Source organism: Tauraco erythrolophus, chromosome 16 (assembly GCF_009769465.1).
Source record: "Tauraco erythrolophus isolate bTauEry1 chromosome 16, bTauEry1.pri, whole genome shotgun sequence".
In the NCBI taxonomy this organism is placed as follows: Eukaryota; Metazoa; Chordata; class Aves; order Musophagiformes; family Musophagidae; genus Tauraco; species Tauraco erythrolophus.
This window is the reverse complement of record NC_141480.1, coordinates 13,776,557-13,920,735: the sequence shown is the minus strand read 5'-3', so window position 1 is coordinate 13,920,735 and position 144,179 is coordinate 13,776,557. Positions and strand designations below refer to the sequence as shown.

At 37.0% G+C, this 144,179-nt stretch overlaps 1 protein-coding gene across 6 annotated transcripts; it reads right to left on the bottom strand.

The window, feature by feature from the left end:
• Nucleotides 1-66,779: 66,779 nt before the first annotated feature.
• GABRG2 (gamma-aminobutyric acid type A receptor subunit gamma2) lies at nucleotides 66,780-133,766 on the bottom strand. 6 transcript variants are annotated; one of them, XM_086621723.1, is made up of 10 exons: nucleotides 133,660-133,766; nucleotides 109,317-109,465; nucleotides 107,617-107,684; nucleotides 106,418-106,638; nucleotides 102,014-102,096; nucleotides 101,205-101,342; nucleotides 72,558-72,710; nucleotides 70,304-70,509; nucleotides 68,474-68,497; nucleotides 66,780-67,055 (listed from the first exon to the last, which is right to left on the bottom strand). In XM_086621723.1, the coding sequence occupies exons 1-10, from the start codon at nucleotides 133,764-133,766 to the stop codon at nucleotides 66,780-66,782; spliced, it is 1,425 nt and encodes a 474-aa protein (XP_086477849.1). The 6 variants fall into 6 exon arrangements, with proteins under 6 accessions (XP_086477849.1, XP_086477851.1, XP_086477850.1 ...); XM_086621725.1 differs by lacking the exons at nucleotides 68,474-68,497; nucleotides 133,660-133,766 and adding an exon at nucleotides 67,760-67,777 and having other exon boundaries at nucleotides 109,317-109,470; XM_086621724.1 differs by lacking the exon at nucleotides 133,660-133,766 and having other exon boundaries at nucleotides 72,558-72,707; nucleotides 109,317-109,470.
• Between the last annotated feature and the right edge of the window lie 10,413 nt (nucleotides 133,767-144,179).

Here is a 144,179-nt window from a genome sequence, read left to right as displayed (position 1 = left end):
GTTTGCTTCATGTGAAAAAGTCTGATAACTACAAATTTACTACCATGTATTTGCAAACTGCTGATTGTATGTATGTGCTGGTTTTGACTGGGGTAGAGTTAATTTTCTTCTTAGCAGTGAGTATGGGGCTGTGTTTGGGATTTGTGCTGTAACTAATGTTGATAACACAGGGATGGTTTTGTTGTTGCTGAGCAGTGCTGACACAACATCAAGGCCTTTTCTGCTTCTCACCCCACCCCACCAGCGAGCTGGCTGGGGGTGCACAAGAAGCTGGGAGGGGACACAGCTGGGACAGCTGACCCCAACTGACCAAAGGTATATTCCACACTATATCATGTCATGTTCACCATATAAAGCTGGGGGAAGAAGGAAGGACGGGGAAGAGGTGGTGTTTGTCTTCCCAAGTCACTGTTACGTGTGATGGAGCCCTGCTTTCCTGGGGATGGCTGAATGCCTGCCTGCCTATGGGAAGTGGTGAAGGAATTCCTTGTTTTGCTTTGTTTGTGGATGTGGCTTTGCTTTACCTGTTCAACGATCTTTATCTCAACTTACAACTTTCTTCACTTTTACCCTTCTGATTCTCTCCCCCATGTGGAGGAGCAAGCAAGCAACTGGTTGGAGCTTAGTTACTGGCTGGGGTTAAACCACAACAGTCCTTTTTGGTGCCCAATGTGGAGCTCAAAGATTTGATTGGAGTGTGCTAGGTTGAATTTATAGCTGTTGTTGCTGTTTAGGTAAAGGAACAGAAAACAGAAGGTATGTCTCTTGTTTGTAAGTGCATGCTAGTCTTGATGAGAAGCAAAAGAATGTGATCCACTGATTCATATGCGAAGTATCTAAGAAAATAAAAAATAAAGAAGAAAATACGTTTTAAGAAAATAGTAAAAAAAGATGCTAGACTTTAAGGTCTTCAGGTCTCTCTGGGAAGGTGTGCCTGTATTAATATAAGTGTTTTCAGTAATTTCTTTATCAAGATTACAGCAAATTAGTCTGAAAAATGATTCTATGCTTAAGAGTAACATAAGATAAGGATAGAATAAGTAATAGAATAAATACAGTTATTCAGTGCCTGAAACACTTTAGAAATTATCTTAAAGAAATATAGATAATGTCTGTTAGAAAATTCATATAATGAATAAACTGGTGGAAATCATGGTCAGAACCCACTTGAATTAAATGATGAGGGTTTTCACTCTATTTGATTCACTGTTAGTCCTGTCTGGCAAGTGAGCTTTCATGAGAGAAAAGTGAGAGTTATTCTACAGTAAGCAGAATTTCTTTTTAGTCTTCAACTAGGTCAGTTTGTGGCTACAGGCAAAATGTGTTGGTGTTGACTGTGTTGCTGTTCTATAGGGGAAAATACAAGTAGTTATAAACTGTTATATAGGCCCTCGATAGTGACCAGAGCTTCTTGCCTTATGATTTTGTAACCTACATCTAGGAAATAACCAAAAGTAGCTTCTTATTGTGTGGTAAATGATCATCAAAGAAGGAACTCCTGTAGGAGAGGGTTCACAGTCAGGTTCCCAAACAGAAATAATCTTACTCCTAGATAAGGAAAATTAACGTGAAAAAAGGAGAAGATTGAAACGGTGATTTTTGTTTATCTGAGGTGGATAGAGAATGCAGAGTGGAAAAAAAAAATGCCCGTTTTGATCTGGGAGGATGGGTCTAGTGTAGAAGAGACTTTTAAGACTTATGAAGTTAATATGTGAACTGGAAGAGCATAAAATAGAGTGAAAGTGTTGCATGGATCATAGCATACGCTTGTACTGCTTTATAAGAAGGTGCTAGAATTTCAAGGTGTCTAAGTTCTAGACTAGTAGTTCTTCCACACTGGTAGTTTGATTTTTCTGTTCTCCAAAGCTTTTCTGAAGCCAAACCACTCAGAGTATCTTATCCACAGAGCAGGATATTTAGTCTGGGGGACTTCGAAAAACCAGCTTTAATGCAATGATAGTTTCAGGGTGGACGGGCTGGAGGTACTGTTTTGCAATGAATCTGAATTTCACTAATGGAATTTCCCCTCTAGTCATGTGGGGAGGTTGGAAGTAGATGATCTTTAAAGTCCCTTCCAACCCAAACCATTCTATGATTCTGTAATAAAGTTCTCGCTGCACATAAGGAGAAACATTTTCCTCATGAGGGCAGTCAAGTAACAAAGCAGGCTGCCTGGAGAGGTTTTGGACTTTTCATCCGGGTGTGGTTTTGCACACTCAGTCCGTGTAGGAACAGACTGGATAAAAGCCCTGAGCAACCTGGTCTGACATCAAAGCTGCCGCTGCGTTGAGCAAGCAGTTGGACTAGAGACCTCCTGAGGTCTGTTCCAACCTCATCCTGTGAAACTCAAACTAGCAAGTGATGTATTTTCAACAGTAAATGAAGCTTGCCAAAGGAAGGATTTGTGAATTGTTGTAGTGGATTCTTCGTTGTTGGGTATTTTCAAATGAGGAGTTGGTTTTCATCTAAAAGGGCGTCTAGTTTACATAAAAATTACTTCAGGAGACTTATGGCCTGTTTTATAACGAGGTTAGACTAAATGATTTAATATCCTTTGTAATTCTATAGATACCTTATTCCAATTGAATGCTTTTCTTCTAGGGTGGCATTTTCTAACTCTTATTCTTGATTTCCTAAAGACATTTCAGTCTCCATGTATTTTACGATGGGCAAAAGACATTACTATTTGCTATTTCTATGTGCAGTTTGATAGAGATTAGAGAACAACTCAGATGGAAAATGCACAGAAATTTTACTGAAGCCAATTCAATACAAGTAATTCTGACTTGTATTTTGCTCTTCTGTATTTAAGTTTACTACAATGAGAAATGAAAATGCGACTGTTGGGTTCTGGGAGTTTGGCAAAGGGTGTTTCAAACCAGCCAATTAAGTTAAAGGACTTACGGCATCTGCATGAAAAGCTATCCTTCAGATTCACTGGGGATTTGAATAAAGAGTAAAGAACACTCCTGGCTTGCAAAATAGCCCAACTGGATAGAATTATGAAATGAACTTAAATCCTTGGAAGCAAACTAAACTAAAAACATGATTCAGACTAAGACGTTAATGACATTTTAACAAGCCTTAGAAGGATCCATGGAGGATAACTAGAATCCAGATGTTAGAAAGGAAGCATGATCTAACAGATAAAGAACTTGTCTAGCCAATGGGATGATGTGGGAATGCATTCTTAGTTTTGCCTCTATCTGCAATGTAAATGAGGCCTTTCTCCTGTTTGTTCTCTGTTATGGGCTGCTTGTAAAACAGTCTAGAAGGCTGTGTATCTGTGCCATGTCAAGCACCATTGGTATTTTAATGTAATGCCAGTAATAGTGTAGAAGGAGACAATGGAATAATCTCACAATGAAATAATTCAGAGAAACTGGGGAAAGCTTTGAGGGGTCTCCAGGGGTTCAGGAACAACTTCCTAATGTCTTGCTACAGACGAAAAATAATCTGCCCATGGAGTGATGTGTATTCCAAACCCATCCTTGGTTTTAGCACTTCTTAAAAGAGTCAAAGTAATTTCATGGGGGATGGTCCAGTCTCACAAGATGCTCAGTTTTATAGTAGATGTTTGGTACCCCATGAAGATGAGCTGGTACCTCAGTTTAGGGTTACTCTCCAGAGGACAGAATGACTACAGTTCAACTGCTGTGAATAACGTTTAAGTAAAGGCAGACTTTAAATTAAAAGCAAAAATGAATTAATTTTTCTGCAGTGAAAAACGTACTAAACCAGTTGTGTTTAGAGACAGTGATGGAGGAATAAACAAATACTTACAGCTTTATGGCAGCTTGTAGCTTTTACTTTAAGATGTTTCCTCAGTTCCCTTCCATTACCCAGTTGTCAGATTAAGCTAACTATAAAGATATTTCACATAGCTCTTCTGGACTGGAATCTGTTTATTTCTAAAGCCCTATTTTTAGGCTTGTTACCTCCAAAACAAATACCAACTTGAGATTAAATAGTCTTTTACATTCCTTTCTTAGCTGTGTTTCTGTTGAGTCCAAACTCACTCTTATGTCTCTGCTGATTGCAACTTGTTCAATGGCAACTTGAATTTCTCCTGCCTGTTAAATCTGAGTTCTGTCTGGTACAGCTTCCCTGCTGCCATATATGGATCCCATTGGAATTTGTCACCAAGGTAAGAGGACTTGATTTAATATCTGATTAATGTACTTACCCAAAGAAAATATGCCTTTGCTTAGAAAGGTTGCCTTGGGTACCATTTGTATCACATCTGAGTGTATGGTAATTCACATACATAGGTGACTTAGCAAAAGGTTGACTTCAAAACTGTATTTTTCATAACAAGATACAGTTGAGCATGATGCATGCAGATCATTTCAAGATATTCACAGGTTCTAGTCATATTAACAGACCAGCTAATTTGAGGATGCCAGAGTATTAGTTATATTGCTTGCCGAGAGTGGGGCTGTGGCAGTGCTAAGGAATTAGTGTGGCATGATTTTGGTAGTTTTCTCACAGAAGAGATAAGAGCTGATTCTCTCTTGTTATATGTGAAATCAGTAATGAAAGAATAGTGCCTCATCACATCGTTATTGTTAAGAATAATTAATGTTTGCAAATGTGTGGCCGTGTTCAACTGGAAGTTGCAAAGGGAGCAAAATGAACGTATGCTGCTTTCTGTTAAGAATGAGTCAAAATAACACAACATGTTAATGGTTTTGAAATAACTGGCCAGTTTGACTGCATTGACTAAGGAAGGGAAATATCTTAAATCTGACACGTCTTCAATAGCTTCCTTTCATTAGGAAGCCTGGCATTTTTAAGAAATTCAGTTTCATATGACAGAACATTTTATAAACAGCTACAATGGGGAAAGGACTAAGGTAGCATATTTTTTTGGACCAGAAAGTTGTCTGCACTGAATAAGAATATATTCTGTATTCTGCTGTGCACTACTGATTTTGGAGCTTGGAAAACTGTGTGTTTGACTGGCAAATGCAGTATAGTAGGATTCAGTGGAAAAAAGATGAGTGATCCAGTGTGGCTAAATGGAACAAACTAATCACAGTTCAAACACAAACAATTACAGGTTTTGAAAACAGGATGATATTACTCTTCCTTTGTGCTTTCTTCCAGAGAGTTCCCAAGATAGTAAAAAATCTATTATTTTGGTAAAAATCACTATCATAGGTTTGTTATTTGAACTCTATTTCAGAGTTAGAAAGAACATAACGTTAGCCAACTAATATAAATTTTCTCTCTCTTTGTGCATATTATATTTGAAAGCAGAAGAGAATCCAGCTGTATTGTCTCAAAGACTGTGCTGATATAATGCTTTATTCCACTGCATTTATTGCACCAGGAGTCATTACCTAGGTCATAAAACCATTGCTAAATATTAAGCTGTTTCATTACCTCTATTATGGTCTCACTCATACCCTCCTTATGAGTGCCCATTATGTCTGACCAGTCCCATTTCTTTTCTACAAATCATGGTGGTATCTAGGAAGTTATTAAGGTTAAATTCTTCTATTCATCAGAAAGTCAATTTCCATTTAGAAGGTATAACATCTATTGTTATAACATAAAGTAATTTATCTTTAAAGGATGTCATCTGTCATTGTTAGCTTTCTGGCAACTCTAATACTACCAGCTATAAAGAATAAAATTGCTCTGATGGAAGAAACTGAACATTCCAGTATAGCAAACTTCAAAACAGGTGCCCAGCACATAGGAAAAAAAAAAAAATTCAGACAAGGCTAACTTTAATTAACACTATGGGAAGCTTTGAACATGTTTGGTAGATCAGATTTTATCTGAGTTTTCCCAGGATCATGTACTGCACAGAGATTTTGTTTCCTTTGATGTATTGACTGATATTTGCCACTCAAGTAGATAACTGTAGAATCTATAAATTAAACCAAAATCATTAGTAAAACTTTAAAAGTATGGTTTTTTTTTCCCAAAAAGTAATTTGACTCTTCTCGAAGAAGCTAAGAGTAAATATTAAGTCATACTTAAATATTCTTAATCTATTCGTTATGATCTATGGGGAATATATTTTCAGCAAAACATAAATGAAATAATTTCTTAGAATTGGTTAACATTTATTTCCTTTGGAGAAATGATACGGGATCTACAATGTGCACGTAGAGATTTTTCAGTTACTTTAAATGCCATCTTTTTTTTTTAACTGAACGAGGGGTGAGAAAGAGGAACCTACATCTTTATTGATATTGTTTCTTAAAACTGCTTACAAGGTAAAATTGCAATGCAGTTGGAGACTCTCCAAGTGTGTCCTGCTTCTTGCTTATGCTGCCTTATGCAGCACTTGATGCTCCAGAAAAAGTAGGGAACAAAAACATTATAATAGGTAAGGAATTACTTGTCATGTGTACTTTTACGGTTATACTTTTACCACTAAAACAGGAAAGAACGGAAGTCTTTATGTGCTTCATAAACTTTAGAAACTTTAAGAAAGTTTCTACACTTTCTAGAATCCTAGAAAGGATCTGACAGATTTCTCAGATGGTTTTCAAAATATTTATACTAATTCTGTAAGTTTTGAGAAAAAAAATCTCTGTCCCTTATAAGGTTTATATATATCTTTGATATATGGAAACATGAATTCATCAGGCAAATCTTTTAATGTGCAAGAAATAATAAAAATGAGATAGTTCCAACCACAGCAACAATGACGTTTGCTCTTCTATTTCTTGGAGACTTGTGCAACCTCAGACTCATATACTTTTTACAGAATGGCAACATAAAACATACCAGGCTCTGGAATTATGCTAACAGTAATGAAGCTTAGAGAAAGCACCACTGTCATTTTTCTTAGAATATTTTTACATATATGCCATTTGAATAGAAAAGGGAAGAGAGCTTTCAAATGTGAATAAACTCAAAGGTCGTATTTCATTGCACTGCCAAAAACTGAGTGCCCTTTTCTACTGTCTGACTTTTAAGTTCTTGCTCTTTCTCTTGGCTAATTCCATTTCGAATTCAGTTTCTGTTTTGCACAGCATAAAAAAATTGCACATGCGATGTGGCATAATGAAGCGTTATTGTGGTTCTGACTTGGTATGACAGGACTGCGAGTGAATTCACCCAAAGCAAGTGGGCAGAAGTCATTATTGTCTGATTGGGTGCTAAAGGTCACAAATGACAGGACCGTAGGCATTCCTTTCATTAGAATAACATCACAGTTAAACTAGAAACTAGTTTTATTTTAGTGCTTGAAAAAATATAAAATTCAAGTGCATAATACCTGAAGGATAGGAAAGAAGATAGTTAATCGATATATGGTGCGTGTGGTTTTATGTCTACATACAGATCAAGACTTTTATTTAGCAGAACACTAAGTGACTGCTTAATTCTAAAACAGGCTGAATTCCCATACAAACTTTCTCAAGTCAATTGCTTCCCTAAAGTTTTAGGCTCTGTTCAAGTGTTGCTGAAATATAGCCTAAGTTTTCCTACGTCTTCTTGGAGTGTTCTTTATGGTATTGTGCACTATTTATTAAAAGCAGGATTATTATTACAGGCATTTAAAATATTTATTTAAATCTTTCACATAGATATCTCTTGCCTTAGAAAGACTTGTTCTCAGGACCTTAATAGAAAAACAGATCAAATCAGCTGCTTTATTTACATGTCAAAAAGAATACTCTGACACTTGTAAGACTTTTTCCATGTATTTTAATTGTGAAATTCATCAGAACTAAATCTTTCATGTAAATAACGTAACAGCAAAAAAACAGCATGTGCTGGGAAAAAATAGTCACTGAAAATTTAAACAAAATCAAAAAAACAATGCCTCCTGGGTTATTATTTTCATGTATGTGTTTCTCCAGCCTACCTGTTAACATCAAATCACCTTTTCAGAAAAGTTAATCAACATCTTTGTGATACTTTTTCTTCCTAACTCTTCATTCTGCACTCTTCTATTCCCCATATTTTGGCTTTAACTTCCTTAAAGAGGAAAAAATATTATTTTAAGTCTAATGCTTCCTATGTATGACAACAAATAAATGAGAACAAGTCTTTTAGCAGGAATTGGTTTTGATTTATGTCTCAAGAACAAATTTAGAGGAAAATCATTTCCTGAAAATGCATAACAATGTTATATGTAATTTCATAAATGTATCATGTTAGATCATGGTTGTAGTGTACACCAAGTTAAATATAAACAGATTGAAGAGCTCAGATAAGTGCTGCTAGTTTTAGGAGGAGATATCTTATACTTGACAAGGTGAGACAGAGGCCACTCTACAAACCCAGGTAACGCTCTTGGGCAGCCCTTGAACAGCACTTGCTGAAACTTTCTCCTGTGTAGCTCCAGGACTGGGATTCAGCAAAGCTCTGCCTACCTGCACTGTCCTTAGCTTGCAAATAAAAAAAAAATCTCATTTAACTTCTGAACTTCTCTAGCAAAATCCAAAATGTTTGTTGCCTTTCCCCTTTTCTCTAGCCAAACTTTTCCCTCCCCTGTTTCTTTCCTGCAGGCCAAGCCCGTTCTAAAATATCCTATCCTTGATAAACATAATCAATTAATACTTAGTGTGCTGTTACAGGACACCTTTCTAAACTGTTGCAAATATTGTTGATGTTTTTGTACTCTACCTTGAAAGTGTTATGCTTATAGTTTTGTTTAAAAAGTACTCCCAAAAAGCAGTTGAATAGCCCATGGTGTGTGGGAAGCTGACATGACTCCCCATAGAGGGTACAGAATTGATTGTGATGGGATTTTAATTATATTTCAGCTAGTGGCGCTCTCAATCTCCACTAAAACTGAAATTGAGTCATAGAGTAGGATGAAACTTCAGCTATTAAAAGTGCATAACCACCATCTCTTTCCTTGTCTTTAAATGAAAATTTGTTTAATGTTGATAAATTGAATGAATTTTGAAGACTTTGGTCTGTGTTCTATTATATTATTGGAAGTGGCACAGGTGGCCTGTAGTTCTCCACTGGCCTTTTTTTGGCCTTGCTGAACTAAAGATGCAATATCAGCTCCTCAGCAAGTTGTTCAAGACAGCATGCTGGCTTTTGGTTACCAAACAATCAAGAATTGTGCAGCAAAGCAACCACTTGAAACTCAATTAAAATGTTTTCCTGTGCCTATTTTTTCTTTTCCTAAAATGAACGTATCTTTCTGCTGTGGCCAGGCCTAGCCTGAATCGATGTATTTTTTTTTTTCAGGGAGGATTAAGGTTCTATTTTTCTATTTTTTTTCCCAGTATATCAAATTAAGACCCATCTTATGTAAGGCATATGTTTTATGAAAAGACAGTGAGATCTGTCTTTTCTAAATGGAAAATAGCAGTGCTCTTTTTGAAAAAGGATGTGACATTTTCTATCTTCGTCTTCCTTCATCCTGCAACCTCACAGTGTTGTCCAAAACTTTTTGCCAAACACTGAACTCAGATTGACAGAACTATTAGAACACTGGAACAGGTTGCCCAGAGAGGTGGTGGATGCTTCATCCAAGGCCAGGTCGGACGAGGCCCTGAGCAACCTGATCTAGTTGGAGATATCCCTGTTCCTTGCAGGGGGGTTGGACTAGATGACCTTTGAAGGTCCCTTCCAGCCCTAACCATTCTATGATTAAAATAATCACAAATAAGTTGGTTTTTTTAGAAAGGACTTGTCCTAATAGGTCTTAGCTCTTGTTAATTTTTCAAGAAAAATATTTAACTTAAGAGAAAGTGCCTTACAGATATTTAAGTTAGAAATTATCTTTTTGTGAACTGTCTAAGGCTGTTTGCTCTCAGCCTCCAAATGCCTTTTCTATTCAGAGAAGCTTCATTGTGCTATAGCTGTAATACAAAACACTAATGCAATATTTCACTGTTATCAGACCTCTGACATTTCATTTTGTTTTTGTTTACTAGACTTTTATTTAAAGTGTGATATTTGATGTGAGGAAAGAGGAAAGAAAGGTCTACAGGGCTGTTAAAATTCAGAACAGGGGAACAAATAATAACCACAATGTAATAGAAAAGATTGTTCTCTTTCAACCTTTAGCTCTGTACTTGTGTATACAGGAAAAGTCCATGTGGATATTATTTCTGTGGCTCTAGGCAATCATGTACTAAATTTCATTTGTGCATCAAAGCATGGGGATAGCAGTCTAGAGTGTTTTGTTTTTTGAGAGGAAAGGAATCCAAAATGTTTTGAACTAAAATGTATAGTTGTAACAGGATGTCCAAATGGTTTCACAGGAATACTGAGCAAATAATATTTTGGGTTTGATGAGTTCTGAGATTCAACCAGCATCAGTGCTAAGAGGAATTATTTTACTTGTCATCTTATTCTGTAGCAATGATGGGCCAATTTTACCAGCAAAACAGAGTCTATTTGGCATAGACTGAACACAATATTCTGTTCAGTTGTGTCAGTCTGACTTTTCTTCCCAGATCTGAACTGACAAAGAGCTGGATTAATTTCTAATTACATATTTAACCTTTGGCAGACTGAAGATGGAATCGTAAAGCAGGCCATGTAAAGATCTTCATTGAAGGTTAATTGTCTGAACTATATAACTTCCCGTTTTACTCTACCTTACATAGCTAACTTAACATCTTAAAGGACTGATGAATAAACGTAAGGGTTTGGACAGCAGAGAGGCTTATTCAGTTTCTCTTTATTTAGTGAGGACAATTAAGTTGACTTGGTCTTCCTCATGCTTGCTGTTTCACAGTGACGTTGGCCCGAGCAGTAACTGAGACACTTTCTGACGTTGGCTCAGCCGCATGGTTGAAGGAGAACTAATGTTGTATCCAGACTAAGGTTCCTTCAGGTTTTTCCTGGAGAGGTAACCCTTGTTATGGTATGGCCGTAGATCGCGATAGCCCTTTTACCATTCAGATGCAGAGATCCTTAGGAGTTACTAGGCTAATATCATGATGTTTTGATGTATGCTTCTGTCAGCCTTTACCACTGAGTGCTGTTCGTTGCAGTGTTACACTTTATATATAGTCAAGTCATTCCATTACCTATGTCATAGTCTTTGATTTATAGTCTCTGGTGTCCATGATACAGAATTAAGAAAAGCAAATCAGTTGGTGATCTCAAGTAAAATTCTGCTTGTTACACCGTTTTAAACATGGCAGGAGTATGTTATTGTTGGTTCAGCTGTTTCTTGTGTAAACTGACAGAATCAGGATCTGACATGTTAAATGTTTTACCATTTTCAGAGAATTTTCAACTGCAATATCTGAAGCTCCTTGTCTGCATAAACTAAAATTTGTTTTAGGTGAATCAATAAGACAGACACCTGCCTAGAACATTTGAGTATCTGCCCAGTATAACAAAGCTCTCAGATTAAAGAACTGGGGAAAAGTCATGTCCTTGCAAAAGTCATGTCCTTTTCAAGACTGGGATAAAAGTGGTTGATTCAAGATGAAATTACTGTAGCTTATTTGAAAAAATGTCAGTCATGGGTCTGGAATATTTTTTGAGATGAAAAGCTTTATTCAACAGAATGTAGCCACTGCTAAAACTATTCCACTGCTGAAGCTCAAAAATTAGATATTTGTTCAAGCAAAGATAAACATTCAAAAATGTACACACTGTTGAGCAATATAACATACTGTCACGGGTACCAGTACAGAACATCAACTCCGAGAAAGGCAAGATAGCTCATCAAAAAACTAAACTCTGAAACCGCTCGTAATGATGTCAGATTGCTAGAGAGAAGTTTGATTATCGTTAATAGTCACTAGACACCAAGCATGAAATGATGTTGACTATAGCATGCGCTCAGTGGCTTATTCCATTTGTCATAAATTATAAATATGAGCGTGTGGGGTCTGGTCTAGTATGACCAAATTACCGAAGATAGTGTAGTTAGGAGAAGATACTGAAAAAAGAATTAAATCTGTAATGCTTTAAGGAGGTGAGGGCTTTAAGGCAATATGATTTGGAAATTAAAGCTAATTTAATGAAATGGAAGATCTTTTGTAAGGGCTCTTAAGTATGCAAATGTCTGCTCAAAAAAGAAGAGCCCGCAAAACGCGTAGGAACTAATGTTTGCTAATGTATGTAATATACTTGCCTATCTGAGTGTGAATACCAAAATATAGACATTTATTCTTGCATTTCTGAAACAAAATATGTTTATGCCTTGGCTTTGGAAAAAGAATCTTGTATAGACTTCAGAAGCAGACCGTGCTTTTAGCCTGCCTACCCAAGGTCTTATTTCTGTGTGATGTACACATAAGGGCACCCCAGTGGTTTTACTGCTCTCTGTATCAATATGTATCATGGCTTTTCCGAAGAGTCCAATTTGGGGTTAGTTAATATCAGTATCAATGATCTAATCTAATTATTGGGTAATCTGAAACTATTTGTTAAATTTTAACATCTAACATAACATGGGTGTCATGGTTTAGTGTGAGAAGACAATTAAACGCCACACAGCTGCTTGCTTGCTCCTCCCTGCCAGTGGGATGGGGAGGAAAAAATAAAACAAAAGATCTGAGGATCAAGATAAGAACAGGGAGGGATCACCCACCAACCATGGCCATGGGCAAAACAGACTTGGCCTAGGGACAAATAATTTAATTCATTACCTGTCATGTTCAGAGAGGAGAATCACAGACAAAGCCAGATCTCAAAAACTCCTTCCCCTACCCCCTTCCTTCTTCCTCACTCTGCTTCCTCCCTCCAGTGGTGCAAGGGGGTGGGGAACGAGGGTTCTCGTTGTTTCTGCTGCTGCTTTCTTTTCATGGAGAGGACTCCTCACACTCTTCCCTTCCCTTTCTCCAGCGTAGGCCCTTTTCCATGGAATCTAGTCCTTACCTGTCAGACTGTTCCAGCACAGGCTTTTCCCATTGAGTCATGGCTTCTTAGAGCACAGCCACACGCTCTGGCATAGAGTCCTCCACAGGCTATGATCAGTTGGGGGACAGCAGTGGAAATGAGGGAGAAAACTGTCTTACTACTTTAAAGATTTTTAGGTTTTTTTTTTTATTACTTGTTTGGAAGAAGTTTCAATGCCTTCCATTCTTTTGATGAACAGGCTAATATGATCTCCTACTGTATTCATCACCTAATATCAGAAACATTCCTCTGAACATGGACACTTTAACTTTCAAGGGTTTTCCCAAGATAAATATTTCACTAAGATAAGTGGGGTGAGAGTATATGCACAATTCCTTTGAGTGTGTGAAGAAGCAATTGCATGAGTGAGATCAGTGGAAGATGTAGAACACAGGGACTAAAGAGGACATGGTTGAGTCTGAGAAAGATGCAGTAGCTCCAACAAGTGATGCCAGCAAAGATGGTGGAAGTTAGCACATGGAACAGTCTGCACAACTGAAGTCCTGTCAGTATCATAAGCTGAGAAAGACTTTACTCTGTGCACTGGTGATGTGAGGTTGATGTGCCTGTAGTTTTTGTCTGGTGAAAAGCACAAGCGCTCACTGTGGGATAAAACTTTCCTATTTTACCATGCTAAAAAGGAAGAGAACAGGTTTCGGGAGGACTTTTTACCATCTTTGGTTGTCTTTCGCCTCATCCCTATAAATGTGTTTGGGTCTTAATTTTTTTTCCCCCGTCTGGAATCCAACACGTTTCTGTCACTTACAGATGTTGGGTGGAGTCTGGTGATTGAAAATGACCCAACATACCTGAAATTATAAATTAACATTCTTTCTACAGATTGAGTGGGGTTTTAGTTTATGTGCTTTAATGCTTCAGGCCTCTTTAGGTGGACAAGCTCTGCCAAAACTTGTATAATATAATATCTGTTCATGAACTGTTCTCTGAATAAAACAAAATATTTTGCTTCACACTCTAAGATTGTGGTAACTGCCACCAGCTTTTGCATGTTTTTTTTTGTAAGTATAATAACAGACTAAAGGATGGAGTATTATATAAAGATGTAAACAATAGACTGCTGTGTTGAACACACTAAAAGTAACTAGCATGTTACTAAAAGAATTAAACACAATGGATCTAGATATTTAGATGGCTTGGAATGAAAAATCAAGAATTAGTTTTGCATAGAGTAGGAACAGCTTTTCTTGCTGCTTTTCAGATGCAATGGTTTGGTTTTTATTAAAAGCTTTCTATGCATTGTGATAATGATGTTTTTGAAGGAATATATTGGTGTAAAACTATGCAATTAATAACTGAAACAATCTTACTAAATGCAGATCCATCAGCAAAGTAATAAATTTCTTAAATTACAGGGCTGTTGTTACAGGTGGTTAATATCAGTAAAATCTCATGTACGGATTCAGTTTCTAGCAATAGTTTCTTAAAAGCAAATGAAGCAAGTATTTTGTTTTAAAAGAAGTAGTATTTGCTGTCTTACTCATAATCAAGATTTTCCCCTTTCATTCAAAGTCCTTGTGGTCTTTTATATTCTGCAAGTACAGAACTTGAATCCATGTAAATCTTGAATCTGAATTATTATTTCTATGATTGTTGAGCTCTGTGATCACTACACTTTTTTAATGAAGAAATTATTTTGTATTTAAATTTTCTAGGTATAACTTCACAGCAACCAGCATTATGAATTTTTTTCTTTCATTCATTTATAGTTCCTCCCTCCTAGTGGAACTCCTCCTATAGTTCCTACAGAACTCTATAGCTATTTTACTGGGGAAAAAAAAAAAAAGAGAAAATTACCAAGTTAGCTACTCGGTGCAAACAAATATTTTCAGCTTTCTTAAACTCTTTTTTTTTTTGGTGTATTTGTTAAACAATAGCTAAACAATACTTAAACAATGGACTGTTTGGGTCTTTACATATCAACTGATCAGACAGAAACATTCATTTTGCAAAGACTGTTAAATGAATACTGGTTGTAATAACCTTGGAAAAACAACTCTGGTACTCTTCTTCCTGGTTCTACTCTGATCTTTGTGCGCAGACAACCTTGATGCTCATAAATCTAGCAGATGCCAAGACCATATGAATAAATAAGATTTGGCAGGCTGTCACCCAGAAGACACATGATTATTTTTATTGCTTTGCTCTGGTTCTGCCAGAGCTTGACCTTGAGTTTGCGGGTGGTTTGAGATGCCATTTACTGAGTGCATGTAACTTAGCAGACAATATAGCGTTCAAGGTGAATTCAGATCAAATCTGATAGTTTATGTAGTAAAAATGAGAAAACTTGTGGGTAGATCTAAGAACAGTTTAATAATTGAAATAAAATAGTGATAATATTATTAATAATTTAAAAATTGTAATGAAAAGGAAAATGAAGGGGGGAGGACAAGACAGACGAGTGATGCAAACAAAAACAATTGTTCACCACCAACAGGCTGATGCCCAGCCTGTGCCTGAGCAGTGGCCCCCCTGCCAACTTTCCCCTTAGTTTTATTGCTGAATGTGATGTCACATGGTATGGAATATCCCTTTGGTCAGTTGGAGTCAGCTGTTCCATTCTTCCAGCTTCTTGGGCACCCCCAGCTTACTCTCTGATGGGGCGGTATGAGAAGTAGAAAAGGCCTTGACTCTGTGCAAGAACTGCTCAGTGGTAACCAAAACATCCCTGTGTTATCAACACCATTCTTGGCACAAATCCCAGACACAGCCCCATAGTAGCTACTGTGAATGAAGTTAACTCTATCCCAGCCAAAATCAGCACAGTAACCTAAGTGGGACTAGTGATAACAGCTAGATTTCACACTGAACTTCAAATGGTGACAGTTAAGGGGCAGAGGGAGAAAGAAACATCTGCAGTTATAGGGAAGGTAGAATTGTGGCTTCTGACATGAGGAAGTGTAAGGATGCTGGTGAGATGCTTTCCCTAGATTGTGAATATGAGGAAGAAGGGAGCAGGTAACCAGTGATGTTCTCTTTCTTACACAACTGAGGAACACATAGTAATTAAATCCTCTTTTTCTGGGGAAAAAAGTGCTGCTTAGGCACTGGTGTGTGCCTCCAGCAAAACTTTTGAAAGCTTTCTTCCTAAGTATACAAACACAGGAGCTACCTGTATAATCTTTACTTTCAGTCGAAGAATCATCTTAAAAACAGTTATGAGAGCCAGCTTCTCTGATCTCTTTGCTCTTCTTTCTGCAAACTTGCCTTTCTTACCCCCTCTGCCCAGAATTACTTCATATAAAATGCTAATTGAGCATTGTGCATGCCATGTTTAAGTCTTTTCAAACTTCACCCTATTACTAGAACACTACGAATTGCACAGAATGACCAAGCTACTGGAACCAGAAGCATAACTGTGGCCATGGATAAACTCATAATTCCAAACAGCGCTTTCTGTATATTGAAGATCTTTCTGTAGATTGGTAAAAGTCTCTTAAAACAACTTTAGAAAGCTCATTCACAGCCACGTTTTCCTTTGGCTTTGCTCCAGTATTCAGGCAGAGCTTCTAGCCAAGAACTCTTGACCTCTGCTGCTGCTGTGGTGGCACTTTTGAAAGCTTAATTCAAGCCTTTGGTGTCACCGGGTCCACTGAAGTTAATTATGGGGAACTACTGTGTGAGAAAAGATGGTCTCCTTCCTTGTTTCGGCATAAAATTTATTAGCCTCCTGGGATGAGAAAAGATCATGATGGCATATTCAGGTCACTCTAGTGTCATAGCAGCTGTAAGCTTAACTTTTAAAAGTTTGATTTCAGCTATGAGTTTTTATTGGCAATTGACAGTAGCTAAAAAATATGATTAAGTTCTCACCCTCTGCCAGCTTGTCTTCCTTAATTTATACTTATGGAGATAAAATGACAGCAGTTTAAATTCAAAAAAATCTGCTGGCTTGGAATATTACACATGGTTCACTTAGAAGTGACCTAGTTCTTAAAGACTCTGTAATAATTTTGTATTCAATGTTAATATTCTCTCTTCTGTCCCAAACTGTTTAGCAGATATTGTTTTTGGAGAGAGAAGTTACAACTGTGATCTAGGTTTCATAGCACTCTGCCACTAAAAATGTAAAATTCCTCATTTAAACAAAAAAACCCTCAAACCTGGACATATTCGGGTACAGTAAGTCCATTTCACACTGCTCTGGTATTATGGTTAGATGATTTAATAAATTCAGTTTAGACTGGTGTAAGACAACCTTGTGACAATGTTCACTACTTTTCTTTTTTTGTTACAAACAAATTTTGCATCTTTTTTTCTTGATGGGAAACTTTTTTGATATAGTGCTGAACATATTGCAGCCCCCAATTCCCAGACACTTGGGTCCAATTCTTTTTACAATAGGTGGTTTATTTGTAACTCTTTCTCCATTTACTAAGACAAGACAGTGAGAATGAGGAGAGCAAAGACAAGTGGCAGCTCTGATCAATAGAACCCACACATGCGAACAGAAATGCAGCAATTTCTGCAGAGTAGCCTTGAGTCGTGCAGCAGGTGTTGCTTATGTATTGTCAGTGAAAAGTAGCAATAAGTTCTTTTCAAAACAAGCATGTTCTGTACTAGTGTATCAAAGAAGTTAAGAATGTGAAGGTGAGATGAGTGGGAAAGATAGGCAGAGTGGGAATGAAGAATGAACGTATTTCTACTTGAATCTACTCGATAAATTGTTTTCTCTTAATTTGCAGTCTTCGTTGTCCGTCCTTTCTCAGAGTGAGGACAGGGAGCGAGAGGAGTTGCTAATTAAGTGTGAGCTGACTGGTGGAAAGTATGATCATTGGTCTTTTGAAAAGAAGAGAAACTAAAGAGATGAAGGGACATAGGTAGAAAGAACAGTAATTCAAGCCTCCAATGAAGGTACAGGTTCTGCAGAAACATTTTTCTCCAGAAGGCCGAGAAATCAAGGATTTTACAGCATAAACTAGGTAGGGAAAAGGGCTTTCATGGGATATTGCTTGTTTTCTTTTAAGGTAGAATCAGAGGTTGTAGACACTATTTACCAATGATTTGTGTTTCTAACTAAACCTTTAATTAGATATCCTAGAAATTTAGGTGAAAATGCTTCATAAAATCGAAAATTTATGGCAATCAGATGAAGAGTATGCATATACTTGCATTGGTCATGAAGATAATGCAACTGGTGAAAGGAGAATATGAAACATAGCAGATAAATCATATGGACCTGTCGATACAGAGCTGTATAGTGTTTTTATTGAGGAATCTATGGATTGGGTTTCCTTTTCAGTACAACTGAAATCTAATTAGAGACTAGTTACAACTGCAAAAGAATCCTGAAGTTTTTAGAGGTCTTGTCGCAGGTGGAGGTAGTTGCTTGCTTAAAAATTGCTCTTGACATGAAATTACTGTCACTTTTCTCCCACATGAGTTTGGTTCAGAAGACAAAAGTAAGAATGCTTACAAACACATATCTTCCTTTCTCCTTGTTTAATTCTCCAGTATATGATAATTTTGAACTGCTGTACTGTTTTGCAGTTCAAAATGGGTTTTCATTTCTTGAGAAAAATTAAAACTTTTGACCCAGTTCTACCACTTGGTGATATGCAGAAGACATTAGCACTTTTCAAGGTTCAGCCTTAAATCTTCGTTCGTTCGTTGTTCCTGACATGACTGGTAAAAGTAGGAGCTACAATCCAATATACAAATATTGGGAACAACCCTTTAGCTAAAACTGAATGTTGTTAGGTACTAGTCAATGATGGAACAAGTATCTTGTTGCTGTTAAAGTGACTTATGATACCAAGTCCCTCATATCTTGAACTGTTTTCATCAAGTTGTTAGATATTTGCATCCATCCATGGAGACAACAATCCCATTCTGTGATGGAGCTGAGGTAACATTAAAAAGTGAGATAAGCGTTAGGCCCTTTTCTATGCACAGTAACATTCTACAGTTTTCATTGAAATTAATATTGTCTTACAAGGAGATATTAATTCCTGTCCTTGGAAGAGACTAGTGAAATTTTAATACCCCAAATCAAGCTGTGAATAGAAGTCAAGTTATTTCTACATCATTTGATATGAGAAATGCATCATGTATTTGTTGGTTGTTTATTTTTCAGATAAATAAAGTGCACGCTTCCTTATTTCTCTAGATAGGGAAGTAAAATTCAAACAATGAAGAAAGGGTGAAAAAATGTAGTGATTTTTTTGGGCAAATTTTATTACAAGAGTCCTTTTGAAACTAAGAAAATGAAACCACCTGCTTGCAAAAAAGTAAGAGACAGACATTTCAGGCTCATTAGTATGTTTCACTTGAAGATTAGCATTGAAAATGGATCTACTTCTAACCATTTGATCTGTGTAAACCAGTAGTATCATGGATGATGTGCCTGATAAGCCCTATTCTTCCCTCTGTCTTTTTAATGACTTGTCTGGATTTGCCTAATGTATTTTTGAAGCAGAGTTCCTTTCAGATCACAAAACTTTCAGGAGTGTCTTGTGCTTTTGGCAATGCCTTTTTGCTTTAGGTCTCCCCATATGTATATTTGAGCATCATCTTTTCTGCCAAGAGTCTCAGCTGCTCTCGGGTGCTCACAGCCTCTGCTCTGTTCTGCAGTGTTCACAGATACGCACTGGTTGTGAGCTATGCTATTGCACTTCCCCAGCAGACTGCCTGGAACTGCACAAAATGCAGTCTGCTAGTAAAATAACTGGTATTTTTTTGATGTGGGCATGGAACCTATATCCTGATATGCTTAAATCCAGAAGCCACAACTCTGTTTAACAGTGGAGAAAATTCACTTACTGAATGTTACTTGGCAATTATGATTGGAAACAAATTTTACTCTGCTCTAATACAGAATTTTTTTAACTGGATCTCATTATTTCCCCAGTCCCTGAGATCAGTAGAAAGCCAGGAACTTGAAAAACAAAACTGAGAGGTGGCTTGAAAAATAACCACAAAAACTTCCTTTTCTTTGTGTTTAAGGTATGAGTCACGTTGCCTAGTAGTACAACAAGGCAGTCTGGCTTTGGCACTGTTTACTTCCCAGGGTTTTGTCTTCAGCAACAGGTGCACCAGGAAACTTCATATAAGCTGTCTTCCATTTTTTTCTTTCCATCTTTCAAATTCCTTTTGATTTTTTGTCTTCTGTGTTTTCTGAATTATCATATGCTGCATTCCCACTTTTTTGTCCTTTCTCCCATGCAACTTCAGTCTTCTGAGCTCTCTTCCTATTGCTGTATAATTTCTAATATTCAGTGTCCCTTCAGCAGCTGTAAAATGACAGATAAAAACTAAAGAAAGCTCTCTATTGTTGACATGATGATGTGCATTCCTGCTGAAATTGGAGGTGTAAGAGTACGATGATGTAACTGGCAGGAAAGAGTGAGGTACAAAGAAATAATCATCACATTTCACTCCAGCTTTCATTTTCTGCAATTTCTGTTCAACTGCAGCAAATACAATGAAGGCTTTGTTTGCTGCTTGCAGAATACATTGATGAACTTCTGGGCGTGGAACTTTCAAATCTGGAGCCCCCTCTTTGATGACTTTCAGTGGAGCTCTGGAAATGTATTACAACAAATTAACAACTCTGCCACGGGAGGTGTATTTTGCAGCACTTGGCTGACCTGCGATTGAAATATTTGCACTTCTCATTTTTTGCTTATGTTATACCAGTACTCTGAAAGTATGCTTGTGTGTAGAGAATTGAGGGGAGGTAGCATAATTTGGAGAAAAATATTTTGTTTAGAAGATAACTAAAGAGCAGCTTTTTAGTTATTTATGAATTGTCTCAGACTTTTGGTCTTGTAAGGACAGTAAGACGTTTATCTCTTAAACTTCAGAGCTGTGTTCTTTACATACACTCCATCCTAAGCTGAAAACAGAAGTCTGAGTTTATTGGTAAGATAAGAAAAAGTAAGTTTCAGAACAAAATCAAGTGTCTTGGGAAACCTGATAATATCTTGTCCCTAACTGAGGAAAACACCAAAGTACATTCTGATTGAGCTGTATCAAAATGCTGCCCTTATGCTTGCTGATTTGCTTATGTGGATATGCCGAGTGTTACTGAAGTCTGTGATACTAAGGAAGGTAGCACCTTGTATGGGTAGAAGTGCTTTATGTTTCATCCTGAAGACCTGCAGAAATCCTCGTGAAGGTCTGTTAGATCTGCTGAAGTACATCTGCTTCTGAGCTTTAAACTAAATTCTAGTAGAAGAAAACTGAGAATGTAGCTGATGCATGCAAAATGACGATGGTGGGAATAATAATTAACAACTGCCATTCTTGCAGTCTGAGCAAAATCCTTCCTATTTCACTGTTTTGTTGACTAAGCCGGAAGGCTTGATAATGTTATTCTAATTTTTATAAAGACTTAGTCATTGTTAATGCAAAAACCTTGCTCTGTTGAAGGAAAACCACGATACCTCATCAGAGCTGTGCTCTGAGTATATATGCTTTTGTGTCTTTTTCATGGTGTTGTAGGGAGACCTATATTCTACTGGTTTAGTGAGCATTTTTATTTTGTGTGTATGCTTGTCTGTGTTCTGATTATGTTCATTTGGGTGAAAAGGATGTGTGAGGGTTTTGAAGTGGAATTTACATATGAATATTACAGCTATTACCAGTTCTTTTTGCTGCTTCTTAATCATTACTAACTGTATGCTTTTGTTCTTAGAGGGTAACTGGGCTTACCTAAATAGTCAGTTGCCCTGAAAATACAGATTGGTATTTTAATGGGCTCCATATTGTTCTCTTAGCGATGTTATTGTGGTCTACTGTAGGGATTTGTAACATCTTGAACACAACTTCTTGTGCACAGGTATCTATTTGATAAGAGCTTATTTTCTGAAATACTGATAAATAATGACTGATTCCTTGGAGGAAATGGCCTGCTATTAAAAAACACCCAGAGAAATCCTTGAATATAGTAACAGGTTAATACTATAATCTGGATGGGAGTTAAAGCAGTCTAAACAAGTGAAAAGAGACCTTGTTAAGTGTGGTTGTTATATTTCTAAGTTAACATAATACAGTCTGAAAGGAATAGAGATTATAACAAAAGATTCTGATTTATTCTGGTCTTTCACTTCATGATATCTTTAAGTTGCTAAAAATAATTTTTTAGAAAGCTGCATGTAAATCTTGTTATTTTTCAGTCAAAAGGCGCTCAGTGTTGAAGGTCTGTTTGTCAAAGTAGTACCAAAAAGCACATATACCTTGTTCAGTGAGGGCATGTGAGTGAATGTTTTGAAGGGATAATTCCCTTCCAGGAACTAATGAACATAGTCTTTTGCTACAAACTCATCTAGATAAATAAGAATTGGAAAGGATGCTGAAACCTTTGCTTTAATACATATGGAATTCATATGTAACTAGAAAAAAGTATTATATTCAGTATCCTGCACTTATGGAGAAATTTCCATTTTGGGATTTCACAGCAATCTGCATATGCTATTATCATAGAGTTGATAATCCATACCTGGAATAGAATTGTGGATTTCCTGGTTTATATGCTAGGAAACAGAAATACCATGAGCATGTTTGTTTTTTTTTCCAAGAACTGCTTGCAAAGACAGTCTTCTAACTTCCAAGTTTGAGCTTTATGTCATTTTGTTGTGAAATAAATCATCGTTTATTTCTGCCTTAAGATAATATTCTTCTTTTTGTCTGTATAGGGAATAAGATTATCCTTCCCTTTTGGTGAAGGCTCATCTGCCCCGTATTTTGAGCATGGACGCATGTTTGGGTTGCAGTCTGTGAACGTCTGCTCAAACTGGGAGCACAGTTGCTCTTAGGGAGAGATCGTTAAGTAACCACCTTTTTGCATTAAATATGGGTCACGTGTATTAGGCTTGATCTCTCTGCCTCGGTACTTGCAGCACAGTCGTACTGCTGATCTTGGACAAGTAAATCTGATGTAGTCTTCCTCTTAGAAGGTTCTCATAGCCAGAACTGGAAAAAACACGTTTACATTTTAGTAGAGCAATTTGTGGGGCTACAGTACAAGTGCTGTAACTTTGCTGATGTGAAAATATAGAGTTAAGTTATGAATTAGTGCAGCTTTAGATTCGTGTTTGTTCTTTAATCTTGCAGGGAAGTACAGCTATTTGGAGCATAAAGACACGTTTTGCACCAAACTTCTTTTTTTTTTTTTTTTTTTTGAGCAATTGAGCACCAGTTCTGTTGAGTTCACTTGAGACAGCCTTGCTTCTTATCCTGTATTTTTGCCATATTTCAGTTAGACGAGATATTATAATTGAATCACTTTGCTATAGATTAGATGAATTTGAAAGGTAGTTTTTCCTTACACAGTCAGTGGGACTCAAACTTTTTCTCTTACCTGGTCTGAAACAGATTGTATTTGGTAACTGTCAGCACACCAGAGCCATCAGTTTGATAGGCTTTTTGGAGAGAATTGAAGATAAGTCTCTGCTACAGTGGTGAGGGAAGAGGATCTTTCTGGCTGAATTATTGTTCCTCTATCAATAGTTACAATGCATTGCCTCTGGAGGCATTACTATAGTATAAATGGAAATGGCAGCTTGCCCAGAAAATTTATAGGCTTTTTTTGCACTATTTAAATCTAAGTAAGTGGACAAATGGAGTAAAACTCTGCTGAGAGTACAGCAATGTCATACCATGCCTGTGAGTTTGGTTTTATTTTTTTGGTTTTTGTTTCAGTTATTAACTCAAGTGGTTTTGCTTGTGTATTGGTGTCTATTTGACAAGGGAGGATGAAGAAAAGGGATGCTAATACTGTCCTGCTGGAAACTAAATAGATATCAGATAAACCAAACTACCAAACCAAATCCTTAGTCCAGCTAAACAATACCATGACTAGGCAGATGGCTGTGGTACCTCCTAACAGATATTTCCTGTTCTGTATCTGCACCTCACGATTCTGTGGTTTCCTGTGCTGTTAGCAGGACTGCCTCCCTCGGGATGTTGTGGGGTGAGCTTGTTTCACTACCACTTCTTCATGTTGTTGTTATGGGAATAGGGAACTGTCTGTCCACCTCCCTGTTCAATAACCCCTTCACCATGAGAACTTCAGCTGCACTTTATTGCCTTGGTTTAACCTCTGGTGTTCAGCAAGGGGAGTAATACAGATTTCTTCACTTACTGTTCACTGTCTACAGTGGATCTAGTTACTTGAAATAGGGGAAAAAAGGGTGCTTTTTTTTTTCTCAATATATTAATTTTTTGGCAAGATCAGTATCAGTCGGAAAATGTGCTTCTGCTGCTACAAAATCAACTTGTATTGCATTTCTCCAAAATTAGCCCACTTAGCAAAAGAGATGTTGATTACATCCGTTTTCTTGAAACTGACTGTCCCCTAATCAGAACAGGTTAGTGTAAGTTTTTTAAAATACTGATCAATTTAGAAAAAAAAATAAATACAACTAAAGCAAGCGTATTTATAACAGTTTTTCTTTAACATGCCTTGTATCTTCCAGAGGAATTTTCCCTCAATAACAATAGACCTGGATATCTATCAGACTAAGTACATGAACAATTAAAAACCAAACATTTTTCTGTTGTAATTGCCTCTTTAAGAACAAAACAGTGTACTTGAACACTTGTTATTATTTGCGTGTATGGCAGCCGGTGTTTTTTATCAATAGAATGTATATGCTTTCCTGTATCATCATGGTTGTATTATCAAAGGTTAACAAGCCAGTCATAGAAACAGAGTTCCAATCTCCACTCATATTGTCTATCACCTCTTTCAGATCAGCTGCTCGTACTATACCATAGAAGATTGCACTCTTCTTTGTCAAAAGCTAGAAAGGATTTTAAATTGAACTTTTTCATGAGATGTCAATAGGTGGAGCTAGAAAATAGGAACAGATGTCAAGTTTTCAAAATCAAACAGGTTTTTTTAGAGATGACCACCTTGGAGTCCTAGGAAACAGACTTCATATACGGTGTTTGAGAAGTTTCTTTCTAATATTGGTGTGGTTGAATTCACATTTAGTCCTGTAGTATTAATGAATCCTAGTATATGTTGAACAATTTGCAGATTCTTGAAAGATCAGTGTAAGTATTAATCCTCAAACTCAGACTAAAACAGCCAGACTATCTAGGATATCAATATCAAAATTCAAAGACCATGAGGTTCATGGATCAACCTAAAAGAGTTTTACAATGGGAATTTTCATTGAACTGTATGAACCCAAGGCGGCTTTGAAAACCCCAACCTTAATCAGCAGGTGTGGGAAAAACTGCAATTCATTAGTACTTGCTATTTTGCCTGAAATTGCTCTTCTGATTGTCAGCATTGTTTATTCCTTACATAATCACTTGTTTTACCACAGTGAATTTGCCTTACTTCATAGACTGGTATTTCTTTTTTCTTCTTTTTCTTGAACCTCTCTTATGTACTAACTTTGACGCAGTTGGACCCAAAGTAAATGTGATCTTTGGAAACGAGCACGCTCACCTTCCTACAATCTAAGCAGCACCTCCATTCAATTTTAAGCCCTTTCCTAAATAGACAATTCTTTGTGTCATGCTTCTTATCTGTGTGTTCTGTTACTTAGCTGCCAAAGGATTTACATCATTTAAAGGAAAACAATACAAGTCTCAAAGCTTCTTTGAAACTATTGTGACTTAGTAATTATATTCAGTAACTGTATTCCAATTCTAAAGGCAGTTCTCCTACTTGTCAGTAATACATCGCTTTTCATTAAATAATAGTTTTGGTTATCTTATTATCCCTCTGAAAACTGTTTAGTCATAAAATATTCATAATTATAACCTTGATGCCACAATTGAAGTAATTTTAATGCTTCTATTAATAAAAATTTCAATTACAAGTAGCTAAAGTTTATATTTAGGTAGAATTTGTCATAATGAGATATAAACACAAAGGTTTTTTTTGCACAATGAAAAATATTTTATATTAAAAATAATGCCTAGTCTCTTTCATGATTTAACTTTATCCTGTAACCATGTCAGTGAGATGTTGAGCAGTAAGTGCTAGAATTGAATAGTTTTTCCTCATGAAAAGTACAGTCTTTTCCTGGTGACAAATTCTTCAATTTTGGAGGCTTGATCTGGGAATTCATTCTCACTTTTGGAAAGTCTTTCTATTTTCACCCTGTGACTGGCAAGTTTCATGCAGTTCTGGGCTCTGAAATCCATGGATAATTCATTAAATGCCAGTGTCAGCATCTGCAGATGTTCTTTTTGGGTTGGATTTCACCAACAAATAGTTTTACAGTTCCATAATGTGTTGGTACTGTAGTCATGACTCCCTACTATTCATTGCCCTTCAAGTCCTGGGACACCACACTTCCTATGATTGAGTGGTACAAAGAATTGATGCAGTATATGAGCAGGAAGATCCTTTTTTATCTTTTTTTTTTCTTTGCTTATTAAAATTCTATAGGTGTTTTGAAGTACTTCTGAATAATTTCTTTTATTTCATACTAATCTATGGAATTAGATAGAATAATGGCTTGACAGACTTTAGTACCACGTATTTCTTGACTTTTTATAAGCATCGTATCGCCTTGATAAGGTTTTTCTTTTTCTATTTGACAGTAGCTACTTTGTTAATTGTCTGAAATGTTTGCATATATGAAGATTAATCCTGCACTGCCTGTACAGTTTCAAACAGATCCTTCTCTACATTAGACAGAGCTGCAACAACTTATGCTCTAAGTTAAATTCAACCTTGGCGAGGCTGTAGGTTTCCTTGATGTCTCATGTTTGAAACAATCCTGAATGTGAGATAGCTGGCCCCGTGCAGATCCCTGGGCATGTGCAGGGACTCTTAGGCTACTAGTACAGACACAAGTGCCAAGAACACCTCAACATGTAAGCAAGAGGCAAATATGACATATTCTCTAAAAAACAGATTAGGAAACAAAACTCTCACTTTTGACTCCAGTGAATGAAATCCACAACTGCTTCTTTCTGTCGGTAGTGTTTCTGGCTGTTACTATTGTACCTGTGCCTTGATTTGAAAAACGCGCTGTCGAGAGGGTATGAAGAGGGCCATGCTTCCTCCAGTACCTTAATGTCACCTTTAACTGGGATATGATATTTGTGCCCTGCTGCAGGAGTTCCCAGCCATGTCACTTAGCATGTAACTCTGGAACTTCTGCTCAGTAGGATGAACCCACTAGTAGAAGGTGACTGACAGGTGAAGAGAGTTACTCTGTCATCACCAAATCTACTTCACATTGAGAACTGGAAGAGCCACACAACATTTTACAATACCTAAAACTTTATGTGAAAACAACTTTTATGTCTAATGATAAACAAAATGTAGGCATTTCAATAGCTTATTTACTGGGGGGGGGGGGGGGGGGGGGGTGGGAAGAAAGAACCCAAGCAGTAAGCCATATCCCTTTTAAAAAGCTGTCTTGAAAATTTGGTGGACTTGATTTGTCCCTGTGTTGTTGTCTGTACTTTTGCTTTCATCAGAGGAATCAGATTGCTGAACTACTACAGATTCTCCATTTGCAGTTATTTATTAGCAGGCACTTACTTATTCTTACGTTTTCATGTTATGTAACAGTGAACCTGCAATACTAAACCAACAGACCCTGATTTTAAATGATGACATACTTACTGCATTTCTCTCATGGAAAACTGCTTTCTGACCATACAGTGGCTACTGCAGTGAATCTGTGAAATGATCATTATTGTGAAACATTCTGGAGGGTACTCACATTTGATATGAGCAGTAGGAGCCTGGCTGATAGCTAGCAATTAATTAGTGAAACACCATATGTTAGCAGGCGCACAGCAGATGTGTGTGTGTGTGTGTATATGGCAGAACAGAGTAGAAAATTCTACAGTTGCAATTCAAGCAAGAAAAAAAGGCTAATTTAAGCTAGGATCCAAAAATAGCAACTTGGATTTGTTTTCAAGTAGCTTTCTGAATGTTTAAAAATGTTTATATTGTTATTGTGGTTATTGTTGGGCTAATTCTATTTGTCTGACTTATACTGTTATATTTTTTACATGATAACTGAGATCTTTTTTAATTTCCACTGACTGAAAACTCGTATGCCAAAGGCTGGTGTCATACAGCAATTTTTCTAGGTTTGGCTATCACATTGAGAAAGCAAAAATTGCTTTGTAACCTAAGCACTAAAATAATGCTTATTCTTTATGTAATACTTTGAGTATTGCTAAACCATTCCCTCAAATGAGATTGTGTTTTTCTTACTGTAGTAAATAATTGTTAGTATCTTCCTTTCAACTTGATGTACTTGATTCACAGACTTCTGATTATTATTACTGTTTCATGTCACCTCAAATACTGCCATATCCACCTGGACAAGGTACTGAGGAGTCACCTAGTGGCAAGGCGAGATCAAGTTTAAATAGTAAAAGGCAATATTGCTGTCATCCATACTAGAAACAGTCTGCAGGAAGTGACTTTTAAGAGATCCTATGGAAAATTTGTGGGCAAAGAGAATTGCATGTGGATGGAGCTAACTGGTAGCCTTCCAACAAAACTTCATTTTGAATTTAAAAAAGTCAGTATTTTAGCTCCCTAGAATTTTTCTTATGGAAAATTTTAGTGTGTTTCAGGGAGAGGTACAGCTGCATGAAAGATGAGGTTTCCCCAAATCTTACAATTTAAGTGAAAAGCAGGCAACTGGAAATCCCAAGGGTGGGTTTGAAGGAGGGTGAAGAACAGCACTAGGAAAGGAAGTGGCTCATCTAAAACACATAAGTAATAGAACAGAACCTAGTGTTTCTGAAATCTTATTCAATAGCCTAAACATGTATCAGTAGATTGTTGTAAATTTAAATAAGCAAGTGGAACAGTATCTTAGAATTATGTAATTAGCACTGTATTTTCAGAAAGGTGTTGCAAGAATTTCCTTTGCTTTTAACAAGACAGAGTTAGGCCATCTGAACTGATTTGGGGAATATTGTGCCTGTACATATATCCCTGGTGCTATTTCATTACCTTACTTTTCTGTAATGAATCACTTCTCCCTTGTCCCTAACCTAGCCATTCCCTTTTCTTCTACATCATCTATCTTCCTGTACACCCTCAGTTTTGTTTCTTTTCTTTTCAGTTAGGTTGAAAAAACTTCTTTCATAAGTAGCACTAATCAAAGCTAGGTGATCCATCTGGCATACAGAGAAATTAAAGGAACATCATTCAGTTGTTACCTTCCTAAAACCAGAAATTAAACAGCCAACAACAGTTTCTTTTCCTTATTTCAAGCTACTTTCTAGCAAGGTCTTAGAACCTATGTCTCTCTTTGGCTTTTCTTCAAGGTCACAGTGTCTCTGTCTTTTCTATTCTTTCTCTGTTGCATAAAGGAGACTTTTTTTTGTTGGTCTGTTTTATCAGTGGCTTGTTTCACCACTGATGAAACACCACCAAGGGTTACCTACTCCCTAGTATAGAAACGCTGTGAGCTTTCATTGGATGTGAAGCATTAGTGTGTGCTTAGTAAGTCTAAGCAGTTCAAAGTGAGGATTGGTAGTTCCTCAGAAACCTGTTAGAAAGCCAAAATTGGAATTTTGCATTACATTAGTGTAAAAAAAGTGAAGATAGGTGTGGAAGGATTCAAAACACGGAGCTCTTCTGGTTGCTAAAAAGAAGAGTTGACTCTGTCCCACCTGAAACCAGGGCAAGTCTATATGTTAATGCAAGTAGTTTACAATGTTTTTACAAAAAATTGTTTTTGTTTAGCTGCTAAAGTAAAGAAGCTCTAACTAGGAAACGGCAATCAAAGAAGAAGGAAAAGCTTACTCGTACCTGGATTTGTGGCTTCTATTCCCCTACAGTAACAAAAGCTATAAATCACTTGGATATAAAAGTGGAATAATTTTAAACACGAAAAGCAATACAGAGCAATTCCCCTAAATGCTTTTTGTGTTTTAAATGGTACTACAATGATTTCTTTAAGAATGAAGTCCAGCTCCATTAGAGACAATCTTTAGTTTTTAATGAATTTGCTATTGATCAACCTGAAAGGACTGAGCCAAACACTTAAACAATGGTCTCTGTGTTTGCTGGTCCACGTATTTGTATGCTTCTCGTTTGGGTGCCACTATTTTCTGTCTACTTTACAAGTGCGCAGCTTATATTTGTGTAGATTACTGTATCTTCCAAAAATTAGAAGTTTGAGATTTTGACGTGTTTTAGCCAATGTGTGTTTTAAGTTGCTGAGAAAAATAATCCACTCTTTTTTTTTTAAGAAAGATTAGTTTCTTTTACTTTTCAAAAGATTAATTTTAAAATAATAGATTTTTTTTTTATTTTATGGCTATGAGGTTGTAAATAAGAAATCTGAGTCATTAAAAGAACTTTAATTGCTTATACTGTGAATTTTTTGCTTAATTGCTCTGACACTGGACAAGAAGAAAGGAGTTAGCAGTTCTTTTCCTTAGTCTTTTTTCAGTTCAACTCATCAGCTGTAAATGAAAGTATACTTGGACTGTAAAATGAACAATGAAAATATAATCTCTTGATAGCTATGTAATTTTTCCTCTGGAACCCACCATGTTGTGATAAACATGGCAGGAGCAGAATCAATTGTAACACCATTCAGAAAAATGACAGATTTCAGAAATAAATACGAATATTTGGATGGTGGGATAACTTAAGTTAGAAAACTTAATTTCTGGTTACTTCCTTTTCATATCAGTGTAGGCAGGAATTGGAGTGATGGCAGCTGTCACCAAGATTACATACAAGTGGGAATATGATCTGATCAAAATGAGTGTTCAGTGACTTTTATGACTTATGCTTGGGGAATATTTTGATCATAAATTGTATTGGCAATTAATTACTTATAGATCTATGCATTTGTAATGATTGCTTTTTAAAAAAAAAAATCAGTACTTTAAAAAAATATTCAAAGTGATATGTATCACAATTAGCATAAAAATAATTCTGAGAAAAATCACCGGTATGACTAGAAAAATAACCTGTAAGATGTACATTGATAAGATCCAAAATGAAACTTTAGGTATTATCCTGATTGAAAGTGAAGCTTGTCAGCTATTTTACAGGCAAGGAAGTTGTCCATTGAAAGGTTGATAAATTTAGCAGCAGTTCATAGGAGTAAATCACTGACAGTGAGGGCAGCACTTGAGAGTCTTTAGGAGCTTTGTCAGCTGCTCAGGGTCTGGGGTCCTTTTCACTCTTGCTTCTGAAGCAAGCAATGTGTATGTACTTCATATCGTATGCATCTGTATTACCCATGTTGGAGGCGTTTTAAAGCAACCAGCTAATTCCATGTGAGTATGAGAGAACAGGCCTTAAAGAATGACTTGTTTTGTAAATACCTTTGCTAAGTAAAACAAGGAAGCATGAGAAATGCCGACTGGAACCTTGACATGAACAGTGATCAAACCTGCCATGACTGGGATTCTCACAACGTGTGGACTCTTTGATGTGTAATCAAGAGTGCACTCCCAATATAGCATTAGAACAAATCAGTTTTGAAAGGACAGTTCGTCACAAGACACAAATTACTGAAAACCAGAACTTTTCATGCCAGTGCTTACAGGACTGCATACTTCAAAGTCTAAGCAGTTAATGCAGTTTGGTAGCAGTGACGCATTCTCGCCCTAGCATGCCATTCTCACTGCACTACTAGCATGTGCCTTCTAGCTTTACCTATTGCAAGAACATGTAGTAATAAGTTCAGGCTACTGTAACTTTGATTATTTTTTTTTTGACTGCATATTTAATTATGTTTACAAGTAACTGTACATTCTCTTCCACTCTGTGTCCCTGTCCTCAAGGTATCTGCCTTTTTCACTGTGCTCCAGCAGTAACGTACTACATTGCTGTGCATTCCACGTTTTAGATTTCTACTGCCTGAATAATATTTAGACAATTGCCCCTCTGATGCCTGTATGTCTTTACTGGAGTAACGTGTGTGCTCCAAGTAAAAGTGATCAAACAATATATGAGCAGGAAGGAAACTTTTCAGTTTTGAACAGGAGCAAATACTGTAGAGCCAGTCACAAAGTGCGAGGCTAAACATTGCCAGTGAGATGTCAGTATTTTTTGACAGCTCTTTACCTCTCAGGTGGGAAACTTCCAGGAAACCTCAGAGAGGTCACAAACAAATGCTAAGTGAATTTATCTGAAATAAGCTGAGAGTGGAGGTTTGGGGAAATGCCTAGAAATAAACATTCTAACCAACAGCTCTCTTTAAAAAATTTTGACCCAAAATACATTTTGTGAACTAAAATTATTGCCAGAAGCATGCTGCAGAACCTATGAGACTTTCCAAATAGGAGATTTACATCGCATTTTGTAAAATTTCGTGGATGTGCATTTGATCTGACAAACAACTTTTTAAAACTTGGAGTGGCATGCCTCTTACTCAGAATGGCTAGAGTCAAATTAAGATGCACCATGGGTTGGTAACACTTATTAATTTCAGGGAGACCTGTGAGTAGGAGCAGGAAGAAAATAGGATGGAGACAAGTTGCTTCTGTACAAAGTGAAGAGTAAATTTTAGAAAATGTAGACTTTAATTTTCTCTAAAGAGTTTCCAAGAACAATGCTTTTATGAAAACTAGAGTCCTATTTTTTTTTTCTTTTGTGGTGTTGATTTTTTTCTTGCAAGCAGTTGAAAGGATATTTTTTCCATGCTTAGTTGTTTTGTTGTCTTTTGGGGATGAGGGTGGTGTTAGAAAATTCCTTATCAGTTAGTATTGCTTTGCACAGAGATCGTGAGCCCTCTTGCTTGAGTACTGCCATACTTTCAGGGAGGATACTACTCATTATCTTATGAGGTGTGTTCAGCCAACCGTTCGTATTTTAGTGCTGATTTTCCACTGATGTAAATGTAGTTGAGCTGTGTTCCATGGATCTATATTGCTTTGTGGTAGCTGAGTGTCTGGCATGTGGTATACGTACACACTAATTTTATAGATTCATGTTCTTCAGTAGACAGTTTCTTAATTTCTTTCCATGTGTCCGTTACTTCGGGGGGGGAAATCATAGTATTCTAATTTGTAGGTAATGAGGTACATAATGATTTTTAAATTCTACTTCAAGTTAAAACAAAGCTACAGAAGCCCTTCAATGAAGAGTTCTTTATGGTACAATAGCTACTGCATGAGGGGAATATTGCATTAAAATTGACATGATTATTGTTGAGCTTTGCCTCTTCTGCAGCAATGAATAAACTTTTCTACACCTCTTTAATTCTTCTGGTTAAAGTCTTGCCCCTGACTGCTCATATAGTTTGTGTACTGCACTAGGTAAGGTTTTGTCACCCTTTTTGTTTGATTTTTCTTTTGGGTTTCCTTCATCAAATTGTCAAAAAAAAACCCCAAACCAACCACTATAACCCCTAACAAACAAAAACCCCAACTCCCCTTATTTCTTGAAAAATTGATTTCCAACCCATTCAGATAAATTCTAATGAGTTATCTGATTAAAAAAAAAAGATTAATAATATACTATATCACTAAAATATGTGAGTGTTAGTATTAATATCGGTATTCACAGAATCAGAAATTGAATGATGCTAACAATATGTTTGCCTGAGATCCCAGAAACTAAACAAAATGAGAATGAATAACCTTGCAGTAGCTGTAAAAGTAATTCATACTGCGAGATACCATACCTGAATTGAAAGGATTTATATTACCTGGATATTAACTGGGCAACAAATCTTATAAACCCAAGTTAAAAATGCTTTGTACTGAACTTGGTACTCGTAGTGAACTTTTAGTTACTCGTTCTGAGAAACCTATACTTGTGTTGCAAAGCACTTTAAAATGTGAAACACAAATATTTCAGTAAGGGGGCACTGACTATGAATAATAAAAAAAATTTGCTGACACTATTTAGACCCTGGAGAGTGTGATACAGCAGAGGAGAGGGTACTGCAAGTGATTGCAACAAACCTAAGATGGCCAAGAAACACTGGACCAGATTTCGTCTTTGTTAGGAAAAACCTTTATTGTGTTAGCAATCAGAGCAGTTGATAAGTTAGATGTTGTGGTAGAAATGAGCTGTAGGAAGGAAAAAGCTTGAAGTACTTAGTGGCTTACATTTAAACTGTGAAAGCAAGTGCAATAAATTAAAGCAAAAGAAGAAAAAACTCCATATAAAAATAGGATGTGTAGCTTCATGAGGACATTCTTGGAGTTAAAAACCTCCACCTAAACAATATTCACATTCAGTTAATGTTTTTAAGAAGGGAAGAAAAATAGGAATGACAGAAGTACAGAATGAGTCAGTACTAGCCAACGGGAAAAGTGGATGATCAGCCTTTGAGAGGAGTGAAATTGGTCATGACTCAAGTGTCTAAAATGCTGAGCTTCTATTTAAACTCTAATTTTAATAGAGTAAACAATGACAAGAATTCGAGTGTTTAAGCCACAATGTGAAACCTACTGACCTTGACAAAATCATGCTTATTAATTTGAATGCATGCTGAATTAGCCTCATGGTAAATAAACATAAGGACCTAAAAAAAGAAGCATACATGAAATGTAGCCTGTCAGCCTGGCGATGTGCATGTGGACAAGACCTACTTTAGCAACTCGCTACACCTCTTTCTCACCTGTTGACTGGTTAGATCCTTAGTTACCTGATGTAATGAAGTAAATAGGACACTGCTGGAGAAATGAATATTGATGAGGAAATGACTCATGGTTTTTAACTATTTATAATAAAGAGCATAGAGGAGGGTGCCTGAATTCATAAAGGTATTATGCAACTCTCTGGCCTGGAGTAATTCCTGATGATAATACTCTTGGACATAGAGGAACGTCATCACCTGCTTTTGACAAAAGTGCCCTGCTTCTACTGGCTGTCTTACTGTATTTTGACTACAGTCTAAACTCTCTAAAATTTACTTTTTTCAATTGTCTCTTTTGCAGCTTGGCACAACTTCTGCTCAGAAAAATACAATAAGAGAATTAAAGATGATACTTGAATTTAAAAGCGAAAATGCTTTTCTCCTCATCGCTTCAAATGTGAGTTGTTTAGGACTCCTTTCTCCAACCCAAAAGAGTCAGTGGAGAAGGAGCTCTCTGTGTTAAAACCTTAAACTCTTTACACAGAAACACCTAGCTCCCTTTCGGATGCAAATGCTGTAACCCATGAAAGGCAGTTAATTCTCTTGCAGTGACTTATCACATAGGCTGTCTGTTAACCATCAGCAAATGAGGAACAGTGAGAAACATGATGAAATGAAAGTGGCAGCTGTGTAGGTTTTGGGGTTTATTTTTGTGGGTTTTTTGTTTGTTTGTTTTGTTTTGTTTTTTTGGTTTTTTTTTTCCCCCTAAACGATAATATTCAGAAGGAAAGGGAGACTGGCTGCATTTACGAAATTGTTCCCTAGATTAGATATATTTAACCAGAGAGTTAAGAATCTAAAAGAAGGCAAAAACAAACATTACTTTTCAATGGAAACCTGTGGGTAGGGAAGAACAGCTGCCTTTGTTTCAAGAGTAGGGCATGCCGAGATGGAAGTGTCTCAAGGCTGTAAGAAATTTCACAGTAGAGCTATAAACCAAATCCAGCTTAACACTTTTAACATGTCTAAATCCATTGTCATTCTTTGTTCTTCTATTAACTTGTTGCCACAGCTTTCCCCATCGCCATTTGGTTGCTTATATTGAAAAGCACATTAAAATACATTACCAGCTACATTTCTGATATTGTTTCCCCCTAATATTTTATTTTTTTACTTGGCAGATCTCTTGCCTCACAGGTTCTCTATAGCTTGTTTGGTTTTGGGTGGAATTGGTTGTTTTGTAAAACAAGTCACTGGGCATTTTTTATTCTGTGTTGTCTCTTCCATCTAAGAGAACCTTCCTTCTGCATGCTCCATCAATTCATATTAGATACTCAATGGCATTAGTGTTTAGTTGATTATATTCGTCATACTCATTTGGGGATTTTCAGTTACTCAGAAATCTCAGCTCTATTGTCTGCTTAATTTAGATTATGAAGTCCATTGAGAAGAAATTACACATCTTCTGCATATTACATATCTGTGTAAGATGTGTAACCGATCTGTAAGACTGGTCAGCAGCAAGTAAAAATAAAAGTATGTTTAGTAATAATAATGCTATATTGATGCTGTTTGCAGTAACCTGATACAGCTATTATTTCTAACTGGTCTTTTTTTCCCTTCCCAGGAAACTGACTTTAAACTTGTATTGCTAATTAAGCTATAGTTTAACAAAACTTAACTATTTAACTAGCAAAAAGGAAAGGAAAATGCCATTATTTCTTCACAAATCAGAGTATATCATTAAGTCTATTTACATTAATCTATGACTATGAACAACTTTTTCTTGTTATTGACCAGTAACTCACATTTATAGGGAAAACTCCTGCAAGTGAGCGCTCATCCTTGAAGCAGGTTATTCTTACCTGGCTCAGTCAGACATAAGTTGAAAAAAGGCTCCCTCAACTTGGCCACCTGTCAAACCTCTTTATTGACCGTTGTAAGATAAATCTCCAAAGTACACTTAATTTGCAAATGGAACTGGTATTACATCTCTCTCTGTGGGCATTTTAAATCCATTGTTTTGTTCTGTGTGATAATGTTTTCTATTACTTATTACAATAATTAATGTTTTATGAAGTACTGCATTTATTTGCTTAATGTTACTCCAAATCTTTTCTAAACAGCCCTGAATCAGACATGCTTGACTGCCTAGAATGCTGTCAAGTATCAGTGTTCATGGATGGTTAACTAGGCAATGAGCTGTTCCCCACCCCAGTGTGGAACATACTGTGTTTTTGAAAGACATAAGAACAAATGTATTTCTTTCTCATGTGATGCAGAATGTATGTTAGATTTGTAGATGGCAATAGCAGAAATAAGATTAACTGGTATGGCAAGTACACGCTGAACTTTGCTTAATCTTTGGGCAGGGGCAGGGCACAGCACAATGACTTGTTTTCTGACAGAAAACTCCTGTTCCAAAGTAAATAACTTGGTCAGTTAATTGTCACTTGTAATGCATCAGGATGTATAGGTGATCATCTTGTGCGTGTTATACCTGCGCTACAGCACCTCTGACTCAGACTGGAAGTTGGGTAAACTGCTCCTTTACCAGTTATGTGAAATGTTACTTTACTCATATGAAAGGATTTCTATACTTCTTCGTTGGTCTGTTTGACTCTTTCTACACTACAGCTCTAATTTGAATCTTCCTGGATAACAGTGATGATGACTAATAGATATTTCAATAATATCTTTATTTCCTGATTTGGCAGAAACATCTGAGATTAAAAATGAGTAATCAAGTACACCATCTAAACTAAGAGTATGTTCTGTGCGGTGGATGGTCAGGGAAGTCCACATGTGTGTTCTCGTGAACTCATGGCTTAAAAGCTGGAAATTCGCCTAAGAAAACTTATATCTGAAGATTTTTATTTTGTTAAATAAAAGGTAAAAGAAACCAAACCAACCTCTAATGTGTTGGTATAGTTTACATAAATTCAAGCTTTGAGATCTTGGTTCCCAACCAGCCAGACAGTAGAGATCAGTGTAGCTTAAAACAGTCTTGTCCTTGGGAGCAGATCTTCCTACAATAACCAGACCATATGGCAAAAGGCAATGGCATGGTCAAGTCTTACTTACAGAAGGCAGTAATGTGGCAAAGCTGTGGGTTTTGTTGGTGACCCAGGCCACTGAGCTTAAGTCGGGGTTATTGACTCAGGCTCAGTGTCTTGCAGAACAGAAGCAAGTGAGTGTGAGCACATAGCCCTTCACATACTAAATTCCTGACCCCTCAAAACGTACAGCTTTAAACTAGCTTGCAGCATGTAATTTTTAAAAAAGAAAGGTTTATTATTATTATTATTATTTTTAGAAGCACTGTATTGACTTTGCTGCGGGCAATAGGTAGCAGGATAACGGCCCTGTGTCTCAAGGAGGGATTGTTAGCATTCAGTTAGAGTAAATGATTGCTGTTAGCATTCAACTGGAATAAACGATTACTGCCAGGAGACAGCTATGCTGCAAGGTCTTCAGCTGTTCTGTTTCAGTGTTACCGCATATAGTTGAAGAGCTTGCCAAAATCTTGCATTCAATTTTCCAAAAAAGTCATCAGAATATCAGATTTTTACTCTTCTAGGGGAGTGAAAGGGGAAAAAACTTCTATCTGTTTGAATAATTGGAGTAAAGAAAAAGCTTATAGTAACTTCAGCAGTGTGAGAGACAATTAATGCTCTAGTTTGTTTCACTGTAATGAAACAATCACATGTTGATCAGAGGAGAAAAAGATGGTGAGAGGTTAAAGGAAGGAGATGTTTGCTTGTGACTTTTTAAATGTGATACCAAATGCAATTGGCCACCTACAGACAGAATTCATTAATACCAAATTTTATTTAATGTTGGAACAGCAGGAATTTACTGAAATAAGGGGGGGGAGGGGAGGGAGAAAAAAAAAAGACCATTTAATTTAATCACAGAAGATCTTTCTTGGAAAAGCTGCTATGACTTTTGGAAAAATGTAGGTCTCGGTCATCAGAGGAAAAGGGGAAGAATGGTGGCCTAATTCTATCAAAAATTACAAAATGAGATAATGTTAAATTAAGTCATACTACCATGAGGCTAGAGAGCCACTTTGTGTTGTCTCATTTCGTGGGAATGATGGCTTCTAAAGATTTCCGTGAGCGCACAAAATATCATCACATGGGCCTTTCAGCTTTAATCATGCAGGTGGAATGCACAGTCCTTGGCAAACTGAATTCTCTGACCTCTCAATGCACACTTTCAGCTCAGCTTCTAGCGTAAGGTTTGAAAACAAAGGATCAGACAAAGGCAGCGGCTATTGAGAAGCATTCTGCCAGAAAGGGTTGGTGGCTTTCTCTACGTAGAATGAACCTGACTCTTCACCAGTATAACCTGCCCAAACAGCCAGTGTCCACCTCCTGCCCGTGTCCTAGTGCTGCTGCTGGTGCAGGACAGAGCCAGACCCAGAGCTGCTGCCCAGCGTCGGAGGGTGACTTCTACAAGCAGCTGCCCATGTGGCATCAGGAGCAATGGGCACTGCTCAGTGATTCTTCGAGCAGCAGCAGGAGGAGCAAGGGGCAAGGCACTGCTGAACTCTCTTGATCCGGTTCTGCCAGCACGATTTAAATGGTGAACTCCACAGTATCGCACGTGTTTCTGTAGTTATGTTGCTGTCTACTTGTAACCGTTCTGAATCCAGGTCCTGTTTCTTCAGCTGTCTATGTGCAGGCTGTGATCAAAAGACCTCAGCTGTGTGGAGCCCTGGGAAGAACTGAAAGTAGACTTTTAGGGACATAAGTATACCTAAAAGAACATTTCAGGCTTGCAGGAGGCAAGATAGGAGAGAATAATGCAGGAAATCTTTAATAATTCAATATATGAAAAATTCAGTATATGATTTGGTTTGACAAGAATCTGCCAAATTTGAGGATTTACCATTACCTTTATGTGACATAATTATTCTTTTGAACTGTGCAAGGAAAATAGCTGTTAATAGTGTAGACAAAAATGCAGCCGTCATACAGAGCTACTTCAGTGTACATGCACATTTAAGCTTTGTTACACAAGAAAATCTTGCCTGTTAGAGCTGTTTTACTGGTATATTTCCCCTATCAACTTCTGGGTTTCTTTTTTCCGTGAGTGATTTTTCTATAGTTTAACTTAAAATTCTTTGCCAACCAGAAAGGTGACATTATATTTTTTTTTTTTTTTTAAGAAAGCAACAAAATGTATGCTTATAAACAAGATGTTAAGGTATCTGGCTCAGTTTACATGAGTATTCTTACTTCAGCATATAGCATTAGGAACGTAGGCAGAGCTGGCTTCTTTCTGAAGCTCTGGAAGTATGAGAAGGCAGAAATTTTATCTATCATCTTGTGCCTGCTCAAAACCAGGTGCAGTAAGTACAAGAAAAGGTAGTGGTGCAGAAGCCTTTATGAATGTGCAAACTGTGTTACACACTGATTGACTTTCAAGAAAGATGATTGCCAGTTATTCAAATTTAATTTTAGGCCACCAGAAAAAAAAAAAAACACCTTTCCTTATTCTCACCTGATAGTTACAAAGAACCCTAATGCAATCTGTGTTGGTGTGGTCTTCCACAGGTTTTGAGCCCAGCAATTGATATATTGAAAATGTCCTAAGTTTATAGCAAGCTGTTGAGGAAAAGAGTTACAGTGTAGAAATGAATAAAGGTTTGGGAGTGAAACACTGAAACACTGCCTTGCAGAGCAACTATAGGTAGAAATTTTTTTGCATCCTGAAGGCAAAACATAATGCTTCAGACTTAAGCACTAAAATAAGGTACACAAAGGCAAGGTCATACTTAGAGTGAGGACTACAGATCCTGATAGTTTTATTAAACTGTTCAAATTCAAAAACACAAGGCCAGATTTTTAACTCAATGGAATTATTCTGTCAGGAAATTTATTCAGTTAAAGTTTGGATGCCTGTGTTGCCTTTGAGAAAGGAGTCACATATTCACATTGAACATGGTAACTTACTTGGAGGATTGCAATGCAGTCCTTAAGTTGTTCTAACAGAATGACTGGCACGTCTTCCAATATTTATTTTGTTGCCGCTGCTATTACTGTTGCTGAGTTTACCCCCTGCTGGTTCCTGCCTCCCTAGCTGGCAAATATAGCTCAGTGTCTATAAATAGCTGTTATTCATTGCAAAAATTCAGCTCCTGAAAGCAGTCACATTCTGATGAGTGTTTAAGTGGCAATCTGCGACCACATATCTGCACCTGCTAATCTGAGATTCATTCTACTTTGAAATTCACTGACTAAAGTAATGATATTTCAATCAATATATATTTGAAAACATCTTATTGCTTTTCATAAAAAGAAAACTTGTGCAATGAAAATTTCCTTAAATGGGTAAATTTAAAAATTTAAATGCTTCTTGGCCTATTACTCAGGGCACGGTGCACAGTAGGACGTTACTAGGTAATTAATGGTATATTCTTGTCTTTGACATTAAGAATAAAGGCCTTTCGTAACTGTCCAGAATTCTTTCCTTACTGTAGTGTTCTGGCATATTCTTTTAGCAAATGTCTGTGCTCTGCATTTTTTACTTTAGAAACACTGTGGCTTGGATTGCAAAGTTAAATCATAGGCAGCTCAGTTTGTACTCTTGAGATGCACTGAAGCCACGCATCAGTATTGACTTCTTTTACCCACTGTGTCTTTGAAAAATACGTAGTTTGATGTCTTGGGTAATTCTGGAGAGTCGTGAGAATGGGCAACAGAGAAGGGATAGCTCCTGTGTCTAGGCCATAACTTCTTTCCTACGAGGCAAACCTTCATTGTGTATTTGTTGCTCTCCTTTCACTCTAATCCTGACCTTTTCAGCTGGCTATTTAATTCAGGATATTAAGAACCTCACTGTGTTCACAGTTTATGACCTTTTTGTACAGTTTCTCACACAACTGCAAGAAAATTGACTTAAGGCCTTCTGAATATCTTCTCTTCTGTGTGGAAGCCTACAGTTTGTTTTTCAAGGAAGCAGTCTGATAGCCTGTGACAATTCCCCTCAACTGAACAAATTCAAAACTAGACCTTTCGACTCCCGTGTCTGTGTTTGCTCCCAAACAAATTCAAATCTTCAGATGCACATGGAGTGCTAGTGGCTTAATTCTATAGTTGTAGCTTGTTATCACTGGAGGCTCTTTGAAGAGCAAGTATTGCATTTTAAACTTTAGTAGCTTTTGCAGGAGAGTGGGTTTGGAGTTATGTTGGATTTTTTAATTATTATTTGTTTTCTGAAAACCAACTGAACTTTCTCTTTTGAAGATGTCCAAAAGTTAGAATTTCAGTTTGCTTTTAGTGCCTGTTTGCAAATATTTCTCAGCTCTGTTGTGATGCAATGACTGCAAAATGGGCATTCACTGGTTACCAATGTGCATTGCGTTAGATGTACCTGTACCAGGTGTACTCCTGTCTGCTTGCCAATACTGAATATTTTAATAACCTGGCATAAAAAGGAACTTGGTGCCCAAAATTCCTTTTTAGAAGACAAACTGCTGTTGCCTGTTTCCAGTATATCCACAAAATTAGTTTTCTAGCTATCTCCCCCGGCCCACAGTTTGTAATATTCTCTTGGTAATGTTTTGTCAAAATTTTCTGTGGTTTTCCTACTCTGTATTCTTTATGGTAACTTGTGGCATGTGGTAAAGTAAGTCTTTTGACACAAAGAGCAGCCAAGAACTGGACAAAATTGACTTGATAAGTTAATAAAATCCTATATGGCTGCCAACATCATGTCTGTGTGATCTGGATTCCCAATTAAGATAATGACTGTGGTTTTCTTATGCATACACATTTTGTCGTTTGATGGCAGATACATGTTTTTATCTGGAAGTTCTTGACAGAGAAATAAGGTGAACTCTGCCTTGCAAATAAGTAGGATTGCAGGCTGGAATAATGACTCACTTAAGTAGTCAAATACTGAGATTCAACATTGATAGCAGCAAGTGCATTTGAAAATGTGAACTACGTATAGATGAGAAAATGCGCCAGCAAGAACTGTACTGTCCTGTTATGAATATCATAATCTGTGAGCAAGAGCTATCTTCTTTCTTCTGTGCACGTTATGAAATAACTTTAGCTTGTAGGAAATCTCACAGCTGGAAGGAAGCAGCTTTGTTCATGCTTTATAGATAATTGGGCTACGGACGGGTAGATGAGAAAAAAAAAGTGTACATCAAAATATTCTAAAGCATCTATCAGTTTTCTATTTCTATCAGTTGTCTATTTCTATGAAATGCTATGAAAATATTCTAAAGCATCTATCAGTTTTAAACAAATAGATTTTTTTAATTCAAGATGAAATCTGGTGGTCAGGAGTGATTTAACATTTTTATAAAACATTTCCTCTTTAGTAATCATCTTGGACACAAGTTTACTACAAGAAATATTCCTTTAAGCAAGCAAACAACTCTAAGCACCAAAGAGAGATTTTTATAGTGACGAAGTTCAGTCTCATTACTTAGAAAATGAGAACTTTACTCTGCAATCAAATCAAAATGTGCTGACTGTAGCACTTGCCCCAGATTTAGTGAAAGACTTATTTAAATTTTTTTTTTTAAGCTTTTAAGTAGTTTTCTTGAGTGCTAGTATGAAGTAACTTGAGCAAGATTTACCCACTTTGAACTAGATGATTCCATTTTACTTCTCTTAAATGGAGTTTTTTTTTTATTGTTGGGTTTTATTTTGTTTCTTTGATTTGATTGTGAAACATTTGAATTTAACCTACTTACTTGTATGACTTAGAGTAAGATTACTTTCCAGTTTGTGATGGCTATGGGCTCTACACAAGGTATAGATTTAGATCAACTCCGTTCCGTCTGTACCATCACAGGACTGAGAATGATGGATGTATAAAGTAATCTAGAAAATATAACATATACATCATCTTTTGAGTTGTCAAAGGTGCTAGAAAAGTGACTGGAGCTTTTATTTGTTCACAGAAGGTTAAAAACCCCACAACCTTAAAGCTTGCAATATTGAAAATAAAACAAAACTATACCACTGTCTAAGGCAGCTTAGAAAGAAGATTCATGTTATTTGGTGGTGATAGCAGTTCTGTTAGGGAGTTATTATAAGTGATGTATGTATACTTATATTGACATGCTTACTCTTACACAAAGAGGGACTGTGTTTTCAACTGTATTTATTTTAAAAATAACATTATTTTATATTTATCTAGCAAAGAATTCTAAAAATTTTTTGCAGAAATAATGGAGTGGGATATAAATGGCTTCAAACTACACAGTAGAGTTTTCAAGTGACAGATATGTTACAAAGTAAGCGTGGTCTTGACCAAACAGGAATTTATGACTGTGAAGGTCAGCAAACTTTGTAATAGTTTCTCACTAATTTGGAATTTATTGTGCTTATCCTAGGTTGCTCTGACTTCCAGACGGTTATAAATGGTAGTGTACAGATGTTCCCACAGGTTGTAATGCACGTTACCTCTTAGGTTATTCTAATGTAATTGAGAGGTGTAAAACTATTACAAGATCAGTATGAAAAAGCATTGATTCCAGAATTTCCTTCCTTATGATCTCATACAGATTAAGGTTGTGGTTTTTTTTTACAGACAGCACAGAGTATAGGAGGGTAAAGATGCATTGACTTGGCGTTGGAATGTGTTTTATAATGAGTTTTCAGTTGGTAGCCTTGTTGGCAACCAGGTTTCTCCCAGGCAACCACAGCGTCTAGTTCGGTGACTCCAAACAGTTTACAGAAAAACAGTATCAAATTAATTATCTGTGAGTGATGCATCTGAATGGGAATTTGCATCTTATACTCATTCTGAAAGGACTTGCAAGTGGCTGTTTCTATAAGCAGTGAGCACCCAGACATTCTAACTCAGGACATCACTGGTAGCTGAGAGCTGCAACTCATTTGCATATTGTTATAATCACGGAATATTTTGTAATCCCATAAAATTCATCTAGCATGTCCAGATATTATCTATTTATAATCACAATGGCTTTATTATGGACTCTGGGAAAACAGCTAAGGAAGTGTAGGATACTCTGCATTGCTTCTTATAGTGAGTTGCTTATTGGCTGAAACTGTGTTCTGGCACCGTTCTCCCTTATGGATCAGAAACTGTGGATTGCTGTATTTGCTTTGGCTGGGATAGAGTCCGTTTTCTTCACAGGAGCGACTGTGGGGCTGTGTTTTGCATGTGTGTGGAACACTGTGGTAACACAGGGATGTTTTTCTTATTTCTGAGCAGTACTTACACAGCATTACAGCTTTTTCTGCTTCTCGCCCCACCCCACCAGTGAGCAGGCTGGGGGTGCATGAGTTGGGAGGGGACACAGCTGGGCAGCTGACCCCAAATGACCAAAGGGATATTCCTTGCCATATGATGTCACACTCGGCAATAAAAGCTGAGGGAAGAAGAGAGCGGGGGGGGGAACATTTGGAGTCATGATGTTTGATTTCCCAAGTAACCATTAATGGGTGATGGAGCCCTGCGTTCCAGGAGATGCCTGAACACCTGCCTGCCCAGGGTATGTAGGGAAAGAATTCTTTGTTCTTTGCTTACCTGCACGGCTTTTGCTTTACCTATTAAACTGTCTTTATCTTAGCCCATGAGTTTTCTCACTTTTACTCTTCCACTTGTACCCCTCATCCTGCTTCAGTCGGAGTGAGTGAGCAGCTATGTGGGGCTTGGTTGGCGGCTGGGGTTAAACAACAATTATGGAGGTAGCTAAGTTGTGCAGGTCTTTCTCGGGATCCTGAGTGGAAATAAGTGCTTTTACATTGACTTTTGCTGGTAATGACTAGGGGAGTTATGATGACATTCAGAGCTTGATAGCACACAAGACATGCTGCAGCTTTTGGGAGCGAGATCTGCTTAGACTTCCAGGGAATCCCACTGCACTTAACGTAGGCACCTGAAAACAGAATCCAAATCTCTCAGGTGTAACCTAGCAGGTTAGTAAGCATAGATCACAATGACCTTTTTTCCATTCGGAACATATAAGTGGATGAGTTTAAAGACAGAAACTGTTTTTATGATTGGGAAAGATTATAACGGTTAAGATCAGGTCATATAGGAAAAGTCATGGGCCTCCTGTAAATTCTCAAATATTTTTTACAAACAGGACAAATAAGGAGACATTAAAATACCACATCTTATGTTATTCTGGTAGGTCTGGCAATTACACAGTCTCTAACAGTCCCTCAGGTATGGCACTGGAATGGCAACAGAGCTGTTTTCTGTTACGTACCATCCAGTCTATTATTTTCATAGAACAGCACTGAAAATTATTCTGAAGTACATAGAAACTAATTTCTTTCTCATTTTCAAAACGTGAGCTGACTTACAAACTACAGAGTATAAGGAAAAAGCAGAGTAAGTGAAGAGGATAAATAAACAGATCACAATGATGTGCAGTAAGAATGCTATGGGGCTGCTATACAGCTGGGTTTCCAGTGGAAATAGGTTTCTGACAGAAAAAACAACAAAAAAAACCCTGAATCGCATCCTAGAGTAAGGTGATAGAAGGATTGAAGTCTCTTAGTAACATACGTTTTATAGGTAGGAGAAGTAAGTATTTTTATAATTTAGAGATGATGCCATGCTGCTTCTGCAAGCTAAGATAGAAAGCAGATCGATGAGCACCTATAGGCAAGAAAACCCATAGAAGTCAATCATTGTAGTGGGAGCCAGTAGGACCACTACAATAAAAGCATAAAAACCAGCAGCTATGAATAACAAGAGGAGGAAGGGGAATAAATCACATGACGCATTATAATAATGCAATTCTATTTGGGATTAGGGATTATATTGATGTTACTATCTAGATTAAAAAAAAAAACAAACGCATTCTTTACTGGAAAAGCTACACTAGCACAACAGTTAGCACCTTTCCAGGAACAGGAAGCTCCTTTTTTTACTTTTCTTTTTTTTTCTTTTTTTTTTTCTTAGTACCTTAGCTGAATAATTACTACTACTAATAATATATTTAATATAATAATAATAATAATAATATCATTACTACTAATGATAGAATCTACTTGTGTTTATTCCAGTGCCCATGATATATATTATAAATGCTTTATTTTATTGTATTTAATTGTAATTAATCTTTATAAAAAAGGCAAGTGTTCTCATCAATAGTTTCCTATCAAAGTAAAAGAATTTCCTCAAATTCTTCAAATACACAGGGTAGGAAGCTTCTGAAGTCCATTGATGATGCTAGTCTCTAGAGGAGAGTACAGAGGCATCTTTTTCCATTATAGTGCACTAACAAAAATTCAGGGATTAGGAAAGACTAGAAAACTTTGTCATTGGGCTGAAGGTAAAGGAGCAGGGAGTGGGAAGGAAGGAATGCAGTACCGTTGCACTAAGAGAGAATGAAGATGAAGAATGTGAAATAGTATATTGAAGAGCTGTTTATTCTAATCTTGCCATGACTTTCAATAATAGAAGCTGCTCTGCACTGCTCTACTCAGCACCTCATTAGTGCTCTTGGTACTGTTCAGGTTTAAGCAGGAGATTCCTAGCAGGAAAGTCTCTTTAGACAATCTTAATCGCTCATGGAATGGAATAGGAGTTTTTATTGTACCAGGGCACCTGGGGACTCAGTTTGATTTGACTTCCCGAATATGTTGATACGCTTTCTCATAACAAAAAAACTAGGGACAAGGTACACCAGATGACATTTAAACTAATATTAGTTGCTACTTATTGGTATTATTTATGCTTTGTTATTGAAAACTGAAGTCCTTGCTCAATTTCTGTAATTTAACAGCATTGTCCCCCGCAATTTGCTTGACACATGGCATTTTCCAGAGGCAAAATAATTACTCTTCAGAATTATTTTTATCTACCTCAGGAGCAGAAGTCATCAGTGGCAGAGATGTGAATCAGTACTGAAGGCGGAGACTGAGCAGGTATTAGCAACTGGGAATTTGCCACAATACTCCCTGTTTCACTGTTACTTTACATTAGCAGAGAATACCCAGAACTTTGCCCCAATGTGTAACTGCAATTCCTGCAAGGAGATTCGGGACATTGTCACACCTGGGAGTGAGCCATCCTGGCCCTTCCAGTAAGCTGACTAAACATTGAGAAACACACTCTTGTATATTTTTTTTTTACCCTTTTATGTTCCTGAATAAGAACTGGGAACTTAATTTGGAAAGGAAAAAAAAAAAAACCAGAAATACTTTCTCATGTTTTTAACGCTTGCCTACTGTTTAATTTTTCTGTGAACTTTTCTCTAACATTCGAGATAAAAAACTCACTTAATATGTACTCATTAGATGTAAATGCTGAGCCAAAAGCCCACAGAAATGCATTGGCAATTGAAACGTAATTTGCAGCAAAGAGAACACTCAGTTTAAGCAGTATTGGTTATTTGTATGAAGCAACTAATCAGAATTAGAAAAATCACATTGCATTACTTAGTTTATTAACACCTCATACATATTTTGAACATGAAGCACTTGTGATAACTACTCCAAATGAGATTCATGGACTCAGAATTTTTTGCTAAGAGATAGGATTGAACTTTTCATTGATAAAGGAAATCACAGGCAGGTTGAGAATGAAAGAAGGAAAAAGTAACTGACTATATAGTTCATAACAGTTCTCTAGGAGATGATCAAGAATTTACAAGCTGAATGTTGGCTAACTGTGCTTGTTCAGTAGGAAAACAGCAAACATCAAATTAAAATTTGCAATAGGACTTCAAACCCCTTATGAGACTGGGGTGGCTGCTGGCAACTTTTTTCTGCCATCTTTAGGAACTAGATACAGTTACAGGAAATGCTCTGCCGGGAAGAAGAGACAGCCAAACCCCTGCTGGTGATCATGCCTTTTTCCTTGATAAGAAAGAAGACAAGCACAAGCCACTCGTTTGCTTTCGGTAGTTAGGAAAGTAACTTTCTTTTTTTCTTCACCCCCCAGCCTTTTTTCCTTTCTACTTCTGCTATTCTTTTTCTGTATCCTCATGCTGGAAGCTCTGAGAACTGATTTGGAATTTGACCTGAAATTAGGGATAGGTAAAGAGTTGGTGTTTTCTGTGTTCAGACAGCTTATATTATAGCTAGCCATCAGTCTCTCAGTTGGAGGACCATATCCATCTTTAGCTACGCTCCATCAGGGAAGACAAAGCAAATGCACAAAGTGCAGAGATCTGTGTGAGATCTTAGACCTTAAGAAAACCAAAAACTAAAAACCTCACCCCTGCAATTGGGAATGACTAAAGGAAAGAGTAGGGAATTTTTTCAACCTGAAGATTAAGATGACAAATTCTCCAAAGCCACAAGGACTTATGAGCTTAAAATATGGAAGTGAAGTTTCAGATTTGATGAAATATTTTTTTTCTTAAGACAAAAAAACATGAAGCATAGAAATGCAGTATCTTTGAATTCTCCATCACTACCAATCTTTAAGAACAAATTAAATAAAAATTTCTTGGAACTACATAGCTAGGCATAGCTGATCCTGCTTTGGGACAGGAGAATAGACTATGTAAGTTAAGAGTCCCTTCTTCCCTTACTGTTTTTTACTATGTTATGACTCTAATATTGATTTTTGTCATTGTTCTGGTCAGCCCAAATGAGGGGAAAGACATTGGGTTGTTTTGGTATGGTGCTTTGCTTTATTCATTTCAAAACAGTGAAATGCTTTCTCTGTGTCTTAAAGGAGACATGTTTCTAATAAACTTTGAGAGAGGTTTGGTATCTGTCAGCAGAAATAGTCCAATATCAAAAGATAACTTTGCAGAAGGAGCTATGAAAATATGTATTTGTTCAAACACATAGAGAAAGTTTTCAAGTGCATGCTGCTGAACAGGTTACACATTGTACAAAGGTGTACATGATTTGAAAGACAATTAGCATTCCCAAAGGCTCTCTTTATCCCAAATAGATAGTGATGTTTATGAGGCAATGGGAGCAAAGATGCATAGGCTTTTTTCCTGATATGTCTGTTGACCAGTAAGTGAATTTAGTGTGAACGTAACTGCTCTGAAGTTGGCAGCTAAATCTGTCTATCCATATACTGTACCAGCTATGGTCATCTTAGCACTATGTGGGAAGACGTATGAGTGGGCTAGCAAAAAGCTGTCTTTTATGATAATGAAGTGTAACAGCTTGGGAAAATGCCTTTCTGTGGAGTTGTCTGTACTGAAAACAAGCCAGGCACATCAAAAGAACTAAATCCCTGACAAGGGGTTTGAAAAATTGGTCTGGGCACACAAAGGATCAAGAACCTGGCAAACATAGAAGGGAATGAAAGTCTAATGGATAATGTCCAAATAAAATAATGTTCAAGAATGGAAACCTCTTCTAGAATTCAGTTACTGCTTTACTGAATACTTTTTTTTAGAGGGGTTTCAGAATTTGTGTTTTCTGTCAACCATTCCTCTAACACAGCTGCCACTTTATCCCTATTTATTTCTGGTTTTAATTAATCTCTTTGAAAATATCTTTTGAGGATTAAACTGGTTTATATAGTTTGTGACCTTCAAGAGAAAAAAATCTCTTCATGTGTCAGGAAAAGTAATAAAGGATGAAGGCTTGGAGTCGGGAAGCTGGTATCTTTTTCTTCTTGTTTTCTTTGGAGACTTCAAAAACAGAGCAGACATAAGTGGGTAAGGAAACTGGTAGGAAGAGAGGTCCAGGAGCAGCAAACTATGCTTTTTGAGAAGGTAGCTTCAGTAAAATCATCTGAGTTCTGGTCAAGGAGTTGAATTTAGTATCATTTTTGAGTCATGCCACAGTGTTTTTGTCTGTCAGAGTAGAAATAAGAAGTGATGCTTGAATTGAAAATGCTCTTAACAGTAATAGTGCAATGAGGGAGACACCTAAATATGCCTCCCTTCTCAAAATTAAACATTAAAAAAATATATACTCCAGAGAACTCAGTTTTAAATGTCCGTTTCTTTTGCTTGTGCTAGTTCTGGGAAAATGGATAAAAAGATAACTTCTTTTTTTCAAGTTAGAAAACTGACTTGCTATGTTAGTTGCAGTAGTTCTGACTGCAGAGAAATGAACAGGAAAACTATGTCCTTGTTAATCCAGTTTATTTTTCTGAGCTTCCATTTAGATCTACAAGCCCTTCTCTGGTCAGCAATGTATAATCTTGAGAGTTGTTTGTGCTCTATGTGCAAGAGCACTGTGCACAGTTAAGGCAACATAATTCAAACCTAATCTTCTGGATTTTTAAAACTCTTCCCTTGAAATATTCTCATCACTTCTTTTCTTTTCCCCCCAAAATCACACCCTATCCTTTTCATCCAATAGTTTTTCATTCATATCCATTCCATTATAAAAGTATTTTAGCCAACTTTCTAGAAATCTTTTGGATTTTTCTTGGCAGTGTTTATTAGTGATAATTTCTCCATCATAGTATCACCAATAGTAGAAAACAGATCGTGTTAATTGTATCTTCACCAGCCAAAAATCTCTGATTGTCTTCTACTCAAAAATCACTTTGAAGCTTGGAGATGCAGTGGAACATTAGCAGTTGATTCTTGTGGCCACCCAGTATAAAAGGTGAGCTGTCTCGAGCCAATGTTTTCTGTTTGTCTACAGTGATTTTAATTCATAGGAGCACAGAATGATTCAGGTTGGGAGGGACCTTAAGGATCATCTAGTTCCAACGCCCCTGCCATGGGCAGGGACACCTTCCACTAGGTCAGGTTGCTCAAAGCCTCATCCAACCCGACCTTGAATACTTTCAGGGATGGGGCATCCACAACTTCTCTGGGCAACCTGTTCCAGTGTCGTCCCCAGCCTCAGAGAGAAGAATTTCTTCCTTATCTCTGATGGAAGTCTATCCTCTTTCAGATTAAATCCACTGCCCCTTGTCCTATCACTACATGCCCTTGTCAAAACTCCCTTTCCAGCTTACTTGTAACCTGCTTTAAGTACAGGAAGACTGCTAGAAGGTCTCCCTGAAGTCTTCTCTTTTCCAGACTGAACAACTCCAACTCTGTTGTGTATCTTATAGGAGAGGTGCTCCAGCCCTCGGATCATCTTTGTGGCCGTCTTCTGGAGCAACAGGTCCATGTCCTTCTTATGTTGGGGACCCAGAGCTGAATGCAGTACTGCAGGTGGGGTCTCATGAGGGCAGAGCAGAGGGGTAGAATCACCTCCCTCGACCTGCTGGCCACACTTCTTTGGATGTAGCCCAGGATACAGGTGGCTTTGTGGGCTACAAGTGCACATTGCTGGCTCATGTTGAGCTTGTCATCAACCAGCATCTCCAAGTCCTCCTCAGGGCTGCTCTCAATCCATTCTCTGACCAGCCTATACTTGTTCTTGGCATTGTCCCAACCCATGTACAGGACCTTGCAATTGGCCTTGTTGAACTTCATGAGGTTCATACAGGCCCACCTCTCCAGCCTGTCAAGGTCCCTCTGGATGGCATCTCTTCCCTCCAGCATGTCAACCACACCACATGGCTTGGTTTCATCAACAAACTTGCTGAGAGTGCGCTCAATCCCACTGTCCATGTCGCTGACAAAGATCAACAATCCTGCATCGGCAATAATTTTTAATACCTAACTGTTCCTGGGCACTTGACCCAAAACTTCTTTTGGTCACTTTAGTGACCTGTATTTCATATCTGAAGGAAGTAGAAGCTGTGGGGCTCAGAAGCTGTGAAAAATGAAAATTATCTAGCTTGAACATAGTGTTCTTGGGCTTTTGTCTGCAAAAAGAACTTCAATTTTCTCTCCAAAAAATTCTTCAGTGACTTATCTTTCAGACTACAGTCCATTTTGTAGTGCAAGCTCCAGGCAAGGCACCAGCAGACCTGTCAATACTCTTCTGCCCTTTCTAGGTCACTGACAGCCCAGTAACGTGTGATTTGCAGTCCCTCTCTAATGGATTCATACACAGTTAATTACAAAGGGCCATTTTCCTGGAATACAGCCAGAGTATAAAGCTTTCTGAAAACCACTTTTCTCTGTTTATCTGAACTTCTTGCTCCCAAAAGGTGAGGACTGCGAAGTTTGCTGTTCATCCACAGAGCAAATGGTAGCAGTGCCAATTTCTATAGGACCAACTTCCAACAACCCTGATATTGAGGATAAGTCTTTGGAATGAAAGGTTAATTAAATATCTTATGCTTTTGAGTCCTACTCTTTCTAACAATAGTGCTGACTTAGTCTCACTGCAAATCCAAATAAAGCCAACTTGCCTGCAGCAGCACTTACCATGTTTCTCCATTATCTTTCAGAAGTCGAAGAGCCAGACCCTGAAATTCAGTGAGACCTATTCTATTCTATTTTCTACTGAAAAGTAGCCTTCCAGTTTGAAATATTCACACTGTGTGAGGCAACTTTGGGCCAGCAGAGATACTATAGAGGCATGTCTTGCATCAGCAAAACACTTTACCTGTTACAGGAATTAAGGAGAGAATATGGTTAAAACCATGTAGTTTTTGGCTTGAAAATGTATAAGGAAAGCGTAGTAGATTTGTGTTCAATTGTATTTACTTACATAATATAATAATATTTTGGAGTGACAAGACTGAACTGGCTACTCCCTACAAATTGGTTTTTATTTAAACATAATGCTGGTTCCCTGAGGCTAAGGCTTCTGACAGGAGTGTAATTGTTGGTTAAGCTTTCATCAATAAGCCTTTGGAAGACCTATGGCAGACTCTCAATGCACTCTCATGATATTGGGAGTATAGGGACACAGCTGAGAAATCTGAACATTTTCCTTCTGGAAAGTTTGGGAAGATTTTGCTGAAAGCAAGATTCTAAACCATGAGTTTTGGTAAAAGGCATAACCCATCATAGCCTGCTCGTTTCTAGAGAAAGCTCAGTCTTATGAGAGGTGATGGCTCATCTTATGGTGACTGTAAGAATTTGTCTTGCACTGTTTGTGTAAGAATTGCCATTGTCTGCAGCGCAGCACGTTAACACAGCCGAAGTCAGCGCCTATTTACTGTGTGATGATTCAACAGTTATTTCATGAATAGCTGAAAAGTCTCTGCAGTGGGAAAAAGAAGTTTTCAGAGATCGGTAGAGATAAAGAGAGCCAGAGAGAATTTCCCAGGATGAGCTTTTTGTCACTGAGTGAAATCCTTGAGTAACCTTATGATCTTGGTGTGAGTCAATGCTGCTACTGTGAGGCTGTGAATTATGAATTCTCAGTAAATCCATGTCTTGCACTTTTCTATTCTAAGTCCAACCCTGAAATTTGTGTTGTTTTTTTTTCCAGTTAATTCAAGATTAGCAAATTTTAAGGGCAGAATGGACTACAGTGAACCTGTGAATGAGACCAGTTGCTTTTCCTAAATTTATTAATAAATAAATTTGGGGTAACAATTTCTTCAAGAGGAAAAAAACCCTAGTGTCCTATTATTCTGGCTTAAGAAAAAGAGAAGTACATAACAAATAGACAGATATCAACACTTTCAAAATGAAACATCACTTTTTTTTTTCAGATTTTTCACATATTTTTAATCAAAATGAATTTTTTACTGTGTTTTTGTTAGTTCTTTCAAACAGATAAAAATATGTATACAAAATAATACTTGCACGTACTGGAGATATAAGATTACACATTTTGCTATAACTAATTTACAGATTGTAGGCAGAGACAATACTTCTCTACCTGTTGCATTTGGCTTTGAATAGAATTTGCATACATCCAACTTCGAATAATGATAAGAAAAAAAATATCTTTGGGATTTGGAGAAGCTGCTTTGTTACAAAAGTTGTAAAAGATTTCCTGTTGGCTTTTAGGAAATGGTGTTTTGTTATTCTTTAAAAATGACAGTTTTTTTCTCTCAAGACTACTTAGAGAGCCCCTACAGCCATACCTCTTGTTCTTAAGTTTCCAAACAGCTGTTACGTTAGAAGGACTAGGGAAGCCAATAGCTGAATTACAGTTTGGGGATGGATGATGAAGTCCTAATCCTGTCTTTTATAGGTATTATATTCCTGTATTGGGATATAGTGTTCTCCAGTCTGGATAGCTTATAGTATTTCAGAAATTTCTGACAAAAGTATTAACAACATCTTGGTATGGTAGAGAGGGATGTCAGCTGACTCTCTTCCTTTCTCTGGCGTAATAGCTACTATCCTAACAGACACACTGGCCTCAAAATAGTGAAATAATAATGCTCTATGGTATAGAGTTCCCTTTTCAGAAAAAGGAAGCTTGGAGCTTGATGAGTACAGTTAATGTGTAGTGGGAAAAAAATAATTTCTAAATATTTTTAATTTTATCTAGAATACTGTCTCCACAGTATTTGCTGCTCATGTACTGCGTCTTCATAATTTCGTTTGCAAATGTGATTTGGTTTGTGTGAAGGCTGATTAAACACACATTTTGATATGGTACGAAGATTTGTATAATCAAAACATGATTTTAACAAGTAGAAATAGTTTACAAAGGTCAGATCACGCAATCAGGAACAGAATCAATCTAATCTGAGTTTGATGATCACAGTGCAGGGACTGAATACTGTTTTCCCCTCTCGCCCCCTCCCATGAACTTTGTTAGAGCTCTGTATGGTTTTAACATAGCAAGAAAAGAGAAATGCCTAATTGAGATCATTGTGAATAATTTTAGGACTTGCACTGTGTCATTCTTTACTCCATGAGTAGTCCCAGGGAAAATTACAAGGGCCGCAGAATATGTTAAACAACACTCATTTATTCAGGAGCATTTGCAGAAAATATTAATGGCTCCTCTGTGAGGGATAACAAGATTTTTCACATATTTTTAATTAAACTGATAACTTCCATGTTTGCATAATAGGCTCGCTTGCTTGCTTGCCTGGTTGCATACTCTTTTTGCTCTTTTCAATTATTTCTATTTCTTATGCAAGAATCTTCTTCACACCTTCTCTTTGCTCTCTCTAAGCAGTTTGTTGTTTTTCACAGTTTGATCTTCACTGACAGCTTTCTTTGCTGTGTTTTCAGTGCATAAAGAGCAAAACATACATTTCGGTCTCAATGACTTTCATTTTAGATTAGGAAAACTGAAATACAAAGTGAGAACAAATATAAAATCTTCATGAGAGAGAAAGCAAAGAATCTAAGATCTGCAGTTTAAAAACCTCTGTAAAAGCTTTCATCTTTAATCCTCTTATAATACTGTCACTGGCTGGCAGGCAGGTGGAGAGAATTTTCTTTTTATGGCATGGAAAGGACAGATTTGTGATTAAGGCATAGATTGAGTCTCAAAGGATTCTCGTTTGGTTTACACCTTTGATATAAACTTTGTGCGGGTTGTTGGTTTAGGCTTCACATTGCCTTTGTCTTTTCTTTGTTTTCCTCTTCTCTGTAATGGTAGCATTCCTCTGTCTATTTAATGTTGTAATCTCAAAAATGCTGTCTTTGGAACCGGAACTGTTAATTTTGCTATAGTCTGAAATTTACACCTGATGAATATTATACAGTAAGTCCAGTTCAGGGATGCAGTTGTGCATGTGCTTAATGCCTTTGGAAAGTCAGACTGAGAGCATGCTCAGTGTACGTCTCCATGCACTCACCTGAACTGCTGCCGAAGAAGGAAAACAAACAGTAGTTTTCAGAGAAATTAAATATATTGAACAACGTGTCTATCAGCAATATGAAATCTGCATAGCACCAACATTAAGCAAATTTCTCTTCAGTGATGGGAGAAGGATACGGATATGTTTATATTTCAGTGTATTGCTAACTCTAAACTATAGGCATAAATGAATATTCCTTTTTTGATGCCGCATAGAGCGCAGTGGGTATTTCAAGGGCAACTTTGGTAAAATTTGAAATGGATATCAACGTTTTAAAACACTCTTTTTGGAAGCTAGTATTTTTCACTCGTTATCTGATATAAAGACAGATTATTTTGATGCTTTTCACATTTAGTTTTTGTGGCTTTATCTCATCTATTTTTTATGCTGTTCAACTCACTATGAAACCAGGTTCCTTTTTCAGCTAAGAGTAACATGCTTTATTTTATTTTAGCTTAATTTTTATTTTAGCTTAATTTTTGTAACAATTTATGTTATTAGCTGAGCGTGATTGCGTAGAGGAGAAGTCTGGATTCAGCTGTTGATTCTTGAAACAGAAAAATCTTTATTTTATGTAATGATATTAATCAATGGTTAGGGAATCATTATGGGGTCATAGAGATGAAACCCTGGGATTTTCATTGCCTGTGAGTGTTGTTCTGACATGCGAGATCATACTTCCCTCCTAGCAGCCAAAAATTGTCATTAAGTTTATAAGAGTAACAAAAAGCTGAAAGATTCTGGACGTAGGCTATAAGCTGCTATAGGTTTTGTTACTGGGAGGTAAAGGAGCTTTTTAGATTCAAAAGTGAAGCAGTAATGCAGTGTATGTGTCATCCCCCAACCTGCACAAAAAACCCTAAACCAAAAATCACTTCAGACAAGTAGGGCTGCTGCTGTCTCGAGGTGGCATTCATAGTACTTCCCTCCTTAATGAGGTTAGGCAGTTTGCTAGGCACTTCGAAAATGGAAAGCAAGGCTTCACCTACTCTCAGAACATATCCAGGTAGCATGATATTTCCCAAAGAATATTTGGGGAATGTTTGTGAATCTTAGAAAATGGAACAATTTTTGTTTTCAATATTTACCACAAAACACGTAGTATGAGAAAACTGAAGATTACTTAAGAAGATGGTATACCCAAATGGTATTTTTAGTGTTAAGTGATAGAATAAATGCTTTAAAAGTATGAGTGAGACACCCACTAATGAATATTGTTACCTTTTGATGCACCTCAGTACTGAGCTTTATGTTAAGGACATGTGGCAAAAAGAGAATGTATCACTGAACTGATAAACTTTTAATTCTGTCTGTATCTGTCTAACAGTCTGAGAAGAAGAAAAAAATACTCATTAACTTACAAAGAACCTTATCACTGTCTCCTATGTTTCTCTTTTTATGTTAATCTATGTATCTCTTGCCATCTGTGTATCTCTGAGCTTGGATGTAGTCAGGAAAATCCTTGATAAAATGCAACAAGACGCAACAAACAGGTGGTTCTCTAGTTTTAGGGTCTGTTTTTGTTAACCTGGGTTACAGTATTCTTTTGCAGTTGTGTGCTTGTGTGGTAGATCTCAGCAGGGATTTCTTTGATATCTCTAAGCTCGTATAGATGGGTGTGTGTGATCTTAGCCTAATTACAAAAATCTGCATGTCATAGGAAGTGACTTGGTCTTCTATCATTTTAAAGGCCTCCACCACCACCCCTAGATTTTTCCAACATAAGACTATGAAATGTCAATGTTTTCTCTATGAAAGCTCTGGAGAAAATGTGAAAATGTGAGTTCTGAAGTTCAGACAGATGACTGAGTGATAACTCTCCAAGTTAAATGTATTTTTTAGTGTCTTAACTTCTCTGTTTAAGTTTTGATTGTCTAAGCATAGTAAGGAACAAGTAAAAAGAGATTTATTTTTTTTAAATTATGTTGAAGGAAAGCTTTAGAAAGAGGATAGATGTCTCTTTGCAAACAAGTACAAATGCTAACTTACCTTTGGGTGGGGATGTATTCATTGATATCTGTGACATAGCTTTCCAGTGGTTCTGATTTTTTAATAGGAATACACTTCAAATTATGGAAAAGAGGAATGTAAACTTTTTCAAGTGTGTTAACTCTTAAAAATGTAACGAGTTTTTAAATGTATGGGTTCCATTATTTTACCATATTTTCAGAGATATAGTTCTTTTACCTGCTTTCTTTTTACTTTAATTTCTTATGTAACTATTTTCATTTTTTTCTTAATAAGTAAAGTATTTCTGTTGTATTTTAAGTCTTTGAAAACAATATTATTTCTCATAACTGATAATAATTGCTGAGCATCTTTAGAAACAGGCTGTTGCTGTTTAGAATAAAAATAATTCTGTTGTACTACAGCACGAATGATTAGCGTTGTGATTAGTATTTTGGCTGCTACCTGAGAATTAAACAGAGCTTTAAAAGTTAATAAGATTTTTGTAACGAAAATTGAAAAACTGATACTTTTCCTTTCTGTTTCAAAATATTCATTAAATAACTGTGACAAATTATTCAGACAAGATAGAACTATTTAATTGTACTAGTACTCAAAATGATGTAAGAATCCAGTGTGCTTCTCATAGGATTGGTCATTATGGCTTCAGTCTACCAAGATTAGTTTTCTAAATTACTAGTGTCTTAATGATCTAAGATTTTGAGTAAGACAAAAAAATCCCCAGGAACTAGGCTGCCAATACTTTTCCTTTCTTTACCTAGAAAAGTTGGTTGCAGGATTAATTTAAAGTTTTTCTGTTTTAAAAATTCCCCAGATACCACTTTTCAGTTCTATGCTTTTTTTTTTTTCCCTTAAAAGACAGGGTAAAATAAGGGCATCTTTGAAAAGGAATACCTTCTCACATTGTACTCTTCCTTTGCACCACGTATGAATCCAAGTGTGCTGAGGGCTAGCTCCTTCTGTGCCTGGGAGCCACGGAGAGTGGGAGGAAAGGTAGAAGGAGCAATAACGTAATACTTAACATTTATTTGGCAAAATCCTCAGAAGAATTTTTACAATTATCTCCAATGTGCATGGGATGTGAACTTCAACCTGTTTACATAGTCAAAGCCCGTGTGTCTGCTTTAACTGCTCAGTATTATGGATTGTTCTTTGTACAGATAGGAAAAAACCTCTGGAGACTAAATTATATGCTTGTATCCAGCTCATCACCTAGGAAATTTTACCGTAACATATTTTATTTCAGATTTGAGATAAATTTTAAGATTTCTGAGAAAGATCAGTTCTTTGTCCTTAAATTCCTTGTAAAGGACAAAATCATGCTCAAAAAAAAGTGGATCAAATGATTCTTGGATTTCAGAGATCTTGAGATAGAAATGCTTAAATTTTACTGGGCAGGCATCCTGTATTTTTGTACACATCATGATAGCTCTAAAATACGCAATTACAGAGATGATGTATGCTGCCATTTACACTTTGGCAATTTTTGGTCCCAACTGTTGCCATTACTTAAAGGAGCAGCCAGAAGCTAAACAAGAATGGCGTAATCAACAAAAACTTCTAATTCTTAAAATTGTATGTAGAAACCCACATCAATTTATGAATGACTATTACCAGATAATAACACTGAATCGTTAATAAATTCTCCCGTTTATCATTGATGCTGTACCATTCTAATCATATTAATTTTTCCACGATGCTTTCACATGCTGCCCAGAACTCGTACCACTGCATTGGTTTAGGAACACTGGACCAGCAAACATGAGTTAGAAGCACCAGCAGCACTTGAGTAATAATTCAATAAGGCAAGGGACAGGATATGCTAGTGGAACACACAGCTGCTTACACAAGCTGCACGTTTAATGAGAATCATTTTTCCATGATCTAAATTCCTTCACGGGCAGGTGAGAAGGCTCTTTAGAGGATTTTGGAAGAAAGCTATGACTTTGGTAAAAAGAGATTCACAAATTTTTTTAGAGTTCTGTTCAGTCTTACTCTCAGATATATTTGGGGCTTGGATTTGCTTGCACACAAATGGTAAGATATATGAGGTCAATGACAGGTGGAAGGAGGAGCTGCCCTACCTTTCCTTTAAAGTGAATGTTGTAAAGGACAGAAATGCTTCCAATGCCCAAAAACGTTATTTTATTAAAACATAGACTAATGTACTAGAACAAGATGACTCTCCAAATAGAGAAAGTTCTGATCGGCTATGGCAGATCATACAGAGTAGTTTGAAATAAATCTCTCCATGTGTACTAGGAGTTTGCGAGGTGGTTTCTTTGACACAATTTTGCTTTCTACTACACAGATTTTCAGCAGATTTGTGATTTGAGCTAATGTGTTTCCCCACGTAGCATTCTCTCTGGGAAAAACCACCTGTTCCCATGGTTTGGACCTGTCTGTGTAAATGCTCCATGGGACCTAGAGGGGAGCAGAACAAATAGTCACACTCCCTGTTTCTCACTGTCCTTTGTAACAAAGTCTAACTTAGGATACTTCTACGGTAAATTTAAATTACATGCATTATTCTGACAAATCAAAATTAGAGGTGTACTTGATGGTCTTCGTAGTTTGTTTTAAGATAGATTTTTTTTTTTTTATTCTTTCTGTTGTAGTGTTTTTGCAAAATAATCTGTAGAAATAAATGGAGAAATACACTTTTATAAGGAAATGACTGTTTCTTAAGCTACTCCTGTGATTTCATTTTGTTGAGTGTTTTTATTCTTTAGAATTGATATTTCTTCTACATCCCAAGTGTTTAAGCTGAAGATAAAATGTTTTGTTTTGATTCAAACTTTATAACATTTAGTAAACTACCTTCTCTTGTCCGTGTATAGTCTGTACTGAGATTCTCTGACATTGACACTCTCAGAAGGGCCATGCAGGGTTTGAGCAGCCAGTGTACATCTTTCCAAAAAAGCTGCTGAAGACTCCTAAGAAACCAGGAAATCTACTGGAACCAGGGAGGGTAGCCAAAAAGTGCTCATGAAGTGGTACTTGGGGTTTGAAGGAATTAATGACCCTGTGTGACTATGGGTCCTCTCTGGGGCATTACAGTTCAGTATAGACTGACCAGGCCTTAACAAGACCTGGCATCAGCTCTCCTGAAAACAGGTGAAATAAAGGCAAGCTTGAAGTTAGCGATAGGTCTCTTATCTGAGTTTCCTAGTATTGAGTCCATTAATTTTACAACTTCACCTGCAGTTTCTTTAAAAGTGATAGTTTTCAAATAACAATAATTTTTCAAGTTGAAATGGAACCACAAATTTGGGTGAAGCTGTGAGGATGGTGATTTATGGGACAGAAGCATTACAGATGTCACTGTGACAGCAGATGAAGGAGCACTGATATAAGTAAAACAAGAATGAGAAGCGGAAAAACATGTGAAATCTGAATAGATTGGTGAAATTGTAGAATTGCTGAAATTACCGGTCTAGTTTTTCACTACTAGTCTTATGGGAACCACTGAAAGGAATTCTAAGAATTTATGAATATGCATTGTTTTGTCAATACAAACATGCAGACATTTATTTTGTCTTAGTAAAGGCATGGTAAATTTACTTTTTATTTTCTTCTTTAACACAGAGAAGTATCCAGCTATGCTAAATAGCTGAATAGATGTGTCTATGTGTTTGTGTCTCCTTTCAGGAATAAAATGAGAAGTCTTGGTTTGGAGTTTTTTTGGGGAGGTTTTTTATTTGATTATTTTTATTTCTTTTTCTTCCTGCAAGTAAATTAAGTTTAGGCTTCTCGCAGCAGAATGACTGAATTTATAGTTAAGCTTATAGCATGTACCTGAAAATTCTAGAGAGTGATGGTTGATTAAACCTCATCAGATATGTGTTTCAATATGCCAGTACAAAAAAAGCATGTCTCTGATGCAGAGATCAATATTTTTAATGTTTTTCATACTAGTTGAATTGAAGCTATAGTAATCTCTTCTAATTTCTTTTCCTTTTCTCATTTTGATGATCAAAATCAATTTTATGTGAGTCCAAATGAGAAAATCTTGTCCAGTCTTATCATACTGTGTGTTATGGGGTTTTTTTTGCTTACAAGAAAGGCAACCTTTTTAATAAGTTTTTCTGAAAGAATTCAATATTTTGGAATGAATTATTCAAATGGACTTGCTGATTTGTAGCAAAGCTTTTTAGTTCATGTCTGTTATTCAAGATCTTTTAAAGGTCATGAACTTAATTTTACGTATTCAACAGATATGTTTCTCATTGTAAATCTTGACTTTAAAAAGAAAAACACAGTAAATGTGTAAGTAGGAAGTCTCAATCTTCATCTACAGGATCCTCCTAAATGAGGGAAAGTGCATTGGCTTTTAATTTTTTATAAATGGAACAGTAGATCTCTCATGGGTATAATAAACTGATTTACCTGTGAAGCATTTCATAAGATTTAATTAAATTCTCTTTACAGAGCAACTGAAATTTTATTTGAAAGACAACACTCGCATTTTAAAATGTCACTTTTTCCCTGGGCTGCAATTAAGTTTCATTTAGATGGCTCCTTTAATTTTTACTTTTTTTGTGTGTGTGCATACTTGCTATTGGATTCTGCCTTGGATACCTTAGCTTAAAATAACAGGCTTTATTCTTCCAGATGCAGAAGCCCGTGAACAGGCTTTATTTTTCAGTAAGTCCTTATCTTGGACCTAGCGTTCATTTCCAAATAACATTAACTTTCTGACACAGCATCACTAATATCTGGTTCTTCATCCACATAGATGAACCCTGAACCCTAAACTACTCTGTTCAGTTCAGGGAATGGCAGCCTTCATTATACTGGTCTGACAATTATTATTTTCCTATGGATCATACTGCCTCTGAATTCCCCTTCTTTCCTTGTTGCTTTGGGCTGCCTCTTTAGTCCGTTAGTGTACATAATTCTGACATAATTCAGCAAATTCTTTTGTTTTCTAACTCTGTTCCCAACTGCAGGCTGGATAAACCAGATCAGCTCAATATTGACTCCAGCCTCTGTGTCGTAGTCATGCCTTAGCTTCATTCCTCAACTACCAGCTTCTCCCAAAAAGACTTAGTCCTTCCTTTCTTCTGTAGTGTGAGAAACACTTCAGCAAACCTGAAAAAATCCTTGCTCATCCTCTTTCAAATCCCAATTTACAGCTTATCTCTACCATGATCCTACAAACCCCAAATTTTGCGGTAAGACAGATAATCTAAAACCATATTTTCCCAATTATTTTTTGGTTCCATGCAAAGTAGCCCTATCAACTAAAATTTGTGCAGTTAACAAAGCTTTCTTGTTCCATTTCTCACCTTATGCGTTTTCTTGAGTATTTTTTAACTATTCTTTCCCACTTGTTTTTAGACTGAAGGGCTTTAGGGGCACAGGAGTTGAGGTCCAAATATCTGGACCTCCAATATATGCCAATATTTGCTGCTATAGCTGTGTCATTGGAAAAGATACACATAGGATATTTGACCAATCCATTCATGTTAGATAGGTTTATGTGACTGTGGGAAAATGAGGCAGAAACGGGTGGATTAAAAAAAAAGACCATTTGCTTTTTTATTCCCGTCTTTTTTGTGTGTGTATGTATATATAACTTGTGCTGGGAACCGCACCTTTAGAAGCTTTAGCATTTTTTACTGTACAGAGGCTAAAATTATCCAACACTGGCTAGTTAAAATAGTCTTTTTGGGTTGCCTAACATTGAAAATAGGAGAACTATTGTTGAGTTGCGTTATCTCTCTCTATACCAGCTCTTTATTTACAAACTGGAGTTTGTAAATGTTATAAATGTATAAAGCTTTAGAAATGCTTTCAGAGTGTTCTCTTTTGATCTGTATATATGACATAATCCCTGGGACAGCAATGCCTTGTCTTGGTCAGGACATCTACATACTCTCAAAATATAAATAGCAATTAAAAATTGTGCCACTAGTGTATACTTGACAAAACTCTTAATGACCATCTGAACATCCTCAGACCTCTCCCGGAGCGGTGATAGCTATCCGCAATGTGATGAGCTTGAATATGTTTTAGCAAGTCTGTTGCATCAGGAGGGAGTTTTTTCCCCACAAGGCAACTGGGAGAGCTAATATGTATAAAGTGTATATTAATAAAATATTTTATATAATATGTATGTATGAATATGTCTATATAGATAGATTTCTGAGCAGTTTTCTTCTAAATAATAACCCTCATCATATGCAAGTGGTATTTTGCTTGCCATTTTGTTTGATGTTGTGGCAGTCTGGCTTTACAATACAAAGGTCATCTTTTGATTCTGTGCTGAATAGCTAATATGATCTCTAGTCAGGGAAACATTGTACTTTTTGTTTAGTTGGCACTAGCTTGTGCTTCATTGTCACTTTCTCACTAGGAATTATGTGTTTCTCTATGAACTGTCCTTTTGAATCTCATCCCTTTTCCCCAGGAGGAAATGACAGATCATCTAAATAGGTGTGGCAGGAGCCAAGGTGTTGGATAATGACTGATTAAGGGCTTATTTCCTTTGCTTTGTGTTGTGATATATGGCAAGAAATGTTTACTCAACTCCTTATCTGCGGGTGTTGCATGCTCCTCCATTTTATTGAAATGGGGATATGTCAATCTTTAACTAAACTCCACATGTGCTGGAAGGGGAAGGCTCATACAAGTGAGGGATCCGATTGTTTGTTCCTCATTATTGCATCTGATTCTTCAGTGTTGCAGGCTTTCTATAGGCACATGTAATCTGATGGCTGAACTGGGGTAAAGTACTTGGTGTCAACAAATCCTTAATTTCGCAAACTTTGACCAAAAAAATCTAAATATGTTAACTGAAATGCACTTGGACTGAGGGAATTAAAGGTCTGGTTTGAGCTGAGATTGATAATGATCTGTATAAAACCTATTTGGTAGCAGGGAAAATATCCAGGTTAAAAATTGAAACCTTAAATGTAGACCATCAACCACTCTTACTAACTGCGAGGAATTAACAAAAGCTGTTAAATCACCGACCACTGAAAAAAAAAATTTCTGTCTGGCACAGGCTGAAACACGTTTCCATGGGAAAGATGATTGACGCTCATTCAGGGAGTGAAAACACTCTCTACTTTAAGTCGATAAAGGTTATCTCTCTTCCATAGGATACTTCCAACTCAGTGATTTTTTTTCTTTTCTTTTTTTTTTAAAGTAAGATAATCTTCAAAATGTTTTTAAAGATTTAATCTCTATCCTTGAAAGTTATGTGGGTGAGCCATTTAACTACAAAATGAGACAATGCAGATGGTTGGGAATTATATTCACTTATATTTAGGCAGCTGATGAATTAAAATAGTCAAGCAGTCTAGTCCTTGAAGCATGCTTTTAACAAACTAATCACAAGAAAACTGGAATTGAGTGCAGCAGTTTTATTGAAAAAGTCCACATGTGTGTGCAATTCCTTTATTAAAATGTTTCAAATACATTGGACAAGGAGCAATTGATGATCAAGAGTTATTCCTTTTTATACATTTTTATTTCCAAAACTATACAGACATTGGAAAACTTTACTTTTCCTCCATTTTAGCTCTTAATAATTCTATAATGATAAGTTATGTATCTCCCTATTCAGTCTGCAAGCCTACTTTCCTGGAGGTGACGTTTTACAGCTTTGACAAATAAAAAAAAAAAGTCAGTCATATTTACATGTGCTTAAGGTTGCATAATCGAGCATCATACAGGTTCTGAAAACCAGTGGATAAAAGGTTTTCAAGATTGACCCGGGTGGGTTGAAGGTTTTAAATACACATAAACTGCATACATGTGGGTTAGTAGCCAAGACACCCTTTGTTCCCTTTTATTTTCAAGGCTATCTATAAACTGTGTGCTAGCCATGGTAAAGGTTTATTTTAGCAAAGGTACTCACCGAGTGAAAAGCAGCACTGACAACAACTATCGCTCATCAAGGGCACGGATGGGCAGAGAATTGTGTGTGTGTATAATACAAAATCTAATGTTTCGAAATTAACTGGAAGCTCTTACGTAAAAATAATTCCTAGAATAAAAACTATTTTGCTGGACTGGATTGAATAACGAAAAAAAACAAACACTAACACTTCTGTAAGGAAAAAAGCAGAGGTCAACATGGGAAAAGAACAATAGAAGCACATGGATTAAATTTGGAAGTAGATCTTGCAATGTATAATCACTAGAAATTCAGTTGAAATATAGCAACATTATCAATGGCAAATGAAGGCTACAACTGCAGCAGACACATACAGTATACTTTATGAGCTATTATATTGGCCATACAGATTTGTCTACATGTTATTTATTTGAATCCTTAAGGCTTCTCTAATGGCTTACGTGAAAGTGCTGTCTGCTTGGATCTTCCATGCATGAGGGAAAGGGGTAATTTTTCAAGGAAAAAGAAATATTTCTCCACATTTCAATTACGATAGCACATCCAGAGACACAAAATAAAAGACGAAACTTCATGGTACCTTTGTTTCATTTATTTTGGCCCCCCAAAGATGCATGCACTAGAATTTCTGTACTACAAGGTATTGAAATATTTACAGCATTGTACATGTGCTCTTAAAGGGATGGCAAAGGGAAAGGTCTATTTTTATCTTGGTGGGAGTAGAAGTTACTTTCCTAGCTTAATAATACCTATTCAAAGTGAGAGATGACTCTTCCAAAAAGAAAAGCCCACAGAGAATAAAGCTATAGCATAATTATAGCCAATGTTAACAAACTGTACAGCACTTTACTTGGGAATCCTTCTCTCTCTCTCTCCTGTTTGAAATAGCAGTACCAACTATTAAGTGATGTTGCCGTGCTCCTCTTGCCCTGTCTGCTCTGTTTCTCTCTATTCCAGCAGGTATAGCTGTGTATCACCTGTTTTATGATTTTTATTTCAAATTATTTCGGCATGTTGAACAGACATTTAATTCACTATAACCTTATGGCAATTTTTGGACGAATGATATGATTGATGTTTACTGGGTTATGGCACTAAAGAATTCAGACCACTATAAAGCGCATCGTAAATACTTCAAGTGGACGTAGGAAACCATATCTCTAAGAAATTCAGTGAGTAAGGCTCATATCACTGATTTCCCTCTGCTTTTAAAGGTAAAGATATGATACCCAATACACCAGGTTAAACAAACAGAAGGCAGTTGGGAAGAAGATGCGGGCATAGGAGTCCATTTTGGCAATGCGGATATGTATTCTTCCATGTCTCCATGCTCCTGTTCGACAATCCTCAAAGCAGCAAAAAAAACTGGCACAGTCCTTGCCATCAAGACACTCGTACCCATATTCTTCATCCCTTTCTTGGAGGTGTGTAGCATTGTTCATTTGAATAGTAGCTGATCGTGGCCGGATGTCAATTGTAGGTGCCTAAGGTGGAGTGGCAGAAAAAGAAAAAGATGGCAGGAGGGAGAGACTGTTATTATTACCAGACCAGCAGGGAGACAAAGACTAATGGTCAACATGTGAACGATGGTTCTGCATGGGGCACATGGGAAATTGCCAAGGAGTTCTAATGGTAATGTTAGCTTGAACTTATTAAAATCAGTTGCATCATACTCTTCAACTTTACAGAAAAGCAGCACAAATATAAAGTTAACAGCTGCAGACAATTAGCTTTAAAGCTAAACTAAGTAAATGTTAGAGGTTAAAGGAAACATTCAGGCATATAGTTGACAGTATTTTGAATTTCTTGTGTTTTATATTTTACATAGCTGCTTGGTATCTGAAGACAATTTGTGTATTGCTCATGGAGGGAACTGAAATAATCAATTGTAAATGCAGGATTTTAATATAGGGCTCGTTTGTGTGGAAATAGGAGCAAATATATACACAGGAAAAAAAGGCAAAAACTGGGTCTTTTGAATAAGGTTAGGAGAATCTTTAAGAAGACTCTCCAATTGTTTGAATATATGCAGTCCACCATGTGCTAATGTTCACCAACTAGACGGTTCAACATGTTCCAAATTTTATAGAGTGGCTGTACATATATATGCACACATGTATATTTGGAATGAATTGAGCAAATTAAGCATTTAAAACACATTTGAGCACTTGGTGAACACTAGGATGACAGGCATCGAAATTTCCTGCTAATAGTTATTAGGGTAAAATAACAACTCTATTTCAGAAATACGTATTTTGATGAAATCTCTGCATTTCTGAATGAAGATAAGGTTTAGATGTGGAACATAGCTGGATATATTTGCTAATTTGCAAATTTGTGTGTTGATACAGTGACAGCATTAAAAATATATATGCATCTTAAACCCTTTCAAAACTCTGACTTTTTTGCATAAGGAACAGCATTTGAGTAATTGATGATGACATTGAATTTTGTTCAGGTCAACATCAGAACAGATTTGGTTTCATAATTTGGGGTGAAATCACAAAGGCTAAAAAGGTGAGGTCAGAGTTGAGTTCTAAAAGGGTGTATTGCAGGCTTCTGGTGTAGCTGGTGCTATTGGATCCCATGGCAAATTGAGAAAGAGAGGAGCAGAAATGTTTTAACATTAAACTCTCTTAATTCATGTGATCCAATAACGTAGGTCACTCTTGAACTTAGGCAAGTTCAGAACCATAGTGAATCGGTATTTGGGCTGCTGAATCAACTCTACAAATTGTTTAGAAATGTGTAACCATTCTACTTGGTTAGGGAGTTACCTTGAGTAGAATGCTTAGATGTCTCATTAAAAAAAACCCACAACAAAACACCACTCTCATATAAGCTCTAATAGTTAAATTCAGCAGTCGCATGCAGTGAATTTCTATTCCAAAAAACATTATACCTTGAAGGAAAACATCCGAAGAAGCTTTCATTTTGTAGACAGAAAAGAGAATCAGAGTTTTGTTTTAAATTAAAGAAAGAAAGGAAAGAAAGAGAAAAAAATAATGTAAATTAAAAATGTTTCTAAAACATAGTAAGTCAAAAAGAACTAAATTTATAGAAAGTTTGGGATAATAGCAATTGAAACAAGTATCTGTAATATAAAACCCCCACATTTTTGACTTCTCACTGTCTCATAACTACATCCGGGCCAAAGACATAAGATATCAGACTCCATTTAGATCTTTTCATATTCCCAGGGGATTCCAATCTTTTATGTTGAACTGTTTTGAAAGAGATTGTTCACAGTTTATAAAAACACATTTTAGAAAAAAAACTTTACCTGCAGGTTGGGTCCTGAGCACTCTACTTGTAAGTTTTCTAGACTCTGTGATTAGGATCCAGGCAATCAGTTATAGTTCTGTTTGTCCCCAAATGCTCACACATGAGTAATGTAAAGAACAAGTCATCTGCCCTTATATGGACATCAGATTTGAGGTCGTTAATCTTTGCTCCTTTAATTGACTGTGAAAGACACTCATGTCCATGGACAGCCTTTTATTTCAGACTAAGACAGGCCGGGACAAGTCACCCTCCGGAAGTGCCTCTTTCTTGTGACTGAAATAGAGGCCTATGACCAAATCCAACTTTAGCATACCTAAAGTTGGGTGAGAATTCTTCCTCTGTAGTCTTATAGATGTTTTTCCAGCTGTTTATCCACTATAGAGTACATCTATTTTTTTTTTTTTAGAGTCTACTTCCCAACAGCTTTTAAAGATTAAATTAGAGCAATAATGTGTAATAGAAGATTCTTTAATTACTAGTTTTTATATAATCGTTTTGTGTTGTATAACTAAAAGCATATCTTCAAAAGTCCTTGAAGATTTTAGAAGAGCAAATCCACGTGAATTCACTTTTTCCTCGATGCCAGAAATAGATTTAAAAATACTCTCTATTAATGTAAAACACTTGTTCTTCACATTTTTAACAGGCATATTTGTTTTTTTTTGTGTAGATGATTAGGCTACTTTTCCCTCTAGGTTTTTATACTAATTCTTTTCACCTCAGAGATTCTAGACAATAGACTTATCAGCTCGGTTGCAAAAGGTAAGGAGAAATCTATTCTGGACAAAAAAAGCAGCATACTTTTTTTCCTCTCTGGGCAAAGCCCCAAACTCCTTCTGAGGGTATTTTTGTGACTATTATACACAACTTTTTGTTATTGTGTAGCATAAGTAACATTGTAAACTGCTAGGCAAATCACTTTCTAAGGGAGAGAAGTAGATAAAGGAGGTAGGAAATACAAGAAAAAGAAGAAAAGGAAACAATGAAAAGGAAACAGATGCTTAAGGGGAAATCAGAAAAACCACACTCTGTAGTTGGAATATAAATGTTTAACTGTAGTCCTGATAAGAAAAACAGACTCATGTCAATAATACAGACAGAAGTTAATGGAGATAATAAGATGGAGAAACTGACAATTCTTCCATACAGGTCACAGCAAGAGCTCCGTCTGTAATGTATAGCATGGGTTTGGTGATATTTGTGATTTGCAGAACGCTCTGGTTAAAAGGATCCTTACTCAAAGAAGTTAGTTTCCCTAGCATCCAAACAATCATAATATATGAGCTTTTCAATCTCAAGGTGAATGTTTGCATTCCTGTTAATACAAAGGAAGAGTATCTATGTAATAGTAAGGCCTGAAAAGAAAGTGCAAGCGTAAGGACAGATTTAAATGCTCTCTCGGAAAACCTAATTGAATTTTAGACCTTGCTGGTAAGAAGATACATACTGGATTCTTCTTCTTTTTGTCTTTATCCTTGCTTGGCTTTCTGTTGCTCACAAAGTAGTGCAAAGTTCCATATTCCACCAGTGCAGAGAAAACAAAAATAAAGCAGACTGACACAAAAAGATCCATTGCTGTCACATAGGAGACTTTGGGAAGAGATTTACGAGCAATTGTACTTAGGGTGGTCATTGTCAGGACAGTTGTAATACCTGGTAGATAGATAGAACATAACAGAAATATTATTACTTTAAGTAACAAGCTGATTTTGCCAGTTATCTCTCTGACTGGTTTTCAAGTATACCTGGAGGTTTTGAAGTATACCCGGAGTTCAAACATATAGCAAAGATACTAAACGGCACATGCCAGTGGTAAAATATGAATTCAAGGAGAGCTTTGAGGATAACACGAGGTCTGAAAGATTTTTGCATGGTCACTGCAAGTGCTGCTCTCTGGAATATGTTGGTTAGATGGATTCTGGTTCTAAGAAATTTAATTTAGTTTTTTAGTTTTGTAGCATACTTCTAAAGGGCCTTCATTTAATTTAGAAATTAAATTGAGAAATTTAGAAATTCCTTTTAATTGAGAAAATTAGTTTTATAGTTTGTGTTCTCGAACTCTTAAACAGAGCTAGAGAGAACTTGTGTCAGAGTGAGAAAATCATGGTGGAGAATAAAAATCACTTTACTCCACTCTTCAAAGTAACCTCAAGACCAATCTCAAACTTTTTGTGCTGTTGGGATAAGTTTTCCTTATTTTTAGTTGCAGAGTAATCATGCCAGTGTCAGTAAGAGATGCTCTTAGGTAGAGGTAGAAATTAATGAAAATGCTTGAGAAAGCATGTAATCCAGCAGAAACTGCAGGACAAAATGTGTGTAGATTTGTATGTGTGCTACATAAAGGGAGAAACTGTTTCCTTTCTCTTGCCTAAATGGGTTCTAGTTGTACGCAAAAGATGCCAGCCCCACAAAAATCATCTGCTGCTTGTTATTTAAGTGATTTCTTGCATATCAAGCTGGAAGGGAGAGTCTCTCAGGGCTCCTTATAATTTGTAACGCTATGAGGTCAGATTTCTCTCTGGCCTTCACAAGTGACTGGATTCTATAACTGAGAAGTACCATGACATACCTCACCATCCCTTCTGAACATTATTCCCTGTACTATGATGTGAAGAACTTGAAAGATGCATCAGAATAGTTAAAATCCATCACATTTTATGTGGCAAGTTTCATACCTCTGATTTTACCTCCTCAGTGGTACACATAGACTAATTCTCAAGAGAGGGAGCCGGTCTGTTTTGTATATCGAAGTAAAATTTAAAATAACAGCCGAATACTTTTATTAATTTTATACTTCTTTAAAGTATATTTTATAACCTCTTTTTAGAGAGGACATGAAAAAGACAATAAAATTCTTAGAACTGTCTCTCATGGAAGCCCCTGGTCTGTTCCTGTGTTTCTTTCTGTCCCTCATTTTGCACTCCAGGGCTCTGTGCTGTAGTTCTGTGAAGAAATGAAAATGTAGAAGGAAAAACTAAAATGTTTCTCATTTGCATGGATTTAATGCAGCAGTAGCAAATGTTTAACTTTAGTTGAATGTTTCTACTTTGCTGATTCTTAAAGCTACAGCTACTTTGCACGAGCAAGGCTAATTTGGTTGCTCTCAGTTTACTTGTGGCACAGTTTCTAAGTGTGTAGAAATTGCCAATTCTGAATAATAACATGTCACGCTTTCATGCGTAGGATTTTAGACACCACCAAATTCGGCTGATTTTGTGGCTCAAAGGCTACATTTGATTGTTGGTCCCTAAAGCAGAAGTCAGGGTACTACATTCTCCCCTTTTACCACTGCAGCACACAGCCAGAAAGATTGATTTCTTCTTGGTATTTAGTTCATTTGTATGGCTACTTGCCGTGATGTGCAAGTAGAGCAAATAGAACTGTTGTGTCTCTGCCTCTAATCAAGCAATGTTCCCCATCCTCTTGGTGTTTATAAAAAATACTGCTGTCATCAGAAAAGATGCAAAAGTTTATATTGTAGGCAATCTGCAATACTCAGAGTTAAGATCTGACACAGTAAAAAGGAAGAGAGCCAATTATGGTTTAGACTGTGTTATTCCTTGGAAATCACTACATCCCCCTAAAGAAGGAGAACTTGCGTGAAATTGTCTCTCCTCTTACATTGACAAACTGGTGATGTGCAGAGGTGTCAATTAAACATCGTAACACTTGAATAAAAGTGAGAATAAAAAACAACTCACCCAGTGATGTTCTGGCTGGAACTGCATCCTTATTAATCCAGAAAGAGACCCAGGACAACACAACAATAAGTGTGCAGGGAATGTAGGTCTGAATAGTGAAATAACCCATTCTCCTGCTCAGGTTGAAGTAAACAGACATGACTACATAGTCTCCTGTAAAATAAAAGCATACAGACATAGAATAATATGTTCAAAACCCAACACAGAATTTCCATACAATAGCTAGAGTTTTCCTATTCTGTGCCTGGGGCATATATATCAAACTGATTTACCAGATATACCAGTGGCAAACACATGCGTACTTCTCCAGCACTGGTATAGCTCAAGAACAGGTGGGTTTTCCACAATGGGAAAGTAAACAGTCCTGCAGGTTTACTGAGGTAACTTGCACTTTAAGATTTCAAGAGCACGCTCCCTTGCACAGCAGGCTTCTTTCTACCCAAGTCATTCCTCATAACTTGCCAATGCCTGGCATCGTTCTCCTGGTGGCGGTGGTCCGGCAAACCGCCAGTCACCACGTTGTCCCTGTCAGCATGCTCTCAGCTCTGCTCTCAAATAATGCATGCTTTCAGATGTACGTTCTAAGTTATTCATGTTCTCAACTATTCTTCAGGGCTAGCCTGTGTCAATAATTAATTTTTTATTTGCCTGCAGATCTTATGTTGTATTACCTCCTCTAAAAAGATTTGAACCCACATTTCCTAAGTGCCAAAAAAAGTCAGTTTATATGTTACTCTGATGTGCACAACACATCATTCCTGTTTGATAGTTTTGTGGTTCTTTTTCCGGGATTTTTCCCCCTCTAACTATTAAGTAAATTCCATGTAGATTCAGGAATACAGCAAAGCTTCCATTTTTGATGTGTTTTTTTCTAAACTAGAAAAGCCTAGTTCTTGTCTTTACTTCAGATTACAGCACTCCTGGGAAATCTTGATTGTAAAAGAAATACAGAACCCCAGGCCACAAAAGACTTCATTGCAGTTCAGCGATATGAGGTCCAGAGAAGTCTCAAACTGAAACAGAACAGGATTTGCAAATTTAGAGTGAGATAGTTTTCCAGTATTATCAAAGAGACTCTGTGGCTAATGTGTGTTCTGTTTAGATCAGTACCTTCAGTTAACAGCGAGTTCTCTGTTGTCAGGCATAATTTAAATTTTAATTTCCCCCAGAATAATCCCTTTGAACCTGGTCACAGAAGAAACTTCAGAGATCATTTTTTGGCTGGTGCTTCTTTGTTACATTGTTTTTTTCAATGTGGATGTCAGTATCCCAGGAATTAACTGGTTTTAATTTAATTATATTATGTAATAATTAAACCAAAAACTTAAAAACCAAATTATACATGTGTGGTTTACAAAGAGATACGATTATGAGCAACCAATTTTAATAACTACAGTCTGATTATCCCTTTAATTCACAAATAAGTTTGTATTATACGTGTATGTCTTTCATATATTTGAAAAAAAAAAAACAACCAAAAAAACACCACTGATCAGAAACACTATAAAGCTGAAGCCATAAAATTAGTGTGACTCATTCTTCATCTCTCTGAATCATGCATTAACTTCTTGAGAAGTTATTATTTTGTCAATTCCAAGAATTAAATTTTTCATTCATTCACCGTCATATATGCTATTAAATAGCATTGGTATTTCAAAATATTATTTTTCTCCTGTTATACTATGGTAGAGGTTATGCTGAGCAGCAGTTTCATGCAAACAGTTTTATGGAGAAGGCTGGTTTTACGCTCAGTATTATTATATTACTTTAATGAGACAAAAAAATACCAGAAGAGATGAAATATAAACCCAAACATAGATGACAACAAAAAAAGTACAAAAGATTAGCTTAGAATTGAAATTAAAAAATCAAATGTTTCCTTTCTGTTATTGCTTTGTTTTCTGAAGATGTAACTGCTTTAGGCTCTTTTGGAGTAGCTGACCAGATATATCAGATATTAGATGACTACTTTAACCATGTTTTTTGTCCTGTACTTTGACAAGTCTTTTTGCCCAACTGATTTGATAGTTCTAGCACTCTTGCTTTGTAGGATCTTTTATTGAAAAGAACAGAAACTATAAGAAGTAAGTACACAAGCCAGCACTTTCTTAAATTATTAGAGTCAAATCCAAAACTCAGCACCTGTGCTGAGGAAACAAACATAAATCCAAATGACCTGGACCAAGGCATGCTGTGAAGACTTCGTGCATTGTCCTTGCTCCATAACAGAGTGTGTAAACCAAGCCAAATTGTGGTGTGCACAACATATGAGTGTACTTCTACGTGTATATAGAGAGAGTAGCCTCAGGCCTTCAATTTTATAGGCTGTTTCCACATACATTGTTTTGGTGTGCTTTTCCCGTAAAGCTTGGTGGTGATCATCTGGCCTGTGTGGAGACTTGTCTGGATTTTTCCCTTAAAGCAAGGAGAGTGTTTTATACAGTAAGCTATTACAATAATATTTTTACGCTATTTTATGCATTATTTGAAAACAAAAGTATTTTGTGTTCAAAATGCAATGCATAAGAGCTTTTAAAACTAACTTGTAAAGGTCTTGGTCTATTCAGCAGCGATAAAACCTTACTTTGAATTCTCTGTCATCTCCAAGATACACTTCAGAGGACAATCCATTTCCATAGAGCAACAGCAGTGTCCTGTCACAGAGCATTTGCTACATAAACTGAAGGCACTCCAAGTGGAAGTGTTTCATATCTAATTGAACACAATTCCCTTTGCCTTTTTTTTTTAAGACTGGACTTCTTAACCAATTATGTTTAGAAATAGCATATCTCTGCTAACATGTTCCAAAAACTTAAAAAGTGACATAATTTTTCTAGATTTTGTTCAACCCTTGCAAATGTTATTACATCTTCCTTTATGCAAGAACTTTCTTTTCCAATGAATATATGTGTAAAAAAATCCAAAACAGTCCGGAATGATATCCATAGGAAACAGTGTGTCAGCTCCTTATATTTGTAGTGCAAGTCCACAGAATTACTCTGGCAGACCTTATTTCTCATGCTTTGTAGAATTGAAAACATTTTACTGAAAACTCAAGGAAATGAGACCAAATATGTTTTATATGGGCTTTAAGATTTCCACTAAGGAACAAGTTAAACCAGAGGAAGTAAAAACTGCAGTGTCAACTATAACTTGCCAGGCAGCATGGAGCTGACCAGTCTGAAGAACCATTCAACAAGGAATCATTAATTCTTTTAAATTACACATTGCTTTCTAATCTGAAAGCTTGCTGGTGCTCCAGACGCTGTTGTGTTAATGGAGTAAATTCTACTATTCCAGAAAATCTCTCTAAAGAAAGGAATAATGTTAACGCTACAGAGAGATGTTTCGTCTTATTTCTTACCTTGCTTACTTGGGATTTTGGAAACTTGAATGTACTGAGGATTTTTTTTCAAGGTAAGAGCGAGAATAGCAAATATAATTAGGAAATGCCAAGACAAAGCCAGCCAATAATTCCGTAATCTATTCAATATCTCTTCTAGCCTTGAAGTAATACGAACAATTGTAAATAAAGCATTAAGGAAAACAGAACTACATGGTGGCATGGTCCAGAGAAGCACCTTACTGGTGTTGTCTAGTTTATGTAAGTGATGTTGGAATGGTACAACAGGCCTTCTGAGATTTTGAATAAGAAGAGTACTCTGAGCCTACAGATCAATGCGGGACCGAAACCGTGCAATTTAGGACCTAGTAGCAGTTGCCGTAGCACAAACATCCAAAATGTAAAATGCGTGAAGTCCTCTGTGGAACACGGACTTGATGGTACTTTGCTTTAATCACGCGTTTCATGATAGAATCTTGCCCCAGCCTTGTTTTTATTCACATTTGGTTTTTCTAACTCTATTCATGGACTTCTCTACTCTTCAGCTGGGATCAGCTTAAATACTCTCTGTTATTTTCAGATTATCTCTGTGCCTGAGGTGATTTTTCACTCCTGCTGTGATGCCTGCATGAAGCTGTTCAACTAAGATGTTATTTTAGTAAAAAATGGCTAGACTTGATCTTTAGCACAATGTCATTCATTAGTCCTCACTTGGCAAATTAAAAATCTTTTTATTATTACTTCATCCTCTTTCCTTGAGCTCTGGCTCTTGTTTATCTAATATTGTCTACTGCAGCAAGAAAGCTTCTCAGACTGCCGGATTGCTGTTTGGAAGGCTTTTGGATTTTTCTAGAAATGAATGATAATGCAACGCGGCAGCATCTTTGTAAGACAACATACTTATGTACTTAACATTTGGCACCCTAATTAGAAGATTTTGGATTACTTAGCCTTTCACCAGAGACCTTACAGTCCTGCCACCTATTCTAAGGTATATATAACTATTACATATGTCTAGAAAATAATACCTAGATAATTTTCAATTTTTAAAGAAATACAAAATCTCCCTTGAAAAAATAATCTTATTACCTTGAAGAGCGTAGTAAGCCATCCTTAATGTATTTAGACCTGATCTCTCTCTCTCTCTGTACGAATATATGTATTTCTCCTATTCCTCCGTATTCATCTATATTTGTATATATAAATAGATATAGACACAGTCATCTTCATCAGAAGATATGATAACCGGTTGATCAGATTCTTTACTGACGTATATTTAAACCATAATGGAGTCTCTTGGAAAGTGCTGTCTAGGTCATGTTTATTCTTACATATAAATACTCGTATTGTGTTTTTTACTAAATACAAATTCCTGCCAATTATGTTTGGAAGATCACGAGACGTAGGGCAGGGTTCTGACTTGAGCCACAGCATCTTCATACTGCTTCTGTGAATGGGAAATTGAAGATGTCTCTTGGTGGCAATAATCCCTGCTGCACACAGAGAAAGTGCATGGGCCTTAAGTCACTTGTAGAGTAGGAGATATTTTGAAAAGGAGCTGCACACCATCAGTACCCAGTGATCATGACCTTAGTAAGCCCTTACAAAAGGCTTTGTTTCTAACAGTCCTGTGCCGTCCTCATTTACACAAACTCAAAGCAGCCTATGCAAACTTTGGAAATTGAGAAGCTCCTCCTGCCATACGGTTGTGTGGTACAGTAATTTGAATACCAGGATTCAGGCTCTGTTAGACAGTTGAAGAAGTGAATTCCTGATTTGAGGAACCATCTGCGCATATGTCCTGGCTAAGTCCCAAAAGTTCAATAGAAGGAATTAGTCGTGCCAGGAAGCGTAGTCAGGGGGAATATACACTGCACTTAGCTGATTTAACCAGCACTGTGGGTGTGATCCTTCCTTGCTTCCTGACTGTGGAATCATTTATACCTGTGCGAAGTGAATGGGAAATTACACCCATTAGTACTCTCTTTATGCATGTTTAAGCGACTGTGCAAAGTGTAAGGTACTGGGGAAACAAGCCTCTAATTTGTACTCAGAAGTGATTTGGAAGCTAGTACAAATACTAAAGAAAAGAACAGCTTTCTAGCATCACAGGAAATCGGTGTCTTAATTATAGTTCAGGTAGCAACACTTATAGCTGAGACTTGTCTCACACTTAATTACAAGATTCTGTTGTTTAAGTCACTACTAGATTTAAATTATTAAAAGAACTGCAGAAGAGCTTCAATAATTATATATTGGCCACCTGGTCAAGTTATTTGTGTGTGTCATTTCTGTTCATTCTCATAGATAGTTTTAAAGTGGAGAAAATTCAGTGTTTCATTTCTGTTAAATATAAGGAGTTTTGAACAGAGAAGTTCAACAAGGGAAAGGGCTGGCCTTTTTTCTTGTTGGCATTTCTGCAAAAATCTTTCATGGCTAAGTTAAAAGTTTTGGAAAGCAACCAATGTGTGCATAAACGTGTGTCTGTAGATATATGAATATTTTTTTTAGAGTTTTTAAGACAACTTTATCCTGACTAGCCCCGTTCTCTCTCTGTTTCTTAAAAAGCTACACAACAGTCTGAAGGGCACAGCAAAAACAGTGGGATGGTAGAGGTGGCTCTGTTCTTCTCAAACTTTGTTCTATTGTACGGTCCACTACCTAAAGTCTCCAGAATTTCTCTGTGTGCTGAAAGAGTACAGAACATGAGCTCCTCACCTCATGCTGACTCTGTGGTGTCAGGGAGCTTTATTGTGGAGCTCTTTTCCTGCAGGGACTGCATGTGTTCTATCCCAAGGTCTGAACAGGACTTTCTTTGAGTATTCAGTTACCTTAAATATTTTTGCCAGTGTTTAGTAGTATGAAAATCAATGCGTGTTTTAGTAATTCTAATAGTGCTTATAATTTAGCACTTTTTATGCCTGAAATGTAAAAATCTGTGAAGAAAATAAACGATCTGGGAGAATATTGATGGTGCATCAATAATTGGCAGAAAAACGCTACTAAGTATCTTTATTATATCTTTTTAGAACTTAAAGTTTTCCTCTACTAGATGGATTTGTGAAAAAAACAAACAAAAAAGAGTACTGTGTAAGCCAAACTCTCAAAAAATTTCAGGCCATCTTTTGGTATTTAAGGACAGATCAAATGACTAGCAACTAGAATTAATGTAAGTCACTGTTTATATGGTAGCTAATAGGCACAATTTTGTTAACGTGGCACAGCCGTGTGGTTCATACAGACCCAGACGTGCATCAGCTGTCCAGATTTCTAATGTGTTTTTCTCTCCTAATTTTGCACAGAAACCTTACAGGAAAGAGCAAAACTTTTGAAAGATTTGTGTAGAGAACCGTATCAAAATATAGATAGAAATGGAATGTTTTCTCAAAATTAACTCATATAAACAAATACATAAATAAATGTCTTGTTTATATATGAGAAACCCTATCCAATTCATCTTTCTGGATGGAGTATACATAGGAAAAAAAAAACAAAACCAACAAACAATAAACCCTCACAAATTAAAAAATCCTGCCACAGGAGGGCACTGTCACCTCAGAACAGAAATGAGAAACGGTTGCAAGTCTGCCAGTGGAAAACTGAATTGTAAAAATTTCTAACTATTCTCCCCATTGAGTGTTTCGACAAACACCCAAATGGCATGACTGACTTCTATGGCTCTGTTAATAGAGAGACACTTGTAAGAACTAAACTGACTCTTATATGATAGAAATCTTACCAAAGTGACATCCCCTTTGTGCTACAAGTAATGAGGATAAACTGCATAAATTGTTAATGAAGAACAACTGTGGCACCAGAATTTACCTTCTTTCCTCATAAATAACTGATAGATACATCCTTGTTCTCTCTCTTTTACTGTTAATACGGCCAACAGTCTCGTTTTCTGTTAGGCAGAGGTCACAGCTAGCCCTATTGTTTAGTTTTTTTAAAAGAATGAACAGGTAAATAGTAGTTTAATGGAAAAAACACGTTTTCTTGGGTTTAGTCCTGGTACATGGAAATAACGTTAAAATAGTAACGTATAATTTCTATAAATACCTCTTTTAAGGGTAAGATCTTTGTTGTGAGTTTGTAGATGTCAGTACCCTAAGTAAACTATCACTCTGAACTAATCATATTTCAAAAAAAAACCCAAAAATGAGACACTCATGATGAATTTGAAAACAAAAGGCTTTAAAAATATCTGAACTATTTTAACAGAACTTGAAAGCTTTAATCATTGACCAGTTTGTTTCATGATGTGCCCACAGATAAAACAAGATGATCCCAGGCCCAAAGGGTTTATTGGCCAAGTCTACAATGTTCAGATTTCTACAATATGTGAAAAGCATCAGTTATTTTTCTAGAGCTGATGTTATCACATCTTGCTGTGCGTTGCGTTTCTAGGCTGGAGCTACATACCCAAATCCAGATGAACTTCTCATTCTCTCTAGGTCTTAAAATACCAACTTACTGGACCAGTACTGACTATAAAAATGGTAGTGAATGGGACCAAAAGGACCCTCAATGCATCCTACTTCTTTAAAAAATAGTCAGGTTGGTGCCATTTTTATACAGATATCTGTAATAATAAATAATAACTACTTGGTAAACTTGTGGGGTGTTACCTGTAAAACAACCAGTTTCCTTCATATTGTGTACCCTTCTGCCACTTCTGGCATACTGGAGGGCAGCCGAGTTACCCAAAAACTCCTACAAGTGGAGAATTTTATTTTTTTTTTTTTAAAGCATAGTAAAATATGGACAAAGCCTTTTCTCTTTTGTGTCAAAACAGGCAATGGTACCAGAGCTCTGGTGTATGCTCTGCTCAGCAGTGACTGGATGCAGATTATGGCCCCCAGGAAAGGCAGGAAAAAGGAGAGAATGGGAGATTGAAGTCAGAGCTCTCTCTCCCAAATCAGGCCAATGTCAGACTGTGGGCTATGTTATACGGTGCAGCTCTAATCTAGGATGAAAAATCATGTAAATGGTTTAAGATCGGTGTATTTGTCCTGATGCGTTTTTGTTTGGCTTTTGTCCCCATCTCCCTTCTTGACCTGACAGGGTCTATATTTGGAATTCTACTGACATTTACTGTCTTGGTGAGGGTACTGAGTCAGTCTGAAAATGTGGTTCAGTGAGATGTCTTGCACTATTATTACAGTGATATAAAGAAAACGTATTTTTTTTCTAAACACACAACTTTCTATGAGTATTCAGATTCAGGTTTTGTGCAAAAGAATAATTTGCATAGGTGGAAGTGATTTATTTTTGATTTTTTTTCTTCTTCCAACAGATCAGAAGGTTCTTAAGTCTGTCTAGTTCAGTACTAGTGAAAAAGTACTTCTAAAATCAGTTATTTGTGACATACAGATGATATTAGCTCCTCCAGTGCAATATGTTTTACATACATCATAGGAAAATAATTTTGACTGGAGTGTTTGAATCCTGGGCACATGAGTGAATTTTCGTGAAGACAGCACAGAAATTTGACCACAGTGATGATCATAAGCTGATATTTTCAAGATTTATTGACGTTCACAGCCAGAAATGAAAAGTTTGGGGAAAAGACAAAATCAGAAAGAACGCTGTCCCCTAGATATCTGACCACAAGACCTTCTTGTTGTTTCACCCTTTGCCAAATGCCCTTTTCATTGTTTCTGTCCTTCATAATTTTTTGTTCTTTCATTGACTTATTTCTTAGTTTTAGCCTGCATAAGGGCCAAAGAGTTTAAAAAATAATTAAGTCTCTTCCTTTTCAAAAATGCTCTACAATCTCTTTTTCTCTGAGGTTTAGCAGCAAAACACCACTATTGTGTCATAGGGAAGTCATGATGTGAAATAAAACACAGTGAATGTTGAGCCTTTAGGGCAAAGAAAGAAAAGATCTGCCATGGCATTGTAGATGTTTGCTTGCAACAGACTCGAAGCTCTTGGAATCAGTGCCCTTTACCTGGCCGTTGGCGCTCGCTCCATCTGGGCATTACATAAAGAATGGGGCGAGTCGTGGTCATTGCTGATGCAGCACAGCGACTGTACTAAGTGATTTCACCTCGATTCTAAATATCCATTTCTAAGCCATGATTATAGCTGGATTATGTAATGAGGTAAAACAATATTAAGAATTTGACAAAGCTTGCACTATAGTCCGTTTATATAAGATTATCGCTGGGATTCAGATAGCTGCAAGCCTGGTTTTCAATTTACATTCCAAAGGATGAATCCTTACTACATTGCGCAGCAAGACAGAGGGTGGGAGATGGGAAGAGATTTTTCTTTTTTTTTTTTTTTTTTTTTTTCTGTTTTTGAAGAGTAACGTGTATGTCTGTGTGTGAATGTGTCTGATATCAAACACCTTGATTTCCTGTGGGAGCAGGGAGAAGGGAACTGGAATTAGTTTATGTTTGTGTGAAATGACAACCACAGCTGATGAAACTCCTGCAAAATGAGATGAATCATTACAGCCATCCAAACAAATGACATTTCTTTATGTATGACATGACTTTCTGCCCCACAGTTCTGGATTTTGTTTGGTCCTTGTCCACTCATTACACTTGAAGTGCTGTATTCTCAGTTCATTTGACAGAATGTGTTCTACTTCTCATTAGTTCCTAATTATAAGAAGAAAGAATGTAATGACACTAGACAGTAATTAAAATCTATTACTGTTGTTCCCACTTTCCCTTTGAATTCACAGAGACAAGATTCACCCTAAGAATTTTTTGTTGCTGAAAAACGTCAGCATGTGGAAATGTATTGATGGATTGGAGGTAAACTTAAATGTGTTTGTTTCTAAGGTTCCATCTGTAAATACCGGAAGTTCAAAGGAAAAAGGAACTTTACTGACCCGATGTATTTACACATTTTTTCCTAGTTTGATGCATAATTACAAACAACTGATCTTTTTTGTTTGTTTTTGAAAGGCAGCTAAGTTACTACACTGGCATTAGCAAACATAGGAGGATTTTAGTGTGCAGGATTAGTGTTCAGATGTGGCAGCAGCACGATGTAATAGGTTGCAACTGCTGTGATTGAATCATTATGCTCCAGTGTGTAAATAATCTACAAATTACAGAACCTTCTGCTCTCTTTCCCACTCCCCTCCTGCTTAGGAAGCATCAACCCAGACTGAGAGCTCAGTGTCTCATCTCTGAATGTTTAGGAGTGGTTAGGTTTCTAAATAACCCGTTTGACTTACTCTGATAGAAAAAGAGATGAGAAAATGTGAGGATGACAAATCTCAAGTAACATGAGAAAGTAAAGAGCCACACTTGCCAGGCAACAGAAGTTGGGGTGCTGTTCTGTCAGAAATCTTGCTGTGCCTGACACACTCAGGCATCCTGTGTCCTTGGCTCTTTTGGATATCTTGTTGTTATCTGAATACCTAAGGAAAAGCTGTCTGCTTCAAAAGAAGTGCACGCCTAGAGGTTAGAGCTCCGTGCATGTTTAAAGCAATGGCTTGATTAATTTTGAATATTCCATCTATTATCATTACAATTATAAAAGTTTTGAGATACAGTGAAATCACCAATGTGAGCAAATAAGAAATACGTTTTATTATATTTCATTGATTTTAAGGTATGGAGATAGTATACTCACTTCCTGGTGACATCCAACCCTGCCTGCTCTTACATACAGGGAAAATTTGAAATAACTGGTTTGTTTCTGTACTTCAAAGCCTGAAGTACACCACATCCCTGGTACTTTAGATCAAACACACTACCAGAATTACGAAACGACATGAAATAAGAATTGTTAAAGCTATGTAATTTTTATCACGTTGAAATTTTCAGCAGTTTGCATCAAGGGAAAAAGCTCCAAATAGTGGTTCTTTTGTTTTACAGGGGTAGTAAAGCACAACATTTATACTGTATCACGGGTCTACATATTTGGACTTCCTAGACAGTTGTGCAAAGGATTTCTGTGAAAAGAGAGTGTGGACAAGTCCAGGGGTATGAAGATAAATGCAATCTGTAAAAATTGGAATGAAATTAAAGGTTGCATTTTGAGGCCTAGATTAAAAACTGCTAACATTAAGTACCTGAAATAACAAGTTAAAAGCAAATGGTCAATCAAAAGGGACAGACAACTCCCAAAGCAAGTGAGATTTAGGTGGACCAATTGCCTCTGTGGTGTCATCTCAGCTAATCTGATATTAGACATCAGGGCTCTGTTTGGGGTCAATGGATGAGTCTGGACAGAACTGCTCCTGTACTGGCTGAACAGGAGACCCACATGCGATCTAGATACTCTACTCTAGGCTTCCTAAAATTTCAGAAGTGGCTGAAAATTGGATACAGGCCTATTTGGTGAACACGGCAATAGAAGGAAAGAAAGTATTTAATATTTTTGATCTAAATAACAACAGACTTACAGACAAGTTAGGAAACTCCCTTGAAAATTAGTACTGTTTAACAAGCTTTGTGCATGTCTTGGTTGCTGAAATGACTGCACAGGGCTAATGCAGTTCATAAAACACCACGTCTCAGATTTGCTTTTACATCTTTATAAATTGTCTTGCATGGCGAAGGTCATTCTGGAATTCCTCTGAAAGCCTTTCATTCTGAGAGAAAAGGAATTTGGGGATACAGTACATTTAATCTTTGATCTTGATGTTTCCAGTTATTTTCAGAGCTGGGAGATAGTATTATATAACCCACGGCTACAATAAAACTTGATGTTTTCTTCTACTTCTTCTCCAGAAGAGAGGAGGCATGACTGCATGGAGGCAATGTTCTGCAGGGGAGTTACAGATTTCACAGATTCATTCTGTCTGAACCCCGCAGCAGAAGAAATATTTATACAAGAAAGTACCACTTGAACACCAGTAACTCGCTTCCACTGAATGCACAGGGAGATTACTGGAAAGACAGTACCATAAACAAAGAGCCTGAGGGATGCTGGGAGGAGTACAACATGCTTTATTGCTCAACTTCCAGCACTACTTTATTTTTTTTTTTTCCGGAACTTGAATTCCATTTATTTTTGGCTTCCTTTAAATATTTTAGAAGATATCATCAGTGAATATTTAGTTTTAATCCCCCGGGAAACCAATCTAAGCAACCAAGAAAAGACTAAAACTCACTCGGGTATGAGAATCCCGGAAGGCAAAACATTAAGGAGCAGAAGTAGTATAGATCAAACCCAACATTTTTTAGAGCTCAGTGTGATCAGCTACCAAATGTCATGGGCTTCAGAGAGCTAGGGCAGCTCAGTAATGTAAGATGACGACTTTGAGCACAAGTACCCAACAAAGATACATAGTAAAAAATAAACAGTCTTATTGGAAAATAACATAGGCCAAAAATATCTTAAAGAAGCAGTGTGGTTATCGATTAGGACACTGAAGGAGCAGGCAAGATATCCCAGGTCTAGTCCCAGCTCTCTTGCTGAACTGCTGTAGAGCTGTAGGACAGCTGTTTTTCTTCTCTCAACCCATCTTCCCTTCCATGGAGGTTCTTTGGAACATGTGTGCACTATGTGCTTCAACAGTATCTGGCAGATTCTGCTCTAAACTTATATGGAAATATTTAATGGGAGTAGTTGAAAAAGAAGAAAATAATATTTTATGTAATTACATAGTATTTATGATTTATATTAACACTTAGTCTAGAATAATTTTTCACTCAAGAGGGTGGTAAGGCAGTGGAACAGGTTGCCCAGAGAAGTTGTAAATGCCCCATCCCTGGAAGTGTTCAAGGCCAGGTTGGATGAGGCTTTGAGCAGCCTGGTGTAGTGGAGGGTGTCCCTGCCCATGGCAGGGGGGTTGGAACTAGGTGATCTTTGAGGTCCCTTGTAGCCCTAACCATTCTATGATTCTTTATACAGGTGGATGACAGTGTACTTGTTTTCTTCTAATTGTTAATATGTGACTGCCTAGAATTGAAGCTGAGATAGTTGCATTTAACTTCTACAAATAAGTTGAATTCAGTTGCATTAAACTCTCACAAATAAAACCAGGAATTAAAATATCCTACGGTTAATCCATCCTCAGAGTTTGGTCATTCTGGGGAACGTATATTCTGTTTTGCCAGTTTATGTATGTCTGCATATATTTAAGCTTGTTTCATAGGTCCTGACCAGAATTTTAGCTTGTAAAATTTCTCCTTAGCACAGTAAACCCAGTTTGGACTGGTTGGAAGATGACATTTTGACTCAAGAGAATGGGCGCGACTCAAAAGAAATCGATTTTCTAATTGGAAATTCAGGAATCCTGAAAAAGATACTGTGTTTGGCTATTACAGGGGCTACATTACTCAAAAGAACAAAACATTTTTCTTTATCTTGCATGACATGTTCAAGGCATGGGAAGAACAGCCTTCTCTGTCTCAGTGAATACGTATCTGTTGCCTACCTACTTTCTGAGCAGTGTGTGCTGTCTCACACAAGCACTTTCTCCCCCACATGAGCTGTACTTTTCTCCTGCTGTACATGCAAACGGCCCTATTGGAGCAGGTCACCCCTGTTAATGCACACTTCTCGGGAAGGTATGCACCTGCCTCAAGACTATTGGTGATTAATAGGATTTAGGGCTCCAAAGATACAGTTTGCCGTGAACTGAGCTTAATAAAAGATCATTTAATTATGTGACGCGAAGTCATGTTTATTACATAAGTAATATATTGCTTACATGAATATATTACATACAGTCATACATACATGACTTTTACAAAGCTTTTAAAATATCATAAATCCTACACATAAAAGCTTAGAATGATTTTCATGAGAAGAATCTGGATCTCTAAGTTCATCTATTTGAGAGTAACTTTTTTAAGGTTAACACTTTGTAAACATCTAAAATTTATTAGAAACATACTTTGAAACTATTACATCTAGGCAAGCCATTTATCTCTAAAACCTATATTTTTCTAATGAGAAATGTGAAAGAATTTCAGAGACATTTTGTTCCGTATTCTTAAGTAGACAAATCCATTACATTGCTGCAAGATTGCCAAACTACCTGGAAAGAGTGCTCCAGAGTTCACATCTGTGACTATTAAAAATAAGATATTCTGAATCATACTTGTGAGTTTTTATAACTACTTAGAATAATTTAGAAGAAAAATATCACAGATGTATGTGTTTTCGTATCTGAGACATTCCTTTAGAAAAGTCTATTGTGGACTAATATTTAAGAGGTAAACAGTATCCTCGTTTTCCTGCTTTTGGTTTGCCTGAGGACAGTGCCTGCTCTGTGTGCAGATTCCAAATTGTTTCTGGTTTCTTAAGCATTTTGTCTCGCAGAAGCCAGGTGCAGACCTTGAGCAATGTGCAAATTAATCTTGTTCACAATCACAGCTAGCATGTAACAGCAGAAACATCAGCTGGCAAAAGTAGGTGTTGCAAAATAGTCTTAAGGTGTGATTGGCGAGGAAATGAAATGGAAAAAACTAGCTCTAATAGAACAGTTATTTATATGCTAAGAAAGGAGATAGCAAATGTGTTTGGGTGTATTTTTAACCTCTTGAGCTTTCTAGGAGGATATTACTGACATCAGGTAGGAAAGTAAAATCTTCGGAGGAAAGAAAAATAAGCTGTCAAATCCAGATTTTTTTTAGCAATTTCAAGGAGGGAAAATGATTTTTTTAAATCAGAGAACAAGAAAAAGTAAAGGCACTGAAGCAGAAGGAACTAGGTTGTGGTTAAAATAGTAAATAAATGTGGAGTTAAAAAAGTAGATGTTGGAGATAGTTTCTCTCTCTCTTTCTATGAGAAATGGCAAGCAATGAGAAAATATTGAAAAATAATACTCAATACCAAGAGTAAGAGTAAGACAGGCCACAGGCCTGAAGGGAAGAATAGAGATGAAGAGGATGCTTAGTTTGAAGATCATGTCTCAGAAGAGACAGCTATGAATCATGAATAATTTATAACTAGTATTGCCATTTGAAGTCAAACAGATCAAGCTTGAGATGTAAAAAAATTCTTTAAAGACTACAGATACCATCTTGCAGTTTCAGTTACCAGCTTCACAGGAATAAAGGTAGAGCTTCTAGGTGCATGTAATCAACCTAGTCCAAATCCTACACGGTATTTCAACTTCTTGCCCTTTTCAAGGGGAGACCTTTGAAGAACTATTTATTTCTCAAATAGACATATTCAGGATAACGTTCACAGCTACTACCAAACAGGTTCCACTGGGAGTCTCCATTCCATGTTGCGGTGTGAATACCATCACGTCGTATGTTTTCAGGCCAGGAAGTGCAACCTCTTCATCTTCTCTTAAAAGTGAGGTTATCGCACTGTGAATCCCATGGGTTTTGTCTTTTTAAGACTTTCCTCTTTTAACATTTGAAAATGTTATGTTCTGGAAAGCTTTTAAAAATGAACTGGCAATTCTGTATCTGAAACACTATGTGGCATACACAGAAGGATGCTTTTGGAGTCCCATGGGACTGTGGTGAGGCAACTGTGGATTGAGATTTACCATGTAGGCTGGAGTGTACTCTATGCATCGATGATGTAATATGAAGTCACTGGAAACTAGATCTCTGTAAGGTCTCCTACACTGTTTTTTTTAGAAATTCAGTTGCTGTGTTTGTAGCTCCACAGAGATAAAAGGCTGCAACGGGTGCTAGGCACCAGAAAAGATTAACATGCTCAAAAGAGTCATCCAATGCTTTTTGCATTTATCTTCCTGTGGAGGTTGCTATCGTTAAAGACTTAAGGCTTGAGATGATAGGTTGGATGCAGAAACGATGCAGTGGTCATTCGTATCTTGCAGGTATAGCTTGTTATAGAAATCCTCTATGAGAGAGAGTCAGTCATGATGCTACCTCAGATGCCATAAGAGAGAAGGATACTCAAAACCCAACAGGAAAAGCAATAAAATTGCAAGCAATAACTCTTACACTCAACAAAACAATATTTCCTTCGAAGGGGCTCATGAGTTTCCTGGAAGGAATGTGGACATGGAAATGCCATCCAGTTTCCTTCAAGAAACCAACACTCCCACCAGGCAAATGTAGAACTCCTCCATGGTGCTATGCCTAGAAGCAGGCCTCCCTTCTCCTTCAGCTCTGCTGGCCCCATGCCTTGGCAAGCCTTTGCAATTCAGATGCGCATACGGCAGGTGGGAGAGAAAGAGTAGCCAGAGCTGAGAGAGTGTTTCAAATGCTTCAGTAGAGCGAAAAAGAAAAGTCAGAGGTTTGTTTTTTTTGTCATGACTTTCATTTTTTACCGTGGAAATGACAGCAGTGTTCTCAAACAGTTCCCACCCAGATGAACTTTAGAGACTTTATTATTGCTAGAAGTAGAATAAGTTCAAAAGAAGATGACTGATGGTAGTTTTTGAAAAACACATGTTTTACTGATGTAGTTTCCTCCCTGTTTCTTGATCCTAACAACTCTATGTGAACAGCTTTTTAAGCAAAGCAAAGATTTGAAAATATGAGCACAGACATAAACAAAGTTCTCTAAGCAGCTCTCAACATAAAACAAATTATTTGTTGTTTAGTTGTATTTCCACGAGCTAGCAATCTCAATCTTGGCTTAAAATTCCACTGTGATAGAAATTATATCTAGAAGAAAAAAGAGTTTTTATCCCCCAAGTTTGTGTTCCCCAAGTAAGTGAATTATAGAGCTACAGCTTTGCCATATCAAAAATCATATTGCTCATTGCCCTTTTATGAAAGGCTACTTTTTCCTTTAAATTTATATTTTTATTTTAAAAGTTTCTTGCATGGGTGGTACCTATGGTCCTGCATTCAGATAGCCATATTAATAATTATCATATATTTATCTTTGATTTTAGATAGTACAGGTGGAATAAAACTCCCTCATTTAACTGACCTAGTGAAGTGTAGGCTCTATATATGAACAACTTTAGCTTGGGCTGAATTTCCTCATTCTTAGAGGTGCTAGAGTCAAATATTACTTTAAGAACATTTCTATGTAAAATTTTTGTTCTCAAGTCTGCTAGAGAATCTTCAAACAAAAGTTCAGTATATATTAGAAAATTACCATCTCTTTAATTCCACACATCAAATCCCAAATGTTTATCTGATTTGTGCATAAAATAATTGTCATTCTTCACTCTACAAATGTTAAGCTGAATACTTCTCAGATTATTTCAGTTGTTTCCTGATGTCAGTTTGATTCCCAATATTCTCTTTGGGATATTTTGTCTTGTAGAGCTTGAGTCACACCTGGAGGTTGGAATTACAATAGCTTGTGAAATGTAATTAAATGAAACAAATAATGAGTAGCCCTTTTTTATAAACCTCAAAACTGGTACTGCTTAAGCTTTTGTTAAATCTTAGAGAAGCTTTTTAATCTGTTCCCCTAAGAGAAACCAAGGTCATATTATCTCAGGCTCTCCTTGCTTATAATTCTGAAAATATTGATTGGTTATAACTTTTAAGACAGAAGTTGCAAAGTGTCAAAAAGACAGGTGGAGGGATTTGAGGGACTGTCATGTAACGCAACCCTACTGCTTTCCACATCAGCCACTCCATACACTCTTCTTTGCTAGAAAAGTTAAGGTATGAATTTGGTTCTTGTTAGACTCCAGAGAAATGACTTAGAGAACACCTGTGAGGAGTGCTTCAGCTACTGAAAAAAGCTTAAATTGTCATTTACATGTTCATTAGACAGTAGGGAATTCTGCCATGAGACGCAAACCTGTAAGAAATCAGCCCTTCTGCTCACAGAACTGTTCGTTTTTCTTAGTTACTTCTCTCTAGACACAATCCCTTATCATACCAGGAAACAAAGATCCATTTTAAACTTTTAAGGATGTGGCACTAGGAATGAGGTGGGCCAGAGAGAAAGAGATAAGAGGTAGAGATTTTTTTCTTCCCAACTTAGCAGCCTCTTCAGCACAGCATTATGTTTCGCGGGTGTGGTTGATTGTAAAGCTACTTACTGAAGAAGAGGTGGGCACCAAAGCTGGCAAACTCAGCAGGGGAATGTCTGCCTGTGATTGCTTTTATATTGACTTGTTTCAGAACATAACCTGAGCTGTGGTAGCTATTGCAAATATAAAATCGTTCCTCCTCCTACATAGAATAGGGACTACCACCTCTAATGACATGCCAGCTGGGTTATCCTACATCAGCTGGCTGGTAGGAAGTTCAACATCAGCAGTCTTAGTCATTACAAAGCCCCAAAATAATGCCACCACAACGAACAGGACTGTGTTCTAACACAAACTGCCCTAGCCTCTGTGGGAGGGTACTGTGGTACCTTTCCTCCCTGAGATGCTGGTGGGATTTGCTCTTGGCTCATAAAATGAACCAGTTTATGAGTTCAGAGAAATGTTGTGTTTTCAAATACTAAGAGGGTTGATGTTTTCCTCATTCACTTTTCTTCTCTGACTTATAGAGTGATAATGGGTTTTTAATATTCAATAATAATAAATTCTCCTGGTGAAATTCTTTGCTTTTCTTGTCGAGATACAGTGTCTCTCTCAGAAATGAAGGATATCATAGATTTTCTATACCTGTACTTGAAAGTTGTCTACTTTTTTTCTGTGGTATCGTTAAATCTAGTCATATAGTTTTTGACAATTATTATTTTAAAAAAATAATAATAGAAAAAAGAGAAATGATTTATTTTTTCATATCCAATAATATTCCTGCTTTTCCCAGGCTGACAACAAATGGTGGGAGTTATTCAGGAATTCTTATTTCATAGCTCAGATCCTTAGCGCTAGAGCAAAGATAGCCAGAGTGACAGTATGCTGTCATGAATTGCCCTGGTTGTTGCTATTTCTCTGGTACAACCAAAGTTAAAATATGCAGTTCCAAGGCATTGCTGTTTCACCTTACGATTTTGCCACTGGAGCAGTCTTATACCTAAGTTCCAGACCAGTAGTTTGCTACAGTGATATAAGAAAGAAAATTTGGGCCAACTACAAGGATGGTTGGAAATATTCAAACTTGATTTATTTTTTTTTTAAGCTAAATGTTACTGGGCAACAGCAGAAAACAATCTAGGAAGTCACTACCAGTTCTTTATTGAATAAATTTTTATATAAATTTATAATTTTTTTTGTATTTTGCATAACTAGAGAAGGGATATTAAGTAAAGTCAAATAGTTATTGCTATCTGCAATCTGAATGGACAGGGTGTGAAACCATTTTAGGGTTTTTAGAGAGGGGCAAGCGAAGAGAGCTGTTTGTTTGTTTTTTTTTTAAGCTATACACTCACAGAACAGAAGCACCTTTGTATGACTGATTGTTACCTACCCATTATGACTCTACTCCTTCTTCAAACTTCATATTCTCAAGATTAAAAGAGATGAAATTGAGCTACGATCAACAAGAACACGTTCTTTGCAATAGTCAAGGTTTTTTATCGTTTTCTTGATTCTTATACAAGAAAGAATAAATAGTAATTTGCTGACTGGATTCGTGGTAATTTCTTGTCACCAGCATTAAGACACACAAAGGGTGTTGTGGTACTTTATGCATTAAATCTTGAAAAGTATTTTTAAATTCTCTTATGTAGGGCATGATACAAGAAAGTATTATTACATAAATTTTATCCTGCAGCTCTTTAGCCTTAATTATGCAGTATTCTTGAGAGTAGCAAAGAACTCACTTAATAGACTGTATCGCTTTTGGAGATAAGTGGCATATTTATAACTTCTATAATGTGCATCAAAATGAGGGCGATTATGCCTTGTTTAAAAAGTTAATGTTAAAAACACGCTGTTTACAATTAAGAATTTAACAATAAAAATGAGGGAGTTAGTCTGTGAAACATAAAATGATAATGACAAATATTTGAGCATTACTACCATGCTTACCATTACGCTACTATATTCCTCTGTGAGAATGTATTGTCAACATTATAGGATGATTTTGTGGAATTTTACATCACACATATCTAAAAATGTAAGTAGAACATTTTATAATCACAAGATACCAAAGAGAGTTTTAGGAGTTTGTACGTACTTTACGCATTTTCATTTAACATCCTAGCCTAATTTATTTTTGTTTCTTCTGTTTTATTTCATGCAAAAAATTAAAAATCAAAGCTTACTGCAAAGATCTCTTTAAACTTAGTGGTGTAGTTTCATTTGCTTTTTACATGGGATGTTTGAGTATTATTAGCTCCCTTCAACACCGCCTGACTCGAATACTCTCGTTACACAGGCTCGTACATCTTAGTTCCACTCAGCCTTTCAATTATATCTATTCACATACAGTGACAACCTCCCCCAACGAAGCAGCATCTTAGTTAAGTAGGTTACTAAAAATGCTGTGTAATGACACGAGATTGAGAAGCTAGAAATTGCACTTGCAAGCTGAAGGGATTTAACTATGTAAGAGCAACCTGAGAGTCATATGTTTATTATTTAGGACATATATGTGCCCCAGGCAAATCCAGACTTATTTCAAAGGAACTATCCCTACGCTGTACACATCATGAACAATAAGCTATCATCACCTTCAAACATCCTTAGCGAATTTGGTTTTCTCCGCTGAAGGAGTAGGAAGATGATGAGTAAGGTAAGACAAAAGGAGAAAAATGTGAAAGAAACTATCTTAAAACCAGTGTACTAGAAACATATTTTTAGAAAACAAAAAGGTCTAAAAGTGAAACATCAGTGAGGAAATCAACCATCAAGTACTATGATTGATTACAGAGATTACTTTGTGACTCTGCAGCTGAAAGGCTGAAGGGCTCAGGAATCCTCCAATTTATCACAGGATTGCTTGAAGTGTAATTATTTAAATAGCACAACAAAACAGTTATTTATTTAAATCAGTAATTTAAATATACTTACTCACTATGAAGAAATCTTTTCTAAAAATGCTTAATATTCAGAGTTATTTTAATGCTAAAATAATTGCGAATATACATTGTTCTTTAACTGCTAAGGCATTGTGTCTAATCCTTTTGAACCAAAGATTTCTCACTGCAATTTATTATAATTAGATCGAGCTCCAGTTGCAGAGAGTAGAATTACAGTGATTGTCTCTTGTGATATTGCAACAGTTTCTGTGAAAGTCAATCAGTAGACGCGGTATGGCGATTTCATTACCAAACAGAAATTTAAAAAGGGAGTTGGGATGTTAATCCGCTTTGTGTCCCAAAGAGTCATCAGTACTTGTGAAAAAACATTCATAAGGGCATTATAGGCATCACAAAAATACGCTTAGTTGTTTGCAGGAAAGGCTTTAAGACGTAGAAACATTGTTAATTTGCTGATTTTATGATACATTTTAAAACATGCAACATTATGGGTTTTCTTTATTTTTAAATAATTTAATTTTCCTAAAAGATCTTACTATTTTCTTGCTGTTAAATGAACAAATATAATTTCTTAAAGCCATTGTTCTATCAATAACACTATATTTATTACAAAACCAATCCTGCCTTTAACATCTGTGCTTTCACAGTTACCCTGCGTTAGGTTCAGTGGAAATGCTTGTAAGATTCCACATTATCCCTTATTCTCTGGTTACTTGTATGTTAATCCTTTTTATCCTTACCTGACCTTTCTAAAGCTTAGTTTAAACAGTAGCAAGCTGTGCTTTCAGATGTGGCAAACCTTCAGAAGGGCAGACTCGGAAAAATAAACTTGACCCTCAAGAGTCTTTGTTCAACTGGGAAGTCATACTGGGATGGGTTGAAAGAGGTGTCAGGCCCCAACAACCCTTCAGGAACAGTCATGATTTCACTTGGCTGAGGTGACTCAGTTGACATCGAGTCTAGGAAAAACTGAGAGTAAAAAAGGGCTGAATTACTGTCACTGGAATTTTAAGAAAGCCTTTAACCTCTCTCAAAAGATAAAAAATAATCATTAAAGACTCTTTCAACTCTTCATATGATCAGTTAGAAGCAGGTGAACTTGAATGCCTAAACCTGAAGCTAGAAAGATACAAACCTGAATAGAAAAATCAGATTCTTTCCATTTGTGTGAATTTTAAAGATATTTATTCCATGGGAGCAGTGGGATTTTTTTCCTGCCCGTTAAACCGTAAAGATCTTGCCTGTTGCTGTGAAAGAGAGAGCAAAGTTATGGAGTCTTTGTGCTCTGGATGCTTTTTTGCGCCAACACCAAAGCGTTGATGGCCCTTCAGTCCTCAGTCACGGCTTCATCGCCACTGCTGTGGCTTGGCGGTTCTCACTGCTTACTATCAAGCTCTTTCCAAGGAGTCTTACAGCAGCTGACATCATTATGGAAACGTATTTCACGTAATTGCAACTACACTTGCCACATAAATTGGAAAAATATTTTTTTTATGGTCACAACTCAGCATGGAGCAGAAAAACAGGCCCAAACTAGCTATTAAGTATCTATATTACTTTCTTGTTAGATATATCATTTGTGTTAAATTCCCTGCTCATCAGCCTATACTGTTAAGATGGCGTGGAATTTCCTATTGCTGTGCTGGCACAGGAATGGGACCATAGTGATTTCCAAACGAACTGCAGACCAGATGATGAACAGGGAAGTGTTTGGATGAATAAAGCAAGTAGGAAGGCAGCTGTGCAGAGTTTCCCAGGTCTTTTGGGTTGCTGCCAAGGGCTGAGGCAGCCAGTAGAGAAGACACTCGAATGCAGTTGATTCGAGTCCTTTCCAGCCACTCCAGGAGAGGCCTCTGTCCCTCTTGCCTGCAGTTCCTTGTCCAGTTTCTCAGGAAGCCTTCAGCTTGTCCCTGTCATCTTGTCTGTCTCACAGCTATCAGAAAGGGATCAACGGTTCTAAGGCGTTCTGATTTTGCAGTTCTGAAACAGCGGTGGTACATTGATCTTAGATGTTTGCATAACAGGGAGGAACCACAGAGCCTGCTTACTCAATTAGTTCGTCTATGCAATCATGTGAATTCATCTGTAAATACTCATTTGCTACACAATTAACCAACTTGGATGAGAAAATGTGGAGAATACAACAGGTATGGGAGGGAGGGAATTGTGCTACATCTTTACTCTTTGAAGACATGATCCTGAAACGTAGACTAATTATTTTCAATTAACAAACTTTTCAACAATTATAACTTTAGCAGATGTTCATTAATTGCTATGTTATGATGGATCACTGAACAGATATGAATATCTGGATTATTTCAGAAAAGTTTGTTATTTAATAAGTGTTTATTATTGATTATGATTCAAAAAAAAAAGCAGCAGTAGTTGCTTTAGATTGGTTTTATTCTCTGACAACAATATCGAACTGTTGTAAGCTACCACCATAACAAAAGTCCTTCTCCTGCTCACAGAATTGTCTGCAACTCTTCGTAATGATGGTATATAAAAGCTAAATAACTCAACCCCTCCTGCATTTTTTTTCAAACATGATGATATGTTGGGAACGGTAATGTTAAACAGTGATTCATACGAGTTAAAAAAAGAGAGAGTTTAAATTTAAAAAAACCCAAGAATATAAGCAAAAATATTCTCTGGTGCTCGCTTTCTGGACATGTGACAAGAATTATTAATATTAGGAGTAAAATAGGGTTAGCTTAGGGATATTAGCTTAGAGCTGAGGATTTCCTTTGAAGCAGCACACACAAAAACAGGCCTCCAGTCCATTGTGTCTGCCTTCTGTTTTAAATGTTTCACTGTCCTACAGATACAGTGTTCTTTTAGCAAGTATGTTTAAGGTAATAATTTAATATAGCTTTTCAAAAAACAAAGATATTGAGATAAATATCCTCCTAAACCATAAAGAGAACAATAAAGATACACAGAAGAATTTGATAGTAGGCTGAGTTTTCTGACTTAAAACTTATGTCATTCTCTCCTCTGCAAAGCAGAAACAAAGTATGTTTAAATTCTGCCAAAAGCAAAATGCAGGTACTCGTATCTTGTACCTATTGACTAGGTCAAAATCTTCAGACAGGGAATGTTTTCAGTTCTCAGAGGGAATTCCCAGACAATGACATATGCTATAATCAACTCATACTAGAACCTAGAGCTGCGTATGGGGTTGTCAGGGATTTCTAGGTGCAGTGACAATCCACCTATGGCTATTTTTTAATGTCAGGTATATTTCCCAACATAGATCTTCAAATATGATAAGCACTTGTCATATATTTTGACTTAATACAGAAGTATAGAAAGAAGACTCCTGTTTTTTTTTAAGCATTATGAAACCTCTGGGGACTGCATGCTTGTCAATAGTTCAATTCATTATGATACAGCATTTAAATAAAGTATAAAAGTCTGCAAATGCATCCTCTTCCACAAAATAATAGCCTTGACCACATTTTCCTGATAAAACAGAAACCAGACCCAGATCTATTTATGTGGCTTAATAGACAAGACAAATATTTAATTACCAATTTGAAACTGTTTATCAGTTACGAGCAGTATGCTGTCTGTACTGCACAGCTCTGATTAGCTATGGAAAATGCAGAAGTGGAAAAAATAAAAAGGAATTTACAGATATTGGTTCACCAGTTTTATGGATCCTGTGCAGCTTGTTGAGTTGCTATTTATTGATTAGTCTTATAATGCCTTCATATCTAATTAAAAATTCAGGAAGGGCTCTGTGAGTAAGCAGTAGGCAATGTCTGGTCTAAAAAAGGAACTACCCAGTCATAGAAACGAACTGGGAATACCAGAAGCTCCATCTGTCCTGAATAATTACACATTCACAAACTGTTTTGCATGGTGCAGTATTTTGTATGTTCAAAACACTGGAATAGCGAATAGAAATGCAGTTTGTCTAGTAATTTTATAAAATGCATAGAAACCTTTTGATGGGAAGAATTTCAAGATCTAAGCTAGTCCTTTCCTCCTGGTCTGAGGTACGATATCATAAACTCTCTGATTTTAGGGTTTCTACAGTCTCTCTAAGTAATACGTGCTAGCGCTGATTAATGTTATAGTTTTAAAACAGTTTTACTCCTTTAATCACCAATTACCTTTTCTTCCAGACTAGTTCCATACTTCTAAATATTTCCATAGGTGTGTTTTCTAAACCACTGCTGTTTACACAGCACAGATAGTAGTGAAAAAGCAAAAAATATATACAGATAAAATATTATTAAATGTACAAACTATTTAGTCATTTTAATGAAATGTTAAAAGTTCCATTAGATAAGTTATTTCTTATCAGTTGGTCTGTGACTTTCGAAGAAAATTATTTACATGAGAGTGTTCAGTTTGGAGAGAAACAAGCTGGCAATTCAGGATGACTCACTTCAGATAAGAGAAACCGACAAGATGGGTTATAATATTGCAGTTGCTTTTTTCTGCTCTTATCAGGATTTGCTGACTGATCAGGGACAGAATTCTGACATCTGGCCCTTTCAGCTAATCTTATATTACTGCGGCGCATGCAGAGGAAGGGCAGCAGATAAATAGATGTAGTCACTTCAGCAAGTCCGTGAGATCTCATGAAGCTCACACAGAAACAGTTCCTGTCCTTCTCTGTCCGCAGTTCAGCCCAGACCTCAGATGTTCAGCTATGGCACGAGAGAAAGAGAGGTAACAGGGTTTGTAATGACTAAGTCTCAGCCATCCTTTCTGATTCTCTTCTCTGCTCCAGTCACCAAGAAAGCATAACCCTCAAGGACTAGAATGTGTTAGTTGCTGGGAGATATGAGGCTGGAAACAAGAGATTGTTTTGAAATGAAGTAAATGCATATATGGAAAGTTTACTCCAGTTTCAAATGCCTTAAGGCTACTCCAAGGCTCCTTCTGTTCTGTAACTGTTCAATCTCATATTCTCTAATTCTCCCTTCTTGTGTTCAGGTTTCTCTGGTTTCTGTTGTCATCTAAATTCAGTTTTGGGGAAGAGTTCTTGGAAGTATAGTATAGTCCTCTTTCCAAGATTTCATTAGTCCTTCCAATGCCTCTTCCGCTGTACCTCCGCTCATATCCCCACGGAAACATTGACAGTGGTACTGTCATTAGTTTGTACTTAAATTCTGTTACACACAGAACTGCAATTAGTTGCATGAAGTCTCAAGACTTATTTTGGCTATATGGGCATTCAAACATTTAACTTGTGTGCTCAGGCTGCACATAGGTTGCTAATAAATCTATAAGCTTGAAATATTTTTATTTTCTTTTGGGGAAACTACTGAAAATGTGTGCCTATGACAGAGTAATTATAGGTAGAGCATGGGTCTGGCTGAGGATTATTGGACATAATGTAGTTCCCAGCATGGTAATAAGGCACTTAGGTAAGCAATTAACAGTCTTCAGGCCCTGTCAGCTTTAGCAAAGTATTTGTAGGAAATAGACCAGATTCATGATAACCCCTGTTTTGTTGGATTTGTTTTTTTCCTACCTTCTGATTATTTTGATACTGCACCTAGATCAATATCAAATATAACTTTCTTGCATATCTGCAGTCATGAAAAGAAGAGGAGCAACAAAAATCAGGAGAAATATATACACAGGACATTTTTCCAAGTTTTATACTCAACAGTTCTTTAAAAGCAGCTCAGCAGGCTGGGTAGCTTTCACGAGCATTTCTTCTTAGGAATCAAGTGATTCTTTGCTGCTTTAAAGTGCATGGTAGCTGCTACTTGCTTTTCTTTACAGCAAATTGAAAGAGCTGATACATGTAGTTTTATTAAAAACTACTGATGCAACATTATGGAAGTACTCCAGGTGAGTACTACAAGCTCAAATGGCCATCCCCTGAAAAAAAAAAAAAAAAAGGTTTTCTTTGCATGGGAAAGTGTCTTTTTGTTTTCTGTGTTTTACTCTTGGTTTCCTAATATGCACTTTCTTCACGTTATTAGAACATTAGCGAGTGCTTTTGATTCACCAGTGCAAGATGCACTGAATCAGTGCATCTGAAGCTTGTAGCATGTTAAGATTTTATTATGTTCTATCTTTGGCCAAAAAAGAGCCATTCCCATTAGGTAATGGCTCAAGCAGAAAAGGAAAGAAAATGAGCAAATAAAAGAAACTTGAATTATGGCTGAAATAAAGTTAGTTTTCAACCTGGGCAGGATGAGACCTTAGACCACACTTGGGTAGACTGCTGTCTTTTGTGCTTTGCCTGTTGCAGGGCAGTGTGGGGTGAGATGTATTCCTGTTTATATTTTTGCTTTGAGAGCAATTTCACCATGTCATGTGTAATGGTAGTTACTAGCAGTTATGGCTTGCACACACACTACTGGTTTTTCCTTTTTTGCACCTTTATTTTTATCTTCTTGGGAAAATGAGAAAGGTCAAATGCTTTCTTAAATAGCTGACTAAATATCGTCCTCAGCTAAAATGGCACAAGATGCCATAAGGCAAATGAGGCTGCAGCTGGGAGGCTTCATTCCATTTTTGCCGTGCTCATAAGACTTAACATGTCATTGATGCTTAATGTCCAGTGATTCAGGAGTTGGAACTTGAATTAATTCTCAGCCTCCTTGTTTGCACTCCGGTGTAATGCACAGCAGGCTCCTCTCAACTCTAGCGTATCTCACTCTCCTTTTGAATATGACAACAAAGCTGACCTTTTAGAAATAAAATGGATGGGGATATTTCTGAGATCAGAATTAGCACAGATGTCTGAATTTAAATCAATATATTTGCCAGAACAATAAAATAAGGTAAAAATCTAAAGCAACCTGAAAAGAAAAACTGCTTTCATTTCACTGTTCTTCTTGAAAGTAAGAAATCAAAGACAAAGGATATCATGTCCATACAGGAATATTAATAAGCAATTCCTCTTCACATTCTTTCTCATGTTCACTGATTTTCTTTCCACTGAGAAATAATACAATATATATGTCTAGAAGAATGTATTTTCCTGCTTACTTAGTAGGGTTAAAATTGCTATTTTTATTAAACACTGAGTACTTCTTCAGATGTCATTTTAAATTCCACTGCTTGTTTCCAAGGAGATAGAAATATGCAGGAAAATCATCTGAGACTCTGATTTGTAAGGCTGTTCTCTTTAATGAGAGCTGAATGTGCCCTGTTTAAAGAAACAAAATAAACTTGGAGCTGCTGTAGTAAAAAGGTTGGGACTTTGAATTTCATTTCTGTGCGGGCCTACTTTCTGCTTCTGAAAGTTGGAAAGGGATTGTAAAATATTCAAATCAGTATCAGATGATCATTTGGTGGCTCAGCTGTGCTGTTTTCTACTGAGGCAGGATAGGAAGTTCTCTCGCTCACCCAGCCCTTGTAGTAACGGCTTTCTCCTGATAGTTCTAGGTATTTCTTGGAGGACAAGAATGGATAGTAGACAACAATTTGTTTTCTTCCTGTGAGTTCTTCTTTAGAAATACTAAAACCTGGATGGTTCCATAGGTATTTAAAAACCTGAAATTATTCAGTGAATTGCCAATGCTAAATCCTAAACAGAGATGTCTTTTTTTTTTTTCTTTCCTTTCTGTTAATAAAATCCTAAATGAATCTGAAGGTAAACAGATCAGTTGTCTTACCTGAAGTAGTCTTCACCACCTCAGTTGTATTTCTTAATCCTGTAAAGGAGAACTGGTAAAGCCTCCAGGACCTGGTGTCCCCCACCTCCACTGAGCTGCGCTTCCATTGGTAAATGATCTCTTCTCTTGGGTAGCCATCTTATTGCAATGGAAAATACAGAATGCTTTGTTTCATAGTCATTGCTAGGATTTTAGTTTACTTTGGGGACTAAAAATACCGTTTTCTGTTTCTGGAAAAAGCTGGAGAAGTACGTTGCAGGTAAATTATAGATATGTTTTTTCTCAGGTTACTTAGTAGTGTCTTTTACTTAATGTCATATTTTTTTTTAATTAAAAAAGCACTTGAGATAATTTTTTTAAAAATGAGTTTTCCACTTTTGTGGACTAAATAAGATACATTTTTTTCCATCCTTCAATTATTGCTAAAAAGTCTGCAGCTGGACCAGGAATTCACACCTTGACCTGACTGCAACTTGACTTGACTCCAACTATTGCAATAGTAAAACACCCATGTGCAGAAAGTGTCAGATTGTGAGACTTGATGCTGAAAGTAAAAATTTCTACTGTTATGCTAAGATGTAAGCATAAATTAATCACATAGGTCCCAGAAATTGTATCACTTTTATATAACATTCCTTATTTATATTTGTGAACATATATGATTCACGTGCTTGAAAATAAGGTCAAAATAAAACTGGAAACCATAGTTAAGAACATAACCCTTGCTAACTCTAAGTATGTAAATATAAATTTATAGTAAGTGATTCAGTGTGGGTCAGAAAAGGGGTATTTCTAAGCATGTTACTTACAGCTTGAGAATTCCAGGGGACAGGAATGGACATCCATTGGGAAGTTGTGTAACTGTAGCTGACACTCGGCATCAATAGTCAGCCTGAGGAGAAAGAGATCAGGATATACAGAACGCACTTGAGAAGTTTGTCCTGAAAGCTACATCATGGCAAGCAAAATGAGATTCTTACTAATATGGAACCTGATTATGAAATATGCAAATGTTAAATATATATCTCTCAAAAGCGAAAGTAAACTATTGATATGTATGCATAAATTTGGATATTCCTAACGTAGGAAGACATCATGGTTACTGATAAGCAGTGTTTCTTTTTTGGTTACATAAGCCCTGATCATCTACTTTCTGGATTGTGTAGTAGAATCAGGTATTAAAGTTCTGTTCTTATGCATCTGAAATGGCAGCATTACTCATGACTGGCAAATCCATAAGTAGATATACAGGTCATCTCATGAGCCGTGACAAATCTTTGTGTCACAACATGCCATGATGCACTAGGGAAATGTATTTTACGTGATAAAAATTCTATTTCAGAAATGATGGATGGGAGTCCAAATTTAGACATCTGCATCCAAGACAGCCGTCTAGACTACCTTCAAAGCTAGTGGAGAGGCGCTCTGAGGATACGCTTCATTTCGTTCCAAAATAAGACATTTAAATTAAACCAGAAGAAGAATGTACCAAAAGGTCTTTCTGTCCACTGAATATCAGGAGAGTCTCCATGATAACTCAGGTGGTGTAGGTGCTACAGATCAGGTAGAGACCTGTACTTTTAGAAATCCAAAATTAAATAAGATGTATCCGCTCATGTGCCTGCTAAAAATTCTACCATTTTTTATTCTATCTCTTAATTGTTGCTAGCCCCAGCCCTGCCATGAGCTGCATGGTACTTGGACTTTGGAAAGGAGGGAGGAGGTGGGGTGAGAGAGAGAAAAAGGAAAAGGAGGAGGAAAAAAAAAAATCAGAATGATGTCTATTTGCTTCATAAATCTCCAGGAAAACTGCAGGTTTCTGGTCTTTGCTGATTCCTGGGCATCCAAATGAGCAACCCTGTGAGCTGGGTTGGTCTCCTGGCTCCTGCATGTAGGTGCTGTGTGCAAATACTGCTCATACTGTGGGATCCAGAGGGATGTTGTGACCACTAGCCACTAAGTTAATGAAGTCAAAAGGAAACTTTTCTGCATTATGGATTTAGGAACAAATCTAATTTGCTTTGAAACTAAGAGACAGGTGTTTGTGACACAGGAGAGCTGATTCTGTGTGCTAATATTATTGCCCTTTCTTTCCTCTTATTTCCATTGTCTTCAGTTTCATTTCAAGATAATCATATATGGATCCAAAAAATTAAGTTCTTTCTTCGATATTGCCTTTTCTCTGGTGAATATATTTAACACTGTTTGAATTTGAAATAGGCTCAGATTTACTGCTTTTTAAAATTTGTTTTCTCTTGTGGAATTGAGTAGATTTCATTCCCCAGCACAAAGCACAATCCAGACTTTGAACATCTTCAAGCATGGAGTTTTCTGGCAAGCTATTCTGCTGTTTGACCGTTCTCACAATAAAAAAAAAGTTTCTTATGTTTAAACAGAATTTCCTATACTTCGGTTTGTGCCTATCGCCTCCTGTCCTGTCATGGATACCAGGGAGAAGGTTATGTCTCTGCCTTCTTTATCCCTTCCATCCCCTGCCTTCTTTACCCCCACCCACCTTGCACACACTGATAAGATTCCCGGAGCCTTCTCTTCTCTAGGCTGAACAGTCCCAGCTCCCTCAGCCTCTTCTGCACATCAGATGTTCCCAACCCTTCAGCATCTTAGTGGGCCCTCACTGTGCTTGCTCCAGTGAACTCCTATCCCCTCTGTACTGAAGAGTCTTGCACTAGACCCAGCACTCCAATTGTGTCTCACTAGTACTGGGCTGAGGAGAAGGATCATCTTCATCAATCTGCTAGCAATAGTCTTCCTAATGCAGTCCAGAATGCTGTTTGCCTTTGCTTCAAGGGCACTTGTGGTGAACATCCACCAGGATCTCCAAGTCTTTTTCTGCAGGATGCTTTTCAGCCGGTCAGCTCCCACCCTGTACTACTGCATGAGGTTATTCTTCCCCTTGGTCAGGATGATATTTTCCTTTGTTGAACTCCATGAGATTCCTGTTGGCTCATTTCACCAGCATGCTGCAGTCACTCTGAGTGGTAACACAACCCTATGATATACCAATCACTCCTTCCAGTTTTGTATTATCTGCAGACATGCTGAGGATGCGCTCTGTCCCATTGTCCAGATCATTAATGAAGATCAAAACTGGGGAGTACACCACTAGTGACTGCATTCCAGTTAGCCTTCATGCCACTGACCCCAACCCTTTGAGCCTGACAGTTCAGGCATATTCAATCCACCTCAGTGTCCACTTATTTAGCCCATACCTGAGGGTCCTCCACCAAAGGTAAGTCTTCCTTGCTCTACTTGCCTACTGATCTCGGGGACCTGAGACTGCTGAAGGCATGGTTTTACCACTAAAGAGTAAGGCAAAGAAGGCATTGGGTACCTCAGCCTTTTCAATGTCCTTTGTGGCAAAGTCCTCGTTCTCGTTCAGCAGTGTGCCTGCATTTTCCCTAGTCTTCCTTTTGCTGAGGGTGTATGCATAGAAACCTTTCTTGCTTTCATGTCCCTAGTCAGATTTGACTCCAGATGAACTTTGACTTTTCTAACCCTTTCCCTGAGTGCTTGGACAGCATCACTGTATTCCTTCTGAGTCGCCTGTCTCTGCTTCCACCTCTACTATGTTTTCTTTTCACATTTGAGTTTTGCAAGGACCTTTGTGTCGATCCATGCCGACTGCCTGCCAACTTTGCTTGGTTTCCTGTTGGTCACTATGGACTGTTCTTGAGCTTGGGGGGAGATGACTGAAAAAATCAGCCAGCTCTTCTGGAGCCCTCTTCTCTTCAGGACAGAATCCCTCATCTATGATGATACTATCAAATTTCACTTCTGGACTAATCTAGGTTGAATCCTTACTGGTGCTTGCTGTGACTCACTGGAATAACTAAGTATACATTAATAACTGATGGTTGTTCTGAGTTCTGCAAGATATCCCTTTTTCTAATCAGAGAAACTGAGGGGTTTGAAGAGAAAGGTAACGAAATCCAAGGAGACGGTAGTGTAGCTAAGTCCAGATTTAACATTTCAAAAGTGGACCTACGATCTTCTTTATCAGACTGACTTTGCTTTGCACTGAATTTCAATTCCAATCATTCTCTTCCTTCTTCTGGTGATGCAATGTGTAATGAATGTAAAATAACTGAAATAAAACTCCTTTTTGTAATTCAGACAGTTGCAAAGTTACAAGGTTGTCTTAAGCAAAGCTTCAGATCTATTCATTAACATTATAATGAGTGTACTTTTCTTCAAAACTATATTTTTGGCACACAATAAAACCAAAGCGGAAAAGGCACTTTGAAAACAATACAGTCTAAAACTCAAATGGTCTTATGTCTAACATCTTTGATTCTGTACGCTTATTTTAAATCACAAATTCTCTTGAACGAGTGCTGGTTTTATCTACATTTTACATAGAACAAAATAGATCACATGTAAGAAAAGTGAAAAAAAGCACTTAGGATTTTCACATTTAGGGAGTATTTTATGGTCATTGGGAATATGACATTTGAGTTGTTACATATTGCATATGTTAGACAAATGTAGGCATATGCATAATTTAATTATTGAAAAGACGTAATCTGAGACATAATCTGTCTCAAAAGAAAAGCTGTACATGTGACTGAGAAATCTGGAGATAAGCATCCAAAGTTCAGATTCCTGAAAACTTTAGTGGAACAGGGCATATCTGTAGGTTTTGGATTAAACCTTAAATGATCAACATTGAAATAATAATCTTTATTTTAATGAGGTATTTGAGGAGTTAAATGCTTTTGCAGACTGGAACTGCATCTAGATAAATTGTAATCAATTCAGAATAAGAGGCTCGATGTATAGAATACCTCTTTTTATACCATTTGCTTAATTCAAGGATATTTTGAATTCATCAGTTTACCTTCAAAAAAGGGTAAAAGGTGATATGGACCAAACCAGTGGTAAACAATAAAACATACCAAAAAATGAAGATGAGTTACTATAAAAATGGTTGGATTCATTTTAGTATAGGAACGTGACTATTGTGGAGCAAGACAGTACAATTTGTAAAAAGAAATTATTTATTGTGCCAATATAAAATAAATTGCATGCAAGTAATATCTTCTAAATATTTCCCCTTTTCAGGGTTGTATGCCTAAGTAAATAGGAAACAACAGTGGTTTTCCCTTCAGGTTAATGTCAAATGAGCTGAATTCACAGAACCCCTCTCTTTGGCTTTCCCTAGAGAAACCAAAATTAAATTCAGGTATAAATACCTCAATGTGTACAACACTCTGCCGTCATTCCAGATCCTGAGCATCCTATTAGGAGTTGTTATCCAATGAGCATCTGCTTTCTTGGAATTTCGGAAAAATGTATCTGGTATCCAGATCTTCCCAACCATGTTGCTGTTTAATCTGAGCACTTTGATAGTGCTGTTGAACTTCAGACGTCTGTCATACCACGTTTGGGCGAAAAATATATCAATTGTATATTCCTGTTGTGTTAACCAGAAATACTGATGAAAACATAGCACTCAGCATTTCACATAACTCCTGATATGCTTTCCTTAATTTCATATGAAAAACATATGATCTAGAGAAGATGATGCTAGAACTGATGAAACCAAATTTTTGCCAATTTTTGATGGCATGATTTAGCAAAGATTTTAGTTTAAAATCAATTTATTCTGTCATTTTCCCACTGACTGATGAAACCAGGATGCAGTTGAGTGGTATATGTACCTTTCTAATTCTTTGTCCCCACACCTCAACCTGCGCCTGATCAGGTCAGAGAACAATTACTCATTCCTTTGGGTCTAGGACAGGAAAAATCTGAGCTGACTTGGCTGCCTTAATTGCCTGTGTCCCTCAGTTAATATCAGTGGTGGTGAAGTCTCACTTTCCCTGACACCACTGGGCAGCCAGGAGCTGCAAAGGGAATTACAGAATGGAAAAAAGCAATTTGAGATTTCTTTCTACACATGAAAACTACAAGAACAAAGCAGACATTGTGCTAAGGCTAGATCACTTTCCCTCACCTATATGAAGATATAAGTACATTTTTCTGTAGGAACTTTGGAAAGAAAGAGAGAGGATCTAGGCTTTTTTCTCTTTGTCTCTTGGTGGCAAGAGTGGTGATATCACTGGTGAACGGCTTCCTTATTTTGTAGCAATCTGGAAGCTCAGTTTTACAGAAGTTAAACTGTCACAAAGCACTTGAAAGTAGAGCATGTAAAAGTGTAAGGATATGTTAAAACTACTATTGTTACACTTTTTTCAGCATAGATCTCAGTTTCCCTGTCTTGTAGAGATTCATAGCTCATGTAGTCCTCGCATCCATAATAACAATGAGATTTAAAAAATAATATAGATCTAGTACAACATTAAAACTAATGGAAGATTTGTAACGCCAAAAATTATGAAGGCTTTGTAACAAAGTGAACATTGTAGGAAATTGGCAATCATTTACTTACCATATTGATAGCATTCACAGGCCCGATGCTATTTACATACATGTCAGTGTGAATTACTGTCGGTTTAACTGTGAGAGAAACAAGAATCAGTAACATCAGTGAAAGTCAAAATCAACTATATGAAAGTCAAACACGAGAAAAAGTTTTTTAATAAACCTCTTTCGTATGGCTATGGTTGCCTCACATTTAAATGTGCATATACAATAAATATAAATTTGCAACAACGTCTCCGGTTTGAAATTAGTTGGAGACATTTTGAAACAAATTCTTATATCATTTATTCTATCAGAACAAGTTCACTTATGCTACGATAGCAGATACTGAAACCAGTGTCATTATCTTAGAGTGAGTCATACCTATCTGAGAGCATGTCTGTTTTGTGTCAGGTCACAGCAACACACCTGACAAAACACTATCAACAACAGCAAACTTCTCCTTCTTATGATGTCTTGCATCAGTCCTTTTACAGTATAATGCCGAGTGCAACATGACTGCTGTTGCCTGTAGAGATGGTTGTAGGTAAGTAACCATTTCATGGGCCCAAAGCAAAAGTAATACTCAAGGCTCGAAAACAGGAATGAAAAAATAATTGTTGCGTTAATTTATTTTGAAATTATTCTATTTTAGCTTTATGATTCTTACACACCTTGACTAAAACATGATTTTTTTCCAAGATGCTTTTATGAATGCTTAATTCCTTTCTGTTCTCTAAAGTCTTGGATTGGGAGAATAAGACAAATTCCTCTACTAATTTACACTATATACATATATTGAAGGTTAAATACTCATGTTATCCCTCACTATGAAAAACTCCTTAGTTTATAAGCTCCTATAAACTTGTTAGAAACAGCTTCTTCATTAACCCTGCTGCTCTCTGCTTTCTTCTGCCTCTCTCATCCATGAATTCTCTGCATTTTTCTGTAATCTTGTTACTGCTGTATCCTCTTCAACAAAGGTATTGTCTGCCTGTTCTGTGCACAGCTGAGGCCTTCAGCTACTCAGGGAGATTTATCTCGAGCTCCCTCATTAGTCGGTGGAGAAGAAGATTCTTGCAAAGGTCATTCAGGCAAGTAAGATTTCCATTATCAGTCCAAGCTTGGATCTATGTAACTATATGAGCTATGAGGCAAATCTAGACAGGTCGGCCTTACTTGGCTGCAGTTATCTTTAGTGAACCTCTTCCTCTGTGCCCCATTCCCCAGTCACTTCTTGCCTCACTGAGCAAGTGAGAGCCCACGCCGCATCAGTCAATGCAGGCCTGCTGCTGTTAGAGGCTCTCTTTGTGTCCATCACATCATGCAAGGATCAAGCTGCTTTATCCTCATTCTGAACTCCTTTCCAATATATTATTTGGGATTGTCTAACACCCTCACTTAGATATACAACGAAGACAAAAACGTGCTTTTTCATTTCCCGAAAGTTAAATTCCGAACTTCCTATGCAGGCGCATCATTACAAGCAACCTGATTCAGCAAATCACAACAGTTTTATTAGATGTCTCAGGATAGATATAGCAATCTTAATTTATGTGAGCTTCCAAAATCATGACTACTTTTTGTGCCTCTAATGTTTTACTACATTGTATTTTGTTATCATAACTACTTTGAATGGATTCTGTTTCCTGTTTACCATAATATGGTATGAAAATTCTTTTTCTTCACCACTTAATCAAAGATGGTCTAAAAAGAAAACCAACATACCTCCTATGTCAGGTCTCAACTTGTTGTCATATCCTTCCAGCAAGCCATTTAAAATAAGAGTGACGTCACTTTCATGGACTTTGGGAGTCAAAACCCAAGTCTTATTTGAAGTGTAATCTTCATAATCATCATCTCCCTTTTGGGTGGAACTGTTGAAGAAATAAAAATGAAGAAATGGAAAGTCTTGAAAAATAGGAATTCCTAGGCAACCTCTTCAGCAACAATACAAACTTATTTTAGGTTTTAATTGTACTGTGCAAAACATTGAAAAATTTCCTGCTTTATAAAAGGAGACTCACAGTAAAGATGTCACATAACAGTTGAGGTTACAGTTCACTTCAGCAACATTTCCTTTTAGTACAGCTGAGATCATATTCTGTCTATTTAAAGGAACATCAGTGCTTATCACCTTTGGCATGCCTGTTTTTTCTCTCACTGACTCAGGTGGGACCTGTTATGAAACAAATCTAATTGTCACTTAGCTTATGCAACTCTCCACCAAAATATCACTTAGTATGTACACAGTGTTGTTGCATTACTTCTCTCTTTGAGAGAACAATTTGATGCAACACATTAGTGACAAGACCAATAATTAGATTCATTTGAACAAGCTGTCACATGGCTTTTCTCCACTCTGATGAACTTAAGCTTATTGTGCATTTGGAAAGTTCAACACAAATGGTTTTCATTTTTCCTTTTGTTGACCAGAACCCAGAGAGAATAAAATCTGTCTACTGTTTTTTTCTGCTACTGAGCAGTATGACAGCAAATCTAGAATAATTCAATCTGCTTAGCATAGTAAAAAGGCCAAGTTCGGAATCAGAAATGTGTAGACTAGCCTTATTGGAAATTTTGTTTTCTCAAAGTCCGTACCTCTAGTTCTAGAGGAGAACATAGAAATTACTTCAGAATATGACATCATCAGATGTTTCAATTTCAGAATGTCAGTGGTAATCAGCTGAATGGTGCTGGGCAACTGTAAGTTTTTTGCATAATATCCCAATGTCCTTCTTTCCTGATCTGGTTGTGTGACCAAGATTGAACACTATTGGATATTGCGGAGAAGGGATTTGGAGAAGTACTGAGACGACTCAATATGAGTTAGCTGCAGGAAGTCTCGTTTATTGCGCAGTTCTTATTGCTTATATAGGCAGTATTTGCCAATAATCCTGAGACCACACCTTTTCTACACCATTATTGGATGATACATATGCTTGTCATATTTAACAGCTTATTTCAAACAGGTACCCGCCTAGCGAAGCTCTGCTCTAAGCAAACACTACTCCCTTATCATACTGCATAGTTTTCTTATCCTTAACTTCAAGGGCATTCAGCCCTTGAGGCCTAACTTTAGAGCTCCAGTCCTTATTTACACAGGATTTTCTTCGTGCAGTCTCTTCAAGGATCTGCACTCCGACAGGATATGAAAAATCTTAATGATACTACAAATACCTTAAGCTCGCAGGTGGAGTTTGGATACAAATGGGTCAAAATGAGAAAATTTAAATATTATCCTGTTTCAGCCAGAGGCTGTCCAGAAGTGCAAAAGAGCACAACGAAATAGATCCTCACAGGGGCTGGAAGTCATGCTTGGCACACAGTACTGAAAGCAGATACAGCTCACCATGGTCATGGGTGCAATAGTGAAGGGATGACTAGTCCTGGCATCTCAGAGAGCCATTCTGTTAACACAGATCTTCGCTCGACTGAGGTCTTGCCCACTCCTCAGGGAGGGCTCTCCTGCTGCATCCTGCTTACACCTACCCAGAGCAGATGGCCTGAAGGCTTTCCCGTGTTGGGCATTTGGGAGCTGTAAGCCAACTGCACAAATACAACTTAACTATGAAAGAGGCTTTAGCTTCTTTCTTCCTCATGGGCACAGCCTGTCAGGAAAGAGCCACAGCACATCTGTGCCTCTCTGTAAAGGCTCTGCTTCCCAGGAGCTGCTGAAGTACAGTGAAATTTGAAGCAGCCTGAGACTGTGCATAGGGCTGTAGCAAATAGGAATGCAGAGCATGCACGAGAGAGCCAGTCTTGCCTGGCGTTCAATTAAGCTTGGAAGCTGCTAGGAAAGCTGGGTTAATCTGTGCCTTCATTACCTGTACGGAGTGCCCCTGACTGCAGCCTCCCGGCACCGCCTAACCCACCCTGCACCAGCGGTACACACAGATCAAGAACAGGCAACCCAGCCTCCTCTCTCTGGCTACACAGGCCTCAACCTGTAGTGTTGTACTGGCAATCAAAAGTGGAGTTTTATTTGGCGATGTGCTACATAGTATTCTGCTGGTACTGACAAAAACAGGCCAGGATAATTAAATTGTTGGGGGAAATTTGTTTATTCAGCTGTCTGAAGTTCAGAGATCTAATTGTAATTCAAAAGAACGTGACTGAACCGAGGTCCTCCCTCCTGGAGGAAAGGAAATGCTTCTAAATAAAGCCTTTTCAAACAGAAGGCACTAGCTTCTATGTTTTCAGTCTGTGCAAAGTGAATGGAAAAACCTAATTTTATGTATAAAAAGCCATACTCCGGTTTTATAACCAATTAAACATCCATTCCTCAAATAGTTTTTCTAAATGGAAAAGAAAAAGTAAATCAAATACATTCTTTCACAAAAGCAGTATGTTCCTGAATATTAACGTGACGAAAAAGCTTCAGAAGTCAAACAGCTAGTATAGACTCTGGTGTACTGGACAGTGCAAGATTGGAAGATGAAAAAGTATGTTTGTCTAGGACTTGACTCAAATCTAGAACAACCTTATTGAACAACGGCCCACAGTCACTGAAACTTCCATTTCCTCTTGGTAATTATTTGTAGGAAATAAGTAGCTATTTGTTAGCTCATCTGCCACTTCAAGCCGTTTTGGTACTCCAAATCTCTGAAAACAGCAAATGTTTTATGATATTAGTGTGAGAGAGAAGAGAGAGAACACAGCCGATGTAACTAGGGAAAAAGACCACTGAATTACAGCTTTTATCGGAATTCCAAGTGGATCATAAGTTAGCATGGCTATCCAATTGTGTAAGTGTCTGTCTCCGTAAAACTGCGTACCAGCCAGGACAATCAGAGGTGCATCTCTATCCAGATGAGCAGGGCTTTAGCTGTGCAATGCCATTAGCACTAATGAAAGTTACAATGACAAAGCCCTTTTCATCTCCTTAAGACTTTCAGATCAGTCCTTTTGATTATATGGCCTAAATTTTGCAAGTGCTTTTCATGTCCAGAACAAATTTGATAAAGCCCAGATTATACCCAAATGCATACTGAAATCCATTCTTGTTTTTAGGACTGCTAGAAGTTTTCCAATCTAGTAATTTAGGTATGCAAAGAAACACATATATATCTATCTGCAGATTACAGAATAGTTTTTTGAAGGTTAATGCTTCAGACATTGATACAAAATCTCAGTGTTTGAGATATTCCCACTTCTTACATTAATGCCATTGCAATATGTGTGCAAGACTGCTCTACGTAAACCCACTTTCCTGATTTGGAAAAGAAATGGCTTAAGAGGGTCAGAATCCAAACTCGAAATTTCAAGTTGTAGAGTAATTAAAGTTAGAAGGTGCTTTTGGAGGTCATCTGGTCCAATCCCAGCTCAGTTTGCCAGCTAAGCCTGCATAATCACACCTAACATCAGGGAGGCTCTTTGTATGTGTCAAATTACTTGAAATACGCCTTCAGAAAGCAAATAGAGGGCAAAAATCACTATATGCTAATAAGCATTTATTATTTTACATCAGAAAGTGCATTAATTTGGACTACAGGAATATTTGTGGGGGGACAACATTGAGTCATATTTTTAAAATTTCTTTGATAATATGTGCGAAGATCTATGACCTGGTATCTCACTCTACAATTACATACAAACCTTGTTCTAACAATGAAGTTTTTACCATGGAAGGGGCTAAAAAGTTTTAACTCATGCTTTTTATCTTTCTCACTATAAAAAACACATACAAATCTTAATTCTGCTTTAAAGAAGTTGTTACTTGATTTATAACATTTATGTAGCTCTTTCGAGTGCTCGTTGGTGAGGTGTAACTTTAGCACAAACTGAGATTACTCGAACTGTATGTTCAGGATCAGATTCTCCAGATCTTTGCTAATGAACATCATAAATGTAAGTTTTTTGCAATACCATTGGGCAATATTTAATTGTTCATGGAGCAAGTGTAACCTCTGTGGGCAGAGGAACCTACTGCAGGAAGAATTGGGTTCATCAACCAAGAGATAAAGAACTAATGAAAAGATGCTCCATTTCATTGGCATAGCCTCTTTTACAGACCCCTTAGAGATAAAGGCCTTCTTTCTACACTGGAAATATGTTGAAATAGTGAAAGATTAGTTCAGTCAGTCCCAGAGGGTATCTTTGCTGAGAAATTACTGATGCATTAGGAAAATATTTTTTTTTCCATGCTCTTTTCTGAACCTTGTCCAGAAGACAGAGCAAAGCCCAGTAGTCAAAGGTTTCATTAATATACTGACACACTATTCTCTTAGCAGTCCAAAACCATGGAAGTCCACATTAAAGTTTGGAAATCCATTCCTCTTTTTAATAGGTTCAGTACGATTTCTTTTCTTTTTTTGCTTTCATTTCCATGGAAGTAAGATTGATACTTATGTAAAAATAATCATAAATTTTAGTAAAATTTAACAAATACTTATATTAATGGTATTTAGCTGTCTTACATTATTATCCTTTCAAGCCCTTTGGCTTAAATTCTTGGTTCAAAATTGAAAGTAAAGGGCAAATCATCAAAAACTACTGTGTTTTTGTTTATTGCTAACATAAAGTCAGCATTATAACTTTTGATGATCTCTGCTGTTCTGTGACTTCTCTATATCAGGGACACTCTAATGTAACTTCCAGAAGAATCATACATAGCGTTTTTAGAAAAGACACTACCGTATGTTGTTAAAGATATACTATGCGTTATTTAAAATCACAGATAGCAGCAATAATTGTCCAGTCTAAACCGAGGGACAGACTGGGCACATCTTATTTCATTAGTGAGCAATAACTGACAAAGGATATCCTTTTGAAATAAGGTAAATATTTCCCAATCCACAGGAACATGATTCTCACAACCGGTTACAAGTAGTAGAAGGGAAAACATGCTCTTCCCTGACACAAAAACCAACAACAATTCCTCATGATTTCAACATTCAGATGTGAGGTCATATATTTAGCTGGTCAAAATCTCTGTCATTCCAGTGACTTTAAATAAGATACACCAATTTTTATCTGCTGTGGCTCTGTCCTTTAACTCTTCTAAATATATAAAATGAATTTTAACTATTTCCAAGTGTTCTATTAAGAAACTTCTCACAAGAGTCAATTATCCCTGCTGGAATCTGCCTACTGTTACCTTGTCATTTACAAGCAGAATCAAAGTAGCCACAAAATGCCTCAAGAAAAAGACCTGTAGCAGTACTGAATAGCCAACAACTAATTAGTTTAACTCTAATTAAAAACTTAAGTTTGTCAAAAAAATCTGACCACTTTCATCTTTTATAATAAGTAGGCTACAGAAACTGCAGAGCCTACAGCAAAGATTTAATAAACTACTCACGCATACAGTGAGTCTTCCACTTAAAGCACCGATGTTTTCTACCTCTCAGTGAAGGACTGAAACAAGGCTTGTTATTTTACCTACCAGCACTGTTTAACTTAATGAATAGTCAAGCTAAATTCATCCTCTGATGTGCATAAAAAATTACCCTAATCTATAGGTCATACATTATTCATGATGATGATAATACAGTCACTGTGAGGGAAGGATGTATTCCAAGTTCCCAGTGTGGATACAGAGATGTTGTATGCAGATGTGACATACAAGTATGTAGAGAATGGTGTATTTGCAGGAGATTACAGAGTCTGTGGAAATCCAACTGTACCTGTATTCTCTCTTGTTGATTGCCAGTCATATTTTAAGTAAACCTATCTCTATGGAAATAGAAAATTTTTCACAAAGGTGTATGTTGAATTCTCTCTCCCTGTACATGTTTCTATTCTGTCCATTTGTATCATTTAAATCCTAAGGCTGTGTCCAGGACCATGCTCCTATCTTTACTACAAAAATGGTACCTGTTTTCTCTTTTACTACTAAATGTTCATCACGATACTCAGCCTTCACTTTTCTCAGAATTGCAAATCATATAATGTGAAGATTAATCGCATGCCAAATCGATTCCTACATCAGAGACAGAAACTCCAAAATGCATTGCTTAGAGAGGAAGAGGAGATCCAGTCTGTTAGCACAGGTTCCATAAAAGGAAATGGAGCCTGTGTCGAAAGATTTGGGCTAAGAAATCACAGAGAAAGTGTCTTTCTGTCCTGCTCCCTGCACCTACAGCTCTGATGCTGGTGAGACTGCAATTCTGGTACCTGGATGGAGCTTTGGTCCAGAAGGGCCCAAAATACCAGATTCACAGTTTCCAGAAAAGCTTCCTCCAGACTTGGCCACTAGGGACTAAGAGCTGTATTTTGGCCACCTGACGTCATCATGTAGTGAGGGAGGTTGGGGAAGTTCACAAGGAGAAAGAAAATGGTATTTACCTCTACTTAATAGTTTGGATAGGTTGGATTTTAGGTAGATCGCCTACAGAAGATAGTTATTTCCTAGCCAACTGCTACAGCTATTGTTCCATGAACTTTTCAAATTGTATAAAGTATTTAAAAACTTGTCATGAAATGATCACTGCTCAAAAACAAAACAGAGCTGAGTTCTTCTGTCATTCCTACGTCACAGAGGTACTGAAGTGTACAAAAAAATTATCAAAATATTGCTATAAATCTCATAAATAAATGACTATAGCTGAAACACTAACATTAAGTGGGCCCTTAGCACACAAGTCTCCAAAAGGGTATTCAAGACCCAGAAATCACTAGAGTAGCACAGATGAGTGCTCCCAGCAGATGACTCTTCAGTCGTGTTTACAGCACATGAAGGCCCTAGTTTGCCAGCAATCACACAGTCATTTCTGGAAACCATGCCTGCATTGAGCTTTAAAGGCCGGCCAGATTCCCATGAACATTTACAGTTTTCCACTGAATGAGATGATACCTGGCAACCCAGCGCCTAAGTATCATGCTGGGGATTCTACAGACTGCCTTCTCTTCATTCAGCAACTCGCGGTATCCTCACTGGTCCTTGTCAGCCATTTTGAGCAAAGCAAATTTTAAATTCTTAAACCTCTTCACAAACTTTTAAAATATTACATGGCAATGATGTTTTTGTATTAGTCTCTATAAAATCATCAATGAAAGCAGACTGGTTTATCCCCATCATTCCACATCTTCTTTGAGACGTGCGCTCACATTAGCTACTGCACCTTATCACATCATCAATTTTAGCCCTTCGTGGTTATAGTCAAAGCATCTATTTTCCGTATTTGCAGATTCAGCTGAATGTGGCTACAGCAAGTGTTTACACAGAAAAGTTGAAAATTAAAACTTTAACTTGGTTTGGTTTAAGTTTTGTTCTGTTCTTGTAAGTTTGCGAAAATGCTTTTACAGCAAGCCCTTTGGAGTGCATTTATTGAGAATGCTAACGATAAAACTTCTGGGTAGTAGTATTTGCTGTGTTTTCTAGTTCACTGTACTGAAATTTGCAGTGCAATTTTTGCATTGTGCAACTGATTGGACTCAAGTAGCGAGTGAACATGAGGATTATTGTTTCTTTTTAAATATTTTTAATACCAACAAAATGAGGTCATGGCCAATTGTCACCAAAATTGCCAGAAACAGAGACCAGTGTTAGCAGTCCTGGCAATGAAATGAAAGCTGAAATGTAGCACCCAGTCTAGAATCGGTTTCTCCAGCAGAAAGTTGAGGCACATTGGTTAAATAAGTTGATAAAGGATTTCCATCTTCAGATCTATCAGAACAGACCAATGTAATTGACCAAAACTAAATTACACAGCACTATAAAACTTGTGGGCAGGGAGAGGAAATATATGCTACCCCCAGGGAGGACAGCAAAATGTAAAGGGATGAAACAACTTTCGTAGCCAGTAAGGACCAGGAGAGATAAGTACAGAAACAAGCACAAAACATTCATTTTGAACAGCCTGAGCGTGAAATGCAGCATTTATACTTATGAGAACTCTGGAGGAGTCTAAGATGTGATCAGATGATTCAGATAAGCCTCCATAACTTAAGATTATTGTTCCAATTTTTTTTGAGCTGGAATTTTGTATGAATATGTTTTCATATGTTTTGTTTACTGGAGGTTGTACAATCTACTCATGTATCTCTTTTTACTGCAGTTATGGCTACTTGTTTTAGTGGTAAGCAAAGGAAAGCATGAGATAGAAACAAAAAGGGAAGGGAGAAATAGATTTAGATATCCTTCTGCATCATAGGGTTAGCTTGAGTTGATCTACTTTATTTGAAATTATCTAGCTATGTCTAATTGTAAAAGGTGTAACCTTGGAATTATGTGAACCTCCAATGGTTTATTTTTCGGTTTACCTTCCTCTCCTCTCCACTTCTCTCCCCTCCCGTCCTCTTCTCTCCTCTTTTTAAATTTCTTTTAAAACTGTTCTATGCATCTCTGCATGTGAAATCTAAGATACTTTAGGTATGATATTTGCCAGTTGCTATTACTCAGCTGCTACAGATTTCTGCTATAGCTGGGAGAGCTCAAGAGAAGGAGTTAAGTTAATGGCCATTACTGAAACGTGATCTGACTAGATCTGTTCTGGTGCGAGTTCTCTTCGTATTTTCTGGCTGTGTTTTATTGTACATAATTGTCATCTGTTGCTATTGTATGTAATCTCTCCCAATAAGGTACTTTGATTTTAGAAAAGATTGCTCTAAAATCTCACTATAAATTAACAAGAAGAGCAAAAAGCTTAATTCTGTTCTCAGTGAGTAAGATTAGGAAAACATGGATGCCCTCCAGTCATCCATCTAAAACACATTAGCTCAAAAAAAAACCCCACTCCTATTGCTCAGTTAGATTTGAAAAATGCAACAATAAAGTTTTTTGTTCCGTAATACCCTAATACCCAATGACGTGCTCATATTCATGATTTTTCCGTACACTTGCACACCTTTTTTTCTATATTTTTTTAGCATGGTAATTTCACCCAGAAAGAAGTCACTTCTGGAATTGATCATTCATGATGTAGTCATCTTCACATCACTTATCCATCAATGTTTAAAAACAAACGTGAGATGCTAGAAATGTCAGTGTTTCTGCTTATTGAGTAACCCTCCTGAGTATTTTTTTGAGATTTAGAATACCTTTTTTTGTCTATAGATGTGAGTTTTAAAATTTAAGTTAAACTGCGTATAAATGCTCATTAGTATTAAATCTGTGAGGGAATGTTTTCTTTCTCGTCTTGTATGTCTCAGTGCACAGCAAAGCACTATAATGTGGAGTTCCTAGTGTTGGGCTGGGAGTCAGGAACATTGAGTGCTTACCCCAGTTAAAGCACTGGTGTCCTTCTACTTGCTATGATAGATAAGCCGAGTTATATCATCTCTGCATGTAAGTGTAAACCACTTTTACAACATAGGTTTGTTTTATTATTTGTGTTTGGAGAAGACTGGACATGATGATAAACCATCTCATTGTGGACGAAAAAATAATCACTAACCACACCTTACGAAATGACGTTGCTGGAAATCACACTTCAGTGGCCTTTATCAGCAATGTTATAGCCCAGATCTTTGGTAGACTAAATGGGTCAGGTAAACCCTGAATGATTAGTGAGCCAGTCAAAAATAAATTAAAAATCAGTATAGGTTTATTCTGAGTGTATTCTTAATTCTTGCTTTATTCAGATCATGGAGGTATCATTATGGAAATGTTTGTTAGATAGAAAAGTGTCTTGAAGAAAGAGCTGAATGAACAGAAAGTAGTTGCTTGATACACATGTCTAATTAACTCGTCATGAAGCTAACTCATTCACAAAATGAGTGTAAGCAAATGATGAAAATTAAACTGGTTTTTGTTGGGTTTTTTTAAACAATGCTTCTGATCTAACTTCATTTTTAACGCATGGTAACCAATAGTAACCCGTGTGTTCCCACATAAACCAACTTATGTCATGCAAGACGCTGTTTGCACTCATGCTCATAAAACAGACTGTGCAGGGGTGGATGTGGAATTTAGTTCTGATAGCAGGGTAGATGTGTGATACATTAAGAATGTAAGAGGCAAGCTAATGTCTCTGTGTCAGCTGAGAAGGAAAATTATCAACAAGCGTGCCTGAATTTCCTTTGTTTATTTTGATAAAATGGCCTATGTTGATTGTGTGTGGAATTCTGATGGACTTGGTGATTGGTGCTATCAGGATGGCTTCATGTCAAGGTCTCTTTAATTCTGTGGGGCATATGAACATCTGAGCTTCTGGATAAGGATTGTTAGCACCTCTGCTGTAATATGCACCCAGGCAGAGTTACTCAATGGCAATGTCACCCCATGCCCATATCCCTCTATGCTGCATCCCATGTCCTCTTCTCAAGGCCTCTGATGTCATACTAGGCTTACATTTCTCCTCATTACATAATAACTCATTCTTCATAGAGTCACTGCCTGTTACTGTTGTCGGTATAAAACCGTGGTTGCACCATACAAAAAAGTCAACCAAATTAGCTGTAGACGCCTGGTCTATTAGAGAAATTGCTGTGGCAGCTAAACCAAGTAAAACAGAGCTGAGGACAGGTCAAGAAAAGTTCAGACCCAGCAGGCCTGACGAGCTTCTGTCCTGAGGCCTTGCAAGCTCGGTGCAAAGATGATGGCCTGTCACTGGCCATGGCAATGTTAACGCTACAATTCACAAACGTTCCTTCCAAGGTAAGTATTGATGCAAAGCTGCTGTATCTTCCGTTCCTGTTTATGCCTCACTATGACAAATGGGTTTGAACACAATTTCAAAAAGAAATGCCAGGGCACAGAAAAAAAATGTAAACCACATACTTTGGATACTTATTCTATGGAAGGAGAATCTCACTATTAAGTATGGTCAGCTTTTTATGCAAAAACTTCAAAATCTTTTTCTGAAAAATGGTAAACTGTTTTAATGGTGCTAACAAATAATATGATGGCTCTGCAATTTTATTTTCATGAGAAGAATCTGTGTATGGGTTCATTCAGTGTGTTGTTTCTCTCTTTTTGGCCTTTCTATCGGTTTCCAGTAAGTAAAATGTAAGGCACATAACATGCAAATTCTGCCTAGCTCTGAAATTTTTGACATTTGAGTGGGCTAGGCATAATGATCACTGCAAAACTGATCTTCCCATCCCTTATATTTAAATGTGACTATTAAGGCTAGTCAAAACACCAGGAAAATAGGAGCAATTTCTGTTTCACACGCATACAAACATGTATCTCCCAGACTTTTCTTTTTCCTCCAGAAATATTTTGGTGTATCTTTTTTTTACTATCTCTCCTCAATATAGTAGAACAGTATGCTATAAATTGTCATTGTTCTGATTATAATCAGAGAAGTTTGTTGTTGTAAAAGGAAAGAAACTTTTAAAGAGAAAGCTCTACTGGAAACTTATTTTGTAAGTAGATAGTACTCAGGGATAAAGAAAGATCGATGCCTCGATACTCAAAAAGAGGGCAAGAATCAGATCAGAACAATAACCAAGTACAAACAGAAGCTTAGAGAGGGTTTGGTTAATGTGTGGAACTGGCTACAAGGGTCAGAAATCGCAGTAGATGTAGCTGTAAACACATTCCAAAAACGTTATTTTGAAGAACTGCAGTGGGAACCATGTTTATAAGATGCAACTATTACCAATTTATTTCTGAAATTAGTGGAGGTGAGAAACCACATTGAGGTCTAGGAGATGTAGACTCAGGTAACTAGAGATTTGAAATATGTTTAGCAATGGAATAATACAGAGTGCAGAAGATACTACAGGGAATGATACAAAGTACAGAAAGAGGTGAAAATGCTTCCTTCAGTTCGAAAGATTATGTAAGAGGATTTATTTTTCCCTTCATTTTCACCACAGCTCTATTCTGTGGCTAAATCAAAGGATCCACTAAACATGCTGCAGAGACTGCGTTTGGCCGTGATGTCCAGATCCCCAGCAGGTTTCCTTGGCCCTTTGTCAGACCTCTATGGAGCATCCACCATGGCATGACAGCAATAAGCTTTACTGAAGGTGAATTGATACAAGACCAGGCAGTTATAGGCAGCTGCTACCATCTGACATTACAAGGTCATTTTGAACTGGTTCGTTCCCAGCTGTGGGTTTTCCATTTAAGACATGTGAGCATCAGCTACATGAGGTGCCATTTACAGAGATTTTGCTGTTTGTGAGCGCTGAAGCAAGATCCATGAAGACGTTTAGGTTATCCGCACAAAGCATTATGGCAACTAAGAATAAGCTAATTGGCAAGATGTAAATGATTTCAGACCCTGTTTTCTATGGGTACAGAGAAGGCACCATGATGCTTCAGAGATTTTCTTGGTCCTTCGTGGATCTTATCCAAACTGCATAATTTTTATTATTACTGGAACTTTTTAAAACCAGGAAGAGTCTTTTCATGACTTGAGCAGATGCCAGATGGGACCATTAGGTGAGGATGGACACCTGAAAATTTGGAAAGAGGGTAAACCCCTGAAATTAATGGAGCATGAGCAGAAGCTAAGGAAGGATAAAGATGTTTTACTAATCATAGAATATCTCCCACGTGGATAAATTCATCTTTACTTTCCCTTGCTACAGCTCCAGCAGCTTTAAGCTCATAAGAGCTACAGACTGATGCAGAATAACTGGCAGAGCATTGATGAAGCCACTGAAACGAAACTTCTACATGCAGTTTCTCCTCCTGAATCCCTAGGGAATTTGGCAAACATACCTCAAAATAATTTGTTAAATAAAGAACAGGTGCTGTTCCAAGCCCTATGGTTTTCCAGGAAACATTACCTATGAAATAATTTAAAAGAGGGGACATAGCTGGAATACACTTGCTGGCAGTGTTAACGTTTTTATCTCATATTTGTCAGATATTCCAGGATTATGCTTTTCATACTGTCAACTGCTCAGTCTTCCGATCCTGGTGCAGAAAGCCATGTTGGTAAACATTTAAGCACAAGTGAAAGTGCTTTCCTGGATGAAGGCTTGAATGCTTAAAACCTTGCAGAATTGAACCCTAGTTTAGCTGCCTTTAACATGATTTCTCTGCTAAATAAATACATTTTTCACATGCTGTTTGGAATTCTTGCAGGTGAAATAAATGAGAAATCCTATTTAAAATATGAACTATTTATGATTGGACATAATTTGGCTATTAAGCTTCTGGGTTTTTTTCATTAAATCCTTTCATTACTATTTTATTGAGGAGCTTAGAGCATTGTATATGCAGACAACAATTGCAGATAACAAATGCTTCTCATTTTTAAATCTGAATATACATTGCATTGGATTTAATCGCCTCTGATGCTGATCTACTGTAGAGAGATTGAAAGAGATAGTGCTTTGGGGACCATAACAGGAGAATTGATTCTACAGATATAGTATGTTTCCTTTTTTTTTTTTTTTTATTTTTAACAAATTGCATAATTAAAGCTGCAAACAATTTTCTCTTCTAATACTCTCCAAAAGCCTTCACGTACTCAGAACTTTTTCAAAGTTTCCATGTAAAGCTAAAATTCTTGGTTTCTGGCCAATGACTAATTTTATTTCAAAGCTTAAAATAAAATCCACTTTTTGAAACTTGTAAGGCTAAAATTATTCCTATTGCCTTTTAAAATCAACCCTATATAGGGCTTATTTTCACACATATAATCCCTTGTTGACCGAATAGTAAATTTTGGAACTCATTATAGAAATAATCCTTATTAAGAAGTATACCCAGAGTAAAAGTAATTGGATACTAAGTAGTTAAAGTGTATTAAGTGTGCATAAAATTGGTTAAAAATGGTTGACTATTAATAGCAAATAAGTTGCAATTCCTGAATTTAGTTTCTGAAAAATGAACTTTCTCTACAGGCAGTAGTGGCATGTTGTGAGAGGAAAGAAACACTGTCCTCACCTGGGTGAGATGGAGGTATCTCAGTTTTACAACCTTTTGGCATCAAGGAGGCAGAGTTGTGGATCTGTGTCACAATAACCAGTGGCAGGGAAGAATATTTTCATGTTGCTCACCATTGCCTCGTGTGTGGTGTTGAGAGCCTTATTAGTTATGTTGGACTTGGAAGTTAAGAAATTGACCCTAAAGATTTGTGGCGACTTTAATCTCATGTGCTGCATTAGAGCTTTGTTAAGGTTTTAAGTCATTTTAAGTGCATGCTTTAAGTCTTTAAAGCAGCTTAGTGAGGTTTTTTAGCGTTGCCTTTAGATACGAAGAAAATAAAATTTAAAAAGTCATTATTAACGTCATGTTGATTGTCCTTGCCCTAAAGAGCTTATGAATATCCAATATGTTTATTCAATCCAATGTAGTCTTTGATACTAGTTAATTATTTTGGTCTAATAAAAGAGCAGCAATATTTGTGATTGTCCTCCAAGGTCCTCCAAGTATTTTACTGCTGGTAGCCTTCCCCTCTTCCAAATCCTTACTTTGCAAGAAAATTGTGATTACTTTACTACGTTACAAAACAAAAGCATGATACTCAAAGATAATTGGGTTCACATCCCTCACAGGCTATAGGAGCAAAATGCATCATATCAGTGACGTATACAGAAGCCAAAAGGTGTCTTTTCAGTCTTCAGTTTCAGCTACTAAGACAGTTCTTGGCGGTGTAGATAGTATTACATAGATCATGCTCCTCATCATCTTTTCCAAGCCGTCTTACAGCATGAACACTCCTCCAAACAAAGTCAACTTATGGTAGTAAGGGAGCTACTTTCTCTGCTTCTTTCTCCTTTTGCTGCATAACTGAGACCTACTCCCAGCTTTCTCACATGTGTTCTTCTTTGAGCGTGGCATTTCCCTGGCGTCTAACTTCCAAAACATATACACAGGCTATCTTTCCTTCGTGGAAAAGGTTACCTTGCATTTGTCATCTTTGTTAATTTGATCATAATAACTCATCTTTCTGAATCCCTGCACTGATTTTCTATTTGAAGTAATAGCAGGCTGCTTGTCACCATGTTAAAAATGCTGTGTAACTCCAAACTTCATAATTCCTTTCCATATCTCCTTCAATTATGCCTCCTATTCACAGTAACTATGGCTTTTCTGGGCTCATAGATAAAGTTCTTACTCTCTATTAAGTAACTCTAAGAGCTAGCACTGATTAATCTATAGAAGATCAAGCTGACTTTAATTTTAATTATATATCAATTATTTGGTGGCATTCTTCATTCACTGACGTTTGTGTGCTTGTTTGCCTTTGGTGTGATATCTGTTTAGACGACGGTTTCGCAATTGTTTAGAAAATATTAGTTATTACCACAAATAAGCATGAGCTAATGATCTGCATATGGAATTATATTATTGATTTTTTGGGGGTCAGGTGATTGCTTTTCTGCACCCAGAGACAGTTTGAATGCTAAATTTTGGAAGAAAGGCTCTTAGACCTATAAAAGTAGAAACCAGAGATGTTGTTCAGGATAGCAGAAGGGGAAAGATGATTGCAGACTTCTTGATGAACTGTTCTGCCTTGCCCGCATCAGTATCTGCTGTACACTTGATTGAAGCCTTTTTAGTGTTAATGTACAGTGCGAAGTCTTTTGTTTTCATCAATTGTTGAAGAGGAAAAGCAGAATGCACCCTGTACTCCTGTTTCATAGGATATACATGAAATGGCCAACAGATGACCGATTTCTATCTGACCATTATGAGTATAGTTCATTCTAGTTTGGGGACAAGCTTTCTCCAGCTTTATCAAACGTATCCATGGATCAGCAGGTCCCAAAAGTGCATTGTCATTTAATAATACATTGATTATTTAGAGAGGCTTTCTAGCATTATCTCATTAGTATTAATTGTTCTTAATTGTTCTCTTTCTCATTTTTTCTCCTTCTATCTCTTTTTCTCTCTCTTGAAAAATTATCTAAGGGAGTTAAATGGAAGTGGAATTCAGTAGATAATCCTCAATCTGTCACAGCAGGCAGATTTCTGTTTAGATCTGAAGATATCTTACTACAGATTAACAAAAGCTTCATATGACCAGAACATGCTATTCGTGTTACACAATATAACATTGAATCACTATTGAAGGAAAACATTCATTTTCTCATATCACCCACTGTTTTCCAGGCAGTTCTGTCTAAAGGTTATTTTGGGTAAGCATGAGATCCTCTTTAGGATGCATTTCTCATCGATGTATAGAACCATAGATATTTTTCTGTAGAACATGGAACATTCAGAAAGCCTAAGATGATAAATAGCTCAGAATAAAAGCTAGCCTTTCATCTTAAGTGTTCACACCAAAGTCCAAGATGACATTCAGTAAAAAATACAATTTCATACATGATTACCTCCATTATTTGGAAAGAGCTAATACAAGCATGAAAAGTAGATATCTTCTTCTCATTCCATTCCTTCCAATGCTCATTATTATCTTTCATTTCTTTTAAATAGTTTTTTTTCCATATATTGATGTTTTATTTCTGGTAATAATCTGTATGTGTTGGGTTAGGTTTTGTAAAAATGCTATTTCTTTAATGTTTTGCTGGCAGTCTTCAAACAGATGAAAGTTCTATCTTGCAAGAGTAATATTTAGTTTCATATACAATGGCCAGCTTTCACAGCTAGGCCTACACATTTTGCTGTACTTTACTGAAGATGTGTGAAAATGCCCTTCCACTAAAAAATAGTGGATTAAGAAAATCTGACTTACACATTAATGATTTTCTCCTGTAATGGTAATCATTTGTTGCATTGAGATTCTTGTATAAATAACTGCAGTTCTGTTACCTGCCATCACTTTGCAGTAGTCACAGTGCAAGGATTGCTCTGGGTCCCATCAGCTATGTATTGTGCCAGGTAGTTTGCATCTGGCAGACGCCAAGAGCAGAAGCTAAGAGCAAAAGATCAGAGCAAGACTAGAACAATGCTTCCATGGTAAAATCTCTCTGCTTCCAGAAACATGCAGCTAGAGATTTCCTGTGATGAAATGTTACCACCGAGTTTAAGGGACTTTGAAGTATTTTTCTTCTTTTTGAATCTATATAAATCTTTGGGCTCAGCATTACCTTACTGATTAGAAAGAAAACCGTTTTGTGAGCTTTCAGGCAGTCAGTGATAATTGCGTTGGGTGCTCTATGCCTTTTATGTAAGAGAAAACAAGTAAAGCTTCTGTAGTCAACTTTTCGGCTGCTGCTTAGGACATCACGTGAAAAAGCGTTACGCAGCTGAGGAAGTCATTTGCCCAGAGAGGTGTTTGCTACATTTCTCTTCTGCTTATGCAGTCACTCGTGCTTTTCAGCAGCATTAAAGCCGCCTTTTTTTTTTGACAGTAGTCGTGTTAAAAATATTACCCAGTTACATAAATAAGAGGATATCACCGTGTGTCAGACTGCATACCCAATATCCAGTCTGACAAGACTCGCATATTAATTTCCTGCCACAACTATACAGATACCCCAGAATCACACTGTAATCCTCACTGTTCTCTCAATAGCTTTCTTCAACCTACCACCTTCGCCCCTCTTTTACCTCAGTTTGTCTCAGCCAGTTGGCAGGTGCTGGGACTTGTGAAGATATGTACCCACTATCTCCCTCTTCCCACTCTTTTTTCATATAGATGGGGGAAAAAAAAAAAAAGATAGTTTTTTTTTAATTTCTCACATTGAAGGAGATGGTTACACATTCTGATATAAACGAATTTCTAACCACTTCATATGACAAGTTTAAAAGTAAGTAATATTATTTTCTTGATTCCAAAGAGAAAATTAAATGCTGTTTTTTCCACCTTCTAGCTTAGTGCAAAGCTGAATTTCTTCTTAATTGGAAGAATCAAACAAGCAGGTTACTTCTGGATACCACAAATAGAAAACTGGACCAAATTCAAACAACAGCAAAGCTCCTTTGCTGCACTGGGGCTCTTCTGAGCCAGGAGCTCACTTAAATAAAATGCCTGGAAAGACAGTGCACCTCTATAGGTGTACACTCTAGGTGAATTGAGACTCTCATGGCATACTTTTTATTACCATCATGACAATTTGGGCCATAACCCAGTGTCAAAAGAAAGCATGCAATGAACGTTATGTTTCAGGTCATCAGAAGTCACTCAGCATATTGAGTCTAAAGTCTAAAAAAATCACTGCGTTTAGAATGGATGCTTTATGCTGTTAGTTTCTCATCCCTCCTTCAGCTAACAGCTCTTCACCCAGTTTTTTATGCTTTCGATATATTCACTAGGGGCAGCTGTAGTCCCTAATTTCATTAGTGCTCAACAAGTTTGCTTTTAGTCTCATTCTACAAAATAGGCTCTTCCTTACCTAATAATAATTATAGTTACATGACTATGGTGATGGATTTTTTTTCTTCAATTTGTGGTTCTTTCCTGGTACTTTCTGGCGTCTTTTTATACACCATACAATGAATGTATCTTGTTCTAAGTAATCAGCCTCCACCTTTGAGCCCAGACACATACCTCTGCTTCCAGTGAAGTTACCTGGATGTCTATTTCTATCATCAGTTGTCGTATCTTTTCTAAAAAGAGATAAATAAACATCTCTTTTGCTTTTACCGCCATAAAGTCTCCCTATTTCTTATTCAGAACTTCCATTCACAGAAAACAAGCTGTTCTTGAATGGAGAAATTCCTTTATGTCCAGAGGGCCAGGACAAGACCTGTATGCCACTTAAGATCAATTTACATTACAGTGTGTGGGCTGAAGTGGAGTGTAAAGTTTAGGCTGATCTTCTATACAGGAAAAAAAAAGAAGGAATGAAAAAAAAAGTGTTTAGAGGTATTGTAAATCAGTTAGCTGCAATGTAGGTTGAGAGCTTTCTGCAAAAAGTAAAAGTATTGTGCAGTGTAAGAAACACTTCTTGAAGATTCTTGCAGAGTTGTAATTTAACTTTGGGTTATTTCCCAGTTTTTACTTATGAACACATAACTACCTGTAAGAATTTATGCTATATAGGTCCTGGCTTTTCCATCAGCAACAGACTGACTTCTGTGGGTCAGGGATTACTGAGAGGATAAAACTAGGCCCATCATCTGAGGAGATTCCTGAAACTACTCAGATTTTCAGCATTCAGTATAGGATAGGGTGTTGGTTTTTTAGTAGCCATAATTGGGAAAATGGACAATCAAACCTTATCATCTGTGTTAAAGGCAATTTATGTTGCAATAAATGTCAGTAAAGTACAACACTAGATAGGCTAGGAAGCTTTATAAAAATCAAACTTCAGTTCTAATGTCTCTATGTCAACCCTTTTTTAAATGTGTATATTTTCTAAGCCCAAATTCACATTAAGCAAGCCCTCAGCTAGCATTGTATTCTTAACTGCCATTCTCATATAATCTACCTCTTTTGCTCTATCAGACTGTGAGTGGGGCTGCAGGTAATAGTTTGTAAAGCAGCAGTTCAGATTGTACCAATAGCGCAAAGAAGCACAGTACACTCAAGTTATTCTGTTGAATGTTTAAAAAAAAAATCAAATTATCATCCTAATAGAATCTTTGTATCTAGGAATATATAGAACTTCTATAGCTCTAGTTGCTGAACATAACAAGGGAAAGGCTACAGGGTACTGAGCAAGCTTCTAATGAGCTAGTGCATCTCCACGTTGCAGGACGGTGCCAGTCAGAGGTATTGACCTTAAAACTGCCTCTGCTTTGGAGCTCGCTTGGATGTATCTCGACAAGGAACCGTACTGAGCAGTACAGATATGTTCTAAGCAAGCATAAAAGGCAGAATATGAAAAAAAATCAACCTTCCTATAAGCATGTGCATCTGTTATTGCTCTCCTGTGTCTAACGCTTTATCTAATCCTTTAGTAATTCATCCAGTCAAGTCACAATTCAGTTCTTTGTTGGAGAAAGTGGTGATCATTACTTAAATATATAAGAATTTAGTCGCTCTGGGACTGAGACTTGGAATGAGTTTCTTTTGACCAGACATTTGCCTCTTTTCCTTTCATCTGTTCACTCCTATCCGTCTGCTTCCCTTTTAACTTTTTGTGCAACTGTTACAGAATTTCTTGACATATGTCAACATGGCAGATGTAGCATAGAGAGGAAAATAGTGCGACCACAGTTCAAGTCAATAAGGTATTTTTTCCAGATCAGCGCTAATCAAGAACAGTTTAAACTCAACACCCGAAAGCATGATTTGGATGGCCATGAAGATGACATATAATAAGAATTATGTAGGAAATGCTACATTAAACCAGTAGATTCATTTCCTAAGCTATTTTTACTGTAGTTAGTTTCTATAGTTTTTTATTAACAAGTTTCACTTCTGAGATTATCAAGGATTCAAACTTTCCGAAAGACTTTCTAACATCACTTTGCATATTCATTAGAGTATTTTGGAACACATGAATTTTGACACACAGGTTATGGTTAGGTGGTACAGTCACTAAAGTAGAATTTAGTTAAAGGGCTCAATCCACATCTCCAAATCATTATATGCTTGCAAGTAGGGAAACAGTGTCTGTAATCTTTTTTGCCTCATCAAGTTATTAATAATAAGATAGTGTTAATTTTACTTGATTGTTCAAATCTACTTTAGATCAGTGGTTTTAGTGTTTTTTTTTTACAATAATAGTTGTTCCAAGTTTGTATCCCAACATTACAGCACATGTAGCACAGCTGTGAAAAACTCAAAGGCAGTGTCACCCTCCTTGCTACCCCTGAAATGTTCGACTAGAGCGCAGGTCTTGTGTCCATACAGCCTCAGCTTTGCTGAAACAAACATTGTAGTATATAGGCCAGTCGGCACTAAATATTCCATTTCATAGTATCATAGGCAAGGATAAAGTTATCATTTAACAGCACCTAGGTTCACATCTTCTGTCATGACACATCTTTAAAAGGGACCGTTCTTTGTTAGTTGAGAAATTGTCTCTTGCTGAGCAACATCTTTTCCAGTAATGCTCCAAGTGGCTTCAGTGGGGCCTTTGACTTATTATAAGTGCTATACCCTGTGTGAAAGTCTTGGAAGCTAGTGTACGAATAACTACAGCTGCAGGATTAATACCAAAGTGATGTTAGCAACTTTTACAGTAATGCTAAGTGACGGTTCAGCTCTGGGATATTCATGCCCCTTCTAATCATTATTACGTCACTTACGTAGTGCAAGAACCCACCTGACACTGCTAGTGCTTTACAAGAACAATTTTATTTACTCCTGTGTTCAGTAATTTACTAGTAAAAATACCAAATATTTTGGTGCTAAAATTATTGCTTTGTTTATGCTTTTTTTCTGACCAGTGACAGTTTTCAGTTTTAGATATCTAGCTGCAGCATAGAAATATTGCCGTGACACTACTTGGGCATTAACAAGTGAAAAAATAAAAGTAACTAGTGTCCAAAATTTCACGTCTGGATGTTACTTTACGCTGTGTTCATGTGATTTTTGCTGACAATCTCTTAAAGCTAAGGACTGTGCAAAAATAACTACTAAAACCTACATGTAGATAGAGTGCACAGTATAGCTTTAAATCTGTTTGAAACTCTGGTGGTGAGTGAGCTCGATGACATGTAACGTGTCCATTACCTGTTGTATGTTCAATGAGTGTAATCAAATAATTGGTTCCAATTAAACCCCATATCAAGGTGTGCAAATATTAAACTATTTTATTTTCATTTTTAAAGTGTTTCTAAACCCTAAGATTTTGATGCATAATTTCCAGAAGTTTGGAGTCTGATTTGAGTTATTTTCACTGCAACACAACTTCAGTCAATATGATAGACTGCACAATGCTGTTACACTGGTCGGAGTGATGAGATCATGGGGGAACTTTATGCAAGAAGTTTGCAATCTAGTTATGAATGTCAAGAAAGACATTGGAAGAAAGTACTTGCTGAAACTTTAGTGTACACAATTGTATGTAGTTTCTGCATGTAACAAAAGTAGTATATACATTTGTTTTAAAGTTAAAATATTGCATTGCTGTAATATGACATTTGTTCTGAATTCAGTCAAATCATGGTTTGCTGACGTCAATGCCAGAATTTTAGCTACTTCAATTGGCACCTGAATGATGCCTTAACTTTCCTCTTCTTTCTCTGATCTTCTGAATATCAACAATTGTGTAACAATTAATTTCTCTATACAGTATTTTTTTATATAAATAGGGGAAAGACTTCTGCACAATATTAGTAATCAATTATTATGTCTTCAATTGCTTTAATCGGATTCCACAAATACTTAAAGTTCTGTGTTTATTGTGATTGACATCAACGCATTTATTCATGTGCATAACGTGAGGCACGTACATTAGTGTGCAGTTGCATTGGGTTTTAAGAATTCCAATGTCCAGGACAAGCAACACATAATACAATGATATTCCCCTCCTTCCGAAGTGTTTGATGAGTCTTTAACAAACAAAAACTTTCATCCTGGCTTTAAACAAATGGTAGCTAAGTTCAACTTTTGTAACTCTGTCTTGGTCGAGGAGTTTACAAAACTAATTGTAAGGTTTATTCCACACAGAAAAGTGTCCTGATTATTAGAATTAAAATCATATTTATGTGTTAACTCATTTAAAATATTTTTGTAAAGCACTAAGGATAATTTTCACCTTTACTTGAAGATTTTTAATATATTTTCTCTATCTGTTATTTATTCTTTGAAATTCTGAGGCCAGGAAGCTATCAAAAGAAACCATCTTGGCTATCAGATGGCTATGAACAGAAGCCAGAACTTTTTGCTGAGATAAAACTTTAATTCACATGAAGAGTTTCTTTTAAAGCTTATAAAACAAATATGGCAAAATCTTCTTAGGTTATCTTATTCTGAAAGAGGAGTGAAAGTGTGTTAAAATAAATATCTAAGATTATTTTAGTGTAAGTTTTATGTCAAAATAAGCTCATTTTTCATTGCTATATTTACATAGTAATCATAAACAATTCTGTAAGAATCACAGATACCTTACACCTGTCTTACTTCCAATAGCAAAGTGTCCCTCATGGTAGGCTCAGCAAATTTTATTTCACTTTCTACTCCATTTTCAACCATTTTACATTTATTTTCACAGGATTTCTTTGCAAAGTCCTTTTCATGTGAAGAAAGTTACTCTAAACCCCAGGAACTTTTAATTTCCCTGGCCAATAATTTTGGCCTTTTATTTCATTCACAGCTAAAATCCTACCACTGCAGCTACAAAGTCTGATTTTTCTTAAACAAAGAAACAAAAAAGCAAACAGAAAGAACCCACTTTTAAGTATGGTAGTGTCCAGGTGAAAGGAGAGGAGAAGAAAGAAGGTAAATTTGAGTGAGGAGCCTGTATGAATGCAGCATTAGTAGCAGAAAAGAGAGGGGGCTCTAACTTCTCGATGTATCAATGACAACATGGCTTATGCAGCTGTGAGGAAAGGTCTGCTGCCGCTGGGAAGGCCAGGGACTTTGCAGTGCAGTGCCACTTTCTCATCTAACCTGTTCAATGCACAGTCCACAAATTTTGGCAAGAATGTCTGGTTGTTCAGCGCAATGCTTGGTGCTGCAGCGATGCTCGCTCCCCCCCTCCACTTTCTACTCATCCACATACAAACTCCTTCCTCCGCTGCTCGATTTTCACCTCGTTACGTCTACCCGTACAGTACACACATGCAGCAGGCACAGGTTGTCTTCAGGCAGTACGTGTGTCGGTGTGTTGGGTGACTGCTGCCGTCAACATGCGTGTCCTGTGAGCAGCGAACACTATCGCATCCCACAGCTCCTTCCAGCAGCACTACCAGCATTTCAGTCCCTGGGAAACGCCGGCAGCACCTTGCTGCCTGCCCGGGGAGGGTTGTGCAGAGATCTGCGTCTCTGTCCTTGCTCCAAAACCCTCGCACCGGCTCCTTAGGGACAGAACAACCGTACGGCGCCGTGGAGCGCGCACAGCCCCGGCACAGCCATGATGCGGCTGCTTAGGTGAAAACAAGCACGAATGCACGGACGTTCTGCCCACAAACACAGCAGTGTTATAACTCCGTGCACTGTAGCAAACAGTAATTCAGAGATAAAAGGCTTCCTTAACATGGCATCAAATTCTATCAAACACCCGGCATCGGCATGTACCACCGTCATACACTCCCGCTGCTTACCCTCCCTGGCCATTTCAGAGCGACAACAATTGTAAGAGAAATAAAAGATTGTAAGAGCTCAGCTTCTGGGAGACAGATGAATGTAATGCCACTATCCAAACCTCCGGCATTCTCACTACAGCTCTGCAAATTTGCAAACGGATTCTTCACCCCCCAGCCCTCCCTTCCCCCCCCGCCCCCCAAACCGAATCAGAAAGCACATCTTACCACTGGATGAGAGAGAGGAACAGAAGTGCCCACACCATCATTTTGAGAGAAAATGCAGGATTCAAGAATGCAGTGCTCCCCAGGCTTGTTGGATTTGGAGGAATCATCTCTTTTTCTCTCCCCCCCCCTCCCCTAGTTTTTTTCCCCTTTCCTCTTGGTTGCAGATGGATCCGTCCCCTTCTTTAAATTTTTTTGGTAGTGGTTCTCCCCCCTCCCTACCAGGTCCTGTCAGTGGGAAGATACATTGCGCCCAGCTGCGGGAATTAATATGCAGGGGGACAGAAATTAGATCTGCACAAGCCCTTTGCAGATATAATCAGAAAACGTCAGCTCAGGCAGCAGGCAGCAGCTTCCAAATCTAGGGGAATAACATAATTGGGAGAAAAGAAAAAAAAAAAAAAAAACAAACCCGCAACAAAACCAGAGACTCACAGAATAAAAACAGTCAAGGAAACAAGAAATTCATGCACATGCACACATTTACAGAACCACTCACACACATGCAACAAAATCCAATAAAGCAAAGAAAAAGTAAATGAGAAGAAAAAAAAATAAAAGAAAGAATAAAGCAATGGAGCTTCTGCTTGAATGCAGATTAACTCTGAGGTCAAAGTGGAAATGATGCACTCTACTGCAGCACAGATTAACACATGCGTGGTGTCAGCCAGGGTGCTTTTTAACCTTTGATTACACATATGCAGGCAGCCTGGATTTTCATTTTGGAGGCGAGAAGGATTTGGCAGGCATAAAATGGAAGGTTGGAAGGAAGAGCTTGCCCTACGCTGCTGAGCATCCTCATTTTTCTAAACATCCTGGAAATCGTGATTGCAAAGGGAAAAAAAAAATGAAAGGATGGATGGGGGAGTGGAAAAGGGAGGGATGGTCGTTGCTAAGTAACTCAGGAAATGGAGAAAGCAGCATTGGTGGAGTCAGTATGAATGAGGTGATTTAGTGTGTGATAGGATTAGGGAGAATGTGCAAGGTTTTTATCTCCCCTCCTCCTAATAAAATCAGGCGACACAGACACAGGAAATGCTTCCTGGCCAGAGGGGAAACACTAGGTGGCTATAAAAGCTGGACCTTGCCAAATTTTGGAACCAGAATCCCAAGTTCCATTGTTCAAAAATGCAATTTAGCAGCCACCAGTGAAGTAAAAATTTAGGGAATTTCATGATTTCCCGAAGTAAGAGCATCTCAGGCTAAAACAGGTATTTGAACTGTGACCTACAGTTGCAGATTTTTTATCTCCCCAATTTTTTCTGTCTAAAAGAAAAGCAAATATAGACAGCATCAAACCTCCCCAGTGCTGTTTATAAACTGGAGATTGATGTGCAAACTTAATCATCAGGTACTGGGAGATGTGACCTGACATTATTTCTAAATCTTTCTAAAACTCAAGGGAGAAATAAATAATTCTTCTATAAGAGCACTTAAATGGAAAGAAAGTGAAATGCTCCTAATAGAAGAAAAGCATCAGAATTTCCCTCTGGACAGAGTCTAGTCTGAACCAAATTTGACACTTGGATCCTGCTCAAACCTTCCAATATCCAGGCCAATTCTGGGAATTCCCAATGTCCAAATACAGAATGAAATTTATCCATCAAATATTGATAGTTACAGTAGTTGCCGTCCCAGATTCCCAAAAAACATAGATCCAGCCTTCAGCCATCAAGCTGATTTTTATTCTTTTCTAAACATGATGTATTTAGCTACAACAATAAGGAACAAATCAATGTTATTAGTTGAATTAAATATATTTTGGTCTCTGGGTAACTCGGTCATAATTTGAGCCCATATCTAACACTGTCACTGTATTTTATCAGTGTTTCCAAGCAAAGGAACAAGTTATGAACCTGGTTCTTAATATTTCCAGTCAATGGTCCTATTCTTCATTAAGTCACTTCACCAACTTGTGAAATACAGCTGCTTCAGAGACAAAAATTGATAAAATGTTCCAAATACCCTCTCTGTACCTCTCTCTGAGTATATATATATATATGCGTATGTATGTATGCATATTCAAATTGCAACATTTGCTCATGGTTCATTTCATTACCTGTGAACATGACATTTTGTGATTTTATTGCTGTAATCTCTCTCATCAGTTATCAAAATGTATATTTGAGAGTTAACAATGCTGTGTATATTTCGATGAAGGAGTCGAAATTGTTGATAGCTAAAAATTTGAACTGTGGAAACAGTTATTGTCTTAGTTACAGCAACTGCACCTGGTGTAACATAGAGAATATGAGATTTACACTGCACTTTCTTGGCTGAAATTTGTCCCATAACAAAATGTTTCACATCCTTCTTGTCTGAAAATACTTCCTCAACTTTCTACAAAATTGTAGGTGGACTCTGTTTTAGTGCTAGACTGAAATGGTAGTGTAGAGAAGATTATCGACTTCTTAATGGACAGGAAATCTGGGGAAGAGTTTTTTTTAATCAAGTCTAACTGAAGATCACTGTGACTGCATGGATTTATACATTTGGATCCGTACTAAGTAGATGAACTCAAAACTGTAGTGCATCATGTATCCAAATACAGATGTATCTATTTTGGCAAATACAGCTTAAATCTCATTATATATTGTTGAGTAACTAAAAATAGTCACTTCTTAATATTGAATCTCACTGCTACTTTTCCCTGGTAAAATATTGGAAGGAGGAGTCAGACAAATTGCATATCATCGTGTAGACTATAGATTTTCTAGATCGGCAAAGAGGGGCTCCAGATGGATTTTATTAGTTACCTGAAAAAGTATTATTTAAGGATTGTTTCAGTGCTATTTATTAGAATTAAGATGATTCACTTGAGCTGCCAGAATTAAAGACAAATTTAGACTGAAAAGGTAAAAGTAAGAATTCTTTCAAGAAAGCCATCAAGCTAAAGCCAACTTCTTAGAGGATTTAACCTGCTGCATTTTTTTAAAAGCCAAAATCTTGTGCTACTTGAGAAATTACTTTTTAAAGAATTATTTTGGAGTTTGGCAATAAAAAAACCAAAACAAAAAGGAATTCTTTCCTAAAATATGTATACAGTGGTATTTCAGGTTTTTCTGCAAAGTGAACATTTTTTCAGAAAGATTTTTGTTTAAACCGTTTCATCAGATTTCTATTCCAAGCAGTCATATTCTGAGTATTTGACTTACAAGGAAGTATGCTGGTAGCCTAAATACAACCAAAACATAAACCCAAAATACTGTGTTTGTTTATATGCTTTGATCTTGTGCTAAAGCAGTCAAGAAAACAAGTTTTTGGCTAAGAGCTCTCTCACTGTACTTAGATTTACAAGCTCCTGCCAGCAACAGACTTAACGAATGCTATTTTGTGCTGTAGATATCTAAGATTCTCTTATCGTAAAATTTTTTCAGCAAACTACATTCCACATCTCCCTGCCACTGACTTGAGAAAGCTTTCTTATTCCGTAACATAACCTAGAGGGCTGAGTTCCATTATACTAAATTTTTAGGTGGAGAAACCCCTGTACTAAGATAATTTCTGAGGGACACAATAATAGTTGTTTTCGGAATAGTTTTATTCATGCCTAAGAGAAGTCTCCACTCCACAAGAGTTTCAAAAAAGCATGATTCTCAGGAGCCGTATGTTGACAGATATTCATATATATCAGTCTTTAGCAGGGTTTCTTGCACACAGTGGTTTTGGGCGTGTTTATACTGTATAAAGAGCTTAGGTCAAAACCCTGTGTTCAGACGGTAGCTTTCTCCTCACACCTTGTGCTGAATCTCTTAAGTCTAAGACCAACGGCTTTTGAAACCATTCCAGGAAGGCAGTTTCGGCTTCCTGTTGTCAAATACTGAGCTGATGGGGAAAGAAGAATGCTGGAGTTGTCCTCCCTTCACTCCTGAGAGTAGACAGTGAGGGACAGCAGACAGGCATTGCTGTTGTCACTTCTGGGATGATGCCAGAATCTTTACATGGAGGAATGAGGGAACTGTATTCACATAATATGTACTTTCAGTGGGACGAGTTTAGTTCAATTGTTTCAAGTATGATTACGATCAGTGATGATTCAATCTCCTTGCATACTTCTTTTGGAAGTTATCTTTCAGTACCTGCATGGCATAAGTAAACTTGGAACTGCATATATTCTCTATTTAGCAATGAGAGAGGAAGAAATACAATGTGTACAGAAGCAGCACTGAATACCAAAGGGAAAGACACGTTAGAAATTTGAGGAAATAATTTTGAAAGGGTACTTGTCAATAACTATGTTCTGATACATGAGTATATGTGTGTTGGAGTGAAACCAAACAGGTATTCTTGCAATAATCTAAGAAACAGCACGTTTGATGGACGTATATACTTGCAAATATATTTTCCTCGCAGGATTAACGTGTGCTGTAAATGATTTGTTAATGTTCTAAAGCACTGTAGATGTAACAGAGCTATCAACACTGTCATTTCATACTGCTAATGGCCAGTTTGCCTTTGCATTAAAAGCATTCACTATCACTGTGTTTTGTATTGAGGTATAGGGGAGTGATAAAGTGAGGAAGAGTCCTGCATTTTTTCTTTAGTTGCTCAATTCTATATTTTAATTTTCTTTATATAGTGCGGGTTTTTTATGTTTTTGGAAAATTAAAAGTTTTCCTTATTTACTCTTACAGAAAAAATAGCACTCTTGAGTATGCTAAATCTGTTCATTTAAACTGTGCACATTACAATATTATTTTGATTTCCAAATGAAGAATGAAAATTCTCATAGACCAGGAAAACACGTTCATTCATTTATTAGTTTTCTCCAGTCTATAATGCAACAGCAACAACATCAACACCAGATACCAGATACTTTCCACACACGAAAAAGACCTCAGCTGTCATAAAAGTGATTACTTCTTTCAGAAATAAGTATTTTATCAGTTTTTCTATAAATATATATGTTTTTCAGAAGAGTAAAGTCTGAAAATTCCTAACAAGAGACCACAGGGAACAGCTTGAAAGGCATGCTTAGAATAAAGCCCAAGCTCAAGTCTCAAACTTTGATGAGAAATAAGAGCATGTTTAACTGCTGTCTATAACATAATGGTTATCTAAGTCCAGACCTTACTTTGCACAAAGAGGTGCAGCCTTCTTTTTTCATTAATGAAAAAAAATCCCACCACTTGACAGAACACAGTTCAACTTCAGAATGTCAGTTTTCACAATTATAATCACTATTTTCTCAATATTTTTACTGTTTCTGATTTTTTTTCATACCAGGACAGTGAGATCCGAAAGTGAAAAGATGAGATTGAGCAACACAAAACCTGACTTTGTTCATCACTGAGTATTTTAAGGCACTGGTCTCCAATGCCTGTATTATAGCAAACATTCAGAGCATGCCACTCTGTCAGACCCAGTCTCATTGACTTGTCCTGTGGTTGTCATCCCTGTTCTTACAGAAATCTCATTTGACTTACAAATTAGGTTTGACATTTTGCGTAGTGTTTGCTAACACAGAGCAAAAAGCTCTGTGTTTCCATGCCAGATTTGGTATTTCCTTCAGACAGTTTGCATAACCTTAAGATCTGTTTTGATGTATCACTATTTCCTATCACTGCAATATTCAAAGTCTATTTACATCACCAAGGCAGTATCTCCTCCCCAAGTAAATGTGAGGAAAAACTTCCTGCCATTTGTGTAAGAGCACATCTGGGCACAAGCATGTTTTCGTGCAGGTTGAGTGGAGTGGGAATGCTTACATCAGGAACGGATCCAGAGTACTGAGACCTGTGCAGCCTATGCTGTGGTAGTTTTACAGGCAGCCTTGCCAAGAGAATGTTGTGTCCATTCTGTATAATCATGGCAAATGGGTTTTGATATCTTCCTCCAAAACATTAATGGAAGTAGTATGCCATAAAGATTTTTTTTTTCTGCAGAAAGGGAGCAGTCAATTCTCTCCTTTTAAGATGAAAAAACAAAAAAAACGTGCTAAAGTGTTTTATTATTATGCAAGACTAAGGATACACGACAGTATAAGTAGTTATCAATACAGTATTCAACATCTGTTTTTCATGTCTACATTTGAGTTATAAGGTCGAATTATTTTTTGTCCATGTTTAAGCCTTTATATAATGCTGAAGAAGTTGTCTTATAGTAGGACCATGTTTTCTGATCAGCGTGAGTTCTTTTGGTCTCTGTAAACAAACTTTCAGCATTTTGAAGGATAACACTCTGTATAATGGATGTAAATACACATTGGAAATGATGCCTGATAGCAGCTCATGTGTGCTAGCAGGCAAGGAGCACACATTTTGGCTCTGAACTTTTGATATTGTGTATGATACTCTCATTAGCAAACTAGGGATTCATGATCTAGTTCTAGAGATTTGTTCTTAGTTATTTTCAATGATTTGCCTTTAAAATGCGGGTGAGTACTGAGAAGGATTCATCAGGCGTTTGTTCTGAACTTTTTTTTACTAAATATTCATTAATGATCTGGATGATAGTATGAACAATATCCTTGCTATATTCAGTAAAAAGCCAAGCCAGAGGCAGGAGGGGTTTGGGCATGGTAGGGAACAGGGTTAGACCTTAAAATAGAAGTGGATCTGAAAAAAATATGAAGAATTTCAGAATGTTTAGAAAGAATGGCAGAAGTCTTCAAAAATGTTTTCGAAGGAAAAGTGAAAAAATGCGGTAAATGCAGTTTAGTCTGAGAGGAATTATGCCAATTTTTCAAATATGTACTGGTGGAATGAAGGAGGGAATAGCTGGTATTTCTGTTTTGTAGAATGACAGAGATTTATCACAGTTTCTTAGATTAGTTATCTTTGGATAACTTAGAAAAAAATTCTTGTAGTAGGAATCCCAGAGCACTGGAACAGTTTGCTGAGGTCAAATATGTGTATGAGGTCCCTTCAGTGTGACTGATAGACAAGTGCTGTGTATAAGTTAAATAATGGTCTGAAATTAAGCAATTTCATTGTTCAGTTAAGCTTTTAAACACAAAAGTAAAAAGATGGTCTCCTACATATCTTTTTATCTGTAAGAACTAGTAGAATTCATCATTTAGTAGGATAAATGGCAATGAAAAACAAATTTGATGCCACAAAAATAAAGGCATGCATTTTTCATGATTTAGATGAGAAAAAAATAATGAGAAAACCCACAAATATTAAAGGTAATGAGAAACCAGGCATATGAGTTAAAAAGCTAATGGAGAAAAAGTAGTGGGAAATTAGGAGTATTGTTTATTTTTTCCTTCATTTTCTTTTGATCTTGTAGTGATTTACAAGAATGTTATATGATGTTTATAGCTTCTTTTCATCTCTGTCTCTCAAGTTCAGTTTTCTGACATGAAAGTCCACTGCTAAGTAATGACTTTCAGGAAAATATTTCTAAGAAAAACCTGAACCTTATTACTTTGCATGTTATTTGATCTTGTATTACTTACAACATACTCAGAACTGTAACTGCGTTGAAAATCTCTTCAAATTGCTGGGACTGCAAGAGACCTGTAAGGCTTTTATTCCTCTTTCCTGTTTGTTTGTCTGCTTGTCTTCTTTGTGTGTTTGTTTTGTAAGCGTTAAAGAGTAGCATCATTTTCTTATAGTGTCCTCTGTTGCATCTATAAATGGCATGGACCATGTAATAACAAAAAAATGAAATGTAGATTGTGTGATGATCTCAGTTGCAGACTAGATACTAGTTTTTACCTGTGTTAACAGATTTCTGTTTCAGTGTTTCTCTATAGTTTTCAGTTTTTGAGAATCCTAACACCACAAATATAAAATTCCTAAATATTTTAAACAATGACTCATCAGGCGAAAATGAAGTGATGTAGTTCTATATCATCCATATACGTCACTTAGTAAGTCAAGTGCATACCAAAAGAAACATCTCCCCTACTGTGAAGGTTTATACTCACATCTTTGTCCTTAACTAGCTACCACAGTTTCTCTTCTCAGATGAAATGAGGCTTCAGGAGCTGCTTTGAGGCCGTACAGTGACAGGAACTATAGCAATTGTAGGAATTAGATATTTGACTCTTTTCAGCACTATGAAGCTCTCAGAACTGGGACTGAGAACACAAAATCTCTCTAAAAAACTGTCATAGGAAAATGTAACCTACCATCAGGCTGAAACCTGAGGCCTGGGTACGTTGCAGGGATGGTCTTACAGAATCAGACGACAGGCAGGAAGGGATGGCATGAGATCTCTCATCCAGCCTCCTATTCAAAGGCAGCATCAGCACTGACTGCATTTAAACTAGACTTTGCCTGGCCAGATCTAGAAAAGCTTCAAGGAGAGAGGTTTCACAACCTCCCTTGTGCAATCCTTTCCAATCCTTAATTATGTTCATAGTGAATTATTTTTCACCTCACTTGGACTAATGACCCTTTTCTCTGGCACTGCCTTTGAGCCACCTCCCTGGGCGTCCTGGGGAGCTGCTCCATGTGCAGCCACTTTCATGGCCCTCTGGGGACTCACTCAAGTTTATCAATAACTTTCTTGTATTGGGGCCCCCCAAAAGGACACAATGCTCCACATGTGATCTGATGAGGGCCAGGTAAAGGTGAATGATGACCTCCTTACTGTTTGCCTTCATCCCTGCTGGAACATAGTACTCTGGTTTCTTTCAGCTTCCCTGCCTGTCTTGTCGTCAGCCCTTACCTTGCTGAGGGCTTGGTCCATCCCATATACAGTACTTTGTATCTGTTCTTGCTGAATTTCTTGGTGTTCCCGTTGAAGGTATTCCTTCAGCTTATTGAAGTGTCTCTGAATGGCAGCCCTGCCCTCAAGCGCATTGACAGCATGCCCCAGTTTGGTGTCGTCCACAAGCTTGATGGTGGTGCATCCAGTCTCCTCTGGTCTAGAATTTTATTAACAACAAAACATAAAATGGAAAACTGCTAGCTAAACCAGACTGAACATAACTGTAATTAGTATTTATTTTACATTTAAAAAAAAAAAAAAAAAAGTAAAATGTCATGACTGGTAGTTTCCCAGGGGTATATCTCAATACTTTTTTATGATTATTTGTGCCTACTTTGTATGCTAGGTGCTTTGTGCACCTTCTCATTGTTAAAACAAAAAATAAAATAATCTGTAAACTGCCTTTATTTTCAAAGGAAGCTAGTTTAGTTTCTAGTTCTCTTCCAGTAAAGGCTTTATTATCAGAGGGGCTGTTACAACTAATGAGTTCATGTTTCAACGCAATCCCATTAGAACTTCAGTAAATTAAACTGCATTTTAAAGCAAAAATAACTGAGAAAAAAAGAGTAAGTTCAAATAAATTTAAACGTATAAAACACTATAATGTCTCGTCAGGTTAGGATACTGATTATTTTTAGTGATGGTAATCATTAAACAATCGTGTTATTATTAAAATTGATCATGTGATAGTCATGATTAGGCAGCATTACCTGGTTTGAAATCTGAAGGCCTTGAGAAGCGTGTGCTATTATTCCAGGGGCTTGGATTAAAATAAATATTAATGCATATATTCATAAAAAATAAAGAAAAACAAGAAATATGGAATTAAACCAACTACTGTGAGAAAGCTTCATTTTTAATATCCCTGTATCTACTGTTACTGTCAGATACGTAGAACCAGGTAGAAATTAAAATGGGAGAATCCAAAAGCTTATCCACTTGAAAATAAATTTTACTGTCCTCTGACATGGTAATGAATCCACTAGTGAGCTGATACTGCAAGAAACCATTAGAAGGAGGCTTTCGGGTACTTTGTAGTTACTGGTTAAATGTTACACACTCCTCTTTCTTTACAATAGTGTTTCAGAAGCTATAAATAAAGATTATTTTCCTGAAATCTTGCATCCTTTTCTTTCATCAAATATTAATTTAATATTTTATACTTTTGCCAGAGAACCAGCCAAGAAACTAATGGACTGTAAACTTTCATCTTTGTCAGATGATGTCAACAATGATGTCAAGTGAATCCAGGAATAAAGGCTAACCTGCTGCTTTTATATCTGGATGTTTAGTAGTAGGCACCTGCACCGTTGTTTGAACTAGAATTCAAAAGGAAATTAAGTGGTTGTTTTTTTCAGAAATGCTTTGTAACTAAGTTTTATATCGTTTCAGAGCAATAGTGAAAAGTAACAGAAGCAACTTTTTATGCCTCTGAGATAGCATGTTTACATAATCACCAGCAAAACATTTCCTTATTTATGTATTATCCATCAGGGTCTACCAAACAGGTTCTGGAAAAAACAGAGAGGTGTTGCAAAGCTCACAAGTTCAGATTCAAAACTGAAACGTCACAGACCTCAGTTTTATTTTATGGGAAATAAAGAATTCAGAAATTTTGACTTATTTTAAAGTTGATTATCCTGCCGGCCCTGAAATAGTTTTTACATGTGAAATTTCTTTCCGCTCTTGAAATAGATAAACTCACCCTACTGCCCAGAGTTTGGCTTTGAAGTACCCAGGCAGGGAAACATGGAGCTCCCGCAGCGCTTCAGGGACCGATCCTCCCTGAAGCCTGAGAAGGAGCACTGCCGTGCCCCTGAGCTGCCAGCTCCCGCTCTGCTCCATGAAGGCTTCACCAG

Coding starts and splice junctions, on each gene's coding strand:
- GABRG2 (XM_086621723.1), bottom strand. CDS start 133,766: ATGATTCCTCCAAATCCAACAAGCCTGGGGAGCACTGCATTCTTGAAT. Junction 72,711..101,204: donor GGTGGTGAAGACTACTTCAG/GTAAGACAACTG, acceptor TTTATTTTACAG/GAGACTATGTAGTCATGTCT. Junction 68,498..70,303: donor ACAAAAAGAAGAAGAATCCA/GTATGTATCTTC, acceptor ACAAAATGAAAG/CTTCTTCGGATGTTTTCCTT.